Source organism: Anas platyrhynchos, chromosome 2, assembly GCF_047663525.1.
Source record: "Anas platyrhynchos isolate ZD024472 breed Pekin duck chromosome 2, IASCAAS_PekinDuck_T2T, whole genome shotgun sequence".
NCBI lineage: Eukaryota > Metazoa > Chordata > Aves > Anseriformes > Anatidae > Anas > Anas platyrhynchos.
Window position 1 is genome coordinate 29419482 of NC_092588.1, and position 144179 is coordinate 29563660.

Sequence of the window (144179 nt, forward strand, 5' to 3'; positions counted from 1 at the left end):
TCAACATACAAAGCGAATATCAAATGCAAATACTTATGTGTAGCTGATGCTTGTTTTTTGAGACTCCCCCCTTTTATAAGACAAAAATTCAACAATTTTCATGTGCAAGGTCAGTGCAAATGTGAAAAAAAAAAAAAAAACCTACAGCGGGACTGTATTTTATTCTAAATCCTCAAGGTCCCATGTTCCACATGGACTGGATTTTGATTGAATTGATAGCAAGAAGCTGTTATAAACATTAAGCCAATTACTTACCATTTTTGTGTAAAATTAAAATTCTTTTTTCCTCTAGCTTCACTTTTTCTGATCAACTTCTTTTCATCTATTTACTCGACAACATTAAAATGCAACCAGCAGACTAGATTTCTCACTAGTTTGTGTGCTTGAATGTAACTAGCTTGATGCTACCTATGTATTACAAAATCTACTTAAAATAAATAATACCTAATAAAATTGCAGTGTTGCCGAATCAAACTATATACTCCACATTGTGACACTGAGATCTTCTTAATGTATCTTGGAATGGAACTTGAAAACAAACCACTTTACATTACCTGGCTGCTGTAGAACTGTAGAGAAGAATTATCCATGCTACTATATGAAAGGTATTTTATATAGTTTATTTGCTGCTTATATATGGAACTAACTGCTTAAGTCTTGGCAGAAACAGGAACAATGAGGCCAGTTCAGTCATTCTATTAAAAATAATGTAATAAGAACCAGTTACACTGGCACCAAATGTGATCAATCTAGGAGTTTCATATCTATTGGATGTGCAATTGACTATTTCTTGCTCTATTTTGGATCAAAAATTAGTTACTAATAATGTGTTTAAGCTTTGATAAACATAGACAAAAAACACTGGCCAATTCTAAGCTTTTTCAACTGTCTTTCACATTTTGTTCCTCTAACTGGTTAAAAACAGAATAGAAGAAAAGCCAGAGGTCTATGCATCAGTCCAAAGCAGGCTGGGATACCTGCACAGGCAATGGCTGGGGCAGGTTCTCCAGAGTATGACAGTAGCTGGCCAACCGAATTTCAAGAGCCAATGAAATCACAGTTAACTCATTTAACCTGACCTCAGAGCATTTGGGAAAAGTAATCACCTAAGAGCCTAGATAATGTCGTACTAGTTTAGCTCTTAATGCTTTCCAATTTCCTCCTTAAAGCAAAAAAAAAAAAAAAAAAAAAAAAAAGATTCTATCTGGTCAGAAAATTAATATATGCTAAGCAAAGTATTCAATATAAATACAAGAAGCTCTAGAATCAGATGGGAGCTTCGTTGTTTGCTTTGCCCAACACTTGGAGAAGTACATGGAGTTCCTCACTGCCATTTGCACCACAGTGTAGACTAAATGCAGGGTTTGATTACTGTATTAGAAATGGGTATTTCACGTTTTCCTAACATTTAAATAAATTTCAATTAGCTGTATTAAATAAACTGCAAAGTCATGTATTCAGTGTTTCTCACAGGTCAAAAACAGCAGAAAAACAAGTCCAAATAATTCACCCACTAGTTTGTTAACTGGTACGAGACTGGGCCATAGAAGCATAGAAGCAAGTTGTATCTTCATACATTGAACCTCAGTCTTGAGACCAGACTCAATTCTGAGCACGCTGCAGATTGAGTTGGTTTTTTTTTGTTTTTACTTTGGCCTCCAGAAAATGCAATGCCAGGTAGCAAAAACGTAGACTTCAATCATTTATCAGACTCCTGTATTGAATTTCGTCAAGTGTGAATTTACCACAATTCAAGAATAATTCAATCATTTCCACTCAGATTTGATACCCTTTATTTCAACAGAACTGCTCGCCAAGTAAAGGACTCCATCAAATAAGGTAGCAGAATCTTTACCTACACAACCTACGTTGTCTGAAGACTAAAAGGACATTAACAGACAAGCCATGAATACAACATCTCAGCTTTTGATTCTCTGGTACAATACATAACAGGGACTGCAGCAATAGCTGAACATATCAAAATAAAGGTCAATTTCTTAACATTTTCATTATTTTTTAATCTTTTAACCTTATAGTATGCTACTGAATATCTTGCATACTTTCAGATTAAGATTCCCATAACTGTTCTACAAATATGAAAGAAAATCAGCTACACCACTGCTTTTGGTTATTATTTGTGAGGTGTTTGCACACAGCATGCTGTCTGTGCCAAAGTGAGCTGCAGCTGATCTCATGGAGGAAAATGCCCTGCAAGAATCTCAGACACTGTTAAGTGAGTAGCAATTTTAATTCTGAGCATACTGACAGACTTACAGAAGATAAAATGATTTGTACAAAAGCAAGAAATCATTCATGTCAAAATCTGTTAAGTGCAATTAGAAGTTTAGGCAGAATTAATATACAACATGACATAAGAATGAAAATACTTTCCTGTTTCACAGTCTGCCTTTCCCTGCCCTCTAAGGATCTTTGTCTCTTCTAGTAATGCTGTAATTTTCCCCAGAATTTCCCAAACATCAGCTATCAATCTATTAAAAAAAAAATGCTTGAAAAGGTTCCATTTGGTAGCTGAAGACAAGGAGATCCAATACACAGCTCTCCCCTGGCCCATGCACCCTCACTTACTTTAGGAGACACCAGGCAAATGCATGACCACATATCCCTGACAGTCTGAAAGCATCATTCTGTCATAGCCAGCCTGTGCACCAGGCTCAGGAACTCTGAAGAAATCCTGGGCTCAACAGCCCAGACATGGGCTGTAGGAGTATTTCAAATCTTTGATGTTCCCAGCTCCTAAAACAACTTCTAAGCTGACTTTAATCAAGCTTCTGAAGAAAAAATGCACTTTATAATGCTTTCTTTACACTAATGAATGTAATGGTACTTTAATCTACAAAAATTGACCAAGAAAAGGCCTGTTTTCCCATTCTCCTTTTATTTCGTGGTGCTGGGGATAAAAGTGTTTGTTATTGGCTCAGCCTCAAGATAAATTCAACCTTTCAACAATATTCTTCACAAATTAGCTATGGTGACTGAACCAGCATGTATTGCATGCATTAGAATTATGCTGAACGTCCCAAGTGAAAAGGAGAAATTTTAAGGTCCTCTTTGATGCACATGCATGTTCCCTGACTATATATATATATTTATTTTTTTCCTCTGTGAAGTGCTGCTATCTGTTGTGAAGTGAAACAAAAATGCATTTGCTATGCACATAGCTAGATTAGGAGTCAAACCAAGAGAAAGAAAGCAGCGTATTCCCTAGAATACTATCCATAAAATGTGTCCTGTTAACTTGATCAAAAAGTGAGATACTTTTAGCTACTTGTGCAATTGTTCCAGCTAGATTCATACAGTTATTTGGATTACCTCTTGGACCTTGCAGGATTTTGAGCTTGCCTTTTTCTTAAATGGTCAAAGTGTCTTTTATTACCACGTAACCCCTTCTCACTTTAAACAAACTATTATTTATATTAGGTAGTTCAGACCTTCTGACTAGGAAAATGTTTCTTACTGTACCCGGAATAACAAATGTTCAAGCTTAAATGTAGCTTCAAATACCATAAGATGAATCTCAAATAACTCTATCTAAGAGATAGGCATCAAGTTCAAACTAATCATCAAGGCTTCTTCCATGCAGCTAATGCAAAAGACAGATACCTCCAGCGTATGATTCATCTCATCTATTCCAGGATAAGATAAAGCATGCACTAGAAGTACCCGTCTCTCAGCTTTTGACGCAACCTATTTCACCAGTTCAGAACTGACAGATAACTTTCCAACACTTCCAGTTAAATGAGATGAATCCCACCATTACTGCTGAAGGCTGCACCTAATTACCAAGAAAAAACACAGCATGCTCCAGGATTTTGATTGCCCAGCTGGGATGCTGCTGGAGCTTGCTTGGCTTTCCTTTCTGTGGAAATCAGAGCAATGGGATGCAACGCAGAAGCAGTCCTGTGCACTCCAGGGTCACAGCCTAATAAAGAGCCAGAATGCAGCCTATGACAGCACCTCAATAAGATTAGTAATGGCAGCTTACAGCTGTACAAACCTGTGTTGCTGGAGATGTGCCTGCTCAGTGTGGAGCAGTGCTGCAGGGAGATCTCAAAGGTTCCTTGGAACAAGCTTGTCCAGAAGCAAAGTATCTGCCTTGACCCAGCCCTGCATATCAGCTTCTCATCACAGCTAATTAGCTACTTTCATTCAGCGCATGGTCCTCATTATATGCAAGCTACACAGTTCAAAGCCAGCTTGCTTATATCTTCATTTTAGACATAGCCAGAATGTTCGAAAACAGACTTTACTTGTTTGTAATTTAGACTTAAATATTGGCAACATATTTTCCTTGCATTAAAATGTATTTTCTGAAGCATATTTTAGGTTCAGGGGAGATAAGGGAGGAGACCTGTACAAGGACTAGCCCTGAACTACAGCAGGCAGACAACCAAACCACAGCAAACAACATGGATTTCCATAACCAGGAACCCACATGCCTTCTCCTCAGCTTCACAACTCCAACCTGTACATGCTCAGAGAAGCTTAAAAACTAGAGATGGAAAACAAGTTTCCCTTTCACTCCTGAAAAATTCTGAATGCTAAAATTGTCAAAGACGAGTAACAACCAGGTGTTATGAAAAAAAAAACGGTACTTTTTGATCTACATATTGATGAAGGGTTTGTGACAAGGTACAAACCTTTATGACCTCCAGCGATGACAGAGCTGCCCCTGGGGACAGCCCCACACTTGGGTCTGTCCCCAGGGTCAAACCACAGTTTGTCAGTCCCATGGTCCATTTCTTGATTTCTTAAAAAAAAAAAAAAACATAATAAATGATAAAATTAGCGAAGGGTTCATTCAGCAGTCAGTGGTGAGCATGTTGAAGTTCCCAGCAAAGCCTGATCTGTCACCACTGAGAGGCTGACTGCTCCCAGCTGGAGAACTGACTTTGTAAAAGTGCCATCTGCCTGCAACTTCCTCAGCACCTTTGTTTTATTCTCAGCTCCTGAGATTAAAGCAGCAGGTAAGCAAGGAGCTGAAAAATAATGTTTCTTCTTTAATGCATTTTGTGTGCTTTTCTTGGGTGTGTGGCCTGCTTGTCCACACACTGGAGAGCAATGGCCTTGAGCTCCCTGCAGGATCAAGGCCTGAGTGAGCAACAAACCCAGACCAAAACCTTTGGGTGCTTTTTCACATCATGTAGTTTGAAAGAGCCATCTTAAAATGAGAGACGAACACCGAGCTCACACCTCTGCTGCAGCACCACTTTGAAATGACAGCAGCTGCATCCGGAACAAGCTGCAAATAGCCAAAAGCCTCAGCGGGAGGTCAGGCAAAGAAAGATTTCCAACCACAAAGCAGGAACAGAGGAATGCGTTTCAGAGACGTTGAAAAACTGATTGAAATTAGCTGCTGTTTCTTGAGTTCTGAAGACTTTGAAGGTTGAAATAATGATATTTTTTCAAGTAATAACGATGAAGAGTGCAGACTAACATCAGTGCATGTCTATCACCAATTTGCCTGCTGCTATATATGCTGTATGCCTTTCTCACACATTTCCATCTCTTTTGTACATTGTTTGGGAAAGAGACTCTGTCTTTCTGTATATCTGCCATCTCCAAGTGAGGTCATTACCATAAAATCATTAGCAGCAAAGGCAGAGTCACCTGGGAGCCTCCTGACTCACACTTACAGTGAAAGTCAATGGTACAATGGCTTTTTCAGGGTGTTCATGGGCAGACATTAGAATGATGTAAAACTGAAGATGTGATATATACACTTTGGCAGTATCTGGGGGCAAGGAGCAGCTTAGTACAACTAGAATACGTAAGGCCAAATGCTCTACTTCCTAAGCACTGTTCACGGTGTGCAGCAAGACCAGAAATGAGTTCTACATCCCCCTGCTGGTAATCCCCCAGGCACAGGGCACCCTCAGCAGAAACAGGCCATCAGCATCACCTTCCCGTAAAGCTCCAGAAACACTGATGGGAACTGACAGGAGCACAGTGCTCTCTGGCAGTCTCCAGCTGGCATGGAAACTATTGTGAATTGGTAAAATTCTCATCCAGCTTTAACGTTATTATTATACCACCACCACCAAGGTTAGCTGGGCAATACTCCCACAGCAGAAGACAACCTGTACCAGCAGTATTTGGTCCTTCATCCAGCAGGAACAATAATAAAATTTATTACAGGTAAATGTGGGCTTCAAATAGTTTGATGAAGTTATATCTGTGCAATAAAATTAATTTGTTTGAATTTTATTTTCTAAATATGATTTGGTATGAGAAATATGAAAAAGAACTAGAATAGATCTGTGGGTTTCTAAACAGAGCACCTCTACAGACACATGCTAAAATCTTCCTTTTTCATTGTCACAATAAATATATTAGTGCATTCACTGACATTTGTTACTGAACATGCTGTGCCTTTAGCAAAATTTATCTTGCTGAAGCCTGATGCACTACCACAGTGAGATTCCAGTGGTTTACTTAAGAGATGTAAGAGAGGATTCTGTGGTATATTAGCTGCTTCTCAGCATGGACACAAAATTACCCTGTATCCCAAAGCAGTCCTGGAAATAAATGGCAGGCATTCTTTCATCTGTGCTCAAATCCGAATCAAGTTGTCTAAAGGGATGACATATCCTTTCACATACCCTTTCACCTATAACAAAACACTTTCGAAATGGTGAAAAAGGTATGAAAAAAGAAATGCATGAAGAGATGCTCTGAAAGGAACTGTTGTTTTTAATTTATGAATATGCACACAGTAATTTCCCTGCCTTGTTTTAAATGTCTGATTGAAGCAGGCATCGCAATTGATGCCACATCTTGGTCTCATGGGGCATAAGGAGAGCACAGCTTGATCTACAAATGGAAATGGAATTAGTCAGTTACATCAAGCTTTAATTTTTAGTAACATGGAAGGATCAATCATACGCAATTTATACTGGAAATGAAACACCAACCAGTACAGATGAAAAATGATGCAACTAGAAAGAAATGAAGCCTCAGTACCTTTCTAACCAGTCTGGGGGGAGACTGGGAGAGTGTAGCTCCCAGTAAGACAGATAGAGTAGGCTTATGCATTGTCTTGCAAAAGGATGCCTCAGAGTTTACCCAAATCCTATTCAACATACACAACCCCTGAAGCAAGCACTCAGCTGCAAGAACTGTAACTCAGATTTTTTAAAATGCAAATACTAATGAGATTTTTCAGAAGAGATACATAGTTTGTTACAGTCTCTTCCTTGTATAACTAATACATTAGCAGATTTTTCTTTTTAATTCTGTTGCTATTTGGATTTTTCTAATCCTCGCTGTTCTCATATGGCCCCTACTAATCATGTGTTAAGGAAGAACATATTGTTATCAACTGATTCAAAGTCTATCAGTGTATTTTTTATAAAATTATATGATTGCTAGCTCCTCAACATTCTGGAGGAATGCCTGGGAGCAAGCACTTTGTTTATACACAACTTGATTAAAACTAGACATAATGCAACTGCTCATAGGTGATGAGACAACTAAAACAAGCTTCATCTCCCTTCTGTGTACTGGGGGGGGGGAATGGGATTGAAAATGCAAAATAAGTTTCAGGCTTAAAAATTAAATTACGTGAGCCATTCAGACCTAGTGTAAATGTCACTGAATAACAAATAGATAATCTTTCCCTCGGGGAAAATAGAAGTTTAAAATTAATGTCCAAGCATGGGATTAATTCAATAAAATTACAGTCTAGCCTCTCTTCCATCAACTCCCATCATAAACAGCCCAATTCTGCAAAAGACCAATTGTCCTCCTTTCACCCTGATTGGCAATAATACCAACAATGCATGCCAGGACTACATCCAGGACTGTTATTTATACAATGTTTTGCAATAAGGAAGTAATCATACTCAGTACAGATTCAAAATATTACCCACTTCATTGGTGAATACTGCAAAAATGTCTTTTCAGTACAGCTTTGTCTACCACTGTAAGAAATTTAGCTAAATAATGGCACTTCTCAGAACATTCATGGTCAGCACTGACTGGCAAAGAGACCAGACCAGACCTGACTTTTAACCAGGCTGTTCTGCTTTGCATTGGCTTTGCAAGGCTGAAACAGCAAAGAACGTGCTGTCCCTATTTCTCTGACAGCCTGACAGTAGCTGTCAACTCCTCTGTTATAGGACAAGGAGACAAAGTCATTCCCATTTTATTACTCGTTGCAGAGCAGATTCACATGCAGCCCTGGTACAATCATGCTGAAATCAAACAAACACACCATAAACTAATTGTCTCGTGTGACAAGCACTAACCTCAGCCCATCCTCCAGCCAGGTCCAGCATGCAAGGGAACAGTCTGAGTATTGACACCAGTGTATGAGATCGTTTGTACAGACGTGAAGAGACTTCCTCTCTCTGAAGAGAGCCCAGGCCAAACAAAAATGTTCTCACTGTATAGTGATTATGCAAGTAGCTTTGTCCCTACATAATGTATAAATACAGGCACACTCTCAAGGGTGTTTCTTGAACAGACTTCAGTATATGATCCTGATGCAGGAAAGGATTTAAGGCATTTATCTGTGCTTATTTAAGCAAAGCTTGCAGTGTGTACTCAAGCTCCACTGATACAGTGGCATTTAAGTAAATGTTTAAGCACTTTCCACATTCTTCTAGAAGAAAGGGAGAAAGGATGAACCACCAACACCTCTCTATCCTTTAGCAGAGAGGGAAGGGCCTCAGAGAAAGAACGCAACCTGCCAAGGACCAATTGTGAAGTCTGTGGCGGGCTGAACACTAACAATAAACCTGCTGTTAAGCAGTTCAGTACTTTAACCTCAAAATACTTTTCTATTAGGAGACTGAACAAAAAAAAAAAAAAAAAAAAAAAAACATAGATTATTTAGTATGCAACAGAATAGAATGGATGTCAAGTGAAAACTATGAAATATTCTAAAAACAAGAAAGCATGCCCCAATCACAGAAAAAATATGAAAGTGTATGTAAATGTTTTGCTATTGCATCCCCATTTTCTAATGTTTAGCCCACTAAACACATGGAAAGAATTACTACAGAGCAAGCCAGTAAGAAATCAAAATCACCATTAAGCTCTGCAAATATTACTAAAAATACTGTTTAAAATATTCTGAAGTATGATATTAACAATCTATACTACTGTTGTGCGAAGACTGAAACATTCACCTATACAGCATCTGGAGTAAGTAGAAAACCATGTCACAGGAAATAACTGACAAAACTTTCCAAGCACACGATTTAGTCCACAGATGTACTTTTTGATTCCTTGCATCCTGATAGGAAGTTTCTAATTTTGAAATAAATTTCCTCATAACTTGACTCCACCATTTCACTTCAAGAAAAATGGACCATAATGGTTTCAGCAAGGAATCCTTTGCATCTGTAAAGTATAACTTCTTCTCCAGATAGAACCAGTAAAAAGGCATTATCTTATTTCATATTTTGCCTCAAAACATGTAATTATAGCTCAGTTATTTTCCTTTCTCTCTCCACCTGCTGGACAAGTTCAAATTAATACAACTGGCAAAACTGAAAGTCCTGTTATCAAGCTTCTCAAGCTGCAATGTTTCTCAAGCTGCAATGCGCTTGTACCTACCACATCAGTGAGTCCAAACATCTGTATAGACATTCAAACTAAAACTTCCAGCTTTTTAAATCACAAGTTTTAACTCTTATTCCATTTCCCACAAGTCAACAGACACCTAACAAAATCTGGCTGTTTTGAAGGCACAGATTGCAGAGACCTAGCTGAAGATGAGGCCAGGCAATATTCTTAGGTAAAAGGTTGTACTAAGGAGCTAGATTTAAAAATAAATAAATAAATAAATAAAATAATAATAATGATAAAAAAGTGCTGCTACACTTAATTTCTAACAAAACATTATTTTACACAAATATTTCCAAAAAGAGGCAAAGAGGCATCTGTACATCATCTGTACATTTTATGTTGGAAACATGTCCTAGATCTATTTGCCATTTCAGACAAAGGGTAAAGAGAGACCTAAAAGGAGACAGATCACAGCCATATGGAAAATTAGGTTGTGCTGGACTCTGAAATGAGAAAGTGTTCAGAGTCAGAGAAAGCAGAGCTTCAAACCTTTATTTACCATGTAGTACTTTTTTATTATCCTACATACCTGAATAGTTTCTGTTCTGAGATAGCAGGCCTTCATATTTTGCTCATTATTTTCTAGCAAATTTCAAAGTATCTGAACTTTTCCCTACATCACAGAAAGACCAACAAGAAAAGCTCAGTTCAGATGGTCTCTTTTGTACCCAGAAAGCTTTGCAAACCCAGCTGGTAGCTCAGTATGCCACCCTCAATGCTGGCACAAGCGTGATTTCACTGACTTGCACAGATTTGTCCCCAGTTTCACAAGGACTGATTTAACCCGGATCTCTAAACTCCTTTTGGACAGACTTCAGAGTTGTTTTCATTTATTATTTTGTACCACATAGAACTGCTCCACTATTCAGAATCAATTTAAAACCAATTGCACAGCACAACAGTCAGCCAGTTACCTAAATATACCTCTCAATTACACTGAAGGAGTGAAGAATACAGAGAAGAGACTCATCACCCAACCAGACAGATATCAATAAAAGATGTAATCAGTGAAAAACTGCATGAAGTATAAGAAAGTGGACATATTTGGGGAGATATTTTTTCTGTGTTTGATTAAAACTAACTTTTAATGTTTTCATCAGTTGTTTGTTGTTGTTGTTGTTGTTATTATACTGATGAATTGGATGGGTTGAAGAAGATAGGACTTTTTCAGTAGGATTAATCTCTGCACAGAGCCCATGATGTAGCCCATAATAATCAGTGAATTGCCTTGTTTCTGGCAGAACTATTCAAATGACAGACTCCACACAATACCCAGACCACCGGAAAATTTTATCATGGGCACTTCACGTGGAGCAGACCTCAGCAAAAGCACCCAGCAGGTCACCGAGAACGTACTGAGAAGCACCAGACTGAGGAGAGCTCAGTGCGACTGAACAAATCAGGTGGAAACTCAGATTACATCCCCAATCTACGTGCTCTGAGAGTGTGCTTAGAGATGTCATGTAAGAGACAAGGAATCTTGACTGAATCTTGACTGCTTGTTGCATATATAATACATTTATTAAGAGACTAATAGCAGCTCAAGAGCAATGTTTCAAGAGAAATACGTACTGAAGGAATGGCATGAATGGTGATGAAGAATTAGCTGGTGGAAACAAAAGGGAGCTGAATAGGAGAGACAAGGTCAGGAATACATAGGTACTGCTAAACTCCTTTTTCCTTACATGTATTTTAACTTCCTCCCAGAAGAATTTCTTTGGATTTTAGAATTTTTCTATATATTTATTCTCCATATTTGATGAATGCAAAGGCAGCTGAAAACTCCACCAGAGTTACAGGTTCTTTTTATACAAGAATTTCAATTTTGTACAACACTGTACAACAAATGTTAAAAAAAATTAAAAATAAAAGTTAAAAAGAGTTGTTTTTTCTTTTTTCATTGTCAAACCCTCAATTGAGTGTATTTTGTACAGTTGTTTGGTGTGTGTGTGTTTGTTTTTTTTTTTTCTTTTTAATTTAAGAGTAATAAAAAGCTTTTCTTCTAGATTTAATAATAGGTGAAGCTTTGGAGCTTGACATGTAAACAAGTTTTTAGCAGTGTAAGGATACATTCATCTTTTATTATTGTTATTACTACTGCTATTACTATTATGTGCATTTTTTCCAAAGCTTTGTTACCTGTGTGAGTTTAATCCTTATCTATCATGGAATAATTTATTGATCTCCTGCCTGTGGCAAAAGGACAGGTTTCCTTTTCTTCTTTCTTGAATGTTATCTAATCCAAGAAAAAACATAACACCTGCTGTTTTCTATCAGTTACTTATGAATAGAAAAATAAAAATAACATCATATTTGATACTGTCTCTCTTTGTGAATAACTCGGCAAGTTTCCATGGAAAAAAAAAAATAGTATATCCACAATAGAATTGAAACAAAATATGGACTGAGATAAATCTGTTGTGTTGGTTTTTTGTTTTTGTTTTGTAAGGAGAAGGAATAGCAAATGTGAAAACAGGTCACTTTACCGAGTTCCTGTAGATGTAGAGCAGCCTTCTGATATGTGCCAGAAGTTCTGCTGGGGGTGAGGAGCAGAGGCAGGGACGTGGCTTCCCATGCAGAAACATGCACAAACACTCCCCAGTGTCCAACAAACTTTTGCTGGTATGGCTGTGTGATAAGCGTCCTTGTGACTGCTATATCAGTAATAGTGCAGTCCTTGCAGAGATGCCATTATTCCAGAAAAAACACACTTTTGGGGAGAACTGAGGGAAAACTCCCCAGAGGCCAGCCAGGAAGGGCAGCCATGTGGTCCCACATGAGCATCCTCTGCTGGGCAGCATCTCCAGTGAGGCAGGTGGTGCTGAAGAAAAGGGAGAAGGAGGAGGATTTGGGATTTTTACCCTTGTCTTAAATGTTCACTGTGACCCACTCAAATTCCATTTGGGCTGCTATACTTACCAGAGTATGTTGACCAGGTGCAAGCACTGTGCATTGACTGATTGCTAAGTCTGTGCACATATGTTATTGGATTATTGAGTATTCACATTACTATTATCTGTTTCGTTATGCAGAATGCTTGGTTTCTCTAATATAAATTAAAAATCTACAAAACAGGATGGGAAGAGGGGGGATGATTAAGGAGGTATTGGGGAGGTATTGGGGAGGCAAGGACAATCCCCAGACATAGACTGTATATCTCGAAACAAGACACTGGAACTCATGATAAGGAAGCGGCAGACGGACAGAGAAACAAATGTAAGGACTATAAATCTCAAAACTGGACATTGGAATTCATTATAAGATACAACAAACAGAAGAATTGGCAACAACCAGCTCTCGCAATTAAGAAACGTGCCAATTCAGCAGATTCCTGACCAAAGGTGAAAAGTACACTGTGAGGAAGACTCGGGGTCTTCCTCCCAGAGACCCCTGCCCACGTCCCAAAGACCCCTGCCCACAATTCTTGGAAGGCTCCACGCAGGCGCAAGGTGCCAAAAGGCTAATTAGCATGAGAAGCGAGGGAAGGCGGGGATAGGTAATGCATATGTATAGGTGCTTGTAGAATATTGATAGATTGATTGTATAAATTCAAGACTGCTTTTTGCTTTGGGTATGCACGATAGGTGGAGAGATCCCCCGTGCATCCAGCGCTGCAATAAAGAATATACCACTTAAAGGAATTTCGGCTTCGATCTTTGAATCAGGGAGAAGGGGTGATTCTCATGCCAGTGGCAGCTGCTCCTGTGAAAAGCAACTATAACAACATTGTCAGGTAAAGTACAAGAATAACAGCATGAAAACAATAGTGGAAAAAATGCTGCCAAAGAGGCCTCAGCAAACACCAACTCGGTGGTTTCAGGGAGAGGCTATAGAGCTGCAAGTAGCCGGCCCCTGGCATCACTAAATTGAAGACACTTCAGTACTTAGCGCACCAGGCAACAGCCCTGCAGCATAGCACATGGTGAAATAGGCAGTTGTCCCTCTCCACTCCGAATTTTCTTCCCTACTTGGAGTCAGAACAGACCTGCCCCCACTGTAATAAGTATGGATAATTTATTCTTATTTTAGTAATTATAATTACTTCTCGGACTTTTCCTAACATAGCTTTTAACTTGCACAGACGTATCAATGCCAGAACTAGAAATGAGTCTGCAGATTAAATCAGAATTGAGCTTTCTGAATTCACAAGATTGCAAACAGAATTCGTACCATCCTATCCTTGAAACAAACTAGTGGGCTCACTATGCTTCTGGTTATTAAAGGTCAGGCAGGTTTATGTCAGAAAACAGAATCCAAACCAGCAGGGGAATCTCAGCAAGGAGGCTGAAGACTGAATGCACATGGTGAGTAAATTATCCTCTCATCTTCTGCACTGTTCCCTCTGGATCGCATTAATGACATGCATTAGTTGTGTGCAGCAGCACAGAAAAAAACTGAGCCATGATTCTGAACGATAAATGATCTCTTTATCAAGAGCAGCTAGGTGGACTATATTGACAACAGCAGCCCGGCTAGATAAATAAACTAAGTTGTCAAATAAACAATTTGTGAACTTCAGTTTATTTCCAAGGATTAACTCTAATCTCTCCATTTGGATTCTGTCCTCAACTCATGTTATAGGTGAGTTAAAATTACAAGTGTCTGAGATAAGTGTGTGATAAGATGGGCCCCTGGCCGTGTTTCCCTGAATAAAGAAGATATTTCAATTATTAGCATTCCCAGGTTGACAGAACAAGAAAGAGGACAAGAATATGTTTGGAAAGCTCCAGAAAACTTTCTGAATGTCCAAGACCACAATCCAAGCAGTTACTTGTAGGCTGCTAAAATTCATTAGGAACCTGAAAGTGCTTGAAGATCCAGGGCAACGGAAGGAAGACCCTGAAAAGTCCCCTGACCACCACTGGCATGGGTGGGAAGACAGCCCTGCTGCCCAGCATCAGGGCTGTGGACCAGCCCATGGGGCACTGACCCAGGCAGTGGGAGTGCCCACTCATCCCCCACAAGAAGGCACCAGGGGTCAGCGAGGTTCATTCGCTGGGGATAACTTGTGTGCTTGTCTGGAGAACAGAAATTGAAGAATGTGCTGCCTCAGTACCTCCTGAAGGAGTGGGGGCTGCGAGGTCAGTTTTTCCCTGACTCTTGTGTATAAGGTCAGTGATAACTGGCAAATAGCGTCACCCCATGTGTCTGTGGGTTCCCTATATTCCCATCTGAACTGCAGTCCTGCAGTTTCTGTTGAACTTGACTCCAGTACACTCCAGAAAAGCCACATCTTATGTGAGAGAGGAAGATACCTAAATTAGTAAGATTAGATCCTCATTGAATATTTGCTTACATGCATGCTTTTCTCTACAGGAACACCCTGTTAGACTGTTCTGGAGGAATAATACAAAATTTATTTTTTTATTTTTTTTTAGAAGGAAGAAAACACAATTTAAAGACAATATTCATATTTTGTGATGCAAAATTTATGGTATATAATGGTATGGATACAAATATCAAGTATTGTCATCTGCTTCCAAAAGAGTGTAGAGGGCTCCTGTCTAGTAGGTTTGCTAAAAATTCTCTCTGTTCCTCCATAAGACTGGTCTGAAAAAAATCAGCCCTATAAAAATAAGCAGTCCCTCCACTTGAGAAAGAAAAAAATATACCTTTTTCCTTCCGGTGAAGAAATTCTTTCTCCAGCAAGTAGCTCATCTTCCCATTTCTCAGTGTTAGCCCTAGATGTACATGCAGATCCTGGATCTTTCTTTATAATGGCTGGACAACCTGTTTGATTTTATTGTTGGTATTTCTAAACAAAAGATAGAGATGAAAACCAGTAACCATTATTGGTGTCAGGGACCCAAGGACAAGGACCTCCTTGGGTATGGGGACACCATCCTGAGCTGGGAGCCTCTCCCCATGTCACCAGAGGAAGGGGCAGCCCTCAGCTAAGCTGTCTCTGAGCTGGCCCAAGCCCAGCAAGCCAGAGCCCTCACAATTCGTTATATGAAGAATGCAGCAGTTCATTAAGAGGCTAAGGAACCACAGGTTGTGATATCTTGTCATATCTATGATTCATTTACTGACCCTTTATGAAATGAACAAAATAAAGGTTGACTACAGCCAATTTGGGTGATTTCTGTCACATCTTTGTCACAAACAAAAAGAAACAATGAAAGAACAGGCATTCATTAGAACAGTAATGTAGAGAATGGGACAACAGATTTATATTCCATGAAGCTGCAGTTGCAGTTCCAGGCAAGACAATCATCCTGTCCTCTAAGCTTCACCATCACAAAAGTTTGCTATAAAGTGCCATCAAGTTAGGAACTTTTATAAAGGAACTCTTGAAAAGAATGCACATAAAACCACTTGCAGCAAGCCTCTAGGTCTTACTTGGATGTGCACTCAACTTTTAAGAATCAATCTACACATAGTCCTTGTCCAAATTGTACTAGTACTTGAAACTAACAGACCCTTGCTAAAACAGTGTGATTTAAACTATCCTGGGTTATCTTAAACTTTTCAGATGACCTCCCACTGCACAGCACCACAGGAGTGAATTGGTTTAAAGCACGTAACATCCTCCAAGAAGTACAAAGTTACTCACAGAGCCTTGTTTCTGACCCAGAAACTAAGAGACTGACTTCTTGTTACAGAACAGATGATAGCAGGAAATCATCATTAAAGGGTGCATCTCACAATTGGCACTTAACACTGTTTCCCATTTCTAAACGTGGTTTTCTCTGAAAAAGACTCTGTAATCAAAGCATTGTGAGAATTGCATTTTTGTCTTTTCTCATAGATTTGCAGATTAAATACCCCAATGTACCAGTGAAAGGGCTTTTTCTTCTAAATCGCTGGCCTACAAATTCACTCTGGGGAATTGGAAAATCAAGCTGGGTTGTTTCCATCTTAAATATTAGTATCAGAAATAAAGGCTTCACAAGCCAAATTTAATTCTCAGTTGTACTTCTGAAAATTCCCTAATTTTAAATCAAGCTTCTAGTTTTGAATGCCACATAATGGTTAATTGCCTTAAATGGTTCTCAGGGCAAATATTTAAAGTTGTTGGAGTTGAGACTGGAGAGTTGCAGATTTATCTGAGCAATGCCGATGCAGGGACTCAGGATGATGAACACTGTCCTAACCACTGACCTCTGCCCCGGGTCAGCCCCACTCTACACACTCTTGCTTGAGTATCTGAGCACAGATTGCTGGGTTGTCTGCTTAGTAGTCTCCAAACTGCTTTGACTCTCAGACTGCTGGCTCATACACCTCCCCTTCCTCTTCACTTTTGTTCCCTGAGGAATAGTTTAGATTTTATTTATTTAAAAAAATGAGATTTCCTCCAAGGAGAGGTTGCAGTTGAGTAAGTGGGGACCTGAATTATCTTTTCAGCTCACAGAGACGCGTATCAGTGCTTCTGTCCCTTGTCTTTCAGCACATAGGGGTGGTGGGGCTGCATAGTGAAGCTCTGTAGCTGTGCCTACATGGCCAAATGCACGCTGAATCAAAGAGCAGGTCAAAGAACAACATGTCCCCCAAGCTGTACGCTGATACTGCCTACATCCCTCATACCAGAGTGACGTGTTTTTCCATAACAACATGCTAACAATAATATCAGTCTTTCTGATCTGCATACAGCCATATTACATGACTACGAGGCATTGGGTGATTTGTGGCAGGGAATGAGGCTAAGCAACAGCAGGTACACCTCTGCTTCACTCTTCTTCCCGATACCAAACACATACTCTGCCCATGCTAAATATTTGCCCTGTTATTATTCTCCTCCATTCCTCAGGGCTTGCAGAAAGCTGCTTCAGCGCTGGCTTGGGTTCAGAGAATTTGCACAAGTCGGTTTGGGATCAAGTGCAAGCTCAGGCCTGCACTGGAAACACAGCCTAACCATTGCATGCAGCTACATAATGAATGGATTTATTTTCATGGCTAAACAAAGAAAACTATTGCCACACCTGCCAGTCAGGGGCATTTCTTTGAAACAAATTTCACCTTTAAGCCCTACCCCTTAGTCCTTTGTAAACCCATTATTCTTAGACCAGCTCTAAAACACAGCAGCAGAAATTCCAGAAAGCCCAGAAATGTCTACAGCACTGCATTTTCAGTTGTTTGTGAAAATACTTCCTAGTAAAGCAATGTCTTGTCTAAAGGAAACCCCAGAGAAATCTGGTAGATCTCTCTGCTTATTTGGATGCACAAAGCACCACAGCTATGCTGGTACATTTCTGAAATAGCTGATGGCAAGCCATGCTTATTTATTTGTTCAGGTCTACAGGTTCAAATTGCCTCAGCTAACTTACTTGGAACTAATGCCATTATAAATGTTTGTAAATGTCAGAGATTATCTTCTTGGTTGATTTTATATTACTTACTCTTCAGTGCTTTAAAATGATACAGTGCTGTCCTATCTAAAAGTAGACTTTTTCCAAGTACATTCAAATAAGCCAAATACAAGAGTTTCCCATTGTTTTCCAGTTTCTTGAATGGCAGGAAAAAAGAAAAAAATATGTTCCAGAAAGGAAGCTTCACTGTACTTTCATGGTATTTAATTAGGAAGAAGAAAGTCTGAAACAAACAGTAACTTTAGATTGCAGCCATGGGAATATTAAAGTCCTTACCTCTCTATCAGAAAACAGGCATAACTAAAAATATAATTTACAGTATGCATTGAGATTTACTGTATTTTCACCTCCCTACTTCAGAGTTTTCAAGAAAAGAAGATGGAGATACCAGCAGCAAATCCTAGGAGAGAAGTCAGTGTTTGCTTTAAAAAGAAAACATCCCCCTTCCATTTCCTCTCTTAAATCCCTTTTAGAAAATTACTTAGAAAGGGAAAGCTTATGGGACTTAATACAGGAATTGTACAAAAACTAGTCCAGGTCAGGTAATAATACAATAGGTCTTGTCATAAACAACATCTACTGTCACATAATGGAGCCAGACTCAGTGCATAGCACAATCCACTTTCATCTCTGAATTTTAGGTTCACTTACATTATGCTTTGCTTGAAATCTAAAGCAATAGCTAAGAAGAAACAGCAGCCAGAACTGTCAAGGGACACAAAACCAAACCTGACTTTAAGCACTAATAATTACACAGCCATTCTCTACTTACAATTAGCATGAGCCTTGCTACTTAATCAATGTGGTTACATCCAAGACAGAACAATAGGAATCCATATGTTCAAAATTAGTGCATTTTTCTGTTTTCCTTTCCTTTTATATCCTGCCAAAAAAAAAAAAAAAAAAGATAAAAGGAAAAAAAAAATGCTTCTCATCCTAATAATCAAGTATGCGTATCACTATAAATACTCAGTAACACATCACAGCACAACAATTCCATTTTTAATCCTAAAATAATATGAGCAACAATCTAAACAGCAGTACATTTATTTTTGTCAGATCCCTTAAAGAAAATAAGGTTGTACAAAAGAAAAAAAAAAGTAGTATTGGAACAAAGGAGCAAAGAAATGACTTTGAAAGAGCATATACAGAAAAATACTGGTATCGTTTTCAATGACCAAAAACTTTACATTTATGTTTGGATTTATCAGCTAAAGATTAACATTGGTTATTAAAGATTACCATTTATAGACTAGATAACATTCTAGAAATAGAAATATCATTATCTGGGAAGGGAGAAGGAAATAACAAATATAGATCAATCAGGGGAACTAACTTTGAAATGATATATTCACCAGGAGTACTGAATGTTTTTATATTTGTGCAAAATATCCTACTAAACCAGCCTCACTTCAACATATACTTCTTGTTAACCAGGCACAATTTAGGACAGTCTTGAGACTGACATACTTTGTTATATTCACTAAGTTACTTCATAGTCCTAATTAATTCCACATTTATAACATTTGTCCATATTTGGGAAATTCTGTTTACAACAGCAACAGTCCTAATCTAGCTGCCCCGGGGTTAAAAACAGAATATTTGTGAATAAAGTTAAAAAGAACACATTTCCTAGTGTAATATACCTCCTAGAAGGGAGTAGGTCCTGAGAAAATATTTTTAAGGGGTAACAAAAAGCAATACTTCTGTCATCCAGAAATGATAAATATGCAAGACACAAAATAAATTCTTTATTGTCACTTCGTGAATAAATGAGAACATGAGTTTTTTTACATGCTGATGAGTTTGTAATATCTCCCTTGTGGTTTATTTGAACTTTTCCGGAGAAGAATGATTTGCCTGGCCACATTTTATTACTTATAGCACAGATTAGAAGGAATCCTCTTTCCTCCCTGAGACATATTGCAGGTCTCTGCCAATGTCTCCTGAACACTCTTATCAGGATTCTTTTGCAGGAGTCTTTCTTCAAAAATGGCAAAGGTGACCCCATGTAGATGAGGGATGAGATGCAACAAAAAACCTTAAGCATCATTAGCTATGGAGATCACAATTTTAGGCAAACTACCAAAGATGAGCGAGCAGTCTGCTGGAATGTTCAATGTACTCTCACCAAATGTAAGTGCAATTTAGGAATATGTCTATGAGAAACGCACATTGCAGGATCAGCATGAATGCATACCATGCATACCAATTCAAAATGCCTTCCTAAATTTATGAAAAAGTACCTTCCTCATTTGTTTCTCTGAACAAAAGTGTTCTATACCGACAATAAGTGATATTAAGAACTTCCCTGGGACCGCTAGATTCAACATATTATGTAAATGATAGAACTCATAACTTTTCTCCACCTATAATGTAATTATAATTCTTCTCTGTGATATAGCAACGGATAATTCTTCTCTGCAAGGAAACGATCCTAATCAGGTTAACCTGAATTTTGACATTGATTTACATAGGAAAAATATTGGGATCCTGACTACTTATGCATAAAACAGCAGTTATCTGCCTCTAAGACATTTCCTACATTGGCACTGATCTGTCACCTTGTGTGACTCTCCCAGCTTTCAAATTGAACTTCTGAAGAAGCAGTTTGATTTTCACATCGCTGTTCTAAATTCAGAAGCTATTACCCATTACTAATATAATACCGCAACACTCCTCAATGCCCCACTCTCCAAATGCCCTTAGTAATTGCATTTTGTATTTGTTCAATATTTAGATTTATGCATTCTGGGGAAAAAGCAGTTCATAAGCACAGTGTCTGTTGTGCACAGAGGTCTCTTCAGTTCTCCTCCAGTCTTTATTCTTGAGCTCTCAGAGGTGTTGTGAGCTCTGTAGATGTGTTTCAAAACAAATACATTTCAAAATAATGTTTTCTTCTACAGAGAACATCCTTGAAAACATAATAGAAGGAATTTTGATCAATTGCCTTCTGCTTGCTTGTTGCCAATAAAGGTATATCATGCTCTGCTCACATTACTGAAGCCATTCGGGTATGCCAACATCCCATTAGAGCTACTCCTGAGCTTTGCAGCTAACTTTGCCAACGCAGCTCTATATCACAGAAGAGGAATACTGACAACTAATGACACATAATCACTGTTTGTGTTCTTCAGTGTGGGTTATCCTGCTGACCTGTTCTTTCTTTCTCAGTGTCAACTGCTTCTTTTACAACTCTTCTCCAGTTACTCAGTTAATAACCTATTTCACATTGGGCTTAAGTGCAAGCAGCCCAATTTTGCTGCCCTATCTCACATAAATGGTATTTTGCTGCGTACACAGACCCAGTGAATCTGGTAATACTACTTATACAGGAAACTATTTCATTAAATTGAGTCAGAAAGACAGAACTGAGGCTTTTCTGTTTAAAAAGGCCTTAATTCTGAGGTACACACCACTACCGCCTGTTTACACTGCTCTGACAGCACAAAATAACCTTGAGATGGGTGCAAAGTGAACATTAGATAAAAAACAGGCCTTTCCCACCCACTTTTCTGTGCATGCACGCTGCAAAGGCCAAATGGCCAAATAGATCCTTGCATAGAAAAGGAGAAAAAGTAAATGCCCTACTACAGCAGCAGAGGCAACCACAGCCCTTAGACTACCAGTGGTGAGTCCCTGAGGTCACAGAAGCTTTCATAATTCTTTCTACTACAAATACTGTAAGTCGTCGTATTGTCGTATTAGCCTATCATAAATGTTGAGACGTGCCTGGGGTTCAAAGAACTATGGCTCAAAACTCAATAAAAGAAAGGTGTCAGTAAAAAAAAAAAAAAAAAAAAAAGTGTCATTAAAAATTTTATCATCATCTGATAAGATAAGCTTTGAAGGAAATGAGGTAATTTTCTACCAACTACATGCAATGTTATTTCTGTTTGCTTAGAAGGAGGCAAAAGATTTAAACCAAGTACATGAACTATGTTCAAGGCAGAAATCAGAAATGTGAAAAAGCCTTCAGGCAAGCTTCTCTCCTAAAAAGACCTACTTCAGTTCTCCTGATTTCTCAGTGCCTTCTGAGGTGAAAGAAAGAAAGCATGGACAAAAGCAAAACTTTTGCCTCTACCCTGAAATCCTGAGAATGTGGCTTGGCCAAACACCTGAGTGATCAACCCACCATCCTCAAATATATGGCAGGGGGTATTCTATAAGTGCTAAGAAACATCAATATCTTGCTCAATTACAGAGAGTTTCTGAGGGTAGAAGCCTCCTTGGACTACAGGAGCAGAAATATCTGAAAAATCTTTCAAAATGATTAGAGAAGAAACCAGTCAATTACCATGGTTTCACTCTCACTGTCCTTGAAAGCATCCTCTGTTTGCATAGATGAGAAATAGAGGGTATTTGATTGTATTAAATGCAAAATTACATGTATCACTTTCTTTATTCTCCATTAAACTATGTATTTTTCATATTCTTCAGTAAAAAATCATTGAATGGACTTAAACATAATGAAGTAAGTTAAATAAGAAGAGGCATTTTTTTTAGAGCAAATAGAGCCCCGTTTATTTAACAAGACCTCTTCCCTTTCTGGTGTGTTAACCTATCTACAGGTCAGGTTAATTTTGGTTTGCTTTAGTTTTAAGGAGTTTCTTAAGAAATGGAAAAGAAAGTAGGCAAGAAGAAAAATATGAATTGTTTAAATGTCTTGGGAAATGGCCAAATTTTCATATGACACTTAATTGGAAGCATAGCAAATGATAATGAAGAATGCAATCAAGTACAGAAGAGATTTAAACTAAATCCCCAAGCAAGCAGACAGCATACGCAGTTAAATGGGGATAAATTTAGAATGAGAGTGACAGGAAAAGAAAAAAAAAAAAAAAGAAAGAGAGAAAGGAAAAAAAAAAAAAAAACAACAACTTCAAAACTTTTTTTCTCTTAAGCAGACAAAGTAACACTTAAGCTAACAAAATATAGAGAAAGAGATTAAGAACTACCTGAGAGTAAACATACATTGCTAACAGCTAATATGACCACAGGGTTTTTGCTGTGAAAAAGAAAAATTAGCTTTGTAAGTAGGACTAGTTAAGATTTAAATTCTACTTGCCTATATAGTTCATAATGGGAAATGCAGTCTCTGGTCTTTAGGGAGAAAATAATTTTGAAGAACATTGGACATATGGCAGATGAGACAGAAATCTAGAAAGTGTTACAGTAGAATAGCTAAGAACTGGATCTAAATGCCTTGGGAAATTGCCAATTATTCCCCTTGTGATTTGATCCAATTAGTGCTAAGCTTTCATTAGAAACTCTTTTTTTAAATAAATGAAGGGTAATTTATTACACAATGTCATTTCTTTATGACGCCTTTATAGAACAGATGGATGCTTTAAATTTATTGACTTTTATTAAAAAAATTCCTATTGAAAATACATGAGCTAGCTTGTTACACCTTTCAGCACTAACTCAGCTAATGGGAAGACAGCAATTTTGTCATCCAAGAGAAGTGCTTGAATTATTGTTCTGCTCTCAATGCAGTTGATCCTGCATCTAAGTAAATCCCACAGAATTCATCAGCAAATCACACAGCATGCTCTGTTCAGTGCCTGCCACTAAATTATTTCAGAGACCCACACTAAGATTTCATTAGTCCTAATACCAACTTCTAAAAGTTACATTTAGAGATTCCTTAAATCTCTTTCTTTCTTCTTTCTTCCTTTTATTGAGACTCTCAAATTTAGACATGAGACTTAAGGAGACTAGAAGTACATTTGTGAAAACTGAGTGGAGATGACAGGATTTTTAGACTACCCAGAAAGCTGGGATGCTTCATCCTTTTCTTTATCTGTACTGACTGAAATCATACCATAACAATGGGGACTAAGCACAAAAAAAGCTAGTCTTCTAATTCAGCACCGTTTTGTGACAGCATTATTCTTTCACTGTTGGAAAGCAAAGGGAAATCATACCTCCATTGTATTATTCCTGAAAAGGTTTCTGAGGTATCTGTAAAGATTCACACAATGAGACTAATGTTGCAAATTACAAAACAGTATCTCACTGAAAAACATAAAGAGATGCTTCTGGAGGCCAACAGTCAGTCTTTAGGTGCATTTATCCAAGCAATCATAATTCAAGGCAACCAAAGCAGTAACATAAGCATAATCAAAGAAAATGTACTTGCCATTTGTCTACATATTTTTAATAAATAATGTGTTTTGTTTTGTTTTTTTGTTTTTGTTTTTTTTATCAAAAGAAAGGCTGCTGATCTGTTGGTCTTTCTCAACATATGCTCATTTGTAAGTCCTGTTTGTAGATGGGCAATGTTCTCTGCAATAAAGAAAATGTTTAGTTTTATACACACACCCGCTAGGGTTAGAGGCAAAGATGGACCTTTATCCAGAAATCAATCATGTTATGGTTAGTTACCCTTCCCCTCATTAGAAGAGCTGGCTGCAGAATAAACGTCTGGTCTAGACACATGGACCTTTAATAAGACATGACAATAATTTGTTTTCCAGTTTTCCGTAACATCAAAATATATCGCCAGAACACAGCTTAGAGTAACCCTTCTGCTCTGTATTTTCCCTCTGGAAAACAAAAAAATACATATATATATTATTATATGTATATATATATATATATATATATATATACCACCACAATCAAAAAGGAAAAGGGAGCACAAGGCAAGGCTCCAAAGCTACAGCTGAAAAACATATGGCCAGCTCATAAATGTTTGCTGATAGAAATATGGTAGTTACGTATCAAAGTTAAGTCTGTACCAACCACTTCAGTAGATCCTGGTGCCAGTCCAGGCATTTCAGTACATACAGCACATACCTCCCACTGTTCACCTACAATTCAATACTGAATTCTTCTGCAACATTTTTGAAGGAGGTAGAAAGCACTGTTATCTCCTTTTTATTGGCTGAGAAACTGAAATGGAGAACTCAGTAATTAAACCGAGGCCCCAGGAAGAAGAACTATCAAAGACAAGACGACACTTCATGAACCTGAGGAAAATCTGTGCTCAGAGTAACAGAAAACACTGCTTCTTGCCTTCCATCAAAGTAAGTTTCATCATAAATATTTTTAGTGTGAATATGTAACACAGTAATTTTATTTTGCATTGGATACAGTGCTTCAACCACTTCAGCTTTTAACCACACTGCATTTTTAATAGTCATACCCCAAATTATTTATTTTGCAGACAGCAGCTTAAGTCATTTGAACAACTTTGTGAGCAATTTCCTTTACCCCCCTTTCTTCAGATATATGCAGTAATTTCGTAGGTACTGTCTCTTTACATTATTTTCTAGCTCATCACTTTTACTATCATTTTGACTCAGAGCTCATTTCTTTGATGTATAATAATTTGTTGTGAGAACACAGGATATCAAAGAACAAAAATATCTTCATCATCTAAGGCACAGCATGATCTACACGTCAAAAAGAAATGGTAAAGTATTATTTATGCTTCCTCTCAACTATCTCTCTTGCACAGAAGTCAGACTGCTGCCACTCAAAGCATACAGCACACAACTCATTTCACACCAAAGAAGCTCCATTTAGGATCAGGCACAGAGAATTCATACACTGAGCTTTGCAGCATAAAGTTCTGTATTCTGCATGGCACAGAGGAAGAGAAGTCCAGCTCCCATTGTAATATAATCATTCACTGTTCTTTAGATTAGTCTGTAACATCATCCAGAATATGTCATGTTTGGGTTCAACACGTAACATTTCTTCTCTACCTCTTTTTCTTGCTCTGGTTTATTTTTGCTCTTTCCTACTTCTCTTTACCTGTTTGGTGTGAAAGGAGTACAATTTAGCCAACCGAAACAACACATCTTTTCATTGTCAACACATGACCTGAAAGGTTGCTAATGCAGGTTTTCTGGGTCTTGGGTTAGATGCTAAGATGGCATAGTCTGCCCGTCATTTCAACTGGTGAAGCTGCAAGCTAAAACTCAGCATCAACCATAAAAACATTTCTTGTTCTCTCCCCTTTGGGTCTTGTTTGTCTTGTTTTGTTCTCAGTAAAACCATGACAGAGCTTAACATCTAGGAAGAGCAACAGCTTGAATCCACCTCAGATAAAACATGGATTTGTTTGGAAAAAATGTCTTTTTCCCCAAAAGACATTCAATAAAATATCTAATAGTATAATATAGTTTAACAGAAGGCAGAATTTCCTTATAAAATCTTTACATATATATAGTTAAATCTTTATATATATAAGTTAAAGCAATTAAGGGTTGCTGATTAAATAAAATCTTTCTACTTTTTATTCTATTATCATTCTATTATAGTACATTCTGTTTATAGTTACAGTTTCTATTTGTAAAATTATATTTTGAAAAATCACTTAATAATTTATGCTTCAAATGCTTTAATTACTTCTCTCCTTTTTCTGTATCTTTTTAAAAAGATTAAAACCAATTCAGTTGCAATTGTCTACCGCAGTACTAAGTAGGCCAAGGTCTTTACACTGAAACATCAGGTCCTTAATATTGTACAGTGACAGTCAGGCTAACACATCAGACCACTTAGGGACATTTATTCCATTGAAATTAACACCATCAAAATTAAATTTGCTTTTAAATTATGCAGGCAGTATGCATTTGTGCAGACTGGAATATTCATGACTAGAATGACTAAATTGATTTCTTATTAAAGACTCACCATTTTTAATATTGGTTTTGTTATATCACATACTATATCTCCTTAGAAATATCTGTAATAATTCTAACAGCAAAACTCATCTGATATTTGCTTACCTTTCCTATAAGTGCCCTCATGTTTTCTGCCATCTCACCCTATGGTCGCAGTGCCTGTTGTTTCCATTATATCCAGCCACAGAAATGTTTTCTTTCAAAAGTGATCCTAAAGATCGCCTTCCTCTTCAACACATACAAGATGTTATTCACTCATGCAAGTGTCTAATTTTTCCCCTTCATTTAAAATCACTGAGTTTTCGGGAATGTTGCAATATGCTAATGATCAGTTGTCTTGACGTTTCTAAGGGGAATGACGTTTTAGCCATCTATTATTGTCCCCGAAATGCATGCCTAGGAGCCCTTTCCTTTTGGTGAGGGTGTAAGATGTGGCTGTCCTCTACTGGCATGTCGGGATCATCCCACCCTCTGCTTTCCTCCCATAGTCTTACATTCATTAGGAAATAAAGCACGTGGGCAATTCAAAAGGAAATGACAGACATTCCATCCAGTGGGTCCATGTCTGGATGGCAGCAAGACAAGAAGTGCAGAATACATTGTACGATAGACTTGCCTCTCAGTTTCTGTGATTTGGGGGTTTCCTACCACACCGTTCAGTGAAATCTGCCACAGCTGAGATCATGTAAGGCATTCCCACTAGAGCTCCTCTCTCCTAAGAGTCTTTTTGCTATGTAATCATCCATCATGATAAATACTGTTTGATAATAAAAGATTACAGGTCAAAGGCCTAAAACAAGTGGTTGATATTCATGTGATAACTCTTGCTCTCTTATCAATTTCTGCCTGAAATGTTTGTTGCCATGACCTGTCTCATCCTGTTCAATATAAAATTACAAATCCATACTGAAAATAATGATGTTTTTTCTATTCATCTGCAATGTTTTAGCATACTTCTGGGTTCTTCAAGATAGCAGTAATAATAATTATTAAACAGCAGCCTCCAGCCCTAGTACAGCCTGAAAATGTTAGTGCTAAATTAACATGTCTGTGTGCAATATACTCTTGAATTGCAATTCATATGGTGGGGTTGAAAAAGGAAAAGCCTAAAAGGCTAAATAAACGGAAAGCAATAGATACAGGGTCCTTGTGAAAGACAGATTTTTTTTCTTTTTCAAAGTCAACCGTCAACATTTTCTGGTGTTTGGTTGCCTTCTTGTTGTTGTGTTTGTTTTTACTATAAATGAAACAAACATTGCATAATATTCACCTAATGATAACCAACTACATGTTGCTACTTCACAAGAAAAGGGTAGGAGCATGAGTCTGTCCAACTTCACCTGCAAAGATGCCAGGTATAACACTATTTCAAAGCCTACCGCTCAAAGGGAAGGAAACACTGCTAGAATTTTGGCTAGCTTGAACGCAAGCTTAGCACAATGCAGAAGTTCACTTAAGTGTGGCAGTACAAAAGGCAGCCATCCTGGCACATACTGAAGCACAGGCTGCGCTCATTTCCATATCAATACGCCACATGTTTCTCCAAGACAAAGCTGTTTCACACCAGTGCTGCTATTTGAACTTTGTAAACAAATATAAAGGTTTCTGTATTATTGTTAAAAACAATGAAACTCACATCCTTTGTGCACTGGATACAGTTAATGTACACTGCCCTTTTTAGTGACTGTGTGCAGCAGAGTACTGTGACAGGGACACCTTGTGCCGGGAAGACGAGCATCACTTTAAATTCAGAACACAACGTTGTGCAAGTAATAGCTATGCCTGCCATCCAGATTTAGAAGAAAATTATATTCACTGTAACTTTATTAGCTTGCTTAGTAAGCCTATAGCAAACCCTAGGAATGAGCAGTAAAGTGGTTTGTCCAAAGTTACACAGAAACTCATGGAACAGTTAGGAAGCCTAAGTTACTTCTTCCCCCCCCCCCCATAGATTAAAATAATAAAATAAATAATTAATTTATAATTAATGATTAATTATATAAATTTATATTATATTAATTTATAATTAATAATTAATAAAATAAAATAAAATAAAATAAAATAAAATAAAATAAAATAAAATAAAATAAAATAAAATAAATATACACTTTTGAGACCTGTCACAAATCAAAGCCGAAATACACCATGCTATACAAGTCAGCAAGCTGCAGAGCATTATGAGGGAAAACTGAGCCCTTCTACATAAGAAGTACCAAAGGACCAGAAGCTTTGCCCTGTCAAATTGCAATTCACAGTACCACTCTGTCCAAAAGGTTATTGCTAGAAAAGAACAACCTCTTCCCTACACATTTCATAGCAAACTGAAAAGGAAAGTGAGTGGATGCTTCAATGACGAAAAACAAAGAACATTTAAACCCACTTCTTCTAGCTAAAAGCAAACTAATCATTTTTAAACTCAAAGCTTCAAGTGCATGTAATGAAGTCATTATTGCACATGAATATGACTCCTCAATCAAAATGCCTGAAATCTCTGCCATAATAATTTTATTCAAATTGAAAAGAAACCATGTAGACTACTATTCAATTAACAATTATTCTTTATTCTCTACTCCCTGGGTTTTCCTTACAATTTTCTTCTCTTTTTACATTGATTACAGGGAGGGGAACAAAAAAAAAAAACTTATTCAGGAAAAAAAAAAAAGCATCAGAAAGTATGTTCAAAGATTACCTGTCTACTTTCAACAAGTTGAATTTTACTTCATCACACAACAGAAATGAGAAGAACAAATTGTGCTCCCAAACTCTTTGATCAGTAGGTAGGTGCTTTTAGATGCTTTTAAGAAAACAGAAATAGAAACTGCACCTGGTATCTTTTTGTTCCACAGCAACAGCAGGATGACAGGCCCCTAAACTCACAAAATCACAGAAGAGTTGAGGCTGTAAGGTTGTAAAACTATCAAAGAGTGTCTCAAGGAGGGCTACAAAGATAGTGAGGGGAAGATGTATGAGTAGTTATTTGTCTTGTTTTTCTCAGCCCCGAGCAGAGCAGGCTGAGGGGAGGCCTCATGGCGGCCTGCAGCTCCCTCACGAGGGGAGCGGAGGGGCAGGCGCTGAGCTCTGCTCTCTGGGGACAGCGACAGGACCTGAGGGAACAGCATGGAGCTGGGACAGGGGAGGGTCAGGCTGGGAGTTAGGGAAAGGGTCTGCACCCAGAGGGTGGTCGGGCACTGGGACAGGCTCCCCAGGGAGGTGGTCACAGCACTGAGCCTGCTGGAGTTCAAGGAGTGTTTGGACAATGCTCTCAGACACATAGCTTGGTTTGGGGGAGATTCTGTGCAGACCCAAGAATTGGACTCAGTGGTCCTCGTGGGTTTCTTCTAACTCAGGATATTCTATGATTCTATTTTATGGTTCTGTGCAAGGGACCTTTCAAGACTGTCTAGTCTATTCCCTGCTCAAAGCAAGGTCAGCTAGAGCAGGTTGCTCAGGTCTGCATTCAGTTAGGTTTTAAGTATCTCAAACCAGCAAACTCGCTGGAAAACATGTTCCAGTGCTTGATCACCTTAACAGTAAAAAGCATTTTCTTATGTTCAGATGGAGTTTTGTGTTTCAGTCTATGCCCACTAACTCTTGACCTTTCACTGGACACTACTGTGAAAAGCCTGGCTACATCTTCTTTACACTCTCCCATCAGGTATTTATACAGATGGATAAGATAGAATCAAAAAATCGTAAAATGGCTTGGGTTGGAAAGGACTTTAAAGATCATCTAGTTCCAGACATGACCAGACCAGGACCTCCATCGCTCAACCAGAGAGGTGCAGCTTTCTACAAGGACATTGCTGGGCTGCACTTGTCCCATTTGTGCTATTCTCTGCATTGCTTACACACCTTTTAACAGCTCGCTTTATTTTTTACTAACATAAACAGTATTATGAGCAAATGGTGTAACCCCTGAGCCTTCTCTTCTCTAGGCTGAACAATCCGAGATCTCTCAGCTTCTTCTCACTGTCAGATGCTCCAAGCCCTTAATCGTCATCATGCCCTTCACTGGACTCTCTCCACTATGTCCACCTCTCTCTTATACTGGGGAGCCCAGAAGTGGACACAGTACCCTAGGTGTGGACTCACCAGTACAGAGCAGAGGGAAAGGATCACTTTCTTCAACCTGCTGGCAACACTCCTGGCAATAGAGCCCAGGATACTCTTGGGCTTCTTTGCAGCAAGGGTACAATTGCTGGCTCCTTTTCAACTTGGTGTCCACCAGAAGCCCCAGCACCTCTTCTGCAAAGTTGCTGGGTTATGACTCCCCAGGAGCAGGACTTTGCATTTCCCTTCATGAGATTCCTGCCAGACCATTTCTCCAGCCTGTTAAGGACCCTCTGAATGGCACTACTTAGTATTATCAACCACTTCTCATAGTTTTATATTGTTTACAAACATGAAGATGTACTCTGTACCATCACCATGGACATAACGATGTTAAACAGGACTGGATCCAGTATCAACCCTGGGATACACCAATAGTGTCTGGCATTCAACTTTGTGCCACTGATCATATGCCTCCAGGCCAAGCTGTTCAGCCAGTTCTCACCATATTGTCCTCTTGCCTAGCCCATACTTGATCAGTTTATCTATGACAATGTTATTTGAAACAGTGTCAAAAGCCGTACTTAAGCCAAGAGAAACAACTTCCATTTCTCTGTCCTCACCTACAAAGTAATTTCATCACATCAGGCTCACAGGTTGGTAATATGATTCTCCCTTCATAAATACACCTTGCTCACCTTCATGTCCTTCATGTTGAGAAATGGTTTCCTGGTTTCCTGGTATTTCATCACATTCTCATGAATTAACATTAGGCCTACAGCTCCCCAGATCCACTCTCTTGTCCTACTTGAAGATACACGTGACATTTTCTTTCTATCATTCCTCAGGAGCCACTCCCCAACCTTTCAAATAGGTGTAGCCTTGCAGTGTCATTGTTCTACACTGGAATGTCATTCCTTCCACCTATTGTCAAAAACACCTATTTTGCTCTTTTTTTTCCAGAAGAATAAACAGTTGCCAATGCTTCTTCAGTTGTCATTTTCTAGGACAATTTTGTCCAAGCATTAATACAATCATTTCCTCAGATTGCCTCTCTCTATTTTTTTTTATTAATAATGCATCATAATTAGCAATCTGTGATCACAGTGACTTGTGTATGTTGGAGTCAAAGCAAGACATACCCAACTAGGACAGAGGCTGACAATGCTAACAGTGAGGACAAAAAGGAAGGAAGAAGGTAGGACACCATGTGCTTGAGATCCCAATACCTGCCACAGGAAGAAAGCAAATGTTGTACCTCATTATTTAAAAATCCATTTTACAGTTCCTTCATCTGAAAATATTGGTCATAAAGCCTGCAAGCTTCTCTACCCAGAAACAATCCCTGAGAGAAAAAAAAAATCCCTACAAGTCAAAGTAGGCCTACCTTCTGATAGGCAGGGATTCCTTAACTCTTTAGAGGCCACTGCTTCTGCTTTCTCACTTGAGGACTCCAATCTCAGAGAGAAGGACAACAGGCATAAGTGAATAGAAAGCAATGTTTAAATCCTCATTGTGCATAGAAATTACCAGAATAATACATGGCAGATGAACTATACCTATGAATCTGGTATTCTGGAAAACATCTATTAAGTCATTGTTTTTGTTCTATAAGACATCTATTATCAAAGTAACACCCTGAAACCAATTTAGGTATAAAACTATATCACAACTAAGGTCTATGGCAGACATCAGAAGATAATATCTTGATCTTACCAGACTGATAGCAATCAGCTAGGAGAAAAAGGGGAATTGGTATCCCACACTTGAGTGTTTTGGAAAAGGGACAAGTCTGAAATTCAAAAGTTGAGCTAGAACTAAAGTGCTAGAAACCATAAAAGATCTACAGTGAACAAAGAACTGACCTTAACCCTCAGAGTGATATTTCAAGCTCTCAATGAGGAGTACAGGCTTCCAGAAGCCCATACTGCATGACAGAGATGCCCCAGCCACAGAGCAGCAAATCACAAATAGTCAGACAAAACCTGCAAAAAGACAGCCAGCAACTGAGTTTAAAGCCAGTCTCTTACCTTTCCCTCAGTCCTTTTTGGCCACTTGACATTTGAAACTGTGTACAATCTCCAAGGAGCTCTCAAAGAGTATGTATAAATCATCAACTTTTTCAGCCCTTTAAAAGCCAAGGTTCCTATGAAGAAGTGCTGAAGAAGCATCTCACTAATACAGTAAGTATTCAAAGGCAATACATACACACACACATGTAGTATTTATGAGGTAGATATGTATGTAGATATACATTAGAATGACTTGGCAACTGCTTAAAGTATTTCAGCATTACAACTCAGGATTTGGATGCCCATATGTTATGAGAATCTCCATTTCAATGCTTATGTCTCCTTTCAGACATCTAGTTGTACTTCTTTAAGGTTATGTAGCTTTGAAACTAGAAGGAATTGCCTTCCAGAAACAATTGCCTTCAGGAGAAATTCCATTACTTGTAATGCCAAAGGTTCTACAGCGGAGAAACAAAACTGTCTTCTTTGTCATAAAACAAATATACTTTTAGTCATAGGTTTCACTGTATCCTGAGAGAAAAAGGCTCAAATCCCAATGAAACATAATGGGACTGAATGTCTGACTTCTAAAATACAATTGAATCTGAGTGCCTACATCCAATTTAAATATAAGATTTGCCTAAATCTCATAATCTCGTTGATAATCTACCCTCAGTGTTTCAAGTGATCATGAGAGCAAGTGGGACTTTGAAAATACACTGCACCATACCTCAAATAGCACAGCAGAAGCTACATTTAGTTCAACAACAGATTATCCCAGAGTTACCTATAACATTAAAAAACATAAAAAAAGGAATTGCTAGACCACGTAGACCACTAGTGTTACACAATTTAGCAGTTCCTGCATTAGTTTACACAGCAGAGAAACTGCTGGGAAGTTCACAGCGGTTGCATAAAGTTATTTTACACTACTGGGTTTTTCTGATTCTGCAACCCCTATGCCCTATGCAAGGTTAAATTAAGCTAGCTAAGCAGCTAGCATTAGCAAATTCATGTCTTTGGCACAATGGATTACAATGGCCTAAAATATTTTGATCGAGCCTTTAATAAATATATTAGTACTCTGGAGAACCTACTAACTAGTGGATGGAGGCAGAACATGAGTGGAATCTGGTACCAACAAGTGCAGAAAAAATACTCCGGGGCAGTCCAGGAAACGCTGTCCAGTCTCCTAGACTTTTAGTAACTCGTTTTGCAGCCAACTCAATGAAGTGAAATGCACGGTATTGCCACAGGGTGGCTCAGTCCAACCTGCAATGAAAACCACAGGTTTTGCGCTAACAGAAGGAAATGAAGCAAAGCTTTACGAACTGCTCCAGTCAGAGCATACAGGGAAGAAGAAGTACTGCGGAAAAAAGCAGGAAGGAAACAGACCGCATTTTAATTCACCATAATCCCGCATAGCTTCTCCTACCCTAGTGAAGAAGCAGTCATCCCTGATGACTCTGTGGGTGAATAGTGTCTTGTGATGTGAAGGCACCGAGCCCACATTCCTCAGCGGCCAGAAATTCCACTGACTTCCGTTGAATTTCCGAATGACCGAAGAAATGCAGCCTCACTCCTTCCTATACCTGCTCACTGTGATGAGAGATACCCTGTCCTCTTCAAAGAATCTGGGATAGGACTCTTCCTGATCAACACTGTCATAACAAAAACTGACTTCAATATTGTTTTGGAGGCTGTTAAAAATGTAGTGTTAAACTGTACACTAAATGTCATGCCACAAGCTGCTAGGATAGATGACTGTCTAACAGACTGAAAAATATGCATAACTCAAATGTTGGTAGAGATAAATTTATTTATTTATTTATTTTATGTAACTTGCAACAGGTAGCAAACTTTAAAATAAACGTTTACAGTAAAACAAAAATAAAAACTACACTATGATAATGTTCAGATATGATTGACTACTTTGAAGTAAAAAAAAAAAAAAAAAAAAAAAGTGTTCTGAAGAAATAGAAGTTCAAATTCTCTTGTTTCTAGCAGTTTTTCTCTTCCACCTCTAAATGCTGGAGGACATTTGTACCTTGAGTGAGACGAAGTGAAATGTTGAGCATATCAGGTTCAGCAGTGTGATTTTCAAAATGCAATTGATTAAATCTCCTCAGACATTATAAAACACATTTCAAAAGTTCATTATATTACCCCTGTTGAGTACTACATATTTAAAACAGACTTGGGAATTTAAATGGAGAATTAGATCCAAAAACGTTCCTTGTGCCATGGCTTCTGTACCAGTCCTTGACAAATGCTTTTCAACTCTATTAATTCTACTCACAATGAATGCAAGCTACCCTGCCAAATCTGAGGAAATTAGTTGAAAAGAACAACATCAATTAAAAAAAAATATAAGTTCAAAATAAATTCCAAACAGTCTGATGTGCTATTTAAACAATGACACAATAAATAGATAAATAAATAATAACATAAAAAATAAAAACACAATTTCCTTTGACTTTAGGAATACAGTCCCAGCAGAAGAAGCATAATGCTCAGGTGGTGTCGGTAGCTCCCAGACTAGTATTGACTGGGTAATGCAATAGGACTATGCTACTGTTTGCAGTCACAGATCCAATCATCTCACTGGCCAGGTTTTAAGGTACCAGGCATGTTACAAGTAATCAGATCAGCTGTGCAGGGTTTGAACAAAAGGGGGAATATTTTCTGTTCCAGCATCTAACAGCGCCCACCGTTGTGAGCACGGGGAGATGTCTGACAGCAGTCACTGCTACTGTGCTAGCAAGCTGCTGACACACAGAAATCCCAAATATCCAAAGTCCTCAAATACCTGACAGATAAAGGGCTGAAGTGTGGGGTGTAGGGAACTAAAAATAAAGGCAACTCTAGAAAAAGAGGCACGTGGTAACCTCAAGATGCAAGCTCAACGGAGGGACTTTTTCAGAAGTTGTGTGTATGGTGTTTGTAGGGTGTATACATGTATGGTGTATAAATATAAGGCGTATGAAGATAATACACTTTTGGACAAAGATTGTGCTGCTTTCACTTTCTCCACAATACCACGCTCCTCATTACTTGCACAAGCCACTGAGATACTGCAAGGCTGGTTTATTCCCCACATTTCCAAGAATAATAATAATAATAATAATAATAATAATAATAATAATAATAATAATAATAATAATAATAATAATAATAATAATAATAATAATAATAATAATAAAATCCCCCTGCATGGAACTATCTTGTCGCTTTCATCCGTGAAATTTAACACGGAACCCCACTACCATTGCTGATAGATGGTCACGCCAGAATCTATCGCGACATGGCAGTGATCCGCGGCGCTGTGGCGCGACATGACGTCAAAGCGACATGACGTTACAGCGACATGACGTTGTGGAGCACAGGGGCTGCGTAGCAGGGACACGCAGCCCGCCTCGTCCCTCAGCCAGGCCCAGGGCCAGGTCCCCCTGCGGGGGTCCCGCAGCCCCCTGCCCGCCCTCGGGGCAGCGCTGCGGTGAGGGCGGCGCACAAGGCCCTCAGCCCCCCCCATTCCGCCCCATTCCTCTGGAACTACAATCCCCACCACGACCACGCGCCGCCTACATCACCCAGAATGCCCCGCGGCAAGCCGCCGCCGTGAACCACCCGGCGTTACCTTGGCGGGGCATGACGGGACTTGTAGTCCGCGCGCCGCCCCGCCCGCTCCCTTCTTCCTCCTCCGAAGCTCAGGTAGCGAGCCGCCAGCCCGCCTCCCCGGCACCCGGGGCGGGGCCGGGCCGGGCCGGGCTGAGGCGAGCGGGGCGGAGGCGGCGGCGAACGGGTGAGCGGGGCGGGGGGCGGCCGGCAGCGGGGGGACGGCGGCGCTGAGGCGGTTGGGGGCCCGCGGCGGTTAGTGCGGGGCGGCCGTTTGGGGTAAGGGGGTGTAGGGGAGCCGAGCCGGCACCGAGTCGTCGTGGGGTGGGGGGGGGTGGTTCTGTTTTGGAGTTGTGTAAGCGAGCACAGCGAGTGGTTTCTTTATTTATTTTTCTGTAGTTCTTAAGGAAACAGCCCGCTGTGGTGCTTAAATCCTAAAAAAACGGGGCTCAGCCGGGCTTGGCCGCCCAGGCAGAGACCTGCGGAGTGTAACCGAGTGGCAACGCGGAGCCGAAACTCTCCTAAATCCCATGACCAGCCTTAAATAGGGATTGTTCTGTTTCATGGTCTGTTAGCCCCGAACTGGATGGCCTACGTGTTTCTCCCTGAGCCTAAAACCCATTAGCTCTTACAAGGGGTTGGAGCTGCAGGAGCTTCAAACTGGAGGCAAAGCCTTTCAAGTGGTTTTGCTGCAGCCTTCTCGCCTCACCTACAGAAGGGGAGGCGAGCACCAGGCTGGGCTGGCTGCCACCAGCCTGTCCTGTGGCATGTGGCAGGGCTCCTGGGGCGCCCTCCGATCCTGTTTCACACTTAGCAGTCCAGCCCGGCAAATGTTCTCATCTTTTTATTGCGTTTTTTAATTTGCAGCTGGGGAGCAGGCTGAGCCAAACGCGGGTTCTGAACGGGGAGCAAATTTCTTATTAACGAGTTAAGGTAGTTAAGTACTTAGTACAAGAAATAGAGCGCAGCAGCTGGTTTATATTATAGGTGTCACGAGTGCGCTGTTTATTTGGAAAGTTGGTGGGGCGCGATCATGCCACTGGTTTAACGCAGTGATGCAAGCCCAGGCTGCCGGGAAGCTCAAGTAGTGCCCACCTAAACCATCCCTCCTTGTTGCAATGCTGTGAGCAAGGAGCACCGTGACTTGTCCTAAAGTATCTTACTAAATTGCTTTCTGTTTCTTCTGTGACGTGAATTGGCAGTAAGCCTCACATAGAAAGACTTAAGACCTGAAGTTGTGACCCTTGTTTGAGCATGGTGCCATTTTCACAAGTTTAGCCTTTATGAAGCATATATTAATGTGATTTTTAAACCCTGTTGTAATTCATAAGTATCTTAGATAGTTGGAGATTTTTATACTTTTACGGTTTAAGATGAATTTGCATATGCATGTATTCATAAGTATAGTAAGTTCTGATTTAATATCTTTCTATATTTTCTGTTTTCTTGAAATACATATATCATATTAAATGACATGGCATGCCGTTAGATCATTTGACCAGATGCTTCCATTACTCAAAGAGTGTTCTTCTGTTACTATTCAGAGTTGTAGGAACATGGGTGAGATACTGATAGCATTGGCTCCTTTTATTTAACTATGGGTGTGTTTATTGTGAGCTTGAGCAAAGGATCTCTTTTACAAGCAAGTATTGGGATCGACACCCTTTAGTATGCATTGGCTCACAATTTGGGATGGTCTTAAAGTGTACAGAAGAAAATACAACCAAAAATGCTCTCTGGGAGCAGACCTAACGCACTCCAGCTGCAAATAAACATTCAGTGTCAATGGTACCAAATTAAAGCTAGTCTGAAATAAGAGTTGCTGAAGCACGAATAGCATGGATATAGGATTCTTAACACCAGGTGCTTTGCACTACAGAGCCGTTCATGTTAAGCCTTTCAGTGATGTGTATGCATTTCAGGGTCGTAGTAAGTTCAAGACAGTAAGTTCTTGACTGGCATTTCGCTTTAAAGAAGGGAGTTCTTCTAGAAAAGGCACTGTCCAGAAGCCATTGTAACATGAAAATGTCTTTTTTAACAACAGTGACAGAAATACAAAGTGCTGAAAAGCACAGGCTTTTTTCCTTCACAAAGTTCTGAGAACTCCTGGGTGAATATCACAGTTTCCCTGAGGTGTGGGCATATTTTCCGTTGTTTTGATTCTTAATATGTTTTAGATTCATAAATCAGCAGGATATAATCCTATTTTATCTATTTATTTACAGGCCCTTTGATTTGTTACAAACCTTATACTCAGCTGTGTTCTTCTGTTTACAGGGATTTAACCCCACACCTCACAGGAACATCACTGTGTAGGGCATTCGTTAAGGGGATGCTTTCAGTTCCTCATGCTGGTAACGTTTACTGAAGCCAGGTGTTAGGTTGTTCAGTAATTCTTACAGGCTGCTGTACTGCTAGAGAAATCTACCTGAGACAACATCACATCTTGATGTTTCTTTCTGTCTTAAAATTCAAAGCAAAGTTAAATTGAGGCAGAGGGCAGATTTGCTTACTGAGATCCAGGTGGAAAAAAGGGATTTAGATCATAGCTTTGCTAGTGAAGAATGCTTCCAAGATGGGTGACTCGCTTCTTTCCACCTGTGCAATGCTGAAGCACATCAGCCATCTGATCTGTGCAGTTAAGTCACGCAGCCTGTGCTGAGTTAAGTCACGCAGGACTGTGCTGCAATAGAAGCTGCTGGGTAGTCCAAATTGTGCACCTGACCAGCAAAATAAATCAGGAGTGTATTACGACACTGTCATTTCTGTTTTCTCAGATTCAGCTGGTTGTCCAGCCTCACCCCCATGGTGAAGCAGAGTTACTTCAGCAGAGTTGCTGCCAATTTGAAATGGCTTCTTTAGGTCATCTTCCCTGAGCTTTAACACATGCAGAGCATGTGAAGCCTTCACTATGTTCCTGAAAGACTCAGGAAGTTTGTTTGTTGATTTGTGTTCCTCTGAATGAATTATTTCAAGAGCATTTTTCAGCCTTTCGTTTTGATACTGATTCATTTCATGTTTGTTTACTTATTCATGTTCTCAAATATTTATTTAAAAGAAGAGAATGAAAACATCACTTCACTCTGGCAATTAAAAAACTCATTTGGTTTTTGCTTCAGTAGATGATTGATTGTATATATGATATGAATCAGGCTGACAGTTTCCCATTTCACAGCTGCCTGCAGCTTCGTGGTTGGTTGGTGTACTCGTGGGTGAAATAGGTGGTGACTCAAATCCCATTAATCCAAAGAGATAGCATCTCATTTGCATCTTGTAAGAACACTTCTTTTGGTATGAGATGATGGTGCTTTTTTTGGCAGGTTGAGCCAGTTGTTTTAATTTTTTTATAGAAACATACATATACACAAAAGATTAATTTTAGCTTGAAGTGTTTTTCTTGTAGAACAATATCAAATCTTTGATTCATCATCTTTGCTTGAACTTTTTTTTTCCATGTTAATCTCCTGAAATGGAAAGCTAGTTACCAGTGCAACACTGCTTTTGATGTACATGCGTGTAAAACTTAAATTGCTGTAGTTCAAGCTACAGAAAGTGTGCCCGGTTAATTGTTACAGATTATGCATTATGTGCAACAGTTGTTATTGCCTGCATGTATGGCTCCTGGACATCGTACAGAAACAATCCTGAGAAGGACTTTTCTACTCTTTGTACTAAACAGTCACTAAACCTCCACGAACATTTTAGGTTATGCCTGAAAGTTCCTTACCTTTTCAGTAAAAATTGTACTTACCTCATAAAGGAAAAAATACTTCTCTTTCATAATCTTAACTTTCACTTTCCATCATTTTTAACAGTTGTGAAAGGCAGAGAATTCATGAAAAGCTGTCCCTCGACCTGCTGAGATGATTTGAAAGCAGTGTTTTATATGAAGCAAAACTATTTGTGAAAATGTTTACCCATCAGTATTGCTATTTACTACCCTAATACTAATACAAATTCTTCCAAAGCAGTATCTTAGTGTTTCTTTCACTTAATAAATAAATAAATAAAGCTTTTTTTTTTTCCCTGACCTTCATTGCAGGTGCTGTTTTTGAAAAGAAGAGACAGCATGGCGCATACACTGAACAAACCTTAAACTTTTGGACCTGAAACTGAGAGTTTTTTCCAAAAAGGATGGCAACTCCCTATGTTCCTGTTCCTATTCCTATTGGAAGCTCATCATCCAGCTTTACAAACAGAAACCAAAGACGTTCTTCTTTTGGGAGCATCTCAACAAGTTCCAGCTCCTCAAAAGGACAGCTAGAGGACTCTGCCGTTGGTAGTTTTAAAAAGATGAGCGTGCCTGACCAGAATGGTTCTGCGTCATCCGGGTGTAGTAGTCCACTTGTTAGGACTAAATTTACAGGTATGGATACATCCATAGAATACTGTACTCAGCCCGTAGAAGAAATAGAGCAGAACACAGATTCCAGGAGCTGGGAGGATCGACCGTCCACGCCTACTATACTGGGTTATGAGGTGATGGAGGAAAGGGCAAAATTCACTGTAAGTTTTTGGGATGGTATAGCTCATTCTGTAATGACAAGATAATAATTTGAATGTGCTTTGCATTCTTTTTCACTAATTAATCTCGCAGGGATATTGGAGCACTGCACAAATACTAGTCTTGCAGTCCTGCAGCCTGACAGGAAAATACCATTCTCACTATACAGGTGGAAAAAAATGAGTCTTAGAAGCAGTCTTTCCTGTAACTCTGTATGTGGAATAGAAGTGTTTCATTGTACTTAGGTGTCAAGTATATCTGCTCAAAAAGTCAGAAATCTTGCAAAGTTGCCATTTCTCAAGAAATTGAACTTCTAGAAGTTCTAGATAGTTAAACATCTCAAAATGTAGTCTTGTATTTAAAATTAATGATAAAACATCCATGTATTATTTACCTTTAACAGTTATTAGTAACATACAACAGTAGCATTAAAGCACATTTTTACAGCTTCTTGTGTTGCTAGGTTTAGTTTCTAATTACTGGAAATCTTCTGTCCTGAATACATTAGAGTGAGATATCACATGCAGTATCTTACGACAGAACACCAGCTAAACTGATTTGTATTGATTTTTCTGAAAATGTTCAGTAGCTGGCAATTCAGATTTTTGACAAGCCATATATTAAAGCATTTGTGCATTTGTTTTTGTGGCACTGGTTGAAACATTTCTAAGAGATTATTAGGCAATGCTTGTGGGACTGATGGAATCTGTTATTAATTAATTGTGTTCCTTCAGGAGAGCAATGTTTGTCACAAATAGGTAGAAAGGAGGATATAGCAGACAAACATTTTTTCTCTTATTTTCTTTTAGATAGGTGTGTGTGGAAGCTAATATCTTGATACTTCAAATACTAGTAAAATCAAGTTCTTGGAAAGAACTAAATAACTTTGCTTTTGAATTATTTGATAATGATGACTTGCCATAAGGTTTTCAATTTCTAACGTCTTCATGCATGGTAGCATTAGAGAAGAGCCAAATTTTTGTGACATAGAGATGAAAAGATTCCTTTTTAAACAATACCTTCAAAACTAAGACAATGAGTAGTATTGTTAAGATGACATAGTTTAATCTGAAAATATGCCAAGGTTTAATCAACTGTGCACGTAGGATGTGCTTCAGCTGCACTGAAATGAAGGAGTCAAAGTTGTCACTGAATTTAGAAGTCCAGGTTACAGAACAAATGAAGCATTCTTCATGGATAAATTGCTTGGGTGCATTTTTGTTCTCTCTCAATTCACGTCTGTTGCTGTTTTTGTTTCTGAAAGCATGTAATTAACTGTTTATGTTTTCAGTTGGATGCTGAAAATAAGCATGCTATTGTGCATTAAAACTAGTAAGTCATTAGTGATAGAAATTTCGGTTGCTTCGATAATGCAAAAATCAATGAGATGGAAGGCAGTGGAAATTAAATTGAAACCACCAGTAGAAGTTAGAGCGGAGGCTCATTTACTAAAGGGTTTTTTGTTGTTGCATTTTTTTTTTAATTGTTAATATGTCATACTCCTCAAAACTGTGAGCCTGAGATATTCCAGCTGGGTGCTGGGCAAATATAAAAAAAAAAAAAAAAAAAAAAAGTTAAATGTTACTGCCTGTTGGAGTGCATAGCTGCTGAAACACAGGGAGTAAAATGCTAGGTTAAAAACATCACCGCTTGTAAGCCATTGATTTCAAATGTGTTAGCAGCTCTGGATTGTTCCATTATCATTTCTAGGTGGCTTAAGTAAAAAGTGATAATGAGACACTAAATCAGCTAAGAAGTTGTTACTAAATATTGCATATTTTCATTGAGTATCTTGTCTTTGTGGAGTAAGGTGACTAATGATTACCTGAAAGCACTTCAGTCTGTTGACTTTGTAGTTTTTCCCAAAAAACTGTGTGAAGGAAGTGACAATTAGTTTTGTAATAGCCTAGTCCTGTTTGTTTGTTAATTACAAATCTTGAAAGGAAGGCTTTTTTTCTTTGGCAAGAAAACCAGAAAGATTCAGGTTGACTGTATTTTTTTTTAGACAGTAATCACGAGATGATTGTGCTCTTTATTACAATTATGTACACACAACTTGAAAAGAATTTTTTTTACATTGTGTAATATTTACTTAGGCGCTCAAAGCAAAGGCCAGACTAGCTGTTTGGTGAGGTTTTGGTTGGTTGCTTTTTTTAATGTGCATTTATAAGCAATGTATTTGTAGAACTTTTAGTGGAACATCCTGTAAATCAGCAAAGCTGCTTGTTCTGTGTTTTGCTGTGTACTAGCAGTAAGTCTTCATGATTTTATGTAGCAGTTACACTTCATGTAATTTTTATAGCACAAAATTGTTTATACTCTTGCTAAGACAGGGAACATTTGGGCAAGCACAGAAAATGCAAGAAAGAAGAGTTATGTTTTCATGCTGTCTTTGCAGGCATCTCTTAATAAATTTGAAAAGCTAATAACCTTTTGCTCATGACTAAAATATTGCCTTTACCATAGTCCATGATGTCTACAGATGCTGCGGCTTGAAAGTAGAGTTCTGTTTAAAAAGTAGATAAGAGAAGTATTTGCTCAAGGAATACTTTTCTTTTTCACTGTAGTTGTGTGTAGCCTGTGTAATTTATTAAACTGCAAACAGTTACAAGATTTTAAAATAGAAATGTTGAAACTTTTTTCTGAAAGGTGTCTGGTGTACAGAAGCTGGGGTAGCTGTGTGGCTGGCTATGTGTTGGGACTGCAACAAGAAAAATGTACTTGTTAGTTAACCTGCTGTGGAAAAAATGAAAGATTTTACTATGAAACAAATTAGAAAGTGTTTAAAAAGTAATCAAGTGAAGTGTCTATCATTACAATTCCAAAAAACTATCTCTTTCTCCCTTGTATTTTATCAGTTTTGATTACAGAACACCCTCTGGAAAAGCTAATCCAGAGCAAGTGCAAAGTCCTTTTCCTTATGTTGGAAAAAGTAAGGTTGTGACATGAGAATTCTTTTTCCTAGACATGGTATAATATTTTTAGATGACGTTATGTTTGTTAGATTCATTGTGTTTAATTATTAATCTGTTTGATTTGTAGATCTCTGTTCTAAAGTTTCTTTTGTTTTTATCCATGGGCTTTTAAACAGTGTTACTACTGTGCTGCTGTTTTGCTAAATCTGTTTCTAAGGTTCCATTACTTCAGTTCTACAGTGCTAGTATCATAATTCTGATGTTGCTAACAGAGGAAGTGGTCATAGTTCCTGACTTTCTAGGCAGAGTAATGTTCACAATAAATGGACCAAAGCAGCATCTTATTTTTATCCTGTGTCACTTTTGCTTGTGAGCCAAGTCAGATGAGACCTTTTCAAATAATACAACACTCAGTAAGTGATTATTACAGTCATCTTAAGGGCAGATTGGCTTTAAGGATTATGAAGTAAAACGATAATTCAGCAATAGTTAAAGCAGGTCACTTATCTCTTTGATAGCCGAGACTATAGAAAACAGCTGATAGCTTTCTTCTTTCTGGAGAAGAAATCCCGATCTGGTTTCACAAACCATTTCTTTCAAGACAAAGTAGTTAAAGATATTTGGGGATTATGGAAAGTCCTTTATCAAATCTGCAGTTTATTCATAGTGTTTATACTGATACATTTTTTTTTTCTGAGAGTTCTTTTTCATTAAGAAGTAAAGGGTAATTTCAGCCTTACAGCCAATGCATTTTGAAGTTCTGCATATTTTTCTTATGTTCCTGCTTTTCCACACAGGTATACAAAATACTAGTAAAAAGAAGTCCAGAGGAAAGCTGGGTGGTTTTCAGACGGTACACCGACTTCTCCAGGCTTAATGACAAGGTGAGAACTATACGCTGGTAAATTCTCATCTGACTTACTTTTATTTCATGTTTTGTTTTCTTTGTCGTACTTTTTTGTCACTTGCTTTTTTTTCCTTGCTTTTTCACTGCACATAACATATACTGTGTTAATGAAAGACAAATAGTATCTCATTTTGTGTGAAGACTATGTATGTGAATAGACATAAACATATATGACACATATGAACATATATCTAGTGAAAAGATATTTTTTCATCTCCAGCTGTTAGCGTACTTTATTAAAAAAAAAAAGAAATTATATAAAAAGCAAAAAGTCTTTGAATTGGTAAATAATGTTTAGTAATCTCAGTTACTAATATTTATATAGAGCAAAAAAGGAGAAGAAACAAATAACTACCATCTTTCTTGAGGCTGATGGCAAATTATTTTTTCCCTGAAGTTATATTAGAAAGTTGGCATTAAGTGACAGCTGAATTGAATAACTGATTGCTATGAGAATCGTGATTTGAAGTATTAACTGAGGGGGAAGGGCTTTTCAGGAGGACCAGGTACACATGTATGCCTGACACATAGAAAACATATGTGTATTCAGATATCCAAACTGAACTGAGAGTTAAACTTCAGCAGTGACTAAAATGAGGAAAAGGTGAAAAGAAATGGGATGCCTGTAGATAAAATCAGAAGGACTAGGTAAATGAATACAACTTGGCTAACTAATAGAAGCAGGTAGTGAACTTAGTAATATCATTCTATATTTGAAATAAATGAGAAAAAATAGTTAGCAGTAGGACTCTGGAAAGTGTTTTGGATGTAACTTCTACCAGTTTCTGAAACAGTTTTAGTACAGAGCAGCTAATAAAATAGAAATGAGTGGAAGTGGAAGAGCTGAAAGCCATGAACTCTCCTTTTAGGAAGAAAATAAATAAGTGCAGCAGAAGGTTAAGATTTGAAAAGAATAAGTCAAAAAGATCAAAACAAACAAAAAAACCACATACAGATCAGTACAAGAAGTGTAGTACAAGCTTGTGAAGACTAAGGCAGAAATGCTGAGGTGCAAGATAAGCTGTCACAGGATGCCAAGAGCAATAGGTAAACTTCTATAAATCATTAGAAACAGAAGTAAGGGAAGAAAAGCCAATACATGAGAGCAAACTGTAGAAAGCAAATGATACAACAGAGACTGAAATATACTGTCTCTTGCTGTAATAACAAAATCAGAGAGTGTGTTGAGCATGACAGAACTTGATGTGTTAGAGGCAAAGACTATAATTTGGCTAGATGTGTAAGTTTTGTCTCTTAATAACATGTAGTGGATTGAAGTATATGGGAAGTGTTGTTCTCTCCCAAAAACAGTGGGAAGAGAAGCTTTGTCAAGGCTATTACTCTGCCTGGAGAGCTACTGAGTGAAGAATGAAATGACCCATCTTAAGAACAAAGAAGTTAGCTTATTTTCCCTGAGACACTGCCTCATGTAACACACATGAGCTATCACATGACAGTGTAGGGGAGAGATGTCTAGAAAAGATGCTGGATCCAAGCAAGAAGCCACAGCCAGCATAACTCGTTTGACCCCATGGTTTTTACTTATGCATCCAAGTAGTGTTCAAGAAAGAACGCCTCAGGACTTGCCATTGAAAATTGGTATGCTGACAGCTGCTAGCTTTCTCATACCATGTTTGTTGACAGGAGTAATCTGTGGGTAGGCATACTCTTTCCTCAGAAATAAATGATGTGATCTACATAACCAGACAAATGAAGTCATTAAAGCAGAGATCCATCTGCTTGAAAAGCTTTCCTGGAAGTGATTGTCTGTACAACTAAGATAACACAGGAACTCCTTTTGTAATCTTTTCTGAGATTGGTTCTGTTCAGCATTTCATTAACTTCGTGGATCATGAAGGATACTTACATGTATCATATTAATGTTAAATTGATAGAGATGAAGGAACTTCGGATGACCAAAGATAAACTTAAAAATATCAAGAAGAGTCCAATACAAAGATAAAACTCGGTAAGCAGGGAGGAAAGTGGGAAGATTTAAATGCACAAACAAGAACCAAGGCTTACAGAATAGACCGTTCTATAAATAAGAAACTAGTTGTTATCATAGGCTACAAATTAATTATGCAATTATGTGATTTTTTTAAAAAGCATCCTTTGCATGCTATGAGATAGTACTTCTGTAAGCATCTGTGACCCACTTGTGATTATTTTGTTAAGCTGTAGGGAGATTCTAGCTGGAATAAGTATCTCTTTTTAACTGAACCACCCGGTACCTTTTCCAAGAGTCTATGAAAAGTAATTAAAAAGTACAAAAATAAAGCTTATTGTTAGAAGGCTAAAATTTTTCCATGCAAGAATCAAGATACCCATTGAAGAATTATTTTGGTGCTCTGTAAACATAGAACACTGAACTGTTTTCAAGACATTTTGTGGAATTTCTATCACTGGAAGACACATATCAATGTATTTGCTTTATGTGCCAGTATCTCTGACAGAAATTCATTTGATCCCGTCTTTGCAAAAAGATTAAACTGTTCTTGAGGCAATTGAGGGAAAGCTATTTTTGTAAAAATCTGTTTGCTTTTTCTATTGATTCTAAATCCTGCTTGAGGTTTTGTGTCTGAAGCACGCCTTCTAAGAAAAGGCATCTAGAAATTTTCTTTTGAAGTTTTAATATTTTTTGGTTTTCGTGCATATTAGAAAAACAGGTAACTGGCTGGCGTGGATGGCTCCAATTGTTATATAAATTCCATCTTCAGCTCGCATATTTCAATTTTGAATTCACAGAAAAACTCTAGATATTTCTGTCATTTTAGTAAAGGTCATTAATAATAAAGTAAGCCAAAAATATAATTTTGCAAGTCTCAGTACTAAGGTTTATGCCATCTCCATGTGTATGGGAACTTTAATATTTTCCATGTACAAAGAGCTACTCTTTACTAGAAGGATGCCATGCATACATCATCATTCATTCTTAAAGTCCTCAAGAAAAGATGAGTTGCAGAGTTACAGGTCTGTAATGAGCTTTATATATTTTATCTGTGTAGTACTTACTATCCCTGCATACTGTAGAAGAAGCACCATTGAAATGCTTACTCGTTTGCTACTTTTTGTTTTGATAGTTTCCTTACATTTACTGACTCAAAGACATTACATAACAAAGCAAAGCTTTGGAGTACTGTTTTTTATATGGTGAATTTGAGAGAGCATTTCATTGTATAAGGTACAGTGACAGAGCTGTGCCCGCAATTTGTACTATGTATATTTTGAATTTATTTACTATTGTGAAAATTGCCTAGTGTTTGCACTGAAGACAGAAAGAACCTGTGATTCTCAGTAAAGTCAACGCCTTTATCAGATTCAGTATTTCATATAGACTTTTTTATTTTTTCATCCATCTTTGATTTCTATTTTAGTTGAAAGATATGTTTCCAGGCTTTCGATTGGCCCTTCCACCAAAGCGCTGGTTCAAGGATAATTATAATCCTGACTTCTTGGAAGATCGACAGTTGGGACTACAAGCATTCCTCCAGAACCTAGTGGCTCACAAAGATATTGCTAACTGGTATGTAATTAAATTTTCCTATGCATTTGGTTTTTTGTGTTCCAACCCCTCATATAGGCTACTAGAGTCTGTGTTTTTGAGCTACAAAGTAATAGATTTTTGTTAACATTCATGTTGTTCATAATATGAATTATTTGGTTTCCTATTAATTTAATCACATTTTAATCTAAGCAAAAAAAGAGGAGTTGCACATAGTTAACTGAAAACTATAATGAGATTAAGTGTTAGGCTTGCACAGTGCTAAGTACCTATGTTGTTATGTGATAAATTCTTAAAATGTGCATTAAACTATAGTTTTTTAATTTACATGACATGATAGGAATAGGAATACCTTTACGGATTGTCATTTACATTTACTCATGTAAAGCAAATCAAAAAAAAAGATATAAGAAGAATCTAAAAAGCATACCATGTTTAAGCAACAAAGTGCAAAGGTCTCTTTGAACAATGTTATTTTTCATACCAAGTGGAAGATTCTCCCAAAGCTGGAGGATGAAAAGAATATAACTTTGGCAAATGAAATGTAAAATCATGTTAATATAGGCCAAAAGAGGAATTCAGTAAGTTGCTAGAGGCAGAGCAATTACTTCTCATGTTGGAGAAGGTTTTCAGATCTAAAGTTCTGTGGTTACTGTATCAGAACCATTCTTTGAGGAATCAGTCTGGGGAACTGTCTTTTTAACGAAGTTTCAGTTGAAAATTAAGAGTAAGAAACTGTGTAGAGCAAACCCTTAATTTTAGGTGAACTAAAACAGAATAGCTAGGCTCTTGTATAAGAGCATCTACTGCCCACGTCTACTTGATTTTTTTGAAGAATGGCTATTGCTACATTTGACACTTTATAAGGAATTTGAGTGTCAAGTCTGGGAACTATAGATCGGTAAGTAAGTTTCACTTGTGGTACTGCTTGCAATTTAAAAAAAAATATTGTAAGAAGGTTAACAAATAATATTTGGAAAAGTAACAACCTTTGCAGAGGAAAATATATCTTCTAAGTAGTTAGGTGAGAAATCATATAAAATAGTTTAAAGGTAAGGATAAAAGGGTTCTTGGAAATTTAGGGATATTACATATGGGATCCTGGATCACAGTTCTAGGCACCAAAGTTCAGAATATCTGGAAGTGAGCAAAGAGATCGTGAAGTATTGTAAAAGGATCCATAGGCACGGAATGACTAACAGATTAAATTACATGTTCCAAGTGCAAAATGGCACTAAGTATATATACAGCATCATACTCAGTTGGATTTTACAACATAGAAGAGATCATTTTCACTGATTTTCACTGAAAATGATTTATCATTGTCACTGATATAAATAGTTTTCTCAGTCAATTCAGTATCCAGAAATAATCAAAAGGATAAAGAAAAGTTGATGAAGAGGAACTTGAAAGTAAACAAAAATATACTTTATTGCTGTGGGAATCTGAATTGCACTTCCACATAGTACAGTACTAAAACACAGTATTCAGTTTCGAAAGAGGGTCTGCTAGAAATATTGAGAAGACTACAGAAGAACATCCACAGAAGAGTTCTGGTCTGTTTAGTCTGTCATCTTGGGAAGGGCTTGGCTAAAGAACAAGGCACGTGAAATCATCAAGGGGATAGAGAAGGCTGAGTAAACAATGCTAATTTTTTGGATGATTCATAGTCATCTCTCAGTAAGTCATGCTACCGGGTGAAGGTTTGTTGTGAGATGTTTGAGACAGGAAACATAAAAGGCTTCAAACAAACTGGGATCAACATCTGCATTTCTCTGTCAGTAGCTATTAAACGTGATCGTCTGGATCAAATATATGGCTGCGAAGTTTAAGAACTTCCTGGTTTTTAAATTGCACAGTAATAGGTGTGCCAAGAAAAGGAATTCTGTAAATGTCAGTATGTCAGTTATTGAGCTGGGTGGGCTTTTTTTTTTTTTTTTTTAAGTCGTCTTGAATAGTTCTGAAGGGTTTGTACTGAACTTCATGTTGTTGCAGCTAGTTAGGTATTTGAAGTAGCTTGTTTATATCTTGATGGCGGTGTAATAATTAAAAAAAAAAAAAGTTGTGAAGGCAACTCACTCATCAGATGCAGAAGGTAATATAAATGTTTGTGGAATCAGGTTTTTATTTTGGTTAATGAGCGGGTAGTTAGCTGTAATGTGGCTTTGAAAAGAACCTGGCTCTTGGCTGTGTAAGGCTCTGTATGAAGAATAAAAATTCCAAAACATGAGATATCCTGATAGGATATAATGTTTGTATCTGTGGAAAATCTGGATTCCTCATATTATGATTAAAATTAGATAAATATGATCGGTCTGATTTCTTATCCACTTACCAGAGAGTAATAGTTACTGTTAAATTATTATTTACATCTTACGTGAGCAGAGGTGAGAATCTGACCCTGCTTCCTCTTTAAAATCTCACCCTTCTCTGATTTTGTAAATATATCAAACTGTTTAGGTCATACCAAAAGTGAAGGACCTTTTCTCTTTGAAGAAAAGTCTCTTTCATTTCTCTTTATGCACTCTATTATCATTGGGGCGTATTGACTGTGAGGAAAATCTGCACTCCAGATAAAGAAGTAATTTTGTGAATCTATTTCTATTTAAAATAGGTATACCAAGTGGCTTAAAGATAAAATATTAAGTTGGCATGCAGAGGAGTAAATGTAGAGTCTCTGCGTTTTGCAGATTTCTCATCTTTTGCCTTATATTGGGAATTCAGTGGAAGATCAAATTGAAATCTGCATACAGAGTTTCATGTGTTCAAGAAAATTCCATGTAACCCACAAAGTGGGAGAAAGAAGTTTAACCTGCTAAACAAAAGTAACACAAGGCTTTATAAATGATACGGCTCTCCTCTGCCCCCACACTGTACAAGAAGCAGCTTGAAAAGGAGAAACTCAGCTGCTGATTCTTGTCCCAGATCTCTGGTGCAGCACTGTCCTTCCTGCCCTTTTCAGTACGGGTGTGCGCTGGCGTTGCTGCCTCCTTTGAGAAGGATGTCAGCTGGCTTAGCAGCATAAAGGAAAGGAAGCCACGTACAGCAGCCTCCGTTACGTGATGTGGAAGATTTCTGTAAACTGTCACTTGAGGCAGAATTATCTTTGTTTTGCTAAATGAAAGGAAGAGGTATAACACATGGAGGGGAAAGCGGATTCTCGGAGTAAAGCTAGGCTGTAAATGAATATTTATGTCATCAGATGGATATTTTAGTAAAAAATATATATATATATTCACTAGTCTTATGTTGCAGTGACCTGTGGCTTTAAATTTCTATTTAAATTTCTATTTCTATTTAAATAGTAAATTTACAGCTTTCAAGAAGTTTCCAAAGCAATATAAAAAGACAGAAAGTTCTGCCAGTGGCTGTAGGGAGAACAAAAAATGGGTATGGCCTTCCAGAAGTAGGCTGTAGATTGAATATTTTTGCACATCTATTTGTCTGCATATTTGCTTTTCATGCACAAGCATTACTGTATGTTCTGTCATTTTAATATTACACTTCAAAATAAAATTACTAATGACATTAAATTAAATATTTTAAAATATTTGAACTGAGCTGTATGAGTCAAGCATGAAGATACTGGAGAGGAATGATGAGCAGACGTGTTTCCGTATAATGAATTCTTCTGCATTAGGCATATGTGAGTTCATTCAGCAGAACTTTCATCTTTATGAAAAGAGCAATTCAACCATTAAAAAATAGGTTTGAGCACTATGGTGGAAAAGGGTCACTTCAAACAAGCTGATGAAATTATGTGGATGGAAAAAAAAACTTCCTTGAAAATGTACTTCATATGGCTGAATAACTTTTCAGTTGGTTTGGGATTATTTTTCTAATAATTTAACAATTTTATTGACTCTTACCATCTATCACTTTCTGAGCTAGTTGGAGTGATAATGTTAGTTTTAGTAGTAGAATTTTATTAACTTATGTGGAAGAAAGTTTAGGCTATGGCTTGCACAAGTCATGGAAAAAAAACATACATTTTTCACATAGTTTAAGTGGAGAAAGGAATGGATCATTATCACAGGAGGAATTTTTCATGTTGTTGTAAGGGCTGCTTGGGTGACAGTGGATATGAAGACAAAAATTCTCACTAACCCTTGTCTGAAAAAAAAACTGCATCTTCAGATTTGCAACAAGCAATTGAAACAGGCTTACATAAATCCAGCAACAAAATAAAGGTTTAGTACAGGATGCATTTTAGATCAATACTCTTCAGAGTCTTTGTAAAACTGAAAGTGATGTCATAACCAACGTTAGCTGAAAAAATGTCTCACTTTCCATTCTCCTTGCTGAATCTGAAACTGTTTGATCATTTGATCAGATTGGTAGCTAGATAGAAGTTCTATTTCTTGTGTTTGTACTTCATTTTTGCCTCAAATGTAGGGAATGAGAGGAGGGCAGAAAATTTCCTCTTGCTGTCACCTTTCAATGGGACTTAGATAGGAGGAAGAGACAGAATTAGTTTAGATCCTCTTTTTTTTTTTTTTATTCATTGCAATAGGAGATGATTTAGGGATTTGTAAGTAGTGAGTGCAAGCACAGAACTGATAATAAATTACTTGGTAATTAATTATAATATTATAAATTTTGAAGATATAGTTTGAAGATTTGAAAAAGTGTTCTAAATTGAATACTACCTTTTGTTTGAAAACTTTTCTCAGTGTATTTGTGCAACTTCTCAAGTTTTATTTTAAATACTGTCCCTAGTTAACACATACCAGTGAGACTTAATAGTTTATTGACGTTGCTGTGAATACTTCAGAGTTCTATGAGGTTGTATGTCTGCATCCTTAAAGAAATATGACTTTGTATCATCATCTGTAAGTATTGTTGCTTTTTTTTTGTACTTTAAGTAATTCACTCTATTTTATTTGTTAAAGCCTTGCAGTGAGAGAATTTCTTTGTCTGGATGATCCTCCAGGTCCTTTTGATAGTCTAGAAGAGAGCAGGGTAAGTGCTATGTAATATGTTAGGCAGTAGAAATCAGTAGTTGTTGAAATATTGTACAATATGCTGGGATGTTGCAAATGGAACACTTTTATCCTTTCACAAAGATTTGCAAATGTATGTATTTCTAAAACTGACAAGAGTCTGTTGATAGTTGGTGCACACTGATGATCTTTGAGTGCTATACTTGATCCCTGTTTCAAGATACAATCGCTTCCTTTTAGCCCTTATGAATAGTGTATGAAATTTGTTTGTTTGTTTAAAGGCAAGTGGTAGAAGTAGTCCTGTTCTGAATATAAGTAGAGGGTTTTTTTTTTTTTAAGACTTACTCAACACATTATCACAATGTGTACACCATAAACTTCAAGCCTTGCTGTAAAATATTCTTTCTATGAGATGTAATGGAGTAATTGTTACCACCGAAAATAGTATTCTTGCTGATAACTGAGTAGTGTCAAGTAGTTGGTAAGGCAGCAGACTTGCAACATGCATGTGAGCGCAGTGGACAACTAATAAATACTGCATGCTGCAGTCTTTTGTTAGAAGTATGTTTCACTGGCATGTTTAGTTATATGAAGTGTGTCTAGAACTGGTCTTCTTAGTTTTCTTAATTGATATAATAAAAATGCTTCAGAATTGTTTGTACATTGTTAATGCTATAGAAATTATGAATGTTAAGTGAAGCTCCTGCAATTAAATTTATATTTTGCATTCTGTTGAGTGCAAGTGAGAGTGCTTTGGCTTTTGTTCCACTGGATCAAAATTGTTCCATTCTATGTATGTCTGAAGGATTTGGTATATTTTGTTTATTATGTGCTCCTGTTTGATTTTCTATGTGGTTACTTTTCATCTTAAACAATTTACCATTAAATAGCGAATTTAAGATTAAAATTACAGGAATTACTTGTTCAGATACTTGTTCATTAAGAAATTTAAGTACCTTCTCTAGAAATCTTAATCATGCAAACTGTGGTGAAGTGTCAGGGATATCCTTCCACCATACAAATTTAGACAAACTATTAAAATAGCTGTGCTGCTGTAGTTTTGCCCATTAACCATTTCTAGAAATTTATCAGATGTAGCTGGCACAAAATTCTGGTCTCTCAGGTTAGTACATCATGTTACAGAGTGGTTGGAGTTGGAAGGGACCACCAGGAGATCACCTCATCCAAACACCCTGCTTCAGCAGGGTCAGCTGCTACAGGTTGCCCAGGACCCATGTCTAGTCAGGTTTTGAGTATTTCCACCGGCAGAGACTTCATTACTCCTCTGGTTAACCTGCTCCAGTTTTTGATCACTTTCACAATGGGAGAGGTTTTTTTGTTTGTTTTCTGTTTTTTTGTTTGTTTGTTTTTGAAGTGTTTTCTTGTATTCAGATTGAGTCTCCTTTTATAAATTTGTGCCCAGTGCCTCCTGTCAGTGGGCTCTGCTGAGCAGTGTCACTCCCTCTTCTTCATTCTCTCCCGTCAGGAATTTATACATATTGATAAGATCACCCTGAGCCTTCTCTTTCCAGACTGAAGAGTATCAGCTCTCTCAGCCTCTCCTCATGTGAAGGATATTCCAGTCCCTTAATTATCTTTTGATGTTGATCTTTGAATCATGGTCTCTGGGGTCCTGTTGGACACTAAGCTAAAAATCAGCCAGTTCCCTCAACACTCATGGGTGCAAACTGTCAGGCTCTGTGGATTTACATATGTCCAGTTCGTGCTCCCTAAATTGATCCTCGTCTACCAAGGGTAAGTCTGTCTTGCCCTTCTGTGTCTTTTCCTCTGGTTACAGAAATCTGCATTTCTAAAGACCAGAATTACTGGTCAAAATGGAGGAGAAGATGGCATCAGGTACCCCAGCCTGTGCAGTGCCATCTGTCACCACTTCTCACGCTTGATTCAGTAGCAAGTCCACAGTTTCCCTAGTCTTCCTTTTGTTGAATGTGTACACACACCGAGTACTTCCTTCTTTCTTTTCACATCCCTTGCCAGATGAAGTTCTAGCTGGGCTTTTACTTTCCTAACTCATCGGTGCAAGATCAGAGAGCAGCTCCTCCTGGGTCATCTTTCTATGTTTCTACCATTTGTGCACTTTCTTGCTCATTCATGCATGTTTCTTGCCACCTTTGCTTGATTTCCTGCTTGTCAGGATGAACCTGTCTCGAGCTTGGAGGGGGTAGTCGGTGAAAGTCAGCGAGCTCTCCTGGACCCATCTTCTTTCCAGCCTGGTATCCCATGGATTCTTTCTTCTAAGCAGTTTTTTTTTTTTTTTTTGAAGAGCTTGAAGTGTGCTCTCCTGAAACTTCTATGTTCTTTAATGAATATTTTTATAGAATATTCTTATTTTCCCTGTGAATAGGGAAATTTATATGTGCATAGTACGAAGATAGAAATTAAATAACTTAATGATATTCTTAAGGAGACGATGGCCAACTTTCAGCAGCAACACAAACAGTTTTACAACATGCACTAGAATTCATTTGATTGTCTTGGATGAAACAGGAGTAATGCTTAATGGAAATGATTGCTAGAGTTCACCTAAAATGCTGCATGAAGATTGGATTCTGTGTAATGTGTTCTTAGCTCTAAAAGATGTGGATAAAGCTGTGGCTTAACTGATGATTGGTCTTAAATGCTTGTCAACTAAGATAAATTTACTATCTCTGTCAATAAAAAAAAAGTAAAACTCAATGAAAAAAATAGAAATGGTTATTGGATTGAAAAACACTGCACTTTTAGGAATGCAGTCGTAGCAGTATTCTTAAGTGAGAATCAGTTAACATCATATAAACTGCTTATATATAGTGAAATCCATGGATTGGTGGTTAGTTGCATGTAATGTTAATCCAAGATAGCCTCCTAAATGTGTTTCCTTATTTAGCAAGAACATGTAAATTATTAAATCAGAATTGCACGACTGTTGGTAGGCTCACTTTTACCAGTAGTAGATCACCAGGCTCTGTGCCAACACTTTGATTGTTTCCTGCATTCAGTGAATATTGCACTATATGTTAGCTCTACGTTAAGTCTTGAGGCTGCTTACTGTCAAATTCATCAGGGTGTGCTATGTACGTTTCATCCTCAGCAGGGTAACACAAAATACCTGCGATGACTGAGTCAATACTGCTCTTAACATTTCTTTAAGCTTCTTAAAAAATAAAATATTATTGGTCTTACAGTTCTTACGCTTGTCGTATTTACAACAGCTATTTGGTTCCCAACTATAACTTTCTATCTTTATATCTGGTATACATGTAAGTGAAGAATATTCAATTTTTCTGAATATTCCTAGCATCTCTGTTACTTAGATCTAGGAAACTGACTTCTAAGTTAGGTGAAACCAAAGTTTATGTGAAGGACAAAGGGAGTTTGGGATTTCAGCTGATGTTCTCTATAGGCAAAAAGGTTCAATATTAGGGACTGCATGTCAGAAGAGGGAAACCTCTTTCTCTAAAACCTTTTATTTTATTGAGACACAAACAAAGGATGCAGTAAAGTATTTATATTGCAATATAGTATAATAAATTCATTGCTCAAAGCAAAGTGGCATGTTTTATTAGAGGCAACTTTTTTTTTTTTTTAAGTATGTAGCTCTTTATGGTAATCAATACAAAGAAAAGCAGCTACAATTCTGTTGCAGTTTGGTATTTCTAAAAAGAAAAATCAATAAAGGCAGTCCACTGAAGTTAAACTGAAGATATTTTTAAATGTCTTTTAGGCTTTCTGTGAAACTCTGGAAGAAACAAATTACCGGCTACAAAAAGAACTGCTTGAAAAACAAAGGGAGGTGGAATCACTGAAGAAATTGTTAAATGAAAAACAACTTCATATAGATGCTATTGAAAGAAGAATTAGGTATGTAGAAATTGTAGGACTTTTAGGAGTTTCTTCACATGAAGACATTTTCTCCAGATAGTTGGAAGCAGCAGCTTTATATGTATTCTTGAAAACAATTTTCTACATAACTGCACACAAGGCAGCATTTTCAGTAATCTTTCTCTGGCTAAAAGCTTTTGTTCAATACAAATAACTGCAAAAGTGTTGTCCTGTCTTCTCCCTCTAAAGTAACTAGGATTATGTTTGTTAATCCTTTAAATCTTGTAAAGAAAAGGTAAAGATTCTATTCTGCTTTTGAAGTGTTGGATATGTGAAGTGATAGAGGTGAGAGCAGTGGAAAAATTGCCTTGAGTTACAAAATTTCCCCTGTACTCAAAGCTTTGAGAGAACATCATGATAAAATGCCTATATGCCTGTTTTAATGTCTAACTTAGTTCTGAATTGCTTGGAATGTTGCCACAGATAGCTTTTAAATATCACTGGAGATTGTCCATTTCAATCCAAAGAAAAACATCAGTGACGTTTCATAGGAAAGCTTTATGGTGCATGTCTGCTAAATTTTGCAGCAGGTGCAGGGGAGTTAATACTCAGTGTCCTGCTAGGCCTGCTAAGCCAGTCTTTGTGGGGTTTCCTTAGCAAAGGACTAAATTCCCATGCATGCTTTAATACTAAGGTACTTCAGTATTGACTAGGTTGTTGCTTCTAGCATTTCCAGATTGACTAAGTTACATTTTTGAATATATGGTTTAAGTGGGCTATATTTGGAGAAGGATTTAAATTAGTGTGTTTTATTGTGATTTCTGATACTATATTTAGTTTGTAACTCTACTCCTGAAAACAAGTAACGGAGAGTTTAAAAGATGCTTTTCCTCTTTTAGAAAAACAACATGATTTAGTACTATCAAAAATGCTGAAATAGCCAGTGGAAACTAAGTAACTTGTATTTGGCTAAAACATTGTGTCAAGAAATTTTGTATGATTAAAACTAAAATAAAAAGCCATGATTAACAAGAAGGACTTTTCATCTTTATTGTTTTCCTGGAAGAGGGATGATTTGCTTCATTGTTCTTATTTTAATTTAATACAGATATACCCTGTCTGTTTTCAAGATGCTTTAAAAGTATTGAAAATCAGCCAAGTTGTAGTTGAAGTGATTTTTAGTTGTAAAAATAAGTTACCAAGTAATGGTGTGACTTTGTTTAAATAAATAAATAACAATAAATTAATTTGTCTGATAGGAACGGAACCCAAAAGGAATGAACATTACTTTTCCCTTGTTGAAATGTTTTGATCTGATGGTCCAACAATTAAACATCTGCTGTCTTTACACTCTCGAGGCCAGGTGTCTAAAATGTATATGAAAAACTGGATTAAATATCAGATTTACAGGCTTTTAAACATACTGTACCAGGTTTGGCCCAAAGATTAATTAATTAATCTTAATTAATTAGATAATAAATACTGAAATATTACTTATTTCTTTTTTAAGGTATGGAAACAATAGTAGTTCAAATATATTTTAAACGAATATAGAAGAATTATTTTCAACATGAAAATGTTCACAAGACTTTCGAATTCAAGTGATAGATTTCAACACTAAATTTGTTTGTTTTCCATGCTGAGAAATACTTTGGAAATGAGGGTTCTTTTGGTTTTGTTTTTTTGTAGATAATTTTACATGAACACATTTCTATTTTTAGCCAGGTTAGCTGGACCAGCAATTTACGTTGCTGTTAAGAAAAAAAAATACTACCTTTCCCTTTAATAGGAGGTTGTATTACTCTGTAACTTTAGATGCAAGTTTGCCAATGAAGAAACTTGTGAAATTGTTGAAGAATTTTTTTTATCATCTTGTCTGTCTTCCTTCTGTGTTTTGATTTTGTTCCTTCTGTCGTTGAAGCAAGGTGCACATGGCTTAGATCATATTTTTCTAATTGCATACCTAAAATCATAGTCACTTCTCCGGGATGTGAATTATTTTGTACAGCTACCAAATTGTGATACAAGCAGAGGATTGAATTTTGTTTAAGCTGTTTAAATAGCTATCCAGTGCAAACCCTGCGCCTCTGTAGTAATAAAAGAATATGGCTCATGTTAGAAGTGAGATTGATAGGTTCCCAGAAACTGCAAAGTTTAAAATGAAATAGCTTTTTGGTGATGAATGTTTGTTATAAATAGGTTGATGGTACTCTGTTCTTACTTGTTACAGGGATTTATCTTCAGGAAAAATGACTCGTCAAATGTCAGGAGAAGAAAGTGAGTGCAGTGGTGAGGTGGAGTCTTCTGCAGTAGAAGCAGACCAGGGTACCCTGGGTGAGGATGGCTGGTAAATACTATTACTTTACTTAAAATGTGTTTTTATTTTTTTTTAAAGTATCTTTTTAAATCGTTGGTCTTAAATAAATTCTGCACAGCTGAGGAATTCAGTTTTTTTTTTTTTTTTGCACCTCTCTGTAGCTATCCCACATTTCATGAAGGCCATCAGGATGGATGATTTTAGGTCTTAGAGCTAGTGTAAGTGATAAGTTGAACAAGCTTTGTAAATGTTTGGTAGATTGCAGGCATAAAATCACTGTAGAGAATGATATTAGTTTCCATTTGACAAAGTTTATTGATCTGTTGTTGCAGCTCAGATAAAGAGAACCACGAGGCATGCTGGAGCGGCTCTCTGCCTGAAAATTCTGTACCAGAAATTGAAGTTGCTGAAGTAGCCTATACTGCTGATGAAGAAGAATAGATCGGTAGCATCTGCTGTTATCTGGGAAAGTTTCATGCTTGGGACATACACTGTGGGTAGGGGCGTATAGTAGCTGTAAAGAATTTACAGTAAAGAGCAAGAATGCACATATTGAATGTTTACATAAATCCTTACAAATTGTTAACATAAGAAATATACCCAGTGCTGCTTTGAGTTCAGTTTTTATCTAGCCTTTATATATTTAATATATTAAAGTCTAATAAGGGCTAAAATCAGCTAAAATTTAGATAGTGTACATACACAATTTGGCTGACTTTCATAGCTGAGTGGCATAAACTTTAAATCACCAAACACATTTAACTAGCATGTCATACATTGCCACTGATGTGACGCATTCGATGTGTTCATCTGTTTGGTGTTTGTGTTTTCATATTCTTAATAGCCATACATTAATGTTTGTTAAAGTAAAATGGACTCATCTTACGTTTAATAAGATTGTAGCATATGTTGTTTTTAAATTCTAAAGTTGAAGAATATTTCTCTGGAAATTTTAATGCAATGCAATAGGAAAACTTAGAGTACCAAGAGAAAAATACTTATGAAACAACATGGTAGTGTGACATTTTAAGAAAAAAAAGAAATGGTCATTTTTGCTGAAGGAACTAATACGAGACCCCCAAAACACTGTGTATTTTCATCCCAAGATAGCATGCTGTAATACTTTTAGTTTGATAATGCTGCTTTTAAAACCTGGGATACCTTTGCCATATCTCCATGTAACAATAAAATCAGTGAGTTTGCCTTTTACTTGGAATACTACCTCTTATCTTGCTAATGCATTCATGTTTGTTTAAAAATATTCCAGATTATATGGAGATAAATGAAAGACTTGTAAAGAAGCCATATTTTTCTCTGCACAGTTCATTACTAGATTGAATCTAGTTGCAATGTGTTTTTGTTTCAATGTATTGTACGTGTGGGGATATCTCTACATGTGTTCTAAAGCCTGTTTTTCAAAACATTGAGACAGGAGATGCACTTTATAATTAAGACTCCATTGTGCCAAGTTCAGTTGGCTAATTGGTTGAGAAAGGGGAGTGGCAGGGAGAGGATTATGTAGTGCCTTTTTGTATTTTACTTGTTCATTACTGCAGAATTTTGTTACAGTGCTCTTGCTCAGCTTTGTGGAATATTTGATACAGATTGTTTCTGTTCTTCACTTATTTACTGAAAGTGCCTTGTTTTATTCTGCTTTTCCGATAGGAAGAATGCTGTTTTGTTTTAATCCCCCCCCCATACCACCCACATCGTTGTTTAATGTTGTTAATATGCAGTGTCTTTGTGCTGGAGTTTTCAAAGGGAGCTTTGTACATCAGACTGTGCATACAATGACCTTTATGCAGAACTGTATGAACCTTCCTGGTGAAATAAAACTATGGACAAAACACCTGTCTTCTCTTTTCCATTGTAGAAAAAATGTTGAATGCTTTGCCTGGTGAAAGAATAAAAATGTTATTAGAAAGAGACATTTCTTACCTCACATGGTTTCGTGCAGTTACTCAGCTTTAGGTCTGAGTTCTGTTTGTACCAAAATCATTTGCTTGAAAATGAATGAGAATGTTGTAACAAGACACCAAAAAACTTACTGTATTTCTGTTGAAGATTAAAATATAAAAGGAACTATTCGTTTTTATAGTCTACCTGAATCCTCAGAGACATTGAGTGAACTCAATAAAGTTACGTCACTGTATTGAAAATTCATGTTATCTTTTGTCAGATGTCACTCGTATATTTGATATGATAATTGAACTGTGTGCATTAGTGTTAGCCTTACAACTAAAAATGTTTCCAAAAAAATCTTGAAAAGGTGCTTGGATTGTGTATATGCTAGGCTGTTCTGAAGTACTGCAGGTAAACGCAAATCTGGTCAATGACAATGAAAAAACATAAACATCTTACAGTTCAAGTCATGAGAAGACAAAGCAATGTGCATTTCGTTGTGCTGTCTTTAAAGCTGATATTTTGCTGTCCCAAAACATTTAGTATCACGTACATAGACATTTCTGTTCAGTTAAAAATCAAGGTTTCCCTAACCTGAGGTGGAAAATGTGATTCTGCTCAGCAGTCCTATCATATTGTTTAGCCTATGTTATTGGTTACCGAATGGTTATCCCAGCAAGGGAAATGCAGAATTCTTTCTGTGAGGTATACAATCCATGGCAGCCTCTAACGTTCTGGTGGAGATTGGTTTCCAAGTCTGTCTTGTATTGATGTTCTTTTTTCTGATGTCCTATTTCTAGTGCCTCTTCTGGCACTATTTCCTATTTGTTTCCTCGTGATTTTAGTACAAAAGAAGCCAGCTTTCAATTAATTCATTCATTAGAATGTGACAGTGGAATTGTGGTCTTCACAAGGAGCAAAGGAGTGCTCAGACTGAAATTGCAGCAGAGTGAATAATTACAAGGGTTGCAAGCAGTAACAGTGATTGTCTTAAACTGGGCATTTTAATTTTTTTATTACTACTTAAATTTTTGTTCTTCCATAGCACTTGCAGCCTGCCCACACCACTTCTCCGCTTTTGATTTGTATACTCCCAAATTAATAAAAATGCTGACTGTATTCAGTCAAGAATGGGTCCCTGTAAAACTCCCACTTCATACCTTTCCCACTGTTTTCCTGCGTTACTGTGGGTATAATACTCTCATTGAACCAGCTTAAGGAAGGAAGCAAATTCACTACTTCTCAAAACTGCACCTGACAGTTGGAAGACAGAATAGCCTACCCAGTCTGTTTTCCAGGATACTGCTGTCCTCATCTTTTGGTGTTAAGCATCTCTTTGTTGCTCTGGGGGTTCATGGTTGCAGAGGAAAGAGATGTGGAAAGCTGGTATTCTATGAGTATGTCCGTCCCAAATTGCTTCTACCTTGTAAGTCTGTATTAAACTGCTGCTTGATTTTTTTTCCATCTGTGGTTTCTATTTCTTCGCTGAAATACCTGGTAGGATAATTACTATTTCTTCACAGTTGTATCTAAATTTCTAGTAATAGTGAGTAGTGATAACAAGTGAAATTTTCTACAGAGGTTTTAAATGATTTTGTTTTTCTACATAAAGCAAATCTATTAGGGAGGAATTTCGAAGATTTGAGCTCTGAAGTTCTGAAGTTTCTGCTGTTGCAGTTGTTTGGGGGGATTGTTTTTGGTTGCTTGCCTTTTTTTTATTTTATTTTGTTTGTTTGATGTTTGTTTTATGAACTAGTCCACAGTTACGAACCACTGAGGAAGGGAAGAAAGATGCAAGAGACCCTCCCTTCATAGAATTACTAGGTCTAGGGGATCTTTCTTCCTATTATTTCATTCTGCATTTCAGTTAAATCTTTGTCCCAGAGTGAGAGCATTCAGATTTCTGGTCAGATGCAACATTGAAAACTAGGTAAGTATTATTGCTATGAAGTATAAGACATACTTTAATTGATGCTAGGGTATAGGAACTGTGTCCTCACATCCATGTTTCTTTGAACTTTGGGAAGGGGTAACTCAATGATGCTTGTGGGTCCCTTCCAATGCGGGATATTGTAACATCAGAGAAGAAATTCACCCCCTCAGTGCTGAAACCATCAGGGTGGGTTTTGCCTGGCACTGGGCCTTGCCTTGCCTGATGAAAGCACTGGCCTAATAAATGGAAATAGGACTCTGGGCTCAACTCCCAGTGTTGGCTGAGTCTCAGCTATGACGAAAGTTTGGTAGGTTCTGCACAACCTTTTGTTGAGTCTTCAGGAATAGAATCAGGAGTAGTATTTTGAGCTGTTTTCATGTTTGTCCACACAATCTTTACAGAGACCTTTATCCCTTTCACCCCCTTTAAAATCCTCATGGAGATCTTAAATGCTCGTTGTTTCATGCTCAGCACTCCTGTGACTCAAGAGTCATCACAGTGCTCTCCAAAACAGGAATTTGTCCCAGCTCTGTATCTGGGAGGTATTGTATTACCTCTACCTTGAAAATGAGGAAGAAAGCAATTACATGATTCACTCTAATTGCATAGTAAGACAGTTGGTGTTGTCCTAGTGTTACTGCTGATCCCATAGACTGTCAGCAGGTTAAAATTAGATGATTCGCTGATCTGGTGAGTCTACTGTCTGTATACAGGAACTGCGTCTTGGGATGTCTTGACTGAATTTCAAGTAAATCTAAATATCCCAGATTGTAAATCATTAGCTTGTTCTAAATTTTATAATGTTTTCTTCCATCACATTAAACAGAATGCTAGAGCATTTGCTTTAATGTGGTGGAGAAACAAGCCTTTGTTCTCTGAATCCCCTGGGAATTAATACCTCTCATCTATAAGAAATCGCAGCTGTTTTATGGAAATATTGAGGATGACTATGAAATTCTTCTTGGTCATTTGGTTTGCAATTAATGTTGTTTTGTCAGGTATTGCTCATCTAGCAAGTGCCTAATGGGAGGTGGTTGCACGTTGACCTTTCAAGTTCTCATCACAGCATTGCATGTTTCACAATAAATAAGTAAATTTAAAAATGCAGTTGAGGAAGGATTTGCACTATGTGGCAAACCTTCTACAGAATCTTTCTTTTCAGATATACTGTGACTCTTCCCTAGAAGACCCCAGTGGTTTTAATAACCATCTTACTGGATAGTTCATGATTGGATAGGCTCCCTCATTCTGTAGTACTTATACTTTTATTACAGAGATAAGCAGAGGCATCAGTTAAGAAATCTACCTTATTATGGCAGTTATTCTGTACATTTAGAGAAAGCCTTGTCCTGAGTTTATTTTTTCATGTGTTGATGTGTTAACGTAGAAAATTTAGCTTGTAGGCTAATGTTAACCTGATAAAACCAGTATGCAATTCTTTGAGTTGAGTAAGGGTATCCCCTTCTCCATAACTTCCATGGCAAGAAGCAGGTGAGAAAACAGTGTCATTGTGTGGAATCTTTTGAAAGAAAAATCAAAACCAGACAATCAGTAAAATGGTGATGGTGCCTATAGAGGAGGTTTTGTTTCTGCTTGCATGTGCAAGTAGGGCCCAGATAAGCAAGCTTTTGTGGCAATCATTTCTTTTTCAGTTGCCAGTCAGATCCAGCTTAATCATCCCTGCTTAAACGAGCAATTAAAAAATAAGGCGAGTGTTGCAAAATTAATGGCAAGCTGATGTGTTAAGAAGGAGTATTAACAAAAAAATAAGTTCAATCTTGGTGTTAGTTAATTTGAGAAAGACAGCATGTGCAAATGACTACTTTTATCTTTTTTATCTTTTATCTTATCACCTACTGGCATCCTCTGTGTGCTCCGTAAATGTTTCAGTTCTGCATCTAGAAAACGATGACAAGGCCAATATATTTCACTTCCCAAATGACGAGTTACAAAAGACTCATGATATTCCAAAGGTCAGAGCGCAAGATCTCTCCTCTCAACAAAGAGACTTCTCTGTTCTGCCTCTGGTGAAGCAAATGTTGGCTCAGATTTCAGTTTACTCAGACACAATATGTGCACTAGACAGATTCTCAGTTTACATAAATTAATGTCCTGACTACTTATCATTTTCCCACATCATTTTTTTTTCTCTTAGTTTTTGTGAAACAAAACCCTTTGTGTTCAACCACAACATCTGATACAACAGAGATAAGATCCACAGTTAAGTTAATGCCGTATTACCAACATTTTCTAGATTTTCTCCATCCACAAAGTAAGATTGTTTCTCCCAGCTCAGGAAGCCTATTCAATTAGATGTGTGGGGTTTTTTTTGTTTGTTTGATTGATTGATTGATTGATTGTTGGTGGTGGTATGTTTTGTTTTGTTTTGTTTTATTTTCTGGCAGGGCTTCCAAGGCATTGGGAGCTGAAGGTTTTAACCCATGAAATATGAGGTGATCTCTGCTACCTACACTCAGCTATTAACTTTTGAAGTGTTATTACAGCCATAGGAAAGTCATTAATAACACAACCCATTTAACTAGGTCATCCATACGTGGTCTCCTTTCTTTGTTTGTATTACAGGTTCAGGAAATTACCTGAACCAAGGGCATCATTTTTTTGGAGCACTAACTCTTTGCCTTCATAATACCACTGAAGAAAGTCAAGCACAGGGATTAAGCAGGGTGGTTTCAGAGCATTGCTAAGGAGCCTCAGCTACCTGCTCTTGCCACCAAATCTGCAATGGCCACAATTCCTACCTTAGCCAAGTGCCTTGTTTTTGACCCCAACTGGGCCAAAGGGGTGTCCCATAACATATGGTGACATGCTGAACACTGAAGGGGCGGGGGGACACTGCTTGGGGTCTGGCTGGGCATCAGTTAGCGGGCGGTAATCAATTGTACTGTGCATCAGTTGTTCTGTATATTCCTTCACCATAATTATTAATATTTTCTTTTCCTTTGTTGTCCTATTAAACTGTCTTTATCTCAACCCACAAGTTTTACTGTTTCCATGATTCTCTCCCCCATCTCACTGGGAGGCAGTGAGCTATGTGGTGCTTAGCTGCCTGCTGTGTTAAACCACAACACCAAGACACTCCAGCAGCCTTTTGTTGCAGATGAAGGGCTTGTTCTCTCAAACCCTTGTGGATATAGCATAAAAAGTACACTCATAACACACAGTGAAAGAATTAAAGCACTACGTGTATGATTTATTCTCCCTGTTGGTATTCTCCTATTATGGTTTTCTCTTTGTGGACTCTTACGATCCTTCAGGATGAACACTGTAGTGCCCTACTTCAGCTACTCCTGTGGTACATGAATTGGGATACACGGGGTGCTCCAGGGCATAGCAATACTTCTTTGAGTCTAGAGAAGCTTTTTATGGAGAAGCCTGTAAATGGCCCTAATTGCACATAGTTCTTGCCCTAGAACTAGATTTCAAGCTGCAGAATTCGTTCCTAGTGGTCAAAGAGCACAAACCCAGCGCAGCCAGTTTTGAAGATGGGGCCAATTTGCCGAATTGGGGGGGGGGGGGAGAGGGGGGGAGGAGGCGGTGTATCCTTTTCAAGCGGCACTTTCTAGCAGGCCTTTTTCCTTCCACTACGAGCAATAAGAAAGCCTGAAACGGGGTTATTGTGTGAGACTCGCAGCCTTCGAGCCTTTCGTGGCGTCTCGCTGAACGCCGAGCCCAGAGCTCCGCCTGGAGGCCGCTGAGGCGCAGCTCGGCGCTGCCATGGGCGGCACCGGGGCAGGCCCGGCCGCCTGCGGCTCCTGCAGCGGCGGTGCCCTTTGGTGTGCTGAATCCAACCCAAACATACACATATGCCTGGGTATACACAGAATATGATGTATATGTCTTTGTATATGAAGCGTACATTTTATTTTGTTGCAAGCTGATGTCATACTAGTGAGAGGTATAGAGATCTGTCACCTGTGTGGTCACAGACCTCTAGTTCAGAACAATTATCCTTCCACTAATTTTCCTATATTTACTAGCTCACAAAGCTCAGCTGCTCAATTTAAACACGTTAAAATCCACTAAAATGTAGGAGAGGCCGGTGGCTACTCTTTGAAGCCAGCTGTGGGGGCACTAGTGCAGCCCGGCTGCCTCAAAGTGGGCCAGGACAGCACCATCAGGTCGGATGGCACAGCAGGGGTAAGGGTGTGGTGAGACAATGTTTGCCCAAAACTCATTTTGGTAAAGCAATGACGACCATCAGCTGGATTAGACAGCAGATAAGGGATAACCAGGAGACTTCTGGTAAACATGAGTTTATCTGTTGCACTGCCACCACTGGTCCCAAGTGTATCATCAATTGCCAGTTACTTCTGTGTTGGGGAACCAGTAAACCACTCAGATCCCAATTTGATTTAAGTCACATGAACTAGGCAGGTTTTGCCTACAATACACATCTTACTGAATAGTGCTGCATTGGCAGCCTTTGCAAATCTCTGCAACTGGGACAGATGTGAGAAAATACAACAGCTATGTGAGATTAACTTGTGATACTTGGCATTACTTAAGATGTCCAAGCTAGTCCCTGCTCCTTAGTAATCTATTCCCTATTCATGCCTATGTCCTTCTCTCCCAATGGCTATACAGACATAGGGCACATGTATGTACTGAGCAGTTCCTTGGTGTTACATGATGAAGCCTTACGCTTTACAAACTGACATGATCAGCTGCCCAAGCAATGGAAATCTTTCCAGACCAGATAATGAGCAATGGTCTTAAGTACTGCATCAACACTTTATATGTATTTGTGTACATGTGTGTATATGAACTGCAGGATACTATACACACACTTACTTTAAAGGAGATTCTCATATCCATAAAAATATATGTATATATATATATTTACTTAAATTCATCATTTCCTGTACTATTTTTTCTTTTTACAAAGACTCAACCATTTAACCTTTTAACTGAGGTCTAGAAAATTAGAAATACACAATTCTGAAACGATTAAGAGATCTTTTGCAAAAGAAAAAAAAAAAAGCAGAATTTTTGGATACATTGAAATAAATAATCTCTTGTAACACAAATGCGGTGTGCAAATGAATGAAGCTCAAACACTGTTGCATACAATCTGATTTCTATTCTCCTTCCCCCCCCCCCCTTTTTTTCCCCAAAGTAAAGCCAGATTACCTTTGAAGAATTATTAAATTCTAAGCTGGTATTGAAAGACCAATACATCAAAAAGTGTTTCCAACAATCTTTGCACTCGCTAAAGAGACTACTGCATCCTAATGATGGTGTAAGAAGAGCACATAAAGTTTTCCCTAACAGGAAAATAATACAGATAGCACAAGTGTGACAAAAAGTGTTTATTTACAGGATATGTATATATTAATTTTTAATTCTTTAATTAATATTTCCCCTTTGTAAAGCTATCCAGGTTTAAAATGCCCAAGCCTGTTAAGAGAAGAAAACATTCTCAAAATAAATAAGAATCAGGAAATAAAGTCAGCTACAGTACACCATCTGCTTCCACAGTCCTCTTGTAAAATATGTTTGAGTTAATAGTCAATTGCATTTACAATAACACATTGACACTATTCACTCTAGTCTGCTTATGTGCTAAACAAATACCATCTTGGCATGAAGAGAGACATATGTTCAAAAAAAGAAAGAAGCATTTGTCACAGCTTCATCTGAATTTACACAGGAAAGAGCCACCTCCTCAGCTGAATTAAATCCCTAAAACTCCTTTGCTTTTGAAGAAAATCAGTCATCTACTGTCTCCCAAACAAATACAAGCACTCCAGTTCTGAGGGTCTATACTGTATTTTGATTTCTGTACATGACTATAGTATTTCTAAGAGTAGCTTCACCATGAAGGTTAGACCAGACACATCCTAGCCCGTGAACTGGTATGTGACTGTCCTCCAGAATTGGCAGCCACTACATGCCAGCTTTTTGAGCTCACCCGAATGACCATGTTTTTTATTCCTCATCATCCACGAACTTTGTTCCTTAAGTGCCTAGTCCAAAGTCAATAAGCAGAAGCTCCCCAGGATCAACATGTGGCCAAAACACTGCCAGAGGTTAGCAGTCTGACACTTGTTTGCAAAGGAGAAGGCCTTCCCTAGAATTTCTTCTTCCCTGCAGGGTGTTCACATGGAAAGTTCTTGCATAAAAACTTGCAGGTACACATTTTCCAGAGCAGACTGAAAAATCACTTTAAACTGGAGGCCTAGACACCTGTTTTGGTTAGGCTACAGAACCCTTTAAATATGCTAAGTATCAGAAAACTACTACTTGTATGACCAAGAACAGATGCTATAATACAGCTTTCCCAACCCAAGCACAGGACTATGTTGGCATGGACTTACATTTAGAAATACAAGTCGTGTCCAGCAGCACACAGCCTTGCAGACTTACCAAATCAGTGTATGCTAATTCTTTCTGTACCAAATTCAGAATTGTATACACTGCACCTTGAAAATGGGATTTCAGCCAACAGGACTAGGGAATTGATTCTAGGTAACTCAGAATATTTATTATTTTATTAAATACACCTGTCAAGGAAGTTTTCAGCTGGCATCTTATCCTGAATTTCAGTAAGCATTAAAACTGAATGACATTTTGTTAGTGTTTGGTTCCCTACTGAGAATTCAAAAAACATTTTCAAATTTAAGGAAGTGCTTTAATTTTTGTTTTTAACAAAAAGGGAATACTTCCAGTTTTTACTTGACTCTCAACAGCAAGGGATAATTTTCCTGGTACCTCCAAACTCTGTAGTAGAATCACAAAGGTTTTTTTCTCCACAAGCAATTTATACAGTGACAAGGCTTAGCTCTCCTTTCAAATAAACGTAAACAAAAAGCAATTCCACTACAAAGAATGAAGTCCTGAAAGTTTTACAATGTGCTAGTAAATTTTGTGTTTCATTCACAGAACTCAACTCAACAGGTTGAGCACAACAGAATGCCATGCCCAGAAACACACGTTAGCTTATGCTTAACATAAAATATGATGGGCTAGAGCCTGTTGTAGGCTATTAACACTCAGCAAATCAAAGGCTAAAGCCCCACAGATCAGTCTTCTGATGCTGTAGATCTACAGAATCCAAGTCTCCCATCATTCCCCAAGTGGTTCAATCATACATATATAAATTAATTTGAAAATAAGAAATCAAGATCAATGTGACTCTGCTTCCCACTTTCCTTGGAACTCCAGTGTTTTACTACATCCTTGTGATTTATAGCAAGCTACTAGCATAGAGCTTAAGTCTTGCTTAATAAAATTTCTTTGTACAAAGCAGCATATTTAATTTTTGTTTTATATGTGAACAGTGATTTCTCCCTACATATAGTAGTTCAGCACTCAGTAGCATTTGCTCCTTAAGCTAAAAAGCCATTAGCTGGACAATAATACATAAACTTTACAAATAATTTAGATTCAGCTTTTAAACAGAGCTAAAAAGGCATTTCAAAGACAACATATTTATAGTTTCCACTCAGAAACCAAATGCTCAGAAATGAAAATTATTTTGAAAATGCAGAATTAAAAATTGTGTTATTAATTCCTTTGAGAATGGGTATTTTCATACAAAGTAAAAACTCACCCCAGAAAGTCATGGTGGAAGACAGAGAGGCTAAATCTCTTCTGACTTTTTGACATGGTTAGTGGAAATCAATTTTGTTTGTCAGGGATGCATAAAATCTTAGTCATTGTCATAGCAAAGCTGTTATTTAACCACGTTGGAAACAGTTTGAAATGTGATTCAAATAGACCATATATATGTGCATGGGATAGTGTTGCCAAAATTAAAACAATAACAAAAAAATAATAAATTATTGCACTTCAGAAGATCTACAGAAGAGTCTCCTCTTAATATCAAGGACACCACAAGGTGCTCCAGGCAAAGGGGATAAATCTCCATGCCCAAATGAACGGCCGTTAGCTCTTGGGTGCAAAGGATGTGTATAAAGCTGTTTTGCACTCTCTAAGGATAGGGCTTTGATCAATTATTTAACTTTTTCATTTCAACAATGCATCCAGTTGTGTGCACAAGCAAAGCACGGGTCTCACAAAACCACAAGACGTAACATCATAAAACCTGATACTGATAGCAGAACAGATCTCTGGCCTAGACTGGAAAAAAATATGGAGGTTTTGGCAACTATTATTTTTGTTTGTTCATAAACTACTTTTGAAATATGGAAGTCACACTTTTAGCAAGATTGGCCATTAAAAAAAAAGTCCGTATGAAACACAACCACACTAAATTTGTAACTATTACAAATTAACAACAGCATTGTAGCTCTTTACATCTTTACTGTAATGTTCCATGCCATAAAAGCACCATGCTCTTATGAAGCCCAGGAAGCTAGATGTTTCATATCTTCTTCATCCTCCACTCTCTTCCTGGTTGATGCTGCAGAGAAAGAGATTAACAATAATCATCAACTAATAGGAGCAGAAACAAACATTTTATTTGTTAACATTAGGACTTCTATAGTGCTCAGTTTGAAGATCTCAAGTCACTTTACTGAGTAGCAAGCTAAATGTAGGTAACATAGCGATGATGCTGTGACTAGCGTGTCCCACCGCTAGCTCACACATAACCCTGATGTTAAAAATTACAGGTCTGATTTACCTCCTACTGAAAGATTCCCACAGAAAATTTATTTGACCTGTACACAGAGAGTAAGCACACACCACAACATTGCTGGTTCTCTCACATCCAGGTCCCTTCCAACCCCTACAATTCTGTGACTGGAAGCAGGAATTAATGACCTGTCCCTTCAGCTGTGCATCTTGCTACCTTTCCAAACAGTACTGAAGGGTTCTGCATGTGCAGGTCCAGTCTGAAAATGGAATCAACATATTTTAACGAGAGTTACCATTTATTAAAAGGGAAAAAAATCCTGAACTTACATTGTTGAGGTAGTATCTGTGGCTACTCAGGTAACTGCTGTGGTCACAGCAGCAGCAATTCCCATCTCTGTTCTAGGTCCCACACGCACCTCACTTTTTTTTTTTTTTTTTTTTTTTTTTTAAATCCAAACCACATCCCACTTCTTCACATTACTTGAATGAAAACCTCATATAAACAGTCTTCATTCAGCAACCTACAAACTGCATGCCCTACTGCCCAGGTTTGGCCTTGGGCTCTCCCCAGCTTTGTGCTGTGCGCGTCAGGATTTGCATTACTGGGTGGCACCACCCTTGTGTGTATGTTTTACAGCAACCAGTTGGCTCCTGCCTGTGGCAGCCCTGCTGCTGGGAGCCACCATCTCCAGGGAGACTGAGAGTACCATTTCTGAGGGCTAAAGCTGGGAGGACATGGGAGACCCTGGGTCCAGTCACTACTCTGCAACTGCCACTGGCTTACTGTGCAGCTGGGGAAGGTCATTGTGCCTTGCTCCACATTATTTTCCCCATCTCTAAAATCAGGAGGTTAACATGCATGTCCAATTAGAAGCATTACAGGACCATTAACTGTTCGTATTTTGTCATTTCTGTGTTCTGTAAGCATACAGTTACAGAAAAGATTAGCCAGTTTTACAAGGCCTTAAACTGTATAAACGTAGCTAACTAATTTTGCCTGAAGCAGTCATATAGAGAGATGAGGTAGCAAATCCGAGATAGCGAGAAGCACATGGAGATGGCCTGGGTTTAATAAAAATGTCAGCTGACACAGCTGGATCTGGAAAATAATGCATGAACAAGTCGTTAAGTGCCCAGACTGCAATTTGCACTGAGTTTTCCTAAATCCACTTTTTACTAGCTGTTCTACAGTTTACATAAGTAGATGAGGCCACAGTCCCAGTCTGAATATTTTAAACTGCTTCTCGGGAATTTAAGTGTTGACTGCCAAAACACGCACAAGAGTCTTCAGGATGAGCTGATCTGGGCAACCTGTTCTGCAGCAGAATGCACCACGCAGCTTGTGCTGCGTGTATGCTATCTTTGCCACCAAATATTTATATTCTTTTTACGAGCATCCGTATACAGCAAGTCTTTCAGTTGACAGAGCAAGAGGGACACAGTGAAAGATAGAGTTAAAAGTTGACTGTCTCTGGCTTAATTCCAAACAGGGCAGAGCTACAGAAAATCAAGACTACTGCTTAATGCCAGGAATGTCTGTTCTATAGAAAGAAAGGAATGACAGACAATATTTCTTTAAATCTGTACTTCCTGCTACCTCATTCATCTCTACTTAAAATACCAGTGGCAAGTATCAAACCACTACACTATAAAGCTGAAACTTCGTCATGCAAACATTTTGAATCTAGGTCAGCCTCTTAATTAAAAAAGACTGAGGATTTAAATTGCCTGAAGACAAAATAGATCTTCCCATTCCCCAGTGACCTATCTGATCCACATCACAGTACCTGGAAGTTCAAGTCCCCTGAATTGGCTTCCCCTAATCTACAGAAAATTTGGTCCTAAATATTTTCATACAGGAAACTGGAATTCCACTTTGCTTTTTCTAATAGTCACATGCAAAAATTTGGATAAGGAATCTATAATGCTTTAAAAATTAAAAGAGCTAAATACATATCTATGATTCTTTCTTCCTCTCCTCCTACTCACAGCATGGTATAATAAAGACAAACTTGAAATGGAAAATAAGCAGTTTACCGGGGCGAGAAGGTAGCGAGGTGGATGGAACACTTGGCAGTCTGACATCTGCCATTCTCTTGTTCATTTCTTCTTGCTCCAGTTCTTCTAATTCTGCCATCAACTCATCCTAAATTCAAGGAAAATGTTAATAAATTCATTGTCCTGACAGCAATTTGAGTCAATAGCGCTTGTAACCGCTATAAAGCAAAGCATTACTGAAATAACAGTTTATGCTTGAAAACAAAGTCAGAAGTCAGTCATATCAGAAGTCAGCATATCGCAAGAATAATTTTCACCAACTGCAGGGAAAAACAGTGAAACTTAACTGAAAGTTTAAACAAGCACAATGAAAGTTAGAAACAGGACAAGGAATAAAATTAGAAAGAAAAATGCCAGTGCAGTTAGTATTCATGTCAAAAAAAAAAAAAAAAAAAACAGAGGAAAAAGTCCAACTGCCTTCATCATTTTTTTTTTTTCCAAATCTAGAGTCTGTACATTTTAAGCAGATTCTAATTTTAGTGTGTGACTTCTCCCATTTTAAAAACCATACAACTTCCACCGGGTGTAAGACAGACTGTCATTAAATGTTGTGCTTCAGCTCTATCACACTAAGTCCTGGATTACATCTAATATCAAAGCAGCACTGATCTCGTGAGTCCTGTTACTCACTCTTGAAGCACGTAACACCCTTAGGCTTTTAGCTGCAGAAGCTAACTTGGACAGATGATCAAATCTCATTGTATAATACTAAAAATAGAAATGCTTTACATTTTTAAAAAGCCAAGGGCTTACTCCTTCATTGGAGTTTCCCAAAGAAAGGAAGCTATCTATCAATCACAGTGTAGAGAAACAGACCTTTGCCACACTGATAAAATGGTTCAGAAAGAACCACTGTTGGGCAAATGGGGCTGGGCAAGAGTGGTTGGCACAAAGTGAGATCTAGGGTTCAAGATGGGCTTTGCCTACCCATTTATACCTTGCTTATCACCAATGTAGACACTAAGATGATGATTATGTAGCCAGCACAGGCCTAAGTAAGTTTTTATTTTATATATACAAGGCCAAAAAAGGCTACAGTTCACAAGTCTGTCCTAGTTCACAATGCAAGCCCTAGAATTAAAAATCTAAAAATTAAAAATTTCAGCATCAGGTCTGCACCTGAAGATGTTCAATCAATGGCAGCTGTCTCAAAGAGCTGTGCAGGGTGGGGCCCCATGTCTGTCTAATGCATTTAGTTAGGTGCAAAGGTAGCTGTACTTTAAGTACTTCAGTCAGTGGTGTGAATATCATCTTCAAAAGTTAGTGTCCAAGCTGTTGTAGTCAATGGAAACGAGTATTCCTGAAGACCTTTAGATGACCATCTAACCCTTTCCAAGACCAAATTAAGCCTCAGCAACCCCTGCTGAATGCATAAAATATCAAGAGGTAGTATCAGCCATGACAGGTTCTTTATTAAAATTTTAAAAAATTAAGCAAAATAAAAGTAAAAAATACAGAGAGAGAGAGAGATGGAATAGTGGAATAAACAGTGGCCATAATCTTTAACATAGCAATGCAATGTCTAGAATATTAGTTCTCAAAGTGGGAGACTCAAGTTTCAAGTTCTCCTCAAGCATGGATCTAACTTGTGTTTCCCATAACTCAGGAACTGCTGTACAACGAGGCTGTGGAGCATTGGAGTAGCTACAATAAATAATCCCCTTCCTTCTCTTGAACTTAGGCAAAAAATGAAGCAGAGGGCAGATACCATGTGGAGAGGATCAAAACTCTCAGGGTCTAGACTTCACGCACTGGAATGTGTCTATTTCACATCTGATTACCAGAAAACATGTCTCCAGGCAAGGATTCACCCCCTCCTCTCCCCTGAGAGCATCCTACTCAGGTAGGGCAGTGCTTTTTTTTATTCATCATTATATATACAGTGTCATCCCAGGGAGAGAGCCCTACGTTCACATGTCTATTTTGAGCAGCATAAATTACATGTTTCAATGATCTCCTTACACCCATGGCACACATGTAACAAGGAAATCAAGTGTGTGGTCAAAAAGTTCTTCAAAATAAATAAAAACTAAGCATCCTCCTCCAACACAAGTGACCTTAAAAACTAGTGATTAAGTTACAAATTCTAGCACTCTTAAGCTGAAGTGTTATGCAATCCAGGCTTCCCAATGACCGAACAAGTACTGTAACTATTAGGCTCATATGAAAAAGTAGGTGCTGGCACAGTGATACCTCATGTGAGTGTGGCTTATTTTCCCAGAACAGGAAACATATCCATTAACTTGGACAAACAAGCATCGCTTAGAAGCTTTCAGGTCAATCTGCAACATCATTACTGAGTCTAGACTCAATAAGTTAAGCACGGACAAAAAGAAAGCGACACTGTTCAGGATGGCAGTATGTTTAAGTTGTCTGAAGACAAGTTTATGCCAGATAAATGCCATTCCTTATGTCAGTATTGATTAAATGTTTCTTGAAAAGTCGATTTTCATTTGAAGTACAAAAATAGGAAAGCAGATAATGGAAAGAAATATACAAAGAATCACTACTATTTTCAAAAACTGCAAAGGATAACTTGTGAATGATAAGGCAAAATATTAATCAAGCAAAAAATATAGCGTATATATTTTTCTCTGTTGTCCCTTTGGGTATGTAAGAATAAATTAATTGGGAAGGGTGGGAACTGTTTGATTCTTTAAGGCATTATTCATATGATTCCTAGCACTTGGTCATTTTAACACATAGTTAACTGTGTTACTGGGTTTGATCTTCAGCTCTGCATCCCACGGGTTGTAGGATGTACAGTCTCACATACTCATATACAGTCTCTCTGCATATACTCAGCCCTTGAACACTATGTCCTCCTTAGATACACAAAATCAAGTCCAGCACTATTGGATGAAAGCTACTGCAACAAGTCTCTAGAAGGTCCTAGATACCTTTTTTGAGAGGTTTTCAGAAGAAGAGTGTTTGAGGACAGAATCCTTGTTGCTTCTTACAGCAATTACTTCTACCTCATTAATTTATTTTTTTGGAAAATTTGGAAAATAATGAAAGAACTGGAATCTCCAAGCACAAAATAAAACCCCTTAAATTTGGCACATATATCCAAAATTGTGAATGGCAGCCAGTTCATGGTGTAGTGAAAGGAATATGCCCTATTTCTATTTTGAGTACAACAAATTATATATTTCAGTGTTCCTTTGGAGAAGTACAAATTATATGCTTTAGTGACCTCCTTCCATGGTACAACTGAAAATACTACAATTGAAAATACTAACTACAGGAATACAGCTAAACCCCTCATTTTCATTTTATATATTTAATTCTTTTTTATAAATATATAAATAAATATAAAATGTGCTAGATATGGTAAGCTAGAACAACGATTTCTCAAAAGGTGAGGATGTGAAATTGCAGTCTCTGGAACAAGCCACTGCACCACAAAATAACTATTTTATAGTCAAAACACCCAGTCTTTAGTAAAGTACTGACCTCATCAAACTCATCACCAAATCCAGCTCGGCTTGAGATAGCTTCTGAAATTTCCTGAGCAACATTTTGCTGGTCAGTGATATCTTGCATCAAATCATCAATCTTGTTCAAGTCCCTGGCAAAATAATAAAGTTTTTAAAAGTACATAAATGAAATCCTACAGAAGAGGCTCAGAAACAGCTGATCAGACCCTATTTTATTTCATGCCCACGGATGTTTAAACAATAGAACTAATGGGGAACAATTTTCCTTACCTAAACCTTAATATTTCCAGGCAAGCTTCTGTATGTTTTAGCCACTCCAATTTCTTCCACTTTGGCTTTATAACAAAAGCCATAATGCAGCAGCCTGTGCCTCTCCCCACCTCTGTGCCGCTTATAGATCCATCAGCCAATAGTCACATTCTTTAGGCAGACTGTATCTCCTTCCCGAGGTCAGCATCTTTGTTAGATGGATCTTTTCTGATGTTAAGCATTCATCAGAACTAGGGGAGCTTAACAGGACCCCATTTAAGTGCTTCCCCTTATTGTTAACTACAGTATTGTTTCAATTCCTGTTTACTTCTGCCAGGACAACCTTTCTGATTTAACTCTGTTTATTCAGGCAGGAGAATACGCCAATAAAACAATATAGGACATATAAAAATAATATGCAAAAAAATTACCCTCTCTTTTATTCAAGTCCAATTAGTACTTTGAATCGCAACCTAGCTTATGGACTTTGAAGAAGTGCACACAGTTTCCTCAACTAAGTTTTCTTCTGGAAAAATTAAGGGCAGAAGCCAAGGCAGATTTAATAAAAACTAGTACCAGCTGGATCTCCTGAGGTAGTTGGATTTCCTTCTAGACTTGCTGTTAAGAAAAGGTATTTTTCTGCCAAATACAACATCACAGCACCAATAGCATTCCTAACATTAAATGCCTGAACCAAAACAAAGTCAAAACTGGCTGACTTGGTACATAGCAATGAAATAGTTTAAAAGCTATTGCCAAACTCATCTTGAAAGCTAGTAGAAAGGACTTACATATTTTCATGTACTTTTTTCATAGCTTGTGCAGCATAACCCATATTCCTGAGCACTTCTGTGTTTGTGTGTGAGTTTTCCAGCGCCTCTCTCTGGAACTCGATGGTTGAGAGCGTCCCATCAATTTGATTCAATTGTTTCTCATATCTCTTTTTCCTCTTCAGTGCTTGTAAGGCAGCTGTAATGCAGAGGAGCACAGTACACTGTGTATTTTTGTAGCAAAATGCAAGTACAAGTAGTTCATTAACAATACAACCTGGAGAAGTTATAATTCTCACCCTCCTACCTGACTAGTAGAAAGTAGAAAGGCAAACTTTGACCACACCAGACCACCAACATGCTGTGTGCATGAGCAGGAAACCTCATTTAGATTAACTCCTTTTAGAAGCACAAGGAAGAGCAGCTTCTTCCTCCACTACAGGAGATCTCGAATTCCATCCTGTGTACGTGGGCAAAACAGGGAAGACGGGAAAGGAAAAGAAAAACATCAGACAGAAATCAGAAAGGACGTGAGAGAGAATCAAAGGAAGAGGTAAACCTGAGGCAAAATCTGAGTAAAAGCTAACGAAGACAGAGCGAGAAGATCTGTCATGATGACCACATCTCCATGAATGCTGCTTTCTAAGTTTTGTTGCAGCAGGAGAGAGTGTCAGGTATAATGGAAAGCCCAAAGGACCTAACCTCGCAGGTAGGTTAGATCAGAGGAAGGACTCCTCTGGCTTTCAGTCGTATTTTCCATAACACTCACTGAGGAGCATGATCTTTAATCCTTAGAACTTGAAAATATATAGAAGATACATAGCCTTTGTAAAGGGCCACAATAAAATCTTGCAACCCTCAATTACCTCTGTAAATCAGCGAGATTACTGTTTTGCATTTGATAAGTTATAAGCAGAATACTTTGCCCAGAGTAAATCATTACCAGCATAAACGCGTGACAAGCAGGAGGAGAAAGGCTTTCACTCAGTCTCTGTGTGTGGAACACACAATCTTGCCACAAGTATTTCCTGACCTCTGTTCTTTCCAAACTGTACATGTGCCAGGCAAAAAAAAAAAAAAAAAAAGAAAAAGAGAGACTGAGTTAACCCATTGTTTTTTTCAATTTTAATTAATACCTGGATCTTTTTTCCTATCTCTTGCTTTAATTTTTTAATCAGGTTCAGAGCCAGCAAGCAAATGCAGCCCCCCCATGCTTGAAAAACAGCAGCAATTACTGTTGGTGTTCTGTTTAAACGATTATCCAAATGCAGCAACACTGAATCTAGACAATAGGGTTTCCAAATGAAGCTAGGATCCCTCCAAAGACGGGATTTATCGTGTGTAGCAACATACTAAAGTATTGACTGCTTTTCTGCAAGTGTTTGAATCAATATGGTCAAAATTGCTGCTCATTAGTCACACAAGGACAGGTATTTGCAGAGACTTTGAAACACAGAATGTCTTTAGCACCTGTAGTGATGGCAAACCATAGTCACAATAGATAAAACACAGTATTCAAATTGAACGTTTTCCCAGCTTTTGGGGCATGCTCTCCAGATTTGCAGTCCCTAGTACCAAATAGAGTCTGGTCAATGAATGGATTGACAGCAGCCCTGAGGAGAAGGACCTGGGGGTGCTGGCTAATGAAAAACTGAACATGAGCCAGCAGTGCAGGCTTCCAGCCGAAAAGCCAACCACATCCTGGGCTGCATCAAAAGCAGCACTGCCAGCAGGTCAAGGGAGGTGATTCCTCCCCTCTGTTCTGCTCTCATGAGGCCCCACCTGGCTGCGTTCTGCTCTGAGGCCCCCAGCACAAGAAGGACATGGACCTGTTAGAGTGAGTCCAGAGGGCCACAAAGATGCTCAGAGGGCTGGAGCACATCTCCTATACAGACAGGCTGAGGGAGCTGGAGTTGTGCAGCCTGGAGAAGAGAAGGCCCTGGGGAGACCTTACAGCAGCCTTCCAGTACCCAAAGGGGGCCTGCACGAAAGCTGGGGAGGGACTCTGTGTCAGGGGGTGGAGTGATAGGACGAGGGGGAATGGCTTTAAACTAAAAGAGAGTAGGCTTAGATTAGATATAAGGAGGAAATTCTTCACTCAGAGGGTGGTGAGGCACGGCCACAGGCTGCCCAGAGAAGCTGTGGATGCCCCATCCCTGGAGGTGTTCAAGGCCAGGCTGGATGGGGCTTTGGGCAACCTGGTGTGGCGGGAGGTGTCACTGCCAATGGCAGGGGGGTGGAAGTAGGTGGTCTTTAAGGTCCCTTCCAACCAAAGGCATTCTGTGATTCTCTGATCATTTATACTTTGACTGGGGTTCAGGCATATTTTCAAAGTCATGCAAATGGCAAATGTAAGAATTCTAACTGTTGTAGCAATTCTAAAGTATAGCAGTTTAACTTAACCCAAATAGTCTTTCTACCTGCTTATTTACCCTCCTTATTTATGGTTATTATTGGTACTGTTATGACACCAGACACTTCCTTCCTCAGCCTCAATTCGATCAAAATTTGATCCTGTATTCTCAGATTAGGCCAGAGATTCCAGGTAAATTTAATGTTCTGAATTTGCATAAGCCTGGCTGTACCAGAGAGGACTCCCGACACTCTGTGGACAGAGGAACTCTAACTGGATGGTGCAGAAAGGCTTCAACTGAAGGAAGCAGCTACCACGGGGAAATATTTCCAGACAGTCTTTTTCAGGAATGGGACTCTGCGGTGGTGCTGCTCTTATTGACTGCTCGAAGAGAAAATGGACTTCCTCAGTTACACACACAGCAGTTGTTTTCAAAATCCTGAAGGTTCCTGTATAAATATTTAATTAAACCACACCCGAATTAAGAAACCTCAGAAGAAGGTCAACTGTGAGACTTCCCCTATCATAAACAGCTTTTCCTAATTATTGTACCGCAACACCATTTTACTTAGTTCTCTGTAGTTTTACCAGTGACTTATAGAACAAAGCACTTGATAGCAAATCAATTCATAATCCTCGCTTATCAAGCGAGGTATAACATATTCCTACACCACACTATATGATTTTCTCATTTATATTAAATGAATCCCTTTCCTTGCATGGTCCATTGCAATCATAGCTCCCATTGCTGAGAAAGAATTTCCTTGTTATTTGCAGTCTGCTTTTTTCTTGTTGTACAGAATCAAAGTGAATTTCATTATAAGTGCTTTTCTACTGTACATACACGCATTTTAAAATCTGTGCATTGATTCTCAGAAGAACAAAATCTAAATGCTACAGAAAAGCTATCACATAATAACCAAACTGAAAGAGAACATATTAAAAAAAAAAAAACAACTGAGGAGAGAACATCAACTTACTTCACTGATGGTCTAAGAACGACACTGAAAGAAGGTATGCCCACTTCCAAGATTTCAGAAAAGGAAGACAGCCCAGGTAGGAAGAGTCTAAGCAGGGGCAGAGTCTGAGGAAGCAAGAGTAATATCGATTTAACCAAGAAGAGGTAGAGATCTTCCCCAGGAAAACAAGTCATCTCAGACATTCTGATGGGCTCCAAAGAAGCAGATTCAGCTCCTGCATTTCATAATGGAGTGGTCAGCAATTGCTTTAGCACTTTTCTTGTGCTCTACTTCCAGCTCCAGCAAGCAGGATAGTGATCGTAGATTAGGAGCCACTGTTTTTAAACTGATTTTTTATTTCATTTTCAAGTTTGGTTTTTTAAATTTTATTTTCAAGCTGCAACAACTGTAGACTATTATGTCAGTTTAAGCACATGTATTAAGAACTATTGTTATTAACATACAAACACATTTCCCGTGTCACCACTAAACTTATGCTTTAGTAACAAAGGAGAAATGACTGATCCTGGCCATATCTGGCAATGGCAATAGTAATTCTGACCACACTGAATATATCCAGGTTTCTAAAACAGAGAACAAAATTGGGACAGAAAGAGTCAGACACCTTCATCATGGTCTCATGACAGATCAGAATAAAATGAGAAAGCACAGTGATAATCAACACCGTCAGCCCACCACCAATACCCATCAGCACAGGAATTGCCAATCTCATATCGTGAAGTAGAGATAAGAACGTTATCCAAAAGACCTTAAAATTCCCAGGGGAAAACTGGTTATGTCTTCACAAGACATCACCGTGAAAATACCAGATCTCATCCTTGGATACAGTTAACAAAACCTCTGCTTCAGTCCCTGTAAAGGACTGATGGATTACAGAATCTGATCTCACGCTAGCAACAACCAGAAGAAATGCTGCTGAGGCCACAAAAATCAGACCACCTTAAGCAAGATCATTATCGGCATTCACAATCCTTAAAAACTTGTGGGGGAAGGCATGTACAGTTAAAACTGAGGCAGTAATTCGTTAATAATGATGCTCTTGACTCATTATAACCACTCCAGTTGGCAGCAAGACACTTGAAATGCGATCAAGAAGAGCAGAGAACAATGGCTGTAACACAGAACAAAGATGTGCTTAAAGGCTTCCCCGTATCTCCTTGCCTTCAGTCCCTACCTGTCACACACCCCGCTACAGTGATGACAGCCCTGTCTGTGTCAACATGCAACTACTTCAGTTTCAGTAGTGTTCTGGACACAACTAGCTCATTGTAAAGGAATGCTACACGGCTACACCAACCCTGCCCAAATGTACTACACAGCATACTTACAGCACCTACTCGTGAAAACCCACTGTTATCCCAACTTTTTCCATTAGGTTTTGTCCTCAGTAATATTGTGTGGCTCTCCATGGTTAAACTTTTTGCCTACTCTGGATGGGAGAAACAAACAAACAAAAACTATGGCTTCTTTTAACTTTGTTCTAATCTCTCTTCGTTTAGCTTTTTCTTTTTTTTTTAGGGTCTGTGAAAGATGCCAGGCTGAGACTACACGCACACTTAAGTTATTTTCACAAGCACAGATGGCACTTCAGGAAACCCATTTCCTTTATTTCCTTTTAAATGGGGTTCTCACACAGCAAACTAGAAATCAAAAACCTAGTGGGTGTGTATGGGGTGTGAGATGGGACAGGGGAGGGAAGATTCAAAAGCATAGGGATTATTGTGGGAGTAAGAAAAAAAATAAGGCAGCTTTTGAAGAACAGAGGATAAACTTTTCCCAGGACTACCATGTAGTAATATTTTCTTGTACTTTGTGCTTACCCATAAATTCAGCATTGCTGATGAACTTGCTTTAAACAAATAAACAAAGAGCCACTACGGTCATTGTTCAGTCAGCACATGGAGGCAGAACCCTTCCACATGCTAAGTGAATGACCACCATGAAGGTGGGAAGTCCTAGATGAAAACAGTTCTCTATATGGTGAACTGCAATGTGATGGCTATTGTCCTAACCCGGGGCCATAAAGAAACCTGCTATTGCCCTTACTACCGTGGATATGGTGTTCTGGAGAAGCACAAAGAAAAGATAAGAGCCTGCACCTACATAGCACTAGTCCCAATTTCTTGCCTCAAGCCTCATCAATTTTGATATTTCGGATCACTTGTCTTTTAAGGTTTCCTGCATGACCTTCACAGTAGTGAAGATGAAAGGCCAGTTTGTTGCTGGAGTTAACAGGTATGCACTTGACAAAACCAATCAAGAGATACCCAAAAAAATAAATCAAGACTATATATATATATAAAAATACTTATCATGGTATAACCTCTGCAAGGGGAATTCCAACACAAATCACTCTTCAGATAACCCTGAGCTAGTTTAGCTACAGTAAAATATTAAGAGGGAATACTGGAAATGTATCATCCCCAAAGCACAGCTAATTTCAAATTAGGCACAGGAACTACAGAGATGCACACTCCACAAAGGAGGAGCCAAAATATTTAAGTGATGTTTCACATGTACTTGCATAGCTAATATGTTATGGGTCTAAGTCAAGTCTTCTGATGTCACATGAACCCATCCAAGAATCATTTGAGCTCATGAAAACTTGTTAGTCCTTGAAGATGATTTCACTTGTGTCAGTGTAACTGACTCACACACATGCACCTAAAAATCAAATGAGATCATACTAATTTGGTGCATTTTCTATACCTGGATACATCCTGCTTCTGTCCCATACACTCCCATTTTAGGTTCCACAAGCTTCTCCACAGATGTAAATATGGAAAGAATAAATCAAAGATTAGCCACTAGGTCCTTTTGAAATATTTGTTTTAACAAAGCAGCGTAAATTAAAACTTTTATTCTCCCATTTCCATGTATGTTTACATAATGCTACTTAAGGCTAGTACAGCTTTCTTCTGAACTACAGTATGGTAAAGCTGCTAATACACTAGTCAACGGTGATTAAACTAGCGCAACTGTCGTATCAAGGGGTATCCTTGGGGAATTAAGCTCACTCACTAGCCTGCCAAATTCAATCATTTCAGCACAGCAAGGTGAGTTTCTCTTGTTTCTCATGATTGTAGTTTCATCATCCAGTTTTTGCATTATAGCCAATTTTTTCATTAAAAAATTCCCTTGCTGTACTTATTGCCTTGCTGTCTTTTTACTGTCCCTAACTGTAGGTCACACACAAATGACAAGAAAGGAAAAAAAGGGAGTTATTTTTAACTGCAGTCAGCCCAGCAATCCAGTTTGTAGCACAACTCTGCAAAAAGCTATATAGATAAAACCAGGGGAATTGCATACTGAGCATAGCAGTGGACACAAACACCTGGGAGAAAAAGTCACGTGTTGAATGCTGCATGCCTGAAGCACAAGGTGATAGGCTAACACCTGGAACCAGCACAGGCCAGCCGGGTTAAAGGGGAATCCTAAAGCAGATCCACCTTCTCCCAGTAATGGGTCCTCACTGCAGCCTCTGCACCTTCACAGGTGCCCAAGCTCTTTTGCAGCTGTGAAGTCAGAGAAACTTAACCAGCCCTGGGTAAAAATAACAAAACCAAGACATTTTAATGCTGTATCCCAGCTTTCTAGAACACACCCTTCAGGGAGCTCTGTCAACAGAAGGAAGGGAGTAGCATGGGGCAGGAACGAGGCAGGAAACACTGCTTCTTCCTGCAGCAACACCAGCCTGAAGGGCAGACTTGGCATCAAGTCCTACAGTAGCGTGTCTGGACCTAGGTAGGAGTTGCTACAGACACCAGAAGGAGCCTAATCTCTTGAGTCAGCCCCGCCACTCGTGCAACTGCATGGTGAGCCAGCTCCAGGAGCCATCTGGTCACTTCGTCCTGCAGTAGAGCTGCAGCTGCGTCACCTCCCTGATCTAGATCGCTGGGCCAGCTCACAAGTGCCAGCACCTGCACAAAGGGACAAGAGAAACTTGGGTTGAAGCCAGAGAAGTAAGGAGTTTGGGGCCGCGACAAGCCAAAACGGGACAACCCAACAGCTCATGTGCTGCAGGCTGGTGGGCTCGATTGCGAACTGGCCTTACTCCATCAGACTGTGCCTTAGGTCCCTACTGATGCTTTTAAATCCTAACTAAGTGCTTTTTGCTAACCATTAGTAAGTGCTAAAGTATTTCCAAATACATTAAAGGGCTAACCGGAACACCTTTAAGGTGCAGCTCCACACAAGCTCTAAATTACATGCCATTAACTTTTCTAAAGTATCCAGCACCAGAAAGAACACAGGAAAGTTTCTTGTTACATTGTGAGCCTTGAATTCAAAACATTTTGCTTCTGTTTTGAAGCATTTACGGGAAAATAGATCTCAGAGCAGGCAAAACAGGATTCCAGGTGACTTTAGCAAGTAATTACCCTGCTTCTCAAAGGCCTGCATGTCCCCGAGACACTGCCTACCTGCAGTTCAAATTGCTTACTGGAGATGACAACATTGGCGTAAGCGAGATCTGAACGTTATTATCCCTTAGTACCCTCTCCTCAGAACCACAGGACCAGCAGCCACTACAAATACCCTGAACCTTTGTCTGTTTTTCAGTTTTAGCACATGTAACATTTATTCACTGTGTGCCAGCAGCTCTCCCACTGGGGATAACGCAAAGACCACCACGAATTTACACGAGAGCCTCAGTTTCTCGCTTACCCGCACCCCCAGCGCGCAGCACCCACGCCGTGCCCCCCTTGCTGTGCTGAGCAGCGCCCTGATGCCCGCGACACCCACGATTTAAAGCCTCGCAAGGCACCGAGGGGGCTCCGAAGGGCGCAGCCCTGTGCCGGGGCTCCCTCACCTCGCTTGTTCTTGGTGCCGTGCTGCCGGGCGGCCGCCAGCTCCCTCTCGATGCGCGTCTCCAGGTACTCCTGCTTCTTGCTCAGCATCTCCTCCGTCTCCCGCAGCCGGGCCAGGGCCTCCTGCGGCGTGGGCCCCCCCCGGCTCTTGTGGGCGGCAGAGCCGCCGCCCCCCTTGAAGAATTTGGAGATCTTGCTCATCTCGGCGGCCTCAGCTCGGGCCGGGGCTCCCCGCTGCCGCCGCGGCTCTTCCGGGGCTCCGCACCTGGCGGCGGGGCGGAGCGGGGCTGGGTTAGGTTAGAGGCTGGGTTAGGGGCTGGGATAGGGACGAGGTGTCCGTGAATCAGGGACGCCCAACAGCACCGCCCCGGGGCGGGGACAGCCGCCCCGTCTCATGCTGAGCCCCGCCTGCCCGTGAGGGAAATGGCGGAGCTGGAGCTGGGGCGGCACTGCGAGGCGGAGGGCTGCCGGCAGCTCGGTAAGGGCGGCTGGGGCTGGGCTCGGCTCCCCCCTGCTGGCGGAGCGGGGAGAGGAGCGGCTGTGGGGGCCCCCAGGTGGGAGCTCCCTCTTGGGGTGTCCCCGATGCTGGCTCGGGGCCTGGCTCCTGTTGGTTTTGGGGTTGTCACAAGGGATCGTGCGGTGTCTTGGCTCCTGGTGGTAGTGCTTGTAGTGGGGAGATACAGCCAAGAAGAGATCGTTTCGCTGCTGGGCAGCGTGTCTGAGAGGGGTGTTGTTAAGAGGAACAGTCAAAAAGATGAGAAAAGCTGCATAACGAAAAACTGGATTTCTTTTTTTAGTTGTTAGGGTAGATTTCCCAAAGTCAGGTCTTGTTGGTACAACATGCAGCAGCCCTACATAGTGCATTGCCATTGCCTGCCTTTTCAGTGACATCACTGGTTATTTAATCCTTGTTTTTGCTAATTGTTGCTCGTTTTTTCCATTCTTACCCCTTGGCTGGCCTTGGTTGCTATCAGGAGGTGATGTTAATGAAAACATAACCACTAAAATACATTTCTTTTTAATGGGCAGTAAAACTACTTCTGCTGAAGGTTTTCTGAGGCAGGTAGTGAGTTTCATAGATGAATTGACCAAAGTTTTTGTGATCTGAGCTTTGTAGTCCGGTTACATACTGGTCCATCAAGATCCAGTCTGAAGGATGGAAAACTCAAGTAATGGCCTAGAAGTGGGCATTCGTTGTCATAGTTGACATGACTGAGTTCAGCAGACGGTGACATGGTTTTATCTGTAACAATTGATACAGTAGATGGGGAATGTGTGCAGGCTTAAAAAATTTACATGCAATTTAAACACACAAGGGCAGTATGCGTGGTGTAAAAGATAGGAAGGAGCAGGACAATGAAAGAAGCATTTCTCTAGGAATTTAAAGCATAATTCCAGAATGTATATAATTTACCTCCTGGTGTATTTTTCAGTAATACTAACTAGAGGAGTTAGCAGTGTGACTGTGTTACAAAAGCCTAGGTACTGTGTAGATGCAGTTGTTAAGCATCTTTGTAAAGACAACTTCTCCATGCAAAAGTAAATCATGTAAAGCAAAAGTTAATCATGTTAAAAAGTAAAAACTGTGAGCAAAAAACCAACCATGTTGCCCAACTAATACAAACCTCTTTTTCTTTCAGATTTTCTCCCCTTTGTATGTGATGGCTGTTCAGGTGTCTTTTGGTGAGTTTTCCTGTTAGAGTTTAGTGTGGCAGTTGTTGTAGGCCTAAATGTTGTATGAAACATACTGTAACTCAATGTAGATACATTCAGTTAAAAAAATAATTTGTTCACTGACCTTGCAACTTTGCTCCCAAGCGGCTGTTGTGGAGGTTTGAAATCAGAGGGAATATCCAGAGTACAGATAACTTATTATGGAAGCCATATGTTTGGGAGCCTGGTTTGTACTGATTTGCGTTTGGTTGCTTTGCTTTTGTTGCTTCCATGTAGGAAGAAAACCTAAATTTCTTCCTCAGTCTCAAATCAGAGCCTGTACTTTGATTTATAATTAAAATTAGCAGCCCAAATTTGAGAGCAGATCTAAAATTTCTCTTTAAAATGTTAGAAGGCATTTGTGATCCAAAAACTATTAAAATGGACAAATTTCAGTTGCTTTGAGATGAATTTGTAAGCATGCTAATGACCTTATCCTTTTGTAATGCTTTGTTGGCATGGGGCACAAATCCTAAGAGACAAATTCTATAATGAGGAATAGCATAACCAATCCATTCAAGTTGTGAAATCTATAGCTTAGAACAAATTCTAAGAAAATTTAATTGTGTTGCCATGATAAAACTTGTCAGATAGCTCTTAAGACACTTAAACGTTTTCACATGTAGTTTTCTTCTCTTGAAATGTTGTTGATGGTGTGGTATTTTCTTCTTTTGCCACTAAGCCTTCAGCACAGGAGCCGGGATGCTCATGGGTGTTCTGAGGTAACGTAATAATAAATGACTACCTTAAATTTCTATGCAGCTTAACTAGCTATTAAACATATATGCACAGTATATAAGTATGAATTATCCAACTTAGTATGTGACAAGCTTAAGAAATGAATGCACTCTTTTACTGCATGTCAGAATTTAATTAAGTTTGAGTAGGAGGATGGTTCTTTTTCTAACTGAGCTAAACTTAACCAGTGCAAGAAAAGTAGGAGAGAGTTACTGAACTACTTTTGCCGATATAATTGAGGGCAAGCACAGTTCTTTTAGGAAGCTGTGGTGGAGATTTGTCTGTAATAGCTGTTTATTTAGACAGACTATTTTGTACTGATTCTTAGGTGAATATAAAAAACAATTCTGTGAAACCGGACCAGCACAGATCTTACCCATGCTCATATAAGGACTGCAATGCAAAAGAGCTTTTACCAGTTCTGTGTCCCTACTGTGAAAAACATTTTTGCCTAAGGTGAGTGGAACATAAATACTTGTATTAATTTCTTCCCCTCTGCATTAATGAACAATTTTTTCACTGTTGTTTACAGACACCGGCATCAATCAGACCATGAGTGTGAGAAACTGGACACACCACAACCTCGAATGGCTGCCACCCAACAGCTAGTTAAACATATTATAGGCAAGTACAATGGATATATATCTTAGTTTTCTTCAGAAGCCTTGAGACCTCCTGTAAGGATCTAGCTTTGACCAAAAGAAGAGAAAGTATGACAGCTCTTTGTTTTAACAACCCTAAATTCCCATGTCAACATGTAATTGTGTTCGTTGAGACTCACAAAACAGCAGTAGCAGATGTCTAGGAAGACAGTCTTTGAAGATTAAATGGGGCTTAGTTTCAGAATGGCTGTCTTGTCCTTGTACTACAACTACTATAATTGTAGCTAGTCGTTTATATTTGCATATTAATTCATATGCAAATAACGTAGTTGTAATGGGTGCACATGTCAGTGTGCTGAGTTTATGCATACGTAACCAAACTGGCAAAAAAAAAATTGACTGATGTAATGTTTTGTAGCTTTTAAGCAAGATCTGGGGCAGGAAAGAGAACAACTGGACGCTAGGTATTAAGTGTAGAAAGGAGGACCTGAACCTGTTGCTGTTTGAATACCATGATTGCCACAGGTACAGAAGCATTGGAATTTGTATCTCTTCAGCTTTTGTGACCTGTTTACCGGGTTCCAGTGCTCATCTGCTTTTCTGTGCAAAGGGGTTCTGTTAGGACTGTAAACGTTCCAGATATTCTTGAATGGGAGTCCCTAATATCAAGGCCTCAGGAGGGCATGACAGGGGTTGACACCTTAGAAATATAGTGAGGCCCAATAGACTTATTCCAAAATATGTTCATGAGAAATGTGACTCATGCTAACAGGAATAATATTGTTCTCAGATTCTAAAAAAAATGAAGAAGTAAAAAGCAAAAAACGTAAAGGAGCAAAAAACAGTGAAACAGCAGCAAAAGTGGCATTAATGAAGCTGAAAATGCACGCGTGTGGGGACAAGTCGTTGCCTCAGGTCAGTTATATTTGCTGTCAGTGATTGACTTCTCAAAGGAAAGAGAAGCTTTCTAAATTTCTGGTTCTTTATCTAGTTCCCTCAGTTTGGTTTTGGATTTAATTCTCTAAGTCCATGGTCACTTATACATAGATTTCAGCCAGGCATCCAAAAATCAATCTCACTAGTCTCATGTAAAGACAAGATACCTATGTAGATCTATATAAGATACCAATATAGAGCTCACAGCATTCAGGACAAATTCCTTTATAGCAGAAACATGTTTGCCTGCCATAGGGCAAACCCATTTCATGAGATACTTTTTGTGATGGGTACTGAGAGGCCTCTGACTCACGCAGGATACAATTTGCACAGCTCTGTATCAGTCAGATTGAACTTGTCTCATACTAAACTGAGCTCTGCGTTCTGCACAAATAAGAATGAAGCTTTGCAGCTCAGATTGAAGACACATTTATTACGTTTCTGGTTGAAGTATGAAGAGATCTAAAGTCAGTTGTTCCTGCCTTTGTATTGGAAGAGGGTCTGGACAGTTGCTTTGTGTATTTTATGCCTTTAAATTCTCTGAATCTTGAAGTATTTCAGATTCCTTAGTGTTTTTCACTACCGTGGCCAGTTGAATATGGTGTTTAGGTCTTTTTTGCAGATTGTGTTTGGTTTGGAAACAACTTAATTCCTTCATCTAGAGTTTCACTTTAGATCTGTACTTAGGCATTCTCTTAAAATAACTATTTTAAATTACTTTAGACCATGCTTTTGAGCTGGAGCACACTGAATTTAGGCCTCTTATATTAAATTTATAATACTGAAAACATTCTACGTGATAATTTTATTGTTAGATAGATTTAATTGTTTTTACAACAACTACAGTTATTCAATTACTGAGACCTCTTATGAATTTCTCTTTTCTATACTTTGTCATGCTGAAAAATCAGACAATTCTACTTAGGCAGAAGACATAATACAAAGACCTGCTTGTACCACTCATCACAGATAGTGCCACTTAAATAAATGTATGCTGGAGGGAGAGTGATTCATTTCAAACATTGTGGAGCATAATTAAAAAAAAAATCCGCCCTTAATATTTCCAAGAAAATTAAAGTTGCTTCCTAATTCCAAAGCCAGTAAGCTCTAACAAGTGTAGCAGAAATTACGATATGCTAATTTCTCTCATTAATTTTCTTATTTGGATGTTAATTCTTCAACCATGTAGAACGGTGATAATTTTAACACTGATAAATAAGCCTGTTATCCTCCAGCACCTCTCACTGTTTAAATTGCTAGACTCCTAGACTCCTTCTGGCTATCATTTTTTAGTGTCTTCCATTGCCCAGCTTGTTCCAGTTTAACAGATTTTTTATTATTTTTTTTTTAATATGAAGTTTCTGGATTGCCTCTTAGGCACATTAGGTCTCTCATCACTATATAGTAAAGACGGATGAATGTTTCTTGGAGGTGCACACAGCAAAAGGACAGAGGGCAATGTGCACAAGCTGCAATATGTGAAATTCCAATTAGATACTCGGAAAAACATTTGCAGTGTGGGTGGTCAGACGTTTGAATAAGCTGCTCTGAAAATACGTGATATCTTTGGGATGTTCAGAACTTGACTGAATCTGACTTGAAGTGACCTGATTTGTAGTTAGGTCCATCTTGAAATTTGCCCTGCTTTGAGCGTGGTTTGGACCACATGACCCTAGCAGTGCTTCCTGACCTTTCTTACTCTGTGATCAGGAGAATCAGGCTAAATTGGACACATCTTTTATCTGACCTCTTTGTTGCGATTAGTTTCCTGCAGATAATTGCTTCCTTTGGGTACACCTTTCAAGACAGACTGGCTCAAAACAGGAGGGCCATGCTGCAAAGTAATGTTAGTTGCTATGTCCTTGATTGACTGATAATCTCTTGGGTAGTGCACAGAAATTCTACAAGGCATATCCCATTGTTAGGGATGCAACAGTAGAATGAGCGGTTTTGTGAATTATTTTCCAGTGAGCTGTCATCCTCCGTAGAACTGGAGGAAGGTACCAGGGCACTGTTAGCAGATGAGTTGTTAGCACGTGTCTGTAATAGGATGGCTGTGTTATCAGTTTTGCAAGCTGTGGTCGTTTACAATTTAGGAAAATTCATGTCCTGCTTCCCTTGCCCTTTTGTAATATTCCTGAGTGTTACAGGTTTTTTTTGTGTGTGTGCAGAGCACTTAGGTTTGGGGAAAAATTCAAAGATTGAAATTTGTTCTCAGTTTTATGAACGCAACTGACAGGGAGGATAGATCCATACTTTTCTAGGGAATGCATAAATCTTAAAGAAGACTTGTTTCTTATTTGATAGTGTCTGGCTTGGACTCATAAGGGGCAGTCAACTGATGGATATACCAGTTGCGCTTGTGTCTAGGCATGAGTGCCAAGAAAAATAAACCTGAAGAAGGGGCTGTCTCGTTCCTACTCAGAATCTCTTTCTCATAGGTTACCCTTGAAGTTTCTTAAACAAATGGTTCAGCCTAGCAGATATTGAAAGAACTATTAGTAGATAAAAGGATAAAAAACGGGATAAGTGAGTAGGTGGCACTGATTGGAGTGTTCATTTGTGAAACAGACATTTCTAGAACATTAAATTTTTCTGTTTTAACAGGTTTTGCATTTCAATTTGAGACAGATTGTACTGCTGCAAGAAGCCAGCACTGCCTGTTTAAATTCACCTTTTTCTCCTCAAAGCAGTCACTTCTATCTAATGTCTGTCTATATATAATACTCTCTACTTGAAGTCTGAAAGACATACTTTCCACTTTCTGAACTTATGGTCCATCAAATATGTGCCTGCAGTTGGAGGAGATTGGACTTGATGGTCTCAGCTATTTCTTCTACTCTGTGTTAGAATGGGGCCTTTGTCCTGGTGGAATAGAACAACTAAAGTTTAGAATTTGGGGGTTGAAATCTACCTTTTTTTTTAACTGAAAAATACATATGTATATAGTTATGTGTTTCTTCTGTAATTTTTGTTTTGCTTTGTTTTTCATGTGTTTCTAGACGGAGAGAATTTACTTTCAAGTATTTTTACCAAAGGGAAACAAAGAGAAAAGCAAGCCTATGTTCTTTTGTAGTAAGTGGAGTATTGGCAAAGTAGTAGACTTTGCAGCTTCCTTAGCAAGCCTTAAAAATGACAACAACAAATCAACAGCCCAGGTAAATCAGTGATGATGATAAACATTTTCCAGGTTTTTTTTTTTTCTTTAACCCTTCCTCCCTCTTCCCTCATCCTCCGTTTCTTGCATCTTAGGCAAATCCTGATGTTAATTTCTGTGTTATCTGTCTTGCAGAAATTGAGGTTATGCCATACTACCTCTGGAGAAGCCTTGCCATTTGAGGACACATTGGAAAAATGGCTATCTGATAAAGAATGTCCATTATTCAATGGTGGAAATATAATTTTGGAGTATCTTGATAATGATGTGCTATTTATAGAAGACACAGAGTCATACATAAGTTAATTAATAAATTATTGCAAACAACAAAAGATTGTTTTTTTTAATTTTTATTTTTTAGAATTCTGGTGTTAAAACCAAGCCATTTTCCTTTTATATCACTGTTATGTCAGAATATGCCCTCACTTGTGAAGACACAGGTCCTATCAATTCCTCAGTTGCATAACTGGCAGAAGAACTATGTCCTAAAAGGAATATTAGTTATGTTAACTAATATTACAGATACTATCTAAAATAAATTTATGCTTTATTTAACTGTAAGACATCAATAATGTTTTCCAAATTTTTTATTTATATTTGTGTAAATTACTAGAAAAATGTATATTAAAAACAAATAATGAAAATATAAACTTGTAGTATGTTGGTTTCTGTGAAAGACTATGTTGGTTTCTGTGAAAGAGTATGTTGGTTCCGCGAAGGAAGGAAACACATTATACTCTTGCAGCATCTTTTCGAAATCTACAAGAACAGATTTCATTTAGTTGGGAATGGACCACTTTCCAACAGATCAGCCCCCAACCAATACTAGTTCATGGGCTTATTTTGGCCTAGGTGCAGGACCCACTTGCCTTTGTTGAACTTGAGAAGGTTCCTCACCGCCCAGCTCTCCAGCCTGTTCAGGTCCCTCTGAATGGCAGCATAGCCCTCTGGAACATCAGCTACTCCTCCCAGTTTTACATCACTAGCTCTTGCTTGAAAATAAATAAGATGTAAAACATTTCACATGCATTTTCTGTACCGAGGATCTACTCAAAATTACTCAATTGAGCAAATGGATTTATATAATTAACAATACTTTCACTCAAATAGATGAACATTAAGCTTGTTCATTATTTAGCTATATACTTTCAGTTAATGCAGGTCAGGGCTTTGCAAACATTATACCACTGAGGGTGCTGTTGGTCGCAGATCCTAGCCTCGTGCCATTTCACACACAAGATTTCTTTGCATGTATTGGTGATATACACAATGAAGTTTGGAAAGACCTAAAGTTATTTTAAATGCTTGACTCTGCTTGGGTATGTGACCTGTTAAATCAGCTGGGCAATGACAAAGCAAACAATACCACATCACACTGAGAAAGCAGAAAGTTCTGTCTCACACTTTTATTTGCATCACTTTCCTTTTGCATGTCTTTTAGAAAGACATAAAAGTGTGTGCCCTGGAGCGCGATCTGTCTGGTCTGAAGACTTGTCAACAGATCACCTCTGTTTATCTTGTTTGTCAGCTGTCATGTAAAAATACATAGCCCTGCAGCTCAATTCTCATAGCAGCCTCTTGCATGAAAAACAAGGTTTTCTTTCATCTTTCAAATTTCAACGGAAATTACCGTTTTGCTGTGATATGGATTAGGTAAATTCTTATACTCACAAGGAGATAATTTCAAGCATTTTTGTTTTAATTATGGTGATTTTTACATCAATGCAGAATTTGAAATACCCTTATGGAGCTTGTAAAACTTGCTGTGATGGTCAGTATGCCATTAACACTGAAAAAAGCCACTTTAAAAATACTACTGCAGTTCTGTGTGGTGTGCAATGACGCATGTTTGGAAGCTTGTCTCAACAAAAGCTGAATCACAGCCAAAGTAACTCTTTGAGTTGGCTCTACCCATTTACTATAATCTTACAGAGAATGATGTCCAAAATATTTATGCAAAAAAAAAAGGTATTTGTGCAGTTCTTTAAAGATTGTTATATACTGACAAAGTTCTCTACGACTATGCCTGTTTACAAAATGGGAAGAATGAAACATGGAAAGGTGAAGTGACTAGGACCACTGTGGCAACCTGGTCTGGTGGGAGGTGTCACTGCCCATGACAGGGGGTTGGAACTAGGTAAGATTAAGGTCCCTTGCAATTCAAACCATAGTGTGATTGTATGATCTGGTGATCTTATGAAGAGAACCCCTCAGTGTTTTATCTTTACTTGATGAAGGACAACAGGATTAAAAGACTTCACAGAAAATTGAGGATTTGTTCATTCAACCTTATAACGGCAAGCAATGATCTTTGTTTCCCCTTCTATGCCACTTTTATCATAGTCACTGTGAAAAGGCAGACTTTTGAACTGCAATTAAAAACAAAACAAAACAACAACAAAAAAATGATTTGAAAGCTATTTTTCTGGAAAATAAGTTAGCATTTACTGTGTATTTTAGAAATGTATGGTACTTCAGTGGTGTTTCAGTTTGCTGGTTTGATGTTAACCTGACCACCAGACCTGGCAGCAGGGGGAGCCAGTGAGGAAGTAAAGAAGACCGTTTCACATCTTTTAGGGGAAAATTAAGACGTAAGGAAGAAGAACGAGCCCCACAGGCGCTGCGCCTCGCCTCAGGGCAGTTCCCACTCCCCCCCGCGCATGCGCAGCAGAACCCGGCGCCCGCCGTGTAGCGGCAGGACTAGCCCCGCCTCCGCCGGGCGCACATGCGCAGTGGCACCCCGGCAGCGCGCTGACAGCGAGCGGCGGTTCCCTGAGGCGCGGTGAGCCCCGAGCCCCCGGCCGCCATTTCGGGGCGCGCTGCCAGGCCAGGTGAGCCCCGAGCCCCCCGGCCGCCATTTTGTGGGCGCGCTGCCGCCCCCGCGGCTGAGCGGCGCTTTGCGCTTCCAGCCCTGCCGGCTCGGCTTCGGGAACCCTTCGGGAGCCCTGTGGAGCTCTTCGGAGCCCTGTGAGCCTTTGGGGCGGCTGGGTGCCGGTGTCCCGTGCCCTGCTGGGACCGGTGGCTGCTCCGCTGCTGCTCTCCGTGCAGGTCTGAGCTTGCGGGACGCAGCGGTCACGGGGCGAGAGTGAGCTGGGTGAAGATCCTTCTTGTAATTTCAAGTGGCGGTGTTTAGCTAGAATGTGTATATAATGCTGTTCTGACGAGTTTTTACATGTAAATGCCTACTTTCCCTCCGGCATGTGAGGCTGTGTAATGGTGCTGGTTGTCGAGGCACTCGAGGGTCTGTCACGACAAACCCTGTGCTCAGAGGGCTGTGCGGAGCCATACAATGGCTCAGTTTGAAGGGACCTTAAAAATCAGCCAGCTCCAGTCCACAGAGGCAAGGATCATTAGATCAGGGTGGTCGGACTGGGGGCTCGTGGGTCATGGCGATTGCATTTACTTACTTTTTGACACTTCCCTGTGCTACTTTTTATGAGCACATCTGCAGGCGTTACACAACTGTTGGCCGGGTCATCCCATCTCAAAGATGAAACCGCTGAAGTAGGAAGTTATCTGGAAGGCTTATGAAAGGGCTGGGTCGCAAAAAAGAAACAAACCTGCAAAGTTCAGAATGCCCTTGTGGCACTGAATGAACTTGTGGTTCTGTGGTGGGTGTGTCAGACGCAATGTATGATATGCTGATTTGTATTTCACTTGGCTTGTGCCAGATAGACATGCATAAACAAGATATTGGTACCTTATGTTATTTAATAATACTCAAAAACATAGATAATACTTTTAAATGACTGTGGGATCCTGCTTTTTTATGTAGAATCAAAACCATTTCATATTTGTGTTTGGAATAAAAGCCTAAAAGCATAGCAGAATAAACATCAAAAAATAAATTGGGGGGATTATTCCCTTCTAATTTGGGGTAGTTAAATTCATTTAAACCACACTTAAAAATAGATTAAGCTGTGTGTCAACAGTCTTGTAGTAAATTACAGTGAAGATTCTACTATTTTTAAACAAACAGACCCTGGGTTGTACACTGTATCTAAAAATGTGCTTGTCTGTAACCACACTTACTTTTCAAAGCATTCATATGCATTGAGGTCAGTGTCTAAATGTAGAATTCTGTATATACACTGTCTTTTGAGGTTCTGTACTTGATAATGTTTTTATGTTACACCTTTATAATCACAAAGTGTAGAAAACATCATGTAACTTAGACAAAAATTCTCATATTTTTGAAATTAATTTTTCTAGGGTAAAGACTAGGACGGAATTCTGTATTCAGGAGAAAACATTGCAATCCAGAACAGGGGGAGTAAAAGAAGTGGAATTTATTTAAAAAAAAAAATAAATTAAAGTCATAATAGTTTTTGTATAAATATGTCCTTTTTGTAGGTTTATATATCAAAGAAAACATGGCGGATCCTTGGCAAGAATGTATGGATTATGCAGTTACTTTAGCAAGAAAAGCTGGGGAGGTAAGGATAAACTATGTATAACTAATAATATTATTTATTGAAGCTGTGTTATGTAGCTTTTGAGTGAGCTTTGTTGTTGAGATATTCTTCTGAGGAGTTTTTTTTTTTTTTTAATTAGCACAATCGTTCTCTAATATTCAAATTCAAGATTAGAGCATCTTTCATGCTTTCAGCTTGGTTAATTCAAAAAAACAACTTTGTATCTTTCTTTGGACCAGAGTCTGATAAAGACGAAGGAGTATCTTTTATTTCTTAAGTAGGTCTTTAAAAAAAAATAATAATTTCTGAATAGTGATAAACAATGAGCATCTGTTTTATCCCTTAATCCATACCTTCCCCCCATACTTTTTAAGCACTTAAAAGCTGTTGACAGTCTTTTTTTTTTTTTTTTGCGAGCACCTTAGTCAGCTTTATACAGTGGTGTCTTGTTTTGTTGGCACAAGATATCGTATTGTTTTCTCTTTATGAAGACTGTTCTACATCTGCAAGAAAGAAGTGGCAGTACTTTACTGTTTCTCAGTCTCAGATGGCTTAGAACAAGAAATAGCTTCCACATTTCAACACACCCTTGTCGTAAGTGTGGTTAGCAAATGTTCAGTTATTTGTGGTGGTTCTGTTTGGTAGATCTGTTTGCAGTCAGAGAAGATGGTCTGTATACTAATTCTGTCCCCTGCAGGTGTAAACTCTACAGAATGTTGTCCTATTAAAGTCTTCCTCCAGAAAAACTTTCTAAATCACAGTAAAATCATTTTCTGGGCTGTGAGGCATGGGCACTTATTCAAGCTGATTCTGACCATTTTAAGATCATAAATGCAAGGCCTAGTTAAAAATGCATGACATAATCTCAGTCCTAAGTGTTTCATTCAACATTGTGGTATTTAAATTCGTAAATTCACTACTTGCTCTAATAAAATAAAGCTCAACTTCATGTACCAGTGTAAAGGTCATGCAAAAGCTTGTGCAGAATAGGCACTGGAGAAAAATGCAATGGTGAGTCACAGCTCCTGCAATTAAATCCAGGTTTTGTCACTGTGTTTTGTATGTGAAGTACAGAACATTATGGTAAAAATGATGCTCAAATTCTTGTGAAAACTAATTTTTTGTACTGCTAATTAAGAAAGCTTTTTTTTTTTTTTTCTTTCTCCATTTGTTAACAGATAATCTGTGGAGCACTCAAAGAAGAAAAATCCATTATGACTAAAAGTTCACCTGTAGATCTAGTGACTGAAACTGATCAAAAAGTAGAAAACTTCATTATTTCTTTGATAAGAGAAAAGTATCCTTCTCACAGGTATGGCTTCTCATCAGTACATTTTTGTTAGAAGTAGAGAGGTGACAAAATGGAAAACTTACGACTTTGGTTGGTAAAATTTCATCATCATTGTCATGCTGGAAAATTATAGAAATCTCCCTTAGTCTTAATATATTAAGTGTTTTAAAGAAGTATTTTTTCCCAAATTATTCTAAATTAATTATTTACTAATTTTGTCATTAAGTTAGAGAAATATAGTAACAAAACAGGGCATCCACATATGTCTAGTGACATAGGTTTAGCCCTGCTCAAGGCTCATGCTGAAAGACACTTCAGACTGAGCCAGCTGTCTGAACTTCTTGACTGTTTGTGTTGGAGAATCAAGGGTGGCCCCAAGGTACCAAATTTCTTGCTGTTGGCTGTTGAAACTAGCATGCACTCACTGTCCAAGCTGGATGGCTTCCATGGTACTGGGTGTACCTCTGGCAAATCTCATACGGTGTAGAAAATCAGATGTCCCTGAAAGAAGGCAGGTTCTTCTGATTCTGGGTAACTGGGAGTCTATCCTACAAAATACTAATTTCTGTATTTTTTAACAGATTTGCTAATTTTTCTTGCATTTCCCTGGAAATTTTCTTAATGTAGCAGTATATGTGAAACGTAATATGTATGGGGCTAGAAGAACTGAAGTCATGAAAAATGTCAGTAACCTGACCAGTTTAAGCTTACAGATGTGTGTAATAGCCATGAAATAAGCTTCTATGACACTGATAAACATTTTTAAAATATTTTAGTTTGATCATGCACTATGCTGTTCTTTAGGAAGAGCTCTGATTTGGAATTCGTACCTTTACCAAGTTATCTTTTTCACAGAATTTGTAAAAATAAACAGTTCTGAGACTCTGTAACTTTCTGTCGTATTTGGGTTGAAATCAGACTAGCAGTTACAGCAGCGGTCTAACCAACGGTACTTGACCACAGTAGCTTTCTTCAGTTAAAGTACAGACAAAACCCTATGCTTTATAGCACAAATAAACTGAAAGGTATAAATAGATGCAAGTGTTCTAGCCAAAAATGAATGATTTCGTTACTGGAAAAAATATGAAAACTTAAGTGTTCTTAATGGTAAATTCTGGTAAGGGATATTAAAACATAATGTTTATTTCCCCACATTTGAGGTTCATTTCTTACATTACAAATTTCAATGCAAGCTTGGTCAGATGCAGTTGGTGCTTTCCAGCTAAGTTCTGCATTTCTCAGCTTTTTATGTGTTGCACTGATGGTGCAAAAACCTCCATCTCACTTTAAGAATTGTAATTTCAAGGACAATACAGTGACTCAGACTTTTTAAACAATCTCTTTGTATCTTTTTAATGCATTTGCTACTTCAGCTTCATCGGAGAAGAATCTGTTGCTGCTGGGGAGGGCAGCATTTTAACAGATAACCCCACATGGATTATAGACCCTATTGATGGAACTACCAACTTCGTACACAGGTTCACCTTCCTTGTTTTTATGTTAGCTGCTTAACTGTTAAACACTTTCCTTTCTTCAGTGTCAGGAAAGTAGTGCTTTTTAACTTTTAAATAGTTTTAAAAGAGATATTGTGTAATTGTTAATGGTTACTAATTGTTCTTGGAGTTTAATGAGAGACATTGTCCAAACCTCCTGTTACCATTTTTGTACTTCTGTATTGATTATGGTAGTCTCACTGTAACCAAGAGCAGAAATTCCATGTGAGACCTGTACTGTGCTGGTTCGTTATCTTTTGGCACAGGTGCCAAAGATAGATGAACAGATATTTAAAAGTAAAGCAGCATGAGTCAGAATTCTGAGTTGCGTCTTCAGAGAGGTTTTGATGAGAGGCAATAACAGCTCCCAGTGCTGATTTCTAACAAATCACAAATTCACTGAGAACTATGAGCTGCTGCCATGAAAGAAAGCAGAATTATCAACAGTGACTGCCTAGTGGTATTTTTCATCAGGGTAACGACTGTAGTTTCAGGGTAATGACAATAGCCTATTCCCTCAACTTTGAAACATGCTAAATTTTGGCACTGGTGAGCTTTTCTGAACATACTTGATTCTCATTTTGAAATGACTGTTACTATGTGGGCCACAGCTTTAAACTGCTCTAGAATCCTACTAAATAACATGCTTATAAAGCTGCAAAAAAAAGAACTTAAGTCTGTAATTTTTGCAGAGGTTAATTAAAGCAAATTCTTTGGAACCATACATTCTTAAATTAAATTAAAAAATTGTTAGACTGTTAAAAGACTTAGCAACACTGGGATGCAGCCTATTATATTGTATACACTTGCACTGCCTTCCCTCTTTCCTCTGCATTCTCCCTTCTCATATCAATATCTTCTGTATTGCTTTGGTAGAGAGGGTAGGAAGGGGAGATGACTTGCTCATTCTGATGAGACCGTTTTGGGCAGACAGTTTGTTCCCTCTAAAAACAACTGTTAGTAGCATAGAGGCTTCCTTGTGTTCTTTGGCTGTAAAATAGTAACAGTCCGTAAGCCCAGATGCAATGTGCCTAACTTCAGTGAGTGGAAAAGTTGGTATTTGCAGTGGTGAATAGTGTTGTTGAGTCTATTTTTGTAGTAAATGGTGCAAATCCCAGAAGACCAGTATTTCCTACGTTTCCCGTGTTTCTTTTTCAAATATGTTACATTTAAGTAAGCATCATTTTTGTTAAGCATAAACATGGTAATAAAAGAAGTATAGTATCTCACTATAAATTAGTGAAATATTTTGTTTTGTAGGTTTCCGTTTGTGGCAGTTTCAATTGGCTTTGTTGTAAACAAAAAGGTATATTTTTTATTACTTATTATCTAATCAAGCAAAACCAGTTAATTTCTTGTTTTTAGTTATTACTAAGATTCCTATTTTTACAGTATTTTTTACAGAAATGAAGGGGGGAAAAAAGTACCAACCTCAAGGTTTCTTTATTTTGCAGATAGAGTTTGGAATTGTGTATAGTTGTGTAGAAGACAAGATGTATACTGCCAGAAAAGGAAAAGGTGCATTTTGCAATGGTCAGAAACTGCAAGTATCAGGCCAACAAGGTAAGTGGAACAAAGTTGTTTGTTTGTTTTTTAAATAATAATTTCATTTATTTTGCAAGTGCTGCGTCCACACTTTTAGACTTGTGCTAAAAAAAAAACTTGAATATATCCATGTTTTTCTTTGCAAAGATAGGCTTTTATGACTATGGGTTGTTCAGGTTTGAGAAATAGCTTTTATGTTCTCTTATGCACTTAGTGTGCTTATGATTTTTGCAAGATCAGCAGTCAGCAGTTGAAGATCTTATTCCTTGTGTGTCTTTGTGTTTTTTTTATTATTATTTATTTTATTCCTTATGTGTCTGTAATCCCTCTGCATTTGGTCTTTAGAAACAAATTTAAGCAAAACAAAAAAAGACTTCTTCCAGGTGTGAACTAGCATGGGTGTAAATCAGTGTCACTGTAGTATACTATACCATATGCAAAACAAAATCCACATGTAAAATGGGGGGCTTTAAAAAATCTGAAAACTGTTAAAAATTTTTCTAGCAGTAGAATTTAATAAATGGCATAAATTAATGGATATACACAGTTGGACCATCTCAAGCTTTGTTGGCTTTATTTAATTTTATCCTGCCATTGTCCCTGTAAGAAAAAGATGCTTACATCCAGTATATATAATATTAACACTAAAATACTTCACTGTTATTTAGTTGTATAAGAAAGCAATGAGGTAAACTCTGTTCAAATTTAACCTGCATAATAACTGTAATTAGGTAACCAAGTTGTACTGTTGGAAAATAGAGTTTTTTATTTCTTTTCCAGACATCACAAAATCCCTTGTAGTAACAGAATTGGGATCTAATCGTGATCCAGAGACTATAAAAATAATTCTTTCTAACATGGAAAGACTTCTCAGTATTCCTATTCATGGGTAAGATACTGTTTATTTTTGATCTTTACTGATCATGGTATATACTGTCATTTTTAGGATGGGTCAGTTACATTCCATATAACAACATAAAAGTGAAATGTGATCTAAATGTTATTGTCTAGTAGCTTCTGCAGAGAAACTAAGTGTGTTGCAACTTTTTTTCAGGCTGGGACACAGATAAGAAAACCCTAACAATCAGATAGTAGTGAGAACTGAAGCATACTTGGGTTTGCAGGACTAAATGTATTGTATTTTGTAGGTTAAAAAACAATGCGTTATTTTGACAGACACATGGAGTAAAACTGGAGCAGTTATATTAGATTAAAGCAGCTGTATTAGGTTTTAGTTCTCTTTCCCAGTAGTAATGACTATCATTTTTAAATTTTTTTTAATATAGAAGACAAAAGTAGATCTCCCTTTTTTATTTCAGTGCTATATCAATGTTTTGAATTTGTTGAAGTAATTTAAATTACCTACAAACTGGTCTTACTTCAGTGCATTCCATGTTCACTCTTTTACAGATAAGCTGAAGCCTATATTTCCACAAATTATTTTGTAAAAAGGTAGTTTCAGTAGACAGTTTTCTGTTGTTCAATGAATTCTACTCACATTTCTAATCTAAAAGTATTTGTAGTTTTATGCTGAGATTCTCAGGATTCTTGTTTTAACATCTAACGTTTGGACGGTTTGTACTTTCAAAAGGTTCCTGATGTCGTTAAAGAATATATGTTAAATTACAAGTAGGGAATACGTTTTAGTAGAGTTTTCAGTTCAGCTTTGGTATTTTACATCTAAAGAGTAAATATATTAAAGTAAATTTAAGTTGCTTAGCAAGTCGCAGCAAGAATCTGTACAGTTACATTTTAATGTAAATTTTACTGGTGAATATAATTATTTGTACAAGTCGCTTATTAATTACATCAACATTTCCAAAAGAAATTGGTATTTGGAACACCAACAATGCTTTGATCGCTATCCAGACTGAATTTATACTATGTAATTTAATTTTTATGATTACTGCTGTTAGTATATTTTGCAAGTCAAACATGCATACTGAGCATCTCCAGGAAAAACTGAAGTAACTGCTTTTGCAGTTAGAGAACAATATGCCCTCAACCTGAATTCTTGTATTCAGAAAGTAAAGTACAGTATCTCTTATTGTTTCATGGGTAGGTATCTTCCATAATATGATTTTTTAGGTTAAGAAGTTATTCAAGATTTATTTTTGCTCTAAACCAAATTATTTAATGAAATTTATAAATGTTATTTCTGGAAATTTGCTATACTCACAGAGCTGTTCAAGCTACTAAAAAAATAATTGGGACTTTAGTTCCACATACTTGTTTCACTGCAGCATTCAATCGCATTTTCTCTATCTCACTTCATTTGCGTATGATGCTTTTGTGTTCTCTGTGCTGTGTACACAGACATTGTGACTTTCTTACAAACTGTTCTCAACTAAAAACCAACTATGTCTCCTTTAGGATTAGAGCTGTTGGTACAGCAGCTGTGAACATGTGCCTTGTGGCCACGGGTGGAGCTGATGCCTATTATGAAATGGGGATTCACTGCTGGGATATGGCAGGGGCTGGAATCATTATTACTGAAGCAGGTGGTGTTCTCCTAGATGTATCAGGTAAATACAGGGGGAATGCACGATACTCTGTCATCCTTTTAAATAGCTAATTTGGAGCAAAAGACAGCTGAAATGGCAAAGAGGTTTTTCAATCATCTGAGTTACCACTACTGAACAAGAGTTCTCATCCAGTTAATGGAGAGACTCAATTTAATTTTCTTAACCTACAGTGCAACCTTTTACCCTCTTGGCTAAGTATCTGGAAAAAAAAAAAAGGCAGTAAACATACTGAAGAAAACTTAAATATAGTTCATATACAATTTCTGTAGAGTTAAATGCATTTTTATCCAGGAGCAGAACTTGGTCCTGAATCATTTGCGCCGTTTTTTTTTTTTTTTAACTGCTCATTTTCTTAACTTCTATTTTTTCTCCAGCCATAAGATAGTTACTTTGCTTATTTTTATTTTTAGGTGGACCGTTTGACTTGATGTCTCGAAGAATAATTGCAGCAAGTAGTCGAGCTATTGCTGAGAGAATAGCCAAAGCACTTCAAATAATCCCTCTGAAAAGGGATGATGCAACTAATTGAATACCAAAACTATGCCTTAAATGTAATTATGCAATGGTTGTCTCTGTTATGTGGTGGCTGTTCTACACCTTAAACCTGATAAAAAGGTAGATAAATAGATGGTAGTCTTTCAGTACTGGTAGTTCATGATGCGAAGTAGTGTTTTGAGATTGGACCAACATCTAAGTAAGCTTTTGCTGCTAGCTATTCTATTTCACATCACAATCACACATAGATTTATGAAAAGAAACATATAGGTAAAGCTACAATTTTCAAGTTTTATGCTACACTGGAAGACGTAGCAAGAGACTCTTTGATGTATAGTTCCGTAAGTGACAAAACAAAATTCACTGGCTAAACACCACATAATGACACCTGATCCCAAACCCAAAAAGATCAAGGCAGTACTGTTTTCCAGTCTCTATCCCTCCTTCTGATGGTTGCTTTCTTCAATGTTATCAGTGTTATGTATTTTCTAGAGATGGTTCATGCATTTCCAGACCTTTTTAGTTGCGTGTAGTTTTGACTCTAATTTAAAGCCTTTGTTGCCTGTCTTTGTTTTAGTAGTCATTGTTCTACCTTTCTTATGGTAGATAAACACAATATATTCTTCTGCCTCGTATGTGGCCAGTACACTTGCAAATTCATTACAGTTGGAAAAATAATATTGTGCCAAAAAACACATGATTTTCTCAAGAGTAAGTTCAGAGCACATCTCTCAGCAAATGGACTTCCTCCAAATTACGATGAAGTATGATTTGCATTTGTCGTTTGAAATCAGCTCATACTAGGTCCTTGGTCTTATTCTTGGCAGTTATAACAGCTATTAATCTTGCTTGGGTTTCTCCATGGATGAATGTGTTTCAAAATCTAAGGGATCCTTAAAGTTGAAGAGAATTTGCAGCAACTCATTTGGCAAAAAGTAAGCCAATAGTCTAGGTTTTTTACATCTTTTTGTAAGTTATAAAAACAGTGACCAAGCACGATTAGTTTTCCATTGTGTACAGGCACAAAAGAAGTGTATATAAACCTAAAGTGTTTATAAATCTGGAGATATTAGTAATTTAATACTATGTGTTCATTGTTCTAAACTTCTAAAACCGATTCTTTGCATTTTTGTATTTAAAAATATCAGTCTACTGGTTAATTAATGCACTTTAAAAATTATTTAACTTAGCTCAATTTTTAGACTGATTTTTGTGTCTGAGGTTTCCAAAAGAAAATTATCTTATAGTGATGGTCCAGTGAAATCACAGCAATGCTTTAGAAAACCTGGCTTCTTGTACTGCTGTCCCACTACTTTTATTTTGGAAAATAATGTTCTCTGTCTAGTAAGTTCCAACAGCACTCTTACTGTAAATTTGAGTCTTCTATGTGTGGTGATGTTTTTCATGCAGATTTTTCAGAAATATTTAATTTGAAATTGTATCTAATGTCAAATGATTAATTTGAATGAGATCAGCAATTGCCTGATACTTGAAGGACTTGTCAAAAAAAACAAAAAAACTTTTAAAGTAACTATTTGACAAGGGCAGGAACTGTTTGAACATTTCACTGTAACTTTATTGCTGTAAATGATGTGGGATCATCATTATTTCTTGAAGTATGTTTATTATACCATTTCTGTTGTAGAGCAAATCCTGCAGAACTTATTTTTTAAACTAATAATTTGTGAAATAGAGGCATACCTTAAAAAGAATAAATAAGAAAAAAAAAAAAAGAGTTGGTGATGTGGTTTAACCCAGCAAGCAACTAAGCACCACACAGCTGTTTACTCACATGGGGCTGGGCTAGAGAACTGAGAAGTAAAAGGTAGAACTTAAGTGTTGGAATAAAGTCAGTTCACTAGAACAACAGAGGAAGGGAAAATAATCATGATAAATAAATACACTGAACAATTCATATTGTTCAGCATGTCACCATATGTTATGAGACACCCCTTTGTCCAGTTGGTATCAGCTGCCCAGGCTGCATCCCCTCATGCACTCCCAGCCTGCCTGCTGGCATGGTGGTGTGAGAAGCCAAACAGTCCTTGGGTCTGTGCAAGCACTGCTCAGCAACAGCTGAAACACTGGTGTGTGTTATCAGCATTATTCTCATCCTAAATCCAGAACACAGCACCATACCAGCTACTAGGAAGAAAAGTATGATTCACAGTTCGGTGCAGGGTCCCAACAAACTGGTCTTGGGGGTTTAAAGCTTTCTCTGAATTGAACACTTTCTCTTCTTAGGCTCTGATACACAAACATCATAAGCTGTGGAGCCTTTACAGATGTGGGGTTGTGTATACACCTGCACCAGGTTTTTAGGGAGACTATTCGAACATCTTCCTATGAGATAACAGAACAGTAATGATGTCAGTCCTCAGAGCTCAAACTTTGCAGATACTTTGCTTATGATTTGTGTCTGAGGCCCTCCGCTGGTTGAAGCATGTGGCTTTCTCATCATTAGCTTTGCTAATGCTCTTTGAGGGAGGATGTTTAAAGTGCCATTTCCTGTCTTTGCTTTCTCACTCTGATCACACTGAAGACCAGACTAATTTAATTATCTATTTTTGGAGTCGATAAATGGTAATTTATGAATTGCCTGCTTTATTTTTACTTCAGTCTCCCTTACAGGGGGGTCAGAAATCCCAGTTCCCTACTTTGGTAAAGTGTAATTCTCTCAAATAAGTCTTCATCTAATATATGACCACTTTTGGTTATGTGAAAGGACACCTGAATTTTATTTTTGTGTAGAGGCATTATCTTTCCAGGTCTGTGCTAGTGTGCAATTTTGGCAAAAGTTGTAGTAACATGGAGAAGTTATGATCACTGTGTAATCAAAAGGCTTTTGAGATATTTTATATGAGGTATTCCCAGAACATGCAAAACAATAAAGCACCTATTTCATTCTGAAAGAGTGACAAAGTTAATAATCTTAAAATTGGTAATCATCTAAAAATATAATTTAATATAAGGGCATATACTTACAAGGTAGCTTTAGCTGAGCAATTCGTATCAGACAATCAGAAAGGAAAACCAGTTACCATGTATAGAATCATAGAATGGTTTGGGTTGGAAGGGAACGTAAAGATCATCTGGTTCCACCCCCCTGCCATGGACAGGGACACCTCCCACCAGACCAGGTTGCCCAAAGCCCCATCCAGCCTGGCCTTGGGCACCTCCTGGGATGGGGCATCCACAGCTTCTCTGGGCAGCCTGTGCCAGTGCCTCACCACCCTCTCTGAGTGAAGGATTTCTTCCTGATATCTAATCTAAGCCTACTCTCTTTTGGTTTAAAGCCATTCCCCCTTGCCCTATAACTCAACCCCCTGACACAGAGTCCCTCCCCAGCTTTCCTGCAGGCCCCCTTTGGGTACTGGCAGGCAGCTGTAAGGTCTCCCCAGAGCCTTCTCTTGTCTAGGGTAATTAACCCCAACTCCCTCAGCCTGTCTTTGTAGGTGAGGTGCTCCAACAGGTCCATGTCCTTACGCTGGGGGCCCCAGAGCAGAATGCAGCACGCCAGGTGAGGGTCTCACAAGACCAGAGTAGAGTGGGAGATTGTGATAATTGACTATGACAAGCCACAGAGCTTCTGTACTTCAAAGCGGGGAGTTCTGGTAAATTTAATGCTTCAGAGCTTTTCCCAGTGTAAAATGTTGCCAAAGTGAAAGATGCTTCAGGCTTTTTTCCAGCCCTGTTAAGCAGCTCCGAAGAATCGCTTTTTTTTGGCTTCGCTAACAAGTAAAATATGGATCATTATTCCTAATATCTGTGACCAAAAGCTATGGTTTTAAAGAGCTTCTGCAGAGTCTAATGCCTACGGCTGACCTAGATAGACACTCTGACCAGACACAAAATGTCAACCTGTGAACTCAGTGTGAAGCAACTTCAGTACAGGAGATCTCTTTCTTTTCCTGAGCTTCCCATCCTCTCAAACCCAGCTGCTAATTCAGCTCTGTTAATTACCTGTGAGTGAAGTAATTGCTTCACAAGCCTGATCCTGCTGTTACAGCGCTGACAGGCAACTCTCCAGCAGCACACTGCCGTTGGATTTACAGCAGCTGGCATGGCTTCCATCGTTTGTGCAAGCTCCAGGCATCAGAAGGTTATTGTTGGTGATGTGACACCTCAAGAGCCTCTGCCAGGGCCAGCCACATCTCCAGGACAACATAAGCTGTTCAGCCTCTGGCTTAGTGCCTGTCCTGCACCAGAAGTGGTGGTGAATGCAGTCTGTCACATCACTCCTCAGTTTGCACAACCTTCACGCTCAGTTCTGTGGCTTCCCAAAATCAGCGGGAATCTTTGGAAATGTCCTCTGTGCCTGCTGTCTGCCTGCTGCAACAACACAGCAAACAAAACTGCCACACTTCAAAGCCACATGCAGCATCCAGAACAAGCAAACTGGAGGAACACACTCAGCTGAGAGCACATTGTGCCACTGTAGAAAGCTACAAACTCTCGCCTGTTGGAGGTTGTCTCCCACGGTAGAGCAGAAATCATTTCCTATCACAATTCAGGCTGGTAAGATGCTAAAAATGATGGTGTAGGTCCATCCTGTTCCAAAAGCTTATCACCTATGCCAATGAATGCTACTACTACATTAAGCTGAGGCTATACATTGTGTGTCATACTTGCACTTGGTTTGCACAGTAGTGGTCAAGAATTTTACACACTGAGGTTATTTTTTTTTCCTGCACTGACATTTCTTCAGTTAGGAATCAGGACATCAGTACACCCATTTAAGTGAAATGAGAAGAAGCACAAAACGCAACAGCAGTAGTGAAGAATAGAAACCCGCCCTGTTTTTAAGCAGTGAAAAATCAAAATTTACATTTTCAAACCATATTAGTAATCATGTGAGGCTGCTAACTCAGAGGAAGTGGCGCTACCTTAAATTCTTGGCAACTAATGTCACAGCAGCTCTTCCTCCACTTGCTGTGTTAAAGCTTCCTCCTCTGCTGTCCCTTAGAGAGGTGGATCTGTACTATTTATCCTGTCTGTGTACACGAATGGAGTCTCAGAGGAGATTCACACGGTCTCAAACTAAGCTGTGCTTCACCGTGCCTGACAAAACACTAGATGGCAGCCAGAGCCAGGGAAACACCCTAAGGTCCACAGTTACTTTATACAAAGTTCCTTTTCCACTCCCTTCCATTTTCCTTCTGCTGGCCCTAATTAATGTTTAATACAATCAAGACCATATCTGATAATTACTCAGAAGAATTATACCTCGAGTACTTGCTCTCTGCATGTTTGTGTGACAAGAAATTTTGTGCCAGCAGCATTGATATTCCCTCCTTTTCAGCTTACGTGTATTGAAAGATTGCGGTATTTATCACAAGAGCTTGAATCTGAATTCTAAAATAAAATAAAGTCTCTTTGATTTACAGAAGCTGTACAAAATATTAGATTATACTGTATTTAAGGCTGTAGTCATTTCCCCTGGAGTTTTGCTGTCATAAATTAGGACGTGGCATTTAGAAGCCTTTTTTAAACCTACCAGATAACCTTCAGGGTATGCATGCATCAATCTGTATGCAGATAACAGCCCTTGGGCCACAAACCCCGACACAAATGAGCAGCTCTTTATCATCTTGGAGATGCTACTGTTTTATTTTCCTAAGAGAACACAAGCCCACTGAGAACTATTTTGCTTCCAAACTTGTTGTGATGATGTGATGGAGCTTCTGCAGATGTGTCTGCATTGCCAAGACTGTTTTTTGGAACCTCTTCTAGCATGGATGGGTAACTTATCCCCTTATTTCATTCTCTCACAGGTCTATGTGCTGCATCCTAGAAAATGTTTCTCTGTATTTGTGGCCTTGCCCAGGAAAGTAGTGGAAGGGAGATAAAATAATGCCAAAGCATTACAGGCTAACGGCTTGCTGTTTATGTCAATAATTGCCTCAGCTGCTCTCAGGACAAGATTTTCATATTGTTCAGGTTGTGAGGAGCTTGGCTGAGGACAAAGAGCTGCAGAAAGAGAGGCCCAGCTGAGGGAATGTGTCATGAAGAATCACTTGGGGAATGCACGGGGTGTGCCGTCTTAGGGAGGTAGTTTTTCTATACAGCTACATAGAAAGCCTCTGGAGAGATTTTCTATAGCTTTCCCTGAGCAATAACAACAAAAAGTTGTCTAAAATGACTTTATTTGTTATTAATGACAGAAACCTCCATGTTACTTAATGTTAGCATTGGCCTCATGTAGGCAAACAGCTAAAAAAATGCTTATTATTTTCACCTCTCTACTGAAAGCTAAAAATAGTAAAAAACTCCTTTTATTTATGCCTCATTATACTTGAAATCGTGATTACAGTTCTTAACAGTCCTCCAGCAAAGCACGTTTAAAAAAGAGTAATGATTAATGTTGTCAGAAATTTCTGTTTCAATATTTACTTGGGTATAATTAGCAATGTATTAGCTGTGTAAAAGTAAATTGTATCCCACTTCATCTGTGCACCTTTTTCAGCTCACCATGTTGAAATGGAATCCATAATGATAAACTATCACAGCAGGGGGAGGTTAAAAGCTTTACTTCTGTAGACACTTAGGTCTTAATAGCTGTTTTCACAGAAAGGCAGTGCAAAGCCTGAAATAATGATTTCCATCAACAGTCATTTGTGTGTCCGATGCCGAAAAGCACCGCTAATAAGTCAACCAAATGAATTAAGAGAGAAAATAAGTTATCCACTAGTGTGTGCTCCTGTTCAGTTAATTTATTCTGTCTTTTATTTAACTTTTGTGGAAAAAAAAATAATTTACGGAGTCTACACGTATTTCTTTCTGTCCTCTATGTACATGCCAACTACTAAGCCTAATACTTGAAGTTGTAGGAAATGTCAGCCCAACTCCATACTCAAGTTAGTCCCTCCAGTTCAGAAGGTTATGTTACTAGTATTTATTTTGTTTTCTTTCTGTAGTTTTCATCGTAATCTTCAACAGAAGTTTATCAATGTGCCTCAGTTGAAGATGTGTCGATTATGTCTCCTTGGGAAACCAGAGTAGAGTTGTTTGTTTAGTCTTCACATGCAATAAACATAAGTGAACTAGGGACTCCTCAAAACAGAGCTCTCTTTAGTTGAAAGTACTTAAAATTAATCAGTAAACAAAGCTCTTGAACCCTATTCCTAGCAGAAACTTAAAACAAGACCTCAAAAAAGGAAGTAGGGTAGACTGAAGTCACCAGTGAAATTAAATTCACCGAGCTAAAGAATGTAAAGAAATCATATCTGTCTCAGGAAGTTCCTGAGCTAAAAATGGCTAATAGCTAGGAGTGAGAGGGGTTTTTTTGTTTGTTTGTTTGCGATCTGTGTGTGTGTGTGTGTGTGTGTTTCTCCTGTTCTTATTGTTCCTTCAATGCTTGAGAGGACTCATGGCTCCATTCTTGGAGAGTCCCCTAACTAGCAAAGAAGAATTTGGTGTTCACTGGATTAGAGAACAAGCAAGAGAGACTGTAGGGGTGAAGTTTGCTGTTTAAGCTGCACACCTGCACATGAGATGGAGAGTCTTTTTTCCAGTTCCTAGTCCAACAATGGGTATGCATTTTAAGTGAGAAAATTACGTAGTGCGCAAAAAAAATGGGAAAGCTGAGAGCAGAAATTGCAGCTGCTTTCTCTCTCTCAGGTAAGTGCCCTCTTCACCATGGTGCTGATTTCTGTAGGCTGGGATGCTTTCCTCTCTGCCCCTTCAGAGCGAGACAGCTTCAATAAGTGCCAAAAACAGACCATACAAGTATGGGTCAGTCTTTAAACTTCAAGAGAATGTAGTGGCCACAACTGCGTTTTTTGTAGAGGCCAGTCCTGGTGCCACCTCCTGAGTATTTCCAGAGTCTCTGAAGATGCTTAGTCTGGTTTTCATTCTCAAACAGATTTGCAGGTAAAATATTTACCAAATTGAGGTGCCCAAAGTATTCAGTACTGACACTACTAGGCAATTCTGGGCATCTGCTGGGTACCTCTTGGGCACCTCAGGAACTCTCAAGAGAAACAGTGAAGTGCTAAGTGAGTTTAGGTGCCTCCAGTGGGATCCAGGAGCATATTATTCAAATAATGAATTAGGAGACTTAAATATATGTTTTAATGTGCTGAAGATGCTTCAGCACCTTCTCTGTTCGTGGCCGTCACTTCTGGATGTCCTGTACCAGCAGGGGGACTCAGATCACTCGGTATGAATGCGATGCAGCATGAATGCGATGCAGCCAAATGCAGTCTGTCAGTGTACCCTTGATGCCATACAATCACCTTCACTTCTAGAAAACAGATATTAATTGATACGGTTCACAGATGGCATTTTTACTGAGAACTGAGAAGCTATGACAGACTTCTTTCCTTCTACTCACAAGGAAAAGAAAATACACAGAACAAATAAACAGTATAAAAGCTGATATTTCTCAGTCTATGTTGTGCAAGTAATGCAAGATACAGACTCATTACAAAGGGTTGATTTTATTTTTTCCCCTTCAATTTCTCAATTCTCTTATAGTTATCTGTTTAAATTAAACCATTTCTGGAATAATCCTGACTTAATGGGATATTTTCCATTTATTTGAGTAGCACAGGATCAGATCCGCAGTCCAATCTAGCAGAGCCACTTGTACATATTTAACTGGAGAAAAAACTCCCTGATTGCAGTGAGACTGTTCAACTGGCTTGGGCATGCTCGTGTGCATTTAACAGGCTGCCTGTATGAAATCTCTCAGGTGCTTATTATTTAACTTGTGTTCTGTGGTAACAAGTTTGTGTAAATACCTAGAAAATGAACACTAAAGCTGGTTATTTCCAATTTTACATGAGGCTCTGCTTAGGTGGGGACCGTACCCATGTGGAACCCTGTGGACTGGCCTTACAATCATAATCCAGAGCGGAGTTTTTAGAGAGCACTATCTGAAAGGCAGTGGCCCAAGTGAACAAAAGTTATTTGTGAGCTTTTGGCCTCTGGAGGATCACTTGTCTGTGTGACTATATGTTGGTTAACATACAGCTATATAAAAAAGCCTCTCAGATCTAATTACAGCTATTGAGATAATGTAAGCACCAAATAAAATAAGTGAGATTTATAACTACAATAATAATATTTGAATAATGAAAGAAAGACTCAAAAGCCAGATAATATTGTGTAAATTTTAAAATTGTTTCATATGAAGACTTTTTTTTTTCCCTGCTTGCTTCATATATTCTGGGATATGCAAGGTGATATGTGAAGGCAGTGTCCCAGGTACGTGACTCTTCCCTCCCAGTCTGTGAAAATTTGTCCCTGCTGTTTCCAGACACACCACAACAGATGACATCCCTTAATCTGCTCCACCCCGCCTGTTGTAATGTCTTCTGTCGATGAGTTCAGAGGCAACATGACCTTAATGAACTCATACTGAAGTGCCATTAAGAACAGCATGCACTTACTTTTGAAAAGGGCAGGTGAGAGCTCTCTTATAGGGCAGAGATCATGCAAGCTAGCGGTAGAGAAGACATTTTGTAATAGCCTTCTGCTACAAGGAAGACATTAGGGAAACCAAAGCTCTGTGCAGCAAAGGATGCTTGGTTTGGTTTCGTTTCAGCTCTTACTTCACTGGCGTTTTAAAACAGGCACGTTCACAGCAGGTCCATAAGTGTGCCTGAGAGACATGAGGCAGGCACTTTGACATATTAAACCACTTTGTAGTTGATGTAATTTGAGCTAATTAGGTCACTGAAAGCAGGGGAGAAAGCCTGTAAGGTCAGGAGGTTTCTTGGTGTAACTCCACAGATTTCATGCTGGAAACCTAAGTCATTGATTTGTGAATCACAGAAGTGACTCCTGATATCATAATGAGAAAATGTTTGATGTTACTAAGCCAAAATCCATATATATCTAATATAAAATTATATTATATTACATTACATTATATATATGTACTAACTAGCCAATATTTGCATGTATCAAAGTAAAAATGGTTTGGAGAAGCTAAAATTCTTGTATAAACTCATTTATGACGAAGCTTAGGTTATTAAACTTTAACTTTGTATATTCTAATTTAACTTATACCCACCAATGTGCTTTTTTCTTATCTAGGCTAGGAGACCTGGTGCCAAAACATATTTTCTGCTCACTACCACCTAAGTGCTTACATCACTGAGCCTGCAGGGACTGGTCTTAGCAGGGACCAGCTGGTATTTTTGTCAAAGAGGAGCAGACAGCAGTGACAAACAGTCCTTTTTTTAACCCAGCTTCTGGGGAACAATTGTTGGATCACCAACTGCTTCTTCAGGTGCAGCTGGCTTGTGAGTTGCTGGGTGCTCAGCAGCCCAACCCTGCAACCCTGCTGATGTGAATGAAGAGAGCAGTGTTGTCTCACAGGTCATCAGTGAATGACAAGCCATTTGATTAACACAGATGTTGTGTATTTTCCCTTCCTTGGTCCTCCTACACAATCATGTCAGCTGGTGGGATGTTTTTGATTTTTTACAGCTTCAAGTATATCCAGAAAAATATTTTGTTGTATGCTTACCTTCAGGTTTACATGTGTTCCCAGTGGCATCAGGGAGTACTTAGGGAAACTAAGCATGTGCCTGGCAATATGCAAAACTTTAGGGTTTTGCTGGAGCAGAGCCCTTCACCCCAGCAGGCAACAATGCATGTGCTGAACCCAAGAAGGCAACACTGACATAATTTCTTTCAGTAACTGTGTTTGCTGAAGCTTTCTCTTAATTGGAATTATTTTCTCTGTGTTGCTACTGCTTCCTTTGATAAACCCCTGCATTTCCATTTAGCACTTAGTCTACCACAACAAACATATGTTTTATAGTTCTCTGCCATGAATGTTCATCCTTTAATTAACAGCTCCAGAGACTGATCAGTGTCTCAGCAATAACAATGCAAAGCAAGGAGCTTTAACATGAGCCACAGCAGCAATGTTGAAATTTAATTATGATTACAGATGTTAGAAATGCAGATAAAAGATAGATAAATGGTGATGTTCACAAACATCACTAGCATTTGATATGACAGAGGCCTAGATTCTCAATGGTGTGTAAGTGCATGACTTCAGAAACCAATAGGAAGCTTATTCTCTTTTTAAAGTCAGGATTTTTTTTTTAATTGCATTTGCAGTAAAGATTATTTTTTTTCTTTGAATACCTTTAATCACAGAAAAAAAAAAAAAAAAAAAAAAGGAAGGAAGGAGAGGAGAGATCTAACCTATGCCTCTGTTTCAAGGCAGGGTCAACTACATTTTTTCATCCCTGGCAGGTGTTTGTTTAGCCTGTTATTAAAGATGTCCAGCGATGGAAACTCTGCAGTTGTCTGCTTCTTCTTGTGCTACTTACGGTTAGAAAAGTTCTTAATAATGTCTAAAATTAATCTTGCTGAAACTTAAGGTCATTACTTCTTGTTCCATCTACTGTGGGCATGTAAAAAAAAATAAACTATTGTATTAAATAGAAAACTTAACAGTTTAACCTAAGTAAGAGTCTTACAGAAACCCCAGCTAATCCATTTTGAAAATAAATTGTAGAGAAATTCAACTTTCCCTGTGCTTCTGTACTAATTTCATCCTAACTTTGTCTCCTTAACACCCTTGTAAGAGTATTCAAAGAAACCCTGTAGACAGCTGCTGTCAGGACAGCTGGCATGTTACTTCTTCCATAACCCTAAGACCAATTACCCCTTTGAAAGAAAATATAGCTGAGTTGACATAATTTGTTCTTGACATCTGCGTTGGCAAGTACCATAATATTTTTCATCATCCAGATACTTCCAATTAGATTTTCAACAGTTGTCAGTAAGGCCTCTAATTCCTTATTTCCTCTTCTGTACCTCCCTCCCTTCTAGGCATGGGTGCTACAGGGTCACTTATCCTGGGCTCCTGTTCACCTCCTGTATGTTCTCCACGGAGACTGCCACAGCCTGACTTTAAATACGCCAGGCAATTTATCAGCCATGCTGAAACACTGAACATCTAAGAACTTTGCCTTCCAAGATGTCTCCAGATCATCTTTCCCCTATTCTAGGCTGAAATCTTATATTTTGGCTGGTATTAGTTATTACAGATTTGCTTATCAATGAACTTTTTAGGGAAAGCTGAGCAAAAAAAAAAGGAAGAGTATTCCAACCGTCTCTACATCAAGCTGTTTAGTGAGGCAGAGGCCTTCCTCTTGCTCTTCCCTTAGTAAGCCTGCTTAAAGCCAAATTTCTTGTTGTCATCTTTTTACAAGTTGCATCTTGCTTTATGCTTTTGCCTTTTGGATCCTGTCCTTAATTGTTCATGCTATTCTTCTTTTCCCGTAACTATTCATTCATATGACCTCCTTTCCATTTTGTTCTTTTTCAACTCACTTTTGAGTACAGTGACAGACTCGCAGAGGCAGACTGGTCTGTGTGTCCTGCCTTAGCTCTGTGCTTGGAATTTCTCTGTGCCTGTCTTCCATACTGCTCCTTTCTGAATGACAGCCATTCTCTTTAACTTACCCTTCTCTCTCATTTGCTCCCCCTGAAATTCTATTCATGCATTACCTGAATTTGCTCAAATCTGCCTTCTTGAGGTCTATTGTTTTTGTTTGCTTGTTGCCCTTTTTCTTCTCCTTTTAATTGGGAATCTTCTTTCTTTTGGCCACATTCATGCAAACTGTTTTCAATCTCATTTTCTCTCTACAGGTTATTAACTAATTTTCCAGGATTAATTTAACCACATCTGAGATTAAAACAAAAGAGAGAAGAAAATCTATGGGGATTAGACTCTAAAATACTCCTGAATGGCTGAATTAGAAATGTGCACCCTTAACTTATTCAACACACCTAGCAATACCACAGTCTGAAACTCCCTGGGGAAAAGTTTGTAGTAAACTACCATAGTTAGATAAAAAATCTTTGATGAATAATAGCAAGAAGGAAATGTTAATTAATTGGTGTCCTGTTCTCTAAGATGCAGGATAACCATTTTGAAAAGCAGTCAACATCCCTTAACACATTACTAAGTTTAATGTGTGAGTTAGTTCACTACACAGGAGCATGGGAGATTTTCAGATCTGTAGATTTCTTGCATGTTCATGGAGAGGTCATTTAAATTTAAATCCAGTTGAGGCCCTCAGGTTCTTTGCTTCTTGGTCCTTCACCATGAAGAAATGGGTCTTTCTGGCATGAGGGGAGCTGGAAGAGAGTGATAGGGGTACACAGCCACCATGAAGTGGGCTATGGGATTACTTAGCCACAAAGAAGTGGGCCATAGAGTTCAGTTCTTCCCTTTGTGGGAAAGGATTCAAACCACCGTTACTCACCTCCCAAAGGGTGTGTAACTGAGGGCAGGGTAGGCTCTGCTTCACCTGCTAAACTTGTTCCGCTGTGCGGAAAAGTGAAATGTTCAGTGAGTCACTGAAAGCGTGCATGGCTCCTGAGAAAAGTGGTTGGGGGTGGAGGGCGATACCTGCTCTTCGAGCCAAAGTTTGTGTATGCATTCTACATGAAACAAATATTGCATAAAGTATTGATGCAATCCTGCTGGCCAGGCCCAAACCCACTTTTTCAAGCTTTCATGCAGGCATCTAACTGCAAGGCTAAAAATCTCAGTTTTGCTTTCCAGCGTAATGAAAACTTTGATTATTTTACACCAAGCAGGACATTGCAACAGGAGACTGCAAACAGTGTGTGGACAAGGCATCTCAGTGCAAGTTGTGAACCCGGTCTCCTCAGGCAAAAGAGGACCTTGAACCCAACTTCCCTCATTCTGCTGAGTACTCCACAGCTGTGTGATGCATACAGTTTGTTCCTCCTTGCAGCATGTGTTGCAGAATGGGAGTGAGCTCTGCCTCTAAAGGAGAGGCTCTGAGCTGTGAAACAAGCATGGAGGGAAGCATCACTTCATGGGACTGACTAAGACACCTAGAGGGAGAAAGTTTGGAAAAAGATCAGACCTCAGCACTTCCAGCTGGCTAATTTACATAGCTCCCTGACGAGTTCGCTGCTGCCATGCTCAGACCCACGTACATATCCACACAGGTCTCTCTGGTTTAGCTCCTTCATGGTATTTCAGCGTGTTATGCTCCAACTGCAATTCTACTACAGATAAGTAGAAATATTACCTTTCTCTGACGATACTGCTTTCTTGTCTAAAGATAACTTACACGTTAGTCCTGCCTAAATTACACATTAGGAAAATGAGTGAGTGTAGTCAAGCACAGAAATAAATTGCCTCAGAAAATCTGTGAAAAGTTTCATCATTGGAAAATTTTAACAAAAGACCAGACAAATATCTGCCAGGAAGTTGTAGGCAGAGTTTATCCAGGGTTTGGGTGGGAGGTAGAAGGGATGATCTGCGGAAGCCCTTTCCAGCCATAATTTCCTATGATTCAGACACCTATGTCTGTAACGATTGCTTCACACTGTGCGTGCACAGCAGCCTCTTCATCTTGATTACAGCACTAGAGCCAAACCTGTCATGTTACCTGTAGCTTCACGCTCCATCAAAGTTTATTTAGTGGAAACAGCATCTAAAACCTCCATAAAACCTCTGTAAAGGCTCACCTTACCTCGACCATCGCTGAATATGTTGCAAGTTTCAGGAGAAGAGGCTTGGAGCCAGCACAAGCCTCTGCTTTGCTTTTTGGTGACAAAAGGAAATATTCTGGACTCGGAGAAAACATTCTTGGCTGAGTGTGAACATTTCTTCCTGCGGACACTCACTTTTTCTCACAATGCAACTGGAGAGGTTCATCAGGAGCAGGGTGCCAATTCACTGGTGGCGGCACCACGGGGAGGCAGCTGACAGACCTCATGTGGCAGTGCCACCAAACCAGTCACCTGCCCAGCCAAACGGAGCCCATGAGGGGTGAACATCACTGGTGTGAGTGCCCGAGGTGCTCCTGCAGCCCATCTCCCAGCTCTCCTCTGCTCACACAGCTTCACCACGTGCCTGCATGCAGCAACACCCAAAGCAGGTTACAGCTGTTGATGCCTGATCTGGAAATCCACCTCTCCAAATCCTCTTTAATTCCTTCACAAAGAAGCCGCTTCACCTTCCATGTGTCAATAAGCCATTGTTTGCCTTTCCTCCTACTTGCAGGTCTTCACGTGGAAGACTGCTGGTGCTGCTTGTGCACAAGTGTTGTACTCCTGCCAGAAAGACAACTAAGAAAACAAAGCCGAAGACCATGACTATGCTCATAGATTTGCTTTATACACCTCAGGATGAAAGTATATTTTAAACTGGTTCCTGAAAAATTGAAGCCTTTGTTGCTGGTCATTACTAAAATGACTTTACATTGAAAGCAATGGAAAAACAAGCACGTTGGAGAAGCCTGTCTCAAGGTGTTTGCCAGTGGGAGTTCAGGAAAAGGCAACAGGAAGGATCAGGTGTTTGGAGGATACCTGGGAAGATACTTCACTGGGGCTGTAAGAGGGAAGGTTGCTAAACAGGGACGAGAAATCTGAAGAGTTACTTAGTGTTATTTAAAATGGTTATGCAGGTGATGCAAAAAGAAAAGGAAACAAACACTGACTGGTGATAGAACAAGAAATAATAGGCTTAAGTTACAGCAAGAAATATTAATTCTCATTAGAAAAAAAAAAAAAAAAAAAAAAAAGCTTAGAGTGATTGGGAAATGCCTGTACCTGCAAGTTGTCAAGAACAGGTTATGCAGATACCTATCTGAAACGAGGTGTTAGTGATCGTCCCTTCAGGGACAAGGACCTCTTAATGTCCCTTCCAGCCACGTTGTCTGTACCTCTGTGATAAGATACAAAACAGATGCAGATATGACAGGAGATGTTAGCAATCAGAAGAAAATCCAACTACTAAAAACCTTTAGCAGGTTCTTCTCTTTCGCTGTTGTTTCTCAGGAGAACAGAAGCTCCACAAGGCAGTGTCTGAATATAAAAAGCAAAGAAAATATGGAAGCAGAAACCAAAACTTTTGCTTCAGTGCATAAAGACACTTAGAAGATGGAAACAGAATCTTTTATTATTCTTGGGGTTGCAGCAGAGCTGGAAGATGTATAAATATTTACAACAACAGGTAATAATAGTAGGCTTCCCAATATCTGCAATGGGAACAAAGTCCTGTAATCATTAGTATGCATCACTACTGCAGCAGTCAAGTGAGTCAAGTGAGGCAGCACCATCAGGATCTTAGAAATTAATTATAAAGTTAATTAAACTTCTAACAAAATGGTAGAACTGAAGCCAGGTACACAAAATCCTCATCTTTAAGAGGTACACTGCACCAGATGCTGTCATTTGCTTTTTGACCAGCAAGAGGTGGGAAAAAATGTTCTTAGATATTCCTGAAAAAGGATGAAGAAGTCCCATTCATCTGCAGATTTCAGCATGGCAGGTTAAAATCGTTATATCAGACATGAGCCACCAGAGAAGAGCTAGGAGCAGTTGCACCACTTGAGAGAGGAAATTTTTTCCTTTGCTGCTGCTTGCATGCTCAGCAAAAAGCCTGTAATGAATTCAGCTGTCTTGTTAAAACAAGACCTGCTGATTTCTGACCTCAGCCTTTTGGACATCCTCCCTCCAGACTCAGCCACGTTTGCAGCAAAATGCAAGCAGCCCAGCCCAGGCATTTCACAATGCAACCAAACACCTCCTGTTATGCAATCCAGAAAAAGAACAAAAAGAAGTTTCTGTAAAAATAAACAAGTCTTGACCACTTGAAAAATTCTCGAACTAGAATTTTATAAGTATTATGGCACAGCTGGATTTCACAGCCTGTGGGCTGAGATGGCTTGAGGATGCTCAGTGAACAAACGGAGAAATAATAGGATCCAACCTAAGTTGCACAGTAGGAACAGACATACACAGAAATATGGGTTCTGTACCTTGACAGGGTGACCAATACATGTCCCAGCAGGTGCCAGGGACCCTGTTCCTAGTTGTCTAGAGCATGAATTGTCTTCTGCCTAAGCGTGGTTGGAAGAAATTCAGAATAGTAAAGGAATGGAAGGAGGCCCATGCAGCTCAGATTCACCTGATTCTTGCCCAGGACAGGGAAAGGCTCACCAATCCAGCTAAAGATCAATCTTCTCAAGAGCTGGATCATTTCATGCTCATGCAGGGGAAGCTAGTGAGGAACCTGTTGCCAAGGATCTCCATCACTGGAATAATAATAAATGGGAAACCCAGGTTACGGTACTTTCTACCCCTAATTTGGCACAGCAAACTCCTTTTCAGACAAATCACCTAGCTGAAAAGCTGCAGGGTGTTTCTGTCTCATCCTTTGTTTTGACAATGTTTGACTGTATATGAGGCATATTTTGGGGCCAAAGAGGAGAGAAAAAGATTGCTGGATAAGATCTTTGAGATTCAGTTATTTTTAGAAAGAGAATCCCCTAAAAAATGCTGTTAAAATCTGTTGCTCCTGGCTCATTAGGAGTGGGTAATGCTGAGTGTGACAAATACTATTAGTGCACAAGATGAAAGTAGAGATGTGAGTTTATGGGAGTCCCTTCCACTGTTCAGACACCAGTTTCAGGTACTCATAAAAGAGATTGACAGCAATAATTTCCAAAGGGAATCACACCCAAGTTCACTTTCAGTTGTGAGTGCTCTGCCTGGACTGGGCAGCCCTCACGCAACGAGATGGCTGTCGCTCATGGTACTCATAAATGCTTTTCCTTGTTCAGCCCTTTTTATTTTCAACTGTTCATCACAGCGAGCTGTGACCATTCTCTAGTGCCTTTCCTTTGCTTTTACTAGTTGTTTCTGTATATCAGTTCGGCAATAGCATACATCATATTTATTAAGAAAAAGCAAAACCCTTAATTTCCTACACAAGTCATTAATCTGTCAGCATCACTGGGCTTCATAAAGAGTGGCAGCCTCTTTCATGGCCACTGTGCAGCTAACTCTGTGTGCTTATCTCAACCTGCAGAGTGTTTCATGTATTTATGTTTGCTCTTTTTTATTTTTTTCCTCTTTCCTTTTATTGTTTTCTTATTTTGAGTTTTTTTGTTTGTTTGTTTTCAAAAATGAGCCAAACAGTTGCACTAGACTTATAGTTTCTCTCTGGAAATTGTGTTTCCAGCTCTTCTAAATGCAGAGAAATTCAGAGCAATCTGAAGGCCCAGAGGTAAATGAAGAAAACAAACTATATAATTCAGTTCAAGTTTATTTTTAAGGGAATCTCATTTGGGGAAAGGGAGACAGAGGTGAGAATACAAGACATGAGTAAACTTTAGTTTGAGTTTTATTCTCTTCTGTTTGCTGAAAGCTCTGTCAGTTTGTCTCTGAAATGCAAGAATCCCTGCCCCTTTACTCAACAAAATCAGAGGGCAGTAGCTTGGTCTCTGTACTTTTCAAGCAGGAACAGAAGGCCAAGAGCTTCAGCAAAAGAAGACCATGGAAGACATGAAGTGCTCAGATGTTTGTCCATTTTTTTTCCTAAAGATCAGACGGTCTATAAATACTGTTTCTGTCCTTACAAACCTTGTCACTCTCTTAGACAACTGGATTGGCAAAAATAAACAGCCTTCTGATGGTACAGATGGTTTATAGACTTAAATATATAAATGAGGCTTTATTTCTTTTTGAGTACACATTTTCAGGTATTTTTATTTTTTCTTAAAGTCATCAAAGCTAGAAACTCAGATTTTAAATGAAATGTTATGTCTCCCATGGGACACGAAGGAAGCTAGTAGATGTTGAGAGATGCAGGTAAACCCATCAACTGGCAACTCTCATAGCAGGGTAGAAATATTCTGTGCAGTTGTTATGGGAATTATCACCAAAACTGACCCCTTTCCCTTTTCCCTTTCCCTTTCCCTTTCCCTTTCCCTTTCCCTTTCCCTTTCCCTTTCCCTTTCCCTTTCCCTTTCCCTTTCCCTTTCCCTTTCCCTTTCCCTTTCCCTTTCCCTTTCCCTTTCCCTTTCCCTTTCCCTTTCCCTTTCCCTTATTAGTGACAAGACTTCCAGAACACAGCTGCAGTCACCAAAGGTGGATTCAAAGGCTATTTTCATTCACAGTTCCTGTCAGGGCTGTGGTTCATTACTTGAATTACATTTTTTTTAGAAAGAGACGCTCTGGATTTTTATATAATTTCATTGCCCCAGAGAGAAAGTGTTATGGCAGCAATCTGCCAGCCTTGCTGGTACTTGTGAGACTTCTATCAGCCAACCCTGCCTGCACAGGTAAGACTTCCAGCAGGTACTGAAACTGCATGGATTTTTCCAGGTATATTCTCAAGGGCAAACCACTCATGCCTTGTGAAAGGGTGGGAAGCCGTATTTGGACTGTTATGCCTCAGGGGTAATAAAACCACAGTTTAAAGGGAGTATCCTTGAATAACAAGTTTTTACCATGTCTCAAAACTTTATCCATGATAGATGCAGCTCAATGTTTCTTATAGGCAAAGTCCATAGCTCTCACTCTCTCACCAGTCAAGGATTCATTTCAAAACTTCAGATTTGGAGTAACCTTCAATTTCTTCAATAAATTTCTGCAATTCCTTATGTTATGTATTCATCCAGGGGAGTGTTCTGGGCGCGAAAGACTTAGGTGAAACATAAGCAGGTTGTCAAGTTCTTTTTAATCCTACTCAGTAGAAGTAAGCCTAAGCCTTAGTGACTTATATATTTGTGAGATACCTTCATTTTCCCAAGTCTCAGCTCATTGAGAAGATCAGTATTTTAATCCTGCTCTACCCAGTACCACTTTCTCTCTTAAGTAATTGTTTAGAATGGAATTTAGTGGAAAGAAGATTAGAGAAACTTTAAGGGCATGGAGAACTGCCCACCAGAAATAATACATCGGTAGCTTGAATAAGAGGCCAATATTAGCTACAGTGGTATGCATCTCATACCGATTACGTTCCAACACACCTGATATTCCTAGGTCCTTTTACAGAGAGTAATGGGCTACAGTCCTTCAGTAGGAGTATTAATATATTTTAGTGCCTGTGACTACCCAGATCAGCCTGGACAGCCTTCTCCTGTGGACACAAGGCCTGCACTGGTGTCCTCAGGTGACTCCAGGATTGAGAAGAGGGTCACCCAAAACTTCTCCCCAGGCATAGACATAACACAGCTTCCTAAACCTCCACGGTGATAGGCTATGCTCACCCTCAGCATCACATCAGCTTTTATAGAGTGATAGGTTTGATCTGATGTAACCCAGACATCAAAAAAACCCTTCAAGTTCACTCCCAAGGAAACACTGATTTTCTACTGTGCTATGTGATTATAAAAAACTCTGGAATCTAAAATGCGGGAGGAGGGGGGGTGGGGAAGGGGGGGGAATGGTGCTTCACTGGCAGCAGGGAACAAAAACAAATACATCTCAACAGCAGTAAGAAATTCCTATGAGAAAACATTGTTATTTCCAACCTGTCCTTAGGTTTCCAGACCATTACTTCCATTTCAGATATGAAGAAAACCCTTACATGAGTAGAGTTGTGTTTTTTTTTTGTTTTGTTTTGTTTTTGTTTGTTTGTTTGTTTGTTTGTTTGTTTCTTCAGCTATTTCAGTTTGTCTAATTAAAGTTATTACCTCCCTGTTGTATTTCAAATAGTTGAAAAAGCAACCACATAATGATGGTAGAGGATCACAGAATGAGCTACCACTTCTAGCACCAGGGAAGGACTGGAGCAATAGAAGCATTCATGATGCTTCAGTATACCCCTCTTCTTGGCAAATTTGTTTTGTTTTGTTTTGTTTCTTTAGTTTCTCTACAGGAATCTCATTCAATCACCTTCTTGCTGACTTTTGCGGAAAGAAAAAAAAAAAGAAGGAAGGAAGGAAGGAAGGAAGGAAGGAAGGAAGGAAGGAAGGAAGGAAGGAAGGAAGGAAGGAAGGAAGGAAGGAAGGAAGGAAGGAAGGAAGGGTTGTTAAAAGCTGCTTTGAGATGTGACTTTCCCCTTTGGCAGTGATTAGTGCCATCAGTCAGCTCTCCCAGCCCTATCCTTCCGATGTTGCAGTGGAAAGAGAAGCAGGTTCAAAACCCAGACCAAAAACATTTAGCACCAGCAAAAGTCAGGGGCAGTTTAATTACTATTTGAATATATAGAGACAGCTTTCAGCTCATGACTACAGCATCTCCAGCAACTACACAGAGAAGTCCTTGAATCCTGTCTGGATAACTCCCAGCTCTTTTTAATTCACGGGATTTTTGAAACTGTGCTTGGCAGGTTTCCCCCAGCCACTCAGACTAATCAAGCAGAGCTCTTGATGCTTGTACTATTCTTTTTGTGTTTGCTGCCAACATCCAAAAGTGACCTCATCTCTTCCCTACTTCCAGCAGATCCTTGAATCCCCCCACCTCATTTTCAACTCCAACCTCTTTCTCCCCAGTCTCCCAGATATTTCACACACACACACACACACACCCTTTGTATTTCAGATGCTCCAGAAATGTTTTTCAGTCCTGTGGAATCAACTTTTCAGAAACATGTTTTCTTACGTTCTTATTAACTCACATTTCTTCCTCTACTTTTTGTTGTTGTTTCTTCTGCATCACTGTAAACTAGCCTTAAGCCTTCATCTGCCACATCTTAAACTCTCATTTACTAAGTATCCCCACATCTCTTTAGGTGACCTTCCATCCGTCTCCTGCTTCTTGCTATTGTTCAGCCAAGGACCAGAGCACTGAACATCCATTGCCTCTGGGAATCCAGTCCACCATCATCAGCCTTCCTACAAAACTTCAAAATTGCTTATCTAAGCTTGGCTTTGGATGTTTGGATGAGCAGAGTGGAGGAGCAGGAAGCAGACCCAGCACTGATGTGTTTGGTTCCTGTTGGCACTTCTCTTCAGCCTCAACTAGGTTGTTTTACTTTTCTGAATGCTTCCAGGTATGGTAAAAGTAAAATACTGCAGGGTGAAGATTAAGGTGTCAAAGAACAGTGCTTGTGAATTGACTTCTGAGGCACATTTTCCATCAGTCATGACAAAGTGGCACATATCATAATCAGAAAACATAATTTTCTATGTGTCGCATGTGTAGGGACACTTGGGGACAGATTGTAAATATGTTCCCTTTGGATTATGCTGGCAAAACTGTTGTTTTATTTTCTCAAGCAAGGTGGTTGATCATATTTTGGGAACTTTCCTGTGCAAAAAATTGAAGAATACATAAAAGAACTAGATGATATGTGCTTTTAACATATTTATGTATATATGTACACTACTTGTACATACATCTATGCATATGTATATTTAATTATATATATGAGATTATTTTATTAAAAGTTGTTTTACACGATTTTAAAATAGAAATAATAGAAATAGGTCCAGGGAAGAAGTTATGAAATCATTTACTACCTTATCTGCAAGAATAAGAAGGTAACAACAATGAAGATATAGAATACCATGTAGGGAAAGAAGGAACAGTAGACTGGACAAAGACTGGAAGTTGCAGGGAGTAGCCTATTTTGTGAGGAAAATGCCTATGTAATCTGCTTCATTTGTAAGGGAGTGTCAAGTCTCTGCTATTGCAGACATTTACTAATAACCCATCTGTCAGTCTTCTGACTCAAGCAGTTCTGCTAAAGACAGTATCTTTATCTCAGAAATAATGTTAAAAGGTAAGCTAAATTTTAATATTTTAAAGATAATTTGTGTTCTACTATGAGAAAAATGAATTCAAGACTCCAATCAAATGGACAAAATTCTACATCTAGAAAGCAAAGAAACCATGTTTAAATGAAAATTTGTTTAAATACCAAGAATAATTTCAAAAGAGCCAACATTTGGAAGAAATCATTGAAGAGTTTATTTCCAACACCTTTTCTGTCCTGTTATATAGCTATGCAATAATATAATATAATCTGGCTCTGGTACGTGTTCCCTGAGCTCTGACCTGCTCCATTTTTATCACACAACTTCTTTATATTAACCATTCTTAAAAATCTTGCAATCAGAATCAAAATCTAAATTAAATGTAAGAATTCACATTATATTAAAAAAAAAAAAAGATTTTGGTAAGCCATGTGTCTAAAGTTTTCAGTTTCTCAAAATAAACACTGCTTGTTGGTCCAACTTTCCCTTCATAGAGGTGTAACAGAAAATCCCTAAGGGACTTCTAACAAGATTTTCTTGTCATGGTCCTTCTGTCAAACTTATCTGTGAAAGGCATGAAGTCTGAAGATTTCTTTTTGACTCAGTTTGTATGAACTGTAAAATTACCAATGTCTGCATAAAAATTGCTTGCAAAACTGCTCTCCATAAGATATCTTCATGCAGCACTGAGCAAGCCAATCATGTACAGTTCAGAGCATGTTAGTGATTGATGCTCAGGAAAAATCTCAAGCCACAGACATAAGATCCCTTCCCATGGCAGGAATCCATATACATTTTATTATTGCCTGTCACTTTTGAAAAGCCAAAGCTGGAAAGAAATCTGCAGTTTTGTCAAGCCAGTGTCTGGAGCAGGTTCCTAACAGCTTCTCACAAAGGGAAAGGACACAGAACTACCAGCGCTGCAAATACTTTTCTTGAGATTGATCAGGTGGAGTTGTTTCAGCTTGCTCAGCCTGTTAGCAGTTCTGGGAATTCCTGGATATTTCCTTCAGGCTTGCAGTTTATCCTCAGCCAGCTTGGCAGAAGTTTTGATTGTGCAGCTGTATGGCCAGGTAGATACAAGCCTGGAGCACCATACTGCTGATCTGCAGGGACTTCTTTCCAGGTGAGAATGTCTTCCAGTCTCTAGACGGAGCAGTCACATACAGCATCCTCCTCTTCAGGCAACATTCATACATCTGTGCCGTGTTTATTGCATGTAGTGCATGCTGGAACCTTGGCTGTTTTCAGCTTTGGACCGGGAAGTGGGGATGCAAGCTCAAAAATAAAGTCTGTTGCTTTAACATCGGGCAACCTGGCAACAACTTGGCATCACCTCAGGGATTAGCATGACACTGTATTCTGCTGTTTCTCAACATCTTTGGCTTCTGCAGCCACAGTCATGTTTGTCTTCAGTACCAAAGTCATGTGAAACTCTGGCTCCTCTGATACAAGATAGGGTTTTACATTAAACTTTTACAATCCTTTCTTATGCCATTATGAAACAGGATGGCGTCATTGCGATGTATAGGTCGATACCATACAGCAACAATATGCTCTGCAGAGTCACCTCTCCTTGTAAGCAGCATCTCAGGAAAGGATAAGATTCAGCCAGTGAGGGTGTGTGGTGGTTTTACCGTACTGGGCAGCTAAACCCCACAACTGCTCTCTCACGTTGCATAGTTTTCATTCTTCAGTTACCAATTTAAAGGACAGCACAAAGTACCCCCAGACTCTGGAAGTGTCCTGATACGTGAGTCAATCTATGTGCCTCTCTTCTGGGTTTGTTTTCTGGCCTGAACCTGGTGGAATGTTTGAATCTTGTACTCCAACTTGTCTGGTCATGAGCAGCTTTGGCAGTAAATGGAGCTGGTGGGCAGAAACCCAACAGTTCTAAATGTTATTTTGAATCTGGTTTTCTTTGCAGAGCCAGTACACAAGCCAAAAGCGTGTAGTCCTATTTGTGATCAGCTTCCCACTTAGAGTTCAGTAATGCTCTGCCCAACCAGGAAAGCCAAGAAGGAGAATTCATCATTTCAATAATTAATATTATGAACATTCATCTTATGAAGATGGTCTAAAATCTACTGTTACATTCACCTCATGAAGTCCAGGGTCCATGCAACAGTTCAACACACTCATAGAGGATCCTGTAATGTATTTACAAGACAGTTATAAAAGATGGAAGTGGGGTGCAGTGACCTGATAATGATGGAAAGTGTCTTTCATACTTCATAAATAACAGCCCAACTTTAATAGATGATACACCACATCCTGTCCTCAGCAGGAAAAAAATACTGCAGATGCTAAGGGCTCTTCAAGACCATATGCTGTAAAACGTTTGCATTTCCCAGTGCCACTTTTTTCTTTATGAGACATTCAATTCCCCAAGAGTTTGCTCAGGTTTCTGGCAGAGATTACATATTTTGATTGTTTTTATTTTATTTTATTTTATTTTATTTTATTTTATTTTATTTTATTTTATTTTATTTTAACCTATTTGTTTGTTTATTTATTGGTTCTAGCCTCTAGGAAACTGGGAAGGCTGGAGGGAATATGATCCCCATCAAAACAAAAAGTACCTTTAAAGAGTCTGTCTCCTTCACAGTGGGTGAGAAGTTTGGTGAAACCATACCAGATGGCTATAAACTGTGAAAGGAATTACAATTCTCTTTAGGTTTTCTGTATTTGCAGAGGAAAAAATAATAATAATAAATACATAAATAAAAAAAACTGCAGATTTGTGATATTTGTGAAATTGCAATATTTGTGAAATCCAGCTTGCTGAAATTGAAACAGATATTCCATTCACAGGAAAAGACGAGACCAGGGACCTATAAAGGGTGTGTTTTTTTTCTGCAATAAAATCATAGAAGTTATTATCTGGCAAGTTTTCTGTATTAGCTAAATCATTCAACTTCACTCAGTAGTTCCTGCAAATGGAAAAGATAATTTGAATCTGACAAAAACACATCTTCCAGAGGCCTGATAATGAAAAACAACTAGTACTGACTTTGAAACAAGATGCAGAAAATTTCTATCCTGTTTTATTAATATCACTCACTCAGGTAGTGTACCTCAGTCTTTTTTTTTTTTTTTTTTTTTAAGTTTCAGCTTTCAGACAGAGAATTTTGTTATGCCTTAGTATAAGAAGTGATTTCAAACGTAATATATTTTGCTGCATTGAAGGTGAGATGATTATACTTTGTTTTGCTTCTTAAGCTTTCTTTCTATGTACAACTCAAGATATGCACACCCCTCACTGAGAGACATCTTTCCATTCCCTCAGAAAAGTTTTGCAGTTCTTTAATGAACTTTCTCTTGAACATGTACAAGACATGTAACAGATCTATACAACGCACCCAGCATGCTTAGTAATATAAAAATCTGGCACTCCCTCTACTCCTCTTAATACCCTCAAGAATCTTGTTAGCCCTGTATGTCACACTGTTAGACTGGATTTTACAATGTATTGTTTGGTCAAAATCCTTTTAGAATCACCGTTTTCCAGAATCCTACTTTATATGCATACTGTAGCACTTTCTATGTTACCAATTCCAGCCCTTGCTGCATTACTAACCCTTAATCTGCCATTATTTATTTTCTTTATTTTAAATATGGCACATCACATCCACAATTCTGGGAAGGTGCTGCAGTTTATCTAGACTTAATTTAGACTTTGTTTATTTATTTAGCGAAATATTGTATATATTTAGACTCATTCTGCAAATATTTGTGTTATCTGCACGTCTTATCAGCAAGATAAAAGGAAGGAAAATTTGTCCTTCAGCTGAGTAAAACATCTGGTCTTTTCAGTTTCTTAACATAATCTAATGGATACCTCATGAAATCAGTTGAGATTAAACAGATAAAAGCAACTAGCAGAGAAATTTGAATTCATTTTGCACAGCTCTGCCTGTTAAGCAGGGAAAATAAACTGCCAAACAAGCTCACATTTTGTATAGCATTTTATTATCTGCTGTGTGGAAAATTCAGCCCAGGATTCAAGCACTGAAACACTTACCTTCGCATTTTCATCTATGTGGACAACCAGTCAAATTTAACTGTGTTGGTCTGTGGTGGGTTGACCCCAGTCAGCAATTAGGTATCATACGGGCTGCTATGAATAACATTAACTCCATCCCAGCCTGACCCAGTATAACATGCATTGGTCATATAGGACTGCTGTGCATTTCATGGAAAGAGGGATGCTGAGCAGACACAAGAAATCAAATTATTAAACCTGCTACTATCACCAAAGGAAGTGGCAGCATGGTTTCTGAAATTTTGAAAACTACTTTCCCCTCAAAAGTAGAACATTGTCAGCTTCTTTCATTAAGAAGTGAAATATAGACATGAGAACTTTAAAGACATTATTCCTCTACCTAGGATTATTTGTACTTTTTCAGAATTACATAAAGTGATTACAGTCAGAATTTACAGTCTTTGTAATATAGTTTAAAAAAAAAAAAAAGGAAGAGAAAAAAAAGATTATTATAGATAGGTACTTAGGGCCAAGACGTCATCTGTACAGTAGAGCTACAAAGAGAAAAATGACTTAAAGATCAAGAAAATGATACATGGCTTTGTGTTCTGAATGCAGAAGATTGGATACTGACCAGTGTTTCAGGGTATGGTTGGATAATAACACTTGATGTCCTACATCTAGATTCTAATTCAAGAGAAAAGTACTAATTAATAAAGACAGGGACAACCATCAATTTACAATCCCTCAGCTGCTCAAATTCAGTCAATTCAAATGGATAAAAGCCTCAAGTGCATCCTACTCTCGTTATTATCATCACCATTGAATAGATTGTATCTCATCTAAGTTTTGACATGAAGATACAGACATCCACATTGTAGGCCTGCGTAGGAGCACTGTTGCTCATTTTACAAGGCATTAATGCAATTTACAGAAAAAAAAATCCACTAGAATAAGCAATGACCTTAAAATGAGAACATTTACACTCTGTGTTCCAACATTGGGCCTCTGTTGAGTATAAAGAGGAATCCAAGGTGACTTGCTTTGATGTAGATACCCATCTTTTAGACATCTACATTTATTCAGGACAGTCCCATCCCAGATATCAGCCAAGCCACAGTAGCCATAAAATAGGAAATGATTCAGCTTGCCTTAACCAAAAATTAGAGAGCTAAACCCTGTGTTTGTCATAGGCTGGAGTCACAAGGGCATAGTCCAAATACAGATTGCTCTCTTAATGGCCATATAACAGCTGATGAATTAGCCTTACTGCAGCTCAGCAAATGACAACTTTATGACTGAATTAAAATTATCTGCCTTTAATTATCACAACTGAAGTTCAAGATCCAAGCCAACTTCAATTTCTGGTTTGCAGGTACATGACAATCTGAGGTGGGGACATGCAGAAATAGTCAATACACAGGGACATTTACTTCAGTGTTCTGAAGATTTAATTACTTTAAAAGTCAAGATGCTCTTAGGGATTGAGTTTGGAGTTTAATTTATGATAACTGCAATCTTTTATACAAGCTGGCTTATTGGAGTCATATCACGACACAGAATCTCCAATAAGAATGTTAAACATGTGCAAATGAACCACCTCTTCCAGATGCCACAAACTAAACACTGCTTTGAAGTAAATCCCTAGATAATCCCGGAAAGAATAGGTCTTTCAGTGAACAGACCATTTGCATGGTCCCTATAGCTGGTACACTTAACTTCCACCACAAGCCTGCTTCATTCTTTACTTATCCGGACAAATCTGTGACCTTCCTTTTACTCTCCTGATCCCAGAATGCTAAGCTTATCCTGAGAATGATTACTGTTTCCTCACTTATATCACATTAAAAGAATCCTGTATGACTCAGGAAAAGGAATAAAACAATTTAGTTTTAAAGTAGATTTTGCACTACATCAATAGACTTAACAAAAGACTTAACAAAAGTCTTAATTTTACCATGCTGCTAAGGAAAAAAAAAAAAATTAATGAGATTTTCCTTGCATTTTTCTTGCATTTTTCCACATTTACAAAGTAAGTTTCCCTTGAAGTTTTCCTGCAGAAGTTTGAAATGTTGGGCTACCAAGGCAAAGCTGGAAGCCCAGCACTTGCAGCTTGCCTACACCTTCTTCTCCTAGGGATGCTGAGCAGACACAAGTCAAAAGCCATCCATTAATACTTTTGATTACCTTTTAAACATAGCTAAGTAGCAGCAAATGACACATACTCTTGCAAACATTTGCTAGTAAAAGAGATACCAAAAATTAAAAATGTCTCGTGGAGACTGAGTTGTCCAAATATTCAAATAAACCTCATCTGGGAGGAATGTAGAAGGAGGGGAAAAAAAAATGCAGTACTTGAGAGGAAGATCTGAATAGCCGGGCCTCAGAGAGGTGGTGAAGACAAAGGCTTCCACAGTGCAAGGGCTTGAGTTTGAAGAGTAGGAAGTGAGTACAAGAAATCCTGTAGCATGAAGAGTTACTAATGTATACAGCAAAGAATAAACAGAGCAATGATCCTCTTCTGTTTTGCTTTTGCCTTTTCACAAACTTGAATGACATAAGATTTAGCTCAGTTTTCGACTGAATCACTGAAGTGGCTATTTGGACTCTGCATTTCCACTCATCTTGACTACATTAGCTAGACCTAATTTAAGAGAAAGAGAAGCATTTCACTCTGCAAGCAGCTGCGCTCTTGTTCTTGTCAGTGCTGGCCCTGGTAGTCACATCTTAAAGTGGGTCAGAAAATATCACAGACCAACACATCTCTAGTTCACTGACTGCTCTTTTTCTCTCTCTCTCTCTTTCTCTCTCCCTCTCTTTTTTTTTTTTTTTTTAAGAGAAAGTATTTTTGTTTTGGTTCGTTTTGTTTGTTTTGTTTTGTTTCTTCTGCCTTCTTGGTGAAAAAGTACAAAGAGAAAGGAGAAAAGAGATCATCTTTTTTCCTCTCTTCAAAGAGTCTCATTCCTATTGTAACTTGACAGCAGAAATTGAGATTCGATGTGTCAGGGGCACTCTCTGGCCCCTGTTCTGCAGAAGGTTTGTAAGATATTAATTTAGCTCAGGTTATGAATAGAATAGAATAGAATAGAATAGAATAGAATAGAATAGAATAGAATAGAATAGAATAGTTCAGTTGGAAGAGACTTTCAAAGATCATTGAGTCCAACTGCCTGACCTTTTCAGGGCTGATCAAAAGTTAAAACATGTTAATGAAACCACTGTCCAAATGTCTCTTCAGTGGGGAGAGGCAACCACCTCTCCAGGAAGCCTGTTCTGGTGTTTGACCACCCTCATGGTAAAGAAATTTTCCTAATGTCTAGTCTGAAACTGTCCTTGGCACAGCTTTATGCCATTCCCACATATCTTGTCCTCAGTTACCAGAGAGAAGAAACTAGCACCTTCCTCTGCTTCCCCTCCTCAGGAAGTTGCAAAGAGCAAGGAAGTTGCCTCTTGGCCTCCTCTTCTCTAGACCAGACAACCCAAGTGTCCTCAGCCTCCCCTCACAGGACATGCCTTCCAGCCCCTTTACCAGCTTTGCTGTCCCCCTCTGGACACTTTCAAGGCCCTTAACATCCTTTGTAAACTGCAGAGCCCAGAACTCCATGCAATATTGAAGGTGAGGCCACACCAATGGTAAATATATCAGGAGAATCACCTCTTGTGACCTTTGGCTGGCCATGCTGTGCTTAATACACCCCAAAATGCAGTTTGCCCTCTTGGCTGCCAGGGCACATTGCTGGCTTATGTTGAGCCTGCTGCAAACCAGCACCCCCAACCCCCTTTCTGCTGGGCTGCTCTCCAGCCACTCATCTCCCAGTGTGTACCTGTGTCCAGCACTGCTCCATCCGAGGTGCAGAACCCGGCACTTTCCTTTGTTGAACTTTTGAACTTTGTTGTTGTTAATGCCCAGTGTTTCAATCTGCCTAGATCCTTCTGCCAGGCCTCTCATCCTTCCAGGGAGTCAACAGCATCTTGCGCTTCAGTATTGTCAGCAAACTTGCTGAGGATGCACTCCACTTCTGCATCCAGATCACTGATAAAAATGTTGAACAGGACTGGCCCTAGAATTGAGCCTTGGGGAACACCACAGGTGACCTTCCACCAGCCAGAAGTTTGTTTATTTATTGCAACCTTTTGAGAACTACTATTGGGCCAGATTATTACTAACTGTAGCATGAACGTATTTATCTCACAGTTAGACAATCTGTCCAGAAGGATGCCAAGAGGGACGGGCCTTATAGAAATCCAGAAAGATTATGTCCACCGCCTTCCTTTCATCCACCAAAGATTGCCCAAGCGCAGACTACCCTCTTGCCTAAATGCAGATTGAGAATTTGGCTATCCAGACAATAATCTGAAAACACAGAGATTTAACTCATTGTGACTTTGGATAGTAATAATACAAATAACAAGTAATAGATTTTGTTCTAGAACTGGAATCAAAGATTTCGCTCTATGTGCAATATAGCATTCCCTTTTCAGAGATGTTACTTTTAACAGTACAATCAAACTTGAAGAAAAAGGTCAGGCAGGAGGGAAATCATCTTGCCTCTGAAATTTAGAAGAGAGAAATCTGAGCTTGAAGTACTCTAGTTGCACTTGACAGTCTCTCAGTGGGGAAAGTTGCCACTTCAGCATGAAGACTGAATTATGAAGCTGGTGTCAGTTCTTGGTTGCTCTCCTTTCTTGTAAAGCAGATCTTCATCCTCTGGAATTATTCTGTGCTGTACTTGTAGATCTGAGCTTCATTATCTCCAAGATATGAAGTCAAATCATCTTTGTAGAATTAAATGATTCCTTTAGTATGCAAAGTTAACAATCTTACATTTGCCTTCATATTAGCAATGTAAGTACAAATAGAAACTAATCAGAATGGTGTCAATTATAGACCTTTAAAATAATAATCTACTAATCTAAAGTACTGATATATTGAGCACAGTGATGTTTGTCATGTACACCAGAAGGTGAAGTCTCTTCCAAAATTCCATGTAAGTGGACATGAATCCAATGGCCTCCCCTTCTAACTTGTTCACATTGATTGTCAATGTGGAAACTCCAATCTAGACTCCACACTTCCATTTGTATGGAAGATACAGGTCTCCTTTGGATAAGACTTGTCTTGCAGCTTTTATACGCATGTCAATAACTTTCAGACAGAACAGGCACAACTTCCAAAGAACAATGAAAAGAAGTTTCATCAAGTGCCAGTGAAGATATTGCATTAACCCTATTCTGCTTTGATCCTAGAACATGCTATATTATTGGCTAACTCAGGTTCTGTATCAGCAGACACTCAGGAAACACATGTAATCAGCACTACCAGTTGAAAAAGTCCACAGTATTTGCTGCTTCATGGTGCTGAAGATGCTCTGCATCGGGATCAGATGGCATTAGGCACATAGTGTTTTTGTGGCACCATCAGACTTCATCAGAACATCAAGTTATTTTATTGCTAATGGGAAAAACAGTTAACACCATTTCCTGTGAGCAGTTATTCACTAGGCAAGACAAAAAGGATCTCAGGTTTAACTTCTATGTCTGTTGAAAACACCTGTTTCTTTAGGGGAAAATACAAGTAATCTCTCTGCCTTTCTACAGACAAAAACAGTTCAGCCTAAGTGGAAACTGCTGTAATCAAGAAACAAAATTACATAGTCTAATGGGCTGATAGGTAGAAGTTAATGGTCTCACACTATCTCTCTAATATATTGAATTAATTCAACTTTACTCCAGATAGTTTCCTTGGCTGAAAATTCAGCAAATTAATTACATTTGATGTTTATAAATTTTCATAAGCAAAATAACTGGAAGTTTAATTACAAGAATGCTTGCACGACACTTTTAAGACCTTTGCTGATGTTTTTTATAAAAATGTGATAGTATATCACAGGTATAATCAAACCAGTTCACATGAACTCCAGAAGGATCTTGATCTTCTTAACAATCACATGGCCCCTTGGGTTAGAGCTCTGTGGTAGTCTAGTGCTTTTGTAGTTTCTTAATTAAAAGAGGCAGTGAGCATTAAAAAGCTTTTCTACATTATGTATCATATTAATAGCACATGTTTAATTCATCAATATCAACATTTTACTACCATTTCAGGAAACAGGTATGGATTTAAAATACCTCTCACCACAGTGATACTCCTTTCCATGAGCTTCTTGTTATTGCAGCATTTGCATCTGACCATCATAGGTGCTCACACCAGATCACTCACTGCTGCAGTGCGTGGAATCTGCCAAGAAATGCAAGCAACTCACTCAAGCACGTTGGTCCATGAAAACATCAAGTACTTCGTTGCTTGACAATGTCACTTACCCCATACATAGAGTACCTCACAGATGTCTTGCCTGATGCAGTCAGATTTTTATATTTTCCCATGACAATGTTTGAAAAGATCCTCATGACCTCTATACAACTCTTAAAATCCATCTAAAATGGAATTATGTGCATCAAGGTTATCACCTGAGCCCTTCCCTCTACTCATCCTACAAAAAGAGAACCAAGAGAACAGTAAGTGGGGATGTGAACCAGGACTAATTCCTGCTCCTTCTTCTTGTAATGGCATTAATTACCATGGTAGTTAATGAACGTAGGTTCAATGGTCTCTGACCGCCCATGATTTTCTATTTCACAAGCCCATCTTCCTGTACAGAGGAATATGAATGGACTGTTAGTTTTCCCTTGATGATCATCTGTCTAATATTCAAGCTGAAGTCTGGGAGGTAGAAATCTCAGTGCCAAGGTAAATAGCAAACTCTCTTTATTCAATATATGAAGGAGTGTAGGGCCTAAAGAGAAGGGTATCCACTACTTAGCGTGCTAGGAGAAATGCCCATGCCAGCCAAGAGGGAAAGAGCATCATTCTGAAGCCTTCTCTGTGGTGGGAACCGCTGTGCAGCTTTACCAGCCACAAACATGCTCTGGCTTCATGCTGACCTACACTACCAACTCACTACTAGAAAAAAAGGTGAACAAAAAAGCTGAAAGAAACTTCCCTCTCTCCCACTGTCTGAGTACCAGGAAACCTAGCTTCAGTACCCTCTTCAGCCTGAGGCACTTCAAATTTGTGTACTCCACTTCCCACCAGCATGCCCAAATTGTCAGCTGATATGGGCAGGAGGTGCTGTACTCCTACCATAGAATATGGGCTCTGTACAGCCTGGTGTGCAAACTGAATATATAAATACTAGACTGATTCCAGGAAAAATATAGTTTTGTTTTCTTTCCTAGCTTAACCAGTGGTCTGCTAGGCAACCAGGTCCTAGTTTTCCAACAATAAAACAACACATAAAGCACCAGTCATCTCTGTCAAAATTTTTCATATTTTGGCCTCGAAGTTATTAACAAATAATTTGATGCCATATTTTCTGAGTATCTTTATGCCTTGATATTAAAATCAAGTGCATTTCAGGCTCCCTGCTTGAGAATATTTAAGGCCAAACAATAGAAGTTATCCTTTCACCTGTTTGAAAAGCCTTAGCTGACTTAACATTATTTCTCAGAACAGGGAAAATATATATGTAAAACTAAGAAATTAAAAAAAAAAAAAGTAGTACTTCTGCAATAGGTTTGCAGAAGGCTAAGGTAAGGAGAAGTCAGATTTCGGGCTTATGTCCTTAAGGACAGGAAACTGAAGTGGGTTGGAAAGAGGCATAGGTTTTTCTGTGTATACAGCAAACACAACTCAGTCATCTCAGAGAGTGCAGCAACACCTTAGCATGCATTTAGTTACAATAAAATGTTTATAGGCTAAACACATCGTAGTCTCTAATTGGAAACTATGAATCATAGAATCACAGAATGGTTTGGGCTGGAAGGGACCTTAAATATCATCTAATTCCAAACCCCCTGCCACGGGCACGTACACCTCCCACTAGACCAGGTTGTCTCATGATATGAACAGGTTGTATGTACAACAGTACAACACAAACCCTATGAAGTGTTTTCTTCTACCAAGACCAGTTCTGTACAACAAGACTGTGCTAGATGTTTGTGAAACAAACAGAATTACTGACTTAGACTTTGACCTCAAGGAGTCATTCTTAACAGTCAGAAGTGACATTTCTACCTTTCCCATCTTCTGCTCTTGATGCTGATGATCATATTCATGCCATCTTTATAAGCAGGGGAAGAACTGGAGGTGTTACAAATGCGGGGGCCTTTTTCACAGAAGAGAGTCATGCCTCAATGCTGGCAAGTGGTTTGAAGCAGCAATAAGCCAGGCACTAACTTGTAAATGAGAGAAGGGATTTTCAACTATTTTGATATAATTTCAGAAAGTTAGTATTGGTTTACTAGCAGTTCACATTAAAAAAAAAAATATATATATAGCACAGAAGGTGCTATTAGAGCAGGGCTATGTATAACCAAAGCCATATCAGATCATAAAAGCAATTAAGTTATGTTCAGCTTGGATAATTTGGCAACAAGACTAAAACGACACAAGAGAATGAGGAAATCGTACCTGCAGGTGCTGAGGAAGAAACTGTCTGTTAAAAAAGAGCTTGTGTTTAGCCTCATGCCATGCTTCTTTCAGTTCTTGTGTGCCACAGTCCTCTCAGGTACACTGCATTGGCAGTTCCACCAGGCACCAGCAGGTGCAGGTCCCTGGTTAAGGCAGCATGAGCTGCTGTACCATCGTCATGGAGCAAATGCTCCACCAAGCATTTGCAAAAACCCTCGCTAAGAGGAATTGCAGAACTTGGTGTAGTTTAAAGGAATATCAGAGCTCTGGAAAGAATGAAGGAGGCCAAGGTAGTGAACCCTTGCTATAGGGAAAACCAGGCAACAACACTTCTGCAATCGGCATCGTGTGCTTTGGGTCTTCAGTGAGCAGCTCACAGGGACACTACAGCTCTGACTACAAAAGGCTCTGAAAGCTGTCATCTACTATTACTAGATGATGGTAACAGGCAACCCCTGCACTGTGCTTCCACGAAGCAATGCCACACCAGTGTTACAATACCTGCTAACAGAGGTACAAATAGATGATGGAGGACAAGGCTTCCAGGTCTGTTTTCTTCTTGACAACTTCCTAATAGTTCAGAAGCAATAGTAGTTACTATTTTAGTAGTAGTAGTAGTTTTAGTAGTTACAACCTGAAGCAGCACTTTGATCTATAGCAGATTGAGGAGTTTGGGAAGGTGCTGTAGTAAGTAGGACTCCCCTTCAATTCACAAGGAAGGTAAATCAGTGAAACGGCTGCCAGAAGATGGCCATTTCTTCCTGAAAGGTCATGTTGTCTCCACTAGAAACCCCCAACTTCCATGTCTCTCAGCTGTGATGAGATCCTCTATGGGGAAAAGACAGAGGGGATTTTAAAGTTATTTTTGGTTTGCAGGATTCATTCCAGGGATCAGCGAGGTGCCATTATGGTCACTAGCAGCTTTAGAGAAACTGTTTATGCCCAAACTAAGGCTCGGCTCCAGTTAAGGAGGGCTAGGGACAAGAAGCACAGGAATGAACCCTGTCTACACCTGCTAAAGATGTGGTGGCACAGCTCCAGCTTCCCTGTGCATGCTGCCCTGCACCTCCAGTACCTCTGTGAGCTGTGAGGAGCTGGTTCACTGCCTGAGATTAAGCAATTAATTTTATAGACATTCCCTAATACAATGAGTTTTTACATATCAAAACTTAGCACTATTGAGATCATAACTTACGTTATTGAGTAGGAGATCAAACTAGATGGTTGTGACAGTGAAATTCAGTGGCGGTGCTGCAGGAAGAGTTCACCAGTCCAGGTCAGGCAGCAGTTGGTGGCTTCTGCAAACCATCTTCTTCTCCCTCCCTCCAGCTCCCATCACCCGGGGGCAGCAGTCAGCTGCAGAGAGATGCACGGAGCAGGGAATAGCTGCTAGCTTTCACAGCCACCCTCCACCCCGCCTCACATAGAGGGCTGTCTTCAGTACGGCTTGGTCTCTGAAGTCGTGGCATCTGACTCTTTTCCTTTATGTGGAGTACTAGGTATTTGGAAGCACTCCAAATGTGTCTGTAGTAGCGGAGAGCTTTCTGGCAAATACAGCAAGGGATTTCAGAAAGGTTTCAGAGCAAACTGTTAGGCTAAAACATTGCTAGCCAGAAAGAGTGATATGCAGAGTGAAGAGATGCAGAAACAAGGACAGAAAAATAGGTACGTTTACTCAAACTGCAGGTCCAGCAAAAGTTAAATGTTTTGTAGAAGGTCCATTTAGTTTTGTTAAAGTATCATTTATTATACCTCGTTCTTTCTTTAACTTTATTACAAGAAGCAAAATTCTGGGAAGCTTCTTCCTTTGGAAGAGGTCAGCCATTACAAAAGAAGGCCAGCCACTGAGAAGAGTATTTCAAACTTACAAGATATTAAAAGCTACCAAAATGCATTAGTCCTTCATCTTTATTTGAAGTCTTCCTCAGCTTGCTCAGACACACCAAACAAGGAAAAAAAGTAAAAATAAAAATAAAGCAGTGGAAGGATTCTAAATGGATGCATTCCACTTTATCATAGCATTGAAAGACATCCACAGTAGCTATATTCATTGTGAAGACTGGCCAGTAATCAGGGAAAGAACAGTGTTCACTAGGGTTCATGTAAGCAGCAAGTGGAACACACGCTACCTACAGCAAGTAAAAGTGATTCAAACTAACATGTAAATTTTAAGATTTTAATTCCATGCTATTAAAAATGAGCTTCTTAGCTAGCCAGTAAAGACTTTGGGTTTGGCACTGTCAAAATGCTTCTTCTCACTTACATCCTAACAACCATCTGTTAAAGGTTTTTGGCGCTTTGTGTATTTGATGTTATTATTGACTTAAAGCACAAAGAGAGGCTCTAGTTATCCTGTAGAACTTCCTGAGATACTCCCAAACTTTAAAACAGCAGATACACTTTATTCTCTGTACGTCTTCTAGTGGGACTGTCAACACTTGTGGAAAGAAAAATGAAGGTCTGAGGGAATTCTCTTCCAGGAGCCAAAAAGCTCATGTTATTCTCTCAGTTCTCCATCAGCCTGTAGGAAAAGAATGGGTGCCTGCCTGATTTCCAGGAGGTGGGAGCCATTTAATAAGATGACAGCTGAAGTCACTTTGATTTTACCTATCTAACTTGAGCCAGAACCTTTGCAGAGTTGAGATCTGATATGACTAACTGGGAGCTAAGTCCAGGGAAATTAAGTTCACAGACAAAACCAAAGTGGGAGTCAGAGAAAGGCTGACTCTCAAGAGGAAATACCTCATTGCCAGATGCAAAATTGTGACTGTATAAGAAAAAAGTTAGACAGGTTTAAGCATAAGAAACTTTAGACACCTTTAAACTTGTCCTTCAGATAAAGACAGTTGGTAAGAAGTTAGAAACATGAAAAATCTGTATTGTCTACATTATAGCCAGCAAAACAAGATCTCATACAAACCTTCAGAAGTCATGGAGTTAGGTTATGTTAGGTTATATTAGTCTGAGTATTAGTATTAGTATGTGTATGTATGAGAAGTCAGTATTTTCCTTAGGAACAGCAGTCTCCTAAGAAGACTCGGTGAAGTTCTCTCAACGAGAACTCGGTGAAGGCAAGGGTCCATTCCCTCCAATGGTATCTGCTTTCTTCTTCTTTAAAACAAGTTCAGAAATGTAAGCATTCATATTTTAAAAGCAAGTTAATGGCCTTAACTACCAGATTTGTTTTGGGCTTGATCTTACTATGTCTTGGAGTTACAAGATTTCATTTCTGCTTTTGGCATTACCACAAACTTAGTTCAGTGTTTCAGAAACACCTTTTAGATGTTTCAGTTTTTGCAGTCCTACCTTCAGATACTGGAAACCTTTTCAAACATGTTGAGTACTTACAGGTTGATGCAGGAAGAAATACAAGAACCCAGCATCATTAAAAGTCTGAGGTCTCCAAATCTCCTAGCCCAGCAATGTAACCAGGAAGATATGTGCTAGTAGATACTCAAGAAAATAATAGTGTTAATTTTCTGCTGGTAGAATATGACTTCTTCAGCACAGTGACCATTTGCAATAGTGCCCAGGTCCTAAGTGAGGTGGGAGGGAACAGCCATGTGTGCATGGGGAACATCAGTTTGCTGCTGGGGACTGTTCTGCAGAGCAGAGGAGAAGGAAGCAGCTCATGTCTACTGTTAGTACTGTGGTTTGTTACTTCATGTTTCCACATTGGAGAGTAAGCTGTATTTTTACTTTGTTAAACCCATGCATATTGGAAACACAAAGAAGGTTTTGTCACAGCCCTCTATCAAAAGCTGCCCAAAGTGACTTCTACTGAAATAAGCATACTCTTTCCCACAAGGAAAGTAACTTTGCTTCTCCTGTACTTCTGACAGAGACAGAAGGAGGTCACTATAGTGCTCATTTCTGTAAAAAAAAAAAAAAAAGAATAAAATAAAAAATCTTTATCTTGAACCTGATGTGGTTTCTCCAAAATTTCCTCCTATTTTGAAGGTTTCTACACTTTTAAAGATGCCCTTGCTTTTGATGGTATTTGATCCCATCACTGCTAATGACCACAAAGTTGTTCAGCCAAGCTTCCCAGCTCTTGCTGGCAAGAGACTTCTACAAAAGACACAAATCCCACGTTTTCCCAAGTTTCCAGGCTCAAAAGCTGCATTCTTCATGACCATTAGGTGCTACAGTCTTCACCAGCACAGTTGTATTATG

The 144179-nt window shown here is 38.7% G+C and overlaps 4 protein-coding genes across 8 annotated transcripts; 3 read left to right on the plus strand and 1 right to left on the minus strand.

Annotated features, from left to right (window-relative positions):
- Positions 1-36251: 36251 nt before the first annotated feature.
- On the plus strand, positions 36252-61291 carry SNX16 (sorting nexin 16). 3 transcript variants are annotated; one of them, XM_027452412.3, is made up of 8 exons: positions 36252-36406; positions 40262-40725; positions 44436-44522; positions 47923-48071; positions 52943-53012; positions 56718-56854; positions 59046-59162; positions 59465-61291. In XM_027452412.3, exons 2-8 carry the CDS (start codon positions 40354-40356, stop codon positions 59571-59573), a joined length of 1041 nt encoding a protein of 346 aa, XP_027308213.2. In that variant the 5' UTR covers positions 36252-36406; positions 40262-40353; the 3' UTR covers positions 59574-61291. The 3 variants fall into 3 exon arrangements, with proteins under 3 accessions (XP_027308213.2, XP_038030259.2, XP_071890591.1); XM_038174331.2 differs by lacking the exon at positions 36252-36406 and adding an exon at positions 36413-36498; XM_072034490.1 differs by lacking the exon at positions 36252-36406 and adding an exon at positions 36633-37152.
- Positions 61292-68282: 6991 nt separating this feature from the next.
- On the minus strand, positions 68283-86540 carry CHMP4C (charged multivesicular body protein 4C). The gene is made up of 5 exons (XM_027452408.3): positions 86190-86540; positions 78068-78245; positions 77044-77158; positions 73567-73675; positions 68283-71353 (listed from the first exon to the last, which is right to left on the minus strand). The coding sequence occupies exons 1-5, from the start codon at positions 86386-86388 to the stop codon at positions 71289-71291; spliced, it is 666 nt and encodes a 221-aa protein (XP_027308209.1). The 5' UTR covers positions 86389-86540; the 3' UTR covers positions 68283-71288.
- Positions 86541-86574: 34 nt separating this feature from the next.
- ZFAND1 (zinc finger AN1-type containing 1) lies at positions 86575-93983 on the plus strand. Its single transcript, XM_027452407.3, has 8 exons — positions 86575-86665; positions 87828-87870; positions 88583-88622; positions 88967-89094; positions 89171-89262; positions 90031-90155; positions 93179-93334; positions 93469-93983. The coding sequence occupies exons 1-8, from the start codon at positions 86611-86613 to the stop codon at positions 93637-93639; spliced, it is 810 nt and encodes a 269-aa protein (XP_027308208.3). The 5' UTR covers positions 86575-86610; the 3' UTR covers positions 93640-93983.
- Positions 93984-96024: 2041 nt separating this feature from the next.
- On the plus strand, positions 96025-107010 carry IMPA1 (inositol monophosphatase 1). Of its 3 annotated transcripts, none has more exons than XM_072034491.1 (9): positions 96025-96164; positions 97687-97769; positions 98927-99060; positions 100413-100517; positions 101793-101838; positions 101987-102095; positions 102858-102966; positions 104451-104602; positions 105013-107010. In XM_072034491.1, the coding sequence occupies exons 2-9, from the start codon at positions 97707-97709 to the stop codon at positions 105129-105131; spliced, it is 837 nt and encodes a 278-aa protein (XP_071890592.1). In that variant the 5' UTR covers positions 96025-96164; positions 97687-97706; the 3' UTR covers positions 105132-107010. The 3 variants fall into 3 exon arrangements, with proteins under 3 accessions (XP_071890592.1, XP_071890594.1, XP_071890593.1); XM_072034493.1 differs by lacking the exon at positions 96025-96164 and adding an exon at positions 96199-96381; XM_072034492.1 differs by lacking the exon at positions 96025-96164 and adding an exon at positions 96289-96427.
- Positions 107011-144179: the final 37169 nt, after the last annotated feature.

Bases quoted from the DNA above. Each gene is read 5' to 3' on its own strand.
- SNX16 (XM_027452412.3), top strand. From the start codon at position 40,354: ATGGCAACTCCCTATGTTCCTGTTCCTATTCCTATTGGAAGCTCATCA. The intron at 40,726-44,435 runs GTAAGTTTTTGG...TTTTCCACACAG, and splicing joins AGGAAAGGGCAAAATTCACT to GTATACAAAATACTAGTAAA. The intron at 53,013-56,717 runs GTAAGTGCTATG...AATGTCTTTTAG, and splicing joins ATAGTCTAGAAGAGAGCAGG to GCTTTCTGTGAAACTCTGGA.
- CHMP4C (XM_027452408.3), bottom strand. From the start codon at position 86,388: ATGAGCAAGATCTCCAAATTCTTCAAGGGGGGCGGCGGCTCTGCCGCC. The intron at 77,159-78,067 runs GTAAGTCCTTTC...TTATTTTGCCAG, and splicing joins AAAAAAGTACATGAAAATAT to GGACTTGAACAAGATTGATG. The intron at 73,676-77,043 runs GTCAGTACTTTA...CCTTGAATTTAG, and splicing joins TTGGTGATGAGTTTGATGAG to GATGAGTTGATGGCAGAATT.
- ZFAND1 (XM_027452407.3), top strand. From the start codon at position 86,611: ATGGCGGAGCTGGAGCTGGGGCGGCACTGCGAGGCGGAGGGCTGCCGG. The intron at 88,623-88,966 runs GTAACGTAATAA...ACTGATTCTTAG, and splicing joins ATGCTCATGGGTGTTCTGAG to GTGAATATAAAAAACAATTC. The intron at 89,095-89,170 runs GTGAGTGGAACA...TGTTGTTTACAG, and splicing joins GAAAAACATTTTTGCCTAAG to ACACCGGCATCAATCAGACC.
- IMPA1 (XM_072034491.1), top strand. From the start codon at position 97,707: ATGGCGGATCCTTGGCAAGAATGTATGGATTATGCAGTTACTTTAGCA. The intron at 99,061-100,412 runs GTATGGCTTCTC...TTGCTACTTCAG, and splicing joins GAAAAGTATCCTTCTCACAG to CTTCATCGGAGAAGAATCTG. The intron at 102,967-104,450 runs GTAAGATACTGT...TGTCTCCTTTAG, and splicing joins CTCAGTATTCCTATTCATGG to GATTAGAGCTGTTGGTACAG.